General features: G+C 34.0%; 2 protein-coding genes across 3 annotated transcripts; one reads left to right on the plus strand and one right to left on the minus strand.

The window, feature by feature from the left end:
* The first annotated feature begins 872 nt into the window (after positions 1-872).
* LOC149786609 (uncharacterized) lies at positions 873-94,499 on the plus strand. Of its 2 annotated transcripts, none has more exons than XM_089977114.1 (26): positions 873-1,522; positions 11,150-11,268; positions 12,031-12,090; positions 13,505-13,626; positions 14,040-14,075; positions 17,355-17,456; positions 27,136-27,240; positions 32,083-32,214; positions 33,514-33,630; positions 35,148-35,247; positions 37,503-37,606; positions 38,627-38,800; positions 51,888-52,022; positions 53,569-53,724; positions 55,228-55,442; positions 56,194-56,314; positions 56,771-56,841; positions 63,978-64,065; positions 64,832-64,963; positions 65,360-65,418; positions 66,142-66,286; positions 85,230-85,321; positions 87,414-87,482; positions 88,246-88,308; positions 89,578-89,766; positions 91,088-94,499. In XM_089977114.1, the coding sequence occupies exons 2-26, from the start codon at positions 11,160-11,162 to the stop codon at positions 92,022-92,024; spliced, it is 3,633 nt and encodes a 1,210-aa protein (XP_089833240.1). In that variant the 5' UTR covers positions 873-1,522; positions 11,150-11,159; the 3' UTR covers positions 92,025-94,499. The 2 variants fall into 2 exon arrangements, with proteins under 2 accessions (XP_089833240.1, XP_089833239.1); XM_089977113.1 differs by lacking the exon at positions 873-1,522 and adding an exon at positions 5,771-5,971.
* A 1,176-nt stretch (positions 94,500-95,675) lies between these two features.
* On the minus strand, positions 95,676-115,551 carry LOC149786610 (uncharacterized). Its single transcript, XM_089977115.1, has 5 exons — positions 115,327-115,551; positions 102,221-102,468; positions 100,697-101,800; positions 98,708-98,815; positions 95,676-97,713 (listed from the first exon to the last, which is right to left on the minus strand). Exons 2-5 carry the CDS (start codon positions 102,438-102,440, stop codon positions 97,505-97,507), a joined length of 1,641 nt encoding a protein of 546 aa, XP_089833241.1. The 5' UTR covers positions 102,441-102,468; positions 115,327-115,551; the 3' UTR covers positions 95,676-97,504.
* Positions 115,552-132,327: the final 16,776 nt, after the last annotated feature.

A 132,327-nucleotide genomic window follows, 5' to 3' on the forward strand; every position in this document is an offset into this window, starting at 1 on the left:
TTTGTATAGCACCTAATCTATAAAAGCTCTAAGCGCTTAACAACATCAGAAAACACCTCTAACATAACAAAACATATAATGTTATTATTCCAAAACATAAACACCATAAAATTAAAAAACATATGCTAAAAATATATACGGTAGGAAAAATTACTAGGTCTTTAAATTGGTTCTTGCGTTCTAAATAGATGAGTTTTAAGAACACTCTTAAATTAGGTCACTGTGTCTTTGTGTCTAAGTTCAGTGGACAATACGTTCCACGTTGCTGGTACCTGGTATGCAAAGCAACATTTTGTGTGTCATCAACATACAATTGGTGAGACACTGGATGATGTTTGAGAGCGGCTGAGTGTATAGAATGAAGATAACCTGTCCAAGAACAGACCCCTATTGAACAGCACAACATAGATCAACAGGGCTGGAGTGTTTTCTATTTGCTGACACAATTTGTGTCTTGTTGACCAAGTAGGAATTGAACCATAGTAACGCTGTATCATGAATGTCAAATACATGCTGGGAACGGTGACGTGATATGTCATGGTTTATTGTGTCAAATGCTGCTGACAAATCTAGTAGCGGCAAAACTGTAAACATTCTGCTAACCAAAGCAGAGAGAAGGTCATTAACTACTTTCTGCAGAGTAGTTCAGTACTGTGGCAAGGGAAATACGCAGACTGTACGTTGCTAAATAGACTGTTTGAAATCAGCTGAGATACAAGTTGTGATAGAACAACTTTTTCTAAGAATTTGTATATAAATAGGAGATTAGAAACTGGGCCGAAGTTCGTTAAATTGTTATGGTCGAGTTTTGGTTTCTTCAGCAGAGGCTTTACAATGGCAGTTTTGAATAATGATGGGAATCCACCTGATGAGAGATAGGTATTAATAACATCACCTAGTGAAAGCAATATTGGATCTAAACCTTCAAGAAGCAGAGGTGTTGGAATTGGATCAAGTTCACATGACTTTGGTGCACTTTTCATCATGATTGTACGTTCTAAATACATAGAAAGAGGTTCAAATGATAGTAATGGTTGCCGCTGAAATTCTGTATCGCAACTGTATGGTGACAACGATTCAGTTGAAATTGTGTTGTCAAGCTTATCTCTAATTGTTTGTTCTTTGCCACAGAAGAACTTTTCAAACAGGTCAGGAAGGTAGACTGGGGTGAAGGTAGTTGGAAACGGTGTACATTTGTTCCTTGATATTAGCTTGTTAGTAATCTCGAAGAGCTCTTTGCAGCTGGATCTTAGTATTGTAGTGTAATGGGCTGATTTCGCTGCATGTACTATGTTTGTGACGTTCTTCTTAGCGGCTTCTTAGATTTGCTTAAGAATAGTGAGACTAGCGGAAAGCCAACGCCTTTCAGCTTTACGGCGGTCTCTTTTAGCAGTGCAAAGCAGGTCCCTAACACTGCTATACCACGGATAGCACTTTCGAATTGATACTCTGTGCTTGGACGCTGGGGCATGTTTGTCAAGCAATGAACGCAGGCAGTTATCGAATTGTTCTGCTGTAGAAGGTAAGCAAGTTGTTAGGTTTGCTTGGATGTCATGCATTAGTTTGGTTCTATTTATCATACGGAGGTTTCTCTTAGTAGCAAATAAAGGTGGAGGGTTAGGGACTGATATGTCAAGATGGCATATAACGCAGAGGTAATCTCATGCAAGTTCGTGGGATACCAGGGAGGACCGTAGAATATAATCATCCAATCTCTGAAGAATCCAGTCTAATATGTGTATATGTTTATGGGTGTGTTGTTTAACTGACTGTTTGAGGTTGAAAATATGAATGGAACTTAGGATATATGCGCATTCAAATTAAGAAACATCCTTTCGAACTTCTTTTATATTCACGTAGTTCCATAAGTTAACTTTCCAATTTTCATTTTTTTCAAGTACATACCTTGTGTGTACAATTTGCCATGACATAACCGAAACATACTTTTCTTTCTTGTAGCTAATGATATGCATGCAACTGCACTGTTAAAACGACTATATCTGTATGCAGGGTTAATATATGAATATATGTTTTCTCACCAAAATTTGGCTTTATTTATGGAGTTGAGATTTGATGTTACTTCTTTATATCTTAAGAACAGTCAAATGTGACCATAAAAGTATATTATCGGATTGGAATCATATAACATCCAACTCATAATATGGATATTGCCAAGTTGTTCATGTATGACTGATTGGCTCACTGACTGACTGATTGATTGATGACTGACATTATTTCCTCTTCCTCTACCGGGACCGACAGGGGGGGAACCAGTGATATATCCCCGGGACCCAGGCCCATAAAGGGGCATGGACAAAACATTGCTTTTTAATTTTATAAGAGAAAATTTTTATTTGAACAAGAAATAGGAGGGGCCCGGGTTTTTCTTATCCCAGGGTCCGTGATCGCTCTCTTCGGCCCTTTCCGCTACACTATGTAGTATGTATGTATGTATGTATGTATGTATTTATAGTCATAAGAAAAACCCATGGACAGTGATTTTCGTTTCGTATAAGCTAATATTCGTTTCATTTAAGTTTATGATTGAATTTAAATATCAGCGAGCTTTGTAGCACCGTGTAGCATCTTAGTTTGAGTTTCCACCTCGATATATGAACGTGCCAACTGTGGCTGCAGTGGTGGCGTTCCTGCCAATGACCCAGCGACCCCGTCGGCGCCCCATATGACACAGTCGATGACTCAGAAGGACGAAACAGTCAGCAACCCAATCGATGACTCAAAGACTCAGTCGGCGACCCATAGGGGCAACACAGTTGGTGACCCATAAGGACTGTCCAGGCAACGACTCAGTGACTCAGTCGACAACGCAGTCAGCAACCACAGGACGACCCAGTGGACGACTCAGCGACTCAGTTGACGAAACAGTTGCCGACACTGTCGGCGACGAGAAACCTGGAATTAGACGGTATCGCGTTTGGGTTGAAATCTGTCATACTCTGGAATGCCAGTCCTCCGACAGATTCAGCGGAGTATCATTCCAAATACAAAGACCTACTCGAAAAAAACCGAGATACCGAGACTCGGGGTATTGTAGCCGATGGAGTTTCCGCTACAGTATGCATGTATGTAAGTATGTATGTATCTATGTATGTATGTATGTATGTATGTATGTATGTATGTATGTATGTATGTATGTATGTATGTATGTATGTGTGTATGTATGTTTATGTTTGTGTATGTATGTATGTATTATCTATATATTTATATATATCTCTATCTACATATCTATCTATCTATCTATCTATCTATCTATCTATCTATCCATCTGCTATGATATGGGTTGCATCATAACGTTCTTCTCATTTCTGTCTATCAGAAGGGATTGCTCATAAGTTAAACAAATGTCTTTGCCCATGGTTAGAGAGAGAGAGAGAAGAAGAATTTCAGGTTCTCTTAACAAGGACGTCACCCATAACGGTGTAGGTACGGCTACATCTTGTGGAATGAGGTACCGAATCACTGTAAGGTAAAGTCATTTCTTTTCCAAAGACTATGTAATAAGGTGAACAGCCATCTGATTTAACTGCTGGGGTCATTCAGATTGACATCATTATACTGGGCAATAGCGACGGCCAATCATATTTGTGTTTTCTGCAGTTGGCCCTTAATGATTACCTAATTGTGCTATTTACATGATCACACACAGCGGTGGCTTGGGGAGGATATGAACTGGTATGGTGACGTGTTATTTAAATAATTCACAGAGTGCTTGGACAATCTGAGACATCAAATTTCGTCCACGATCACTGACAAGTGTTCGCGGTGCACCATAGCGTGTAAAGATTTTGTTGTACAAAACACTGCCGATATCATGTGCTGTCTGAGAATGTATGGGAAAGGTTTCATACCATTGTGACAAACTGTCTGTCACCAGCAAGATATAATGGTAACCTTCCTTAATTTTTTGTATGCACAACATGATCATGTGCCACCGAGAAAATACATCTTCCGGAGGTAATGGGTACAATGGGGCCTTTCGAGCATTTGTGTCCCGTTTAATGAGATGACATTGAGAACATGATGTATACATTTTGATACATTTTAGGCCAAAAGTATTTTTGTTTGATAGCTTGATATGTTCGTTGGACATCTAAATGACAACCACCTGCTTTTGAATCGTGATAAGACAGAATTACATCGTGTCCCAAATGTGTTGGTCGAGCAACTTCTTTTGTGAGTTGATCTGAAGAAGTGTTGTGTTTTGCTCGAGGCTGGAAAAATGATGTAAGTGATAAATTCATACTGACCTGCTTCGTACGGAATAGCTTTTGCGTGACGAGTATTTTCTGGTAATATTCCTTGCTCTAAGTAAACATACATGTCCTTGAAATTAAGGCACTTGCGCAGATATTGGGCGATATCTGGTAGTTCTGAAGAAGAATCACTGAATGTGCTATCATTAGTGTGCAGGGAAGATAGGATTTGGATATCTTCATTAGGGTAGTATAATGTAATCTCTGTTTAAAACATTTCTTTAGACTGAACAGCTGACTCTGATTGAGTAGTCTGTGTGTACATGTAATCTGGAGATATTTCCAATTCACTATGGGTGTTATCGGTTTGATCGTATTGTCGACGTGAGAGTGCATCAGCATTTGTGTTGTTATGTGCTGGTGTGTATACGATGTCGAAATCGTATTCTTGCAAACAAAGTGACCAACGAATTAGTCTATTTGAGGTGTGTTTAACTGTCTTAAGCCACACTAGTGCTTTGTGATCTGTAATGACGGTAAATTTCTGATGTGTCCTGATACCTTCCAAAACAGCTAAACATTCTTGTTCAGTAATTGACCAATGCTTTTCATTGTCTGTTAAAGCTCTCCCACCATAAGCAATAACATGTTCCTTGTCATCGTTCCCTATTTGAGACAACATATAATCTAGCATCACATGTGAGCCTAAATGGTTTGTTAAAATCAGGATAAGCAAAAAAGTCTCTGAGATCAGAGCTGTCTTAAGAGTTTTAAATGCTTTTTGACACTTATCTGTCCAAAGAAATGAACTGTCATTTCAGTATTAGGACAGAATTTTTGTACAATTAATGTTTAGGGCAATTTAAAGAAATATTCAATCTTAATACTTTTACTTTTGCTTTCATGCATGTATGTATATATGTATGTATGTATGTATGTATGTGTGTGTGTGTGTGTGTGTGTGTGTGTGTGTGTGTGTGTGTGTGTACATGCATGTATGTATGTATGTACACTGTGCCTGTCTATATGTATGCATGCTTTAATAGATTTCTAAGATTTCCAATCTTGAATACAGGTAATTTACTTTGAAAGACCAAATTGAAGCCCAGTGCCACCATTTTATGAAAACAAATTGCGCATGATTGTGAATGACAAACATAATTTGTAATTATTTTCATATATATATATATATATATATATATATATATATATATATATATATATATATATATATATATATATATATATATCATTATTGGTGTCTTCATTCGTTATGTACATTTGCAGGGAATTTTGTATCTCTGTATAATGTTTTGACTACTAAATAGCAGTTTATAGGAGATGTCATAATCTTTCTGTATTTTTGTTCATGTTATCCTCCTGTGCCCTGTGTGAGTTCTTGATGATAGTGTTATTTGTACATGTGACCTGCATTAATATGCCGAGCAGTTGTTATGTACATGAAGCCTGATAAAAAGTCCTCCGTCTGCACTGGCGGACTACTTGAACTTTAGTTTAAGATCACGGGAGATTTCCTTGTCTTATACTGTAGAAACTTTAACGTCCCTATGAACCAGGTGTGTATGGAATTTACAACTGATAACGCGCTGGTGTATGTGCTCAAGAACATTGCATTCTGGAAGCCATTCAATCGATACAACCGGGGATAGGGCAAACCGCTAGGTGTGGTAAATACACTTTGCTTACAGTGATAAATCTTGGAATACTTACTAATAAGGATGGACGAAAGGGAATAGGTAATGTTTTTCTTAATTATATCTTGCTTTTTAATGTAGAATGTATATGTTTGTTATAGTACGAACATACGTTCCTATATTCTTCTTTTAGTGAATGTTGTATAAGGACATGTCGCCATTACCATTTTGTAGTCAGTTTGGTTTTGAACGGCTTGTAAAATCTCATCTTAAATGTTGATTTTATGAAAAAACAGCTTAAACGTGACTTTGATTTTATTCTAACGTTAACCTAGTAGCATAAAATGGCTTCATAATTGAATAACTACTTGCATTCGACGCAGATTCAAGAAATGGGGTTAGAATCATTCGAGTACGTTTTGTGTGCTTCGAAGTCAGTGGATAATACTTGAATACTTATACTGCAGCTGCCGACTTTTGACTGTTGCTAAGCTCTCATTCTTACTTACAATTTTTCTTTTGAATGAAAATTTAGAATTTGTTTTATTCATGACTTTGTGTACGTCTTTGTATAGCGAGTCATGGATCCTCAATCGTTGGAACTCGGGACTCGTGATGGAAAACTAGTGATTGTGGAGAGAGGATGGAAAGAAGTGGTCTCAAAATCAAATTTTCAATGTAAAATCAGTAAACTGGTGCTGCAGTTCAATAAATGTTGATTTTACCCTCTCCTGTCACTATCTTTTTCTACATCATGTATTTGGGTAAATTTTATGAACACATTGCGACCGGATGTGAGTTAAAAACACAAAGGCAGTCATTATAAAATCTGAGAACATTGCAAATTCAAGATTATCTTTTACGGTAATTAATGTAGCATAAGCACTCAATTTAAATTCATCTCCATATCAAGAATAACTTGAAAATATTGAATAAATATTGTGATACATTAGTAGTATGATCAATTGATTATAGCGCCCTCCTTAAGGAAATCATAGATATGCGTGATTATTTGTTTGATTATTGGAATTCGGTCCTGTGGAAATATTCCTTTGCCCGAAATAATTAGCCAATTACTAGGAGATTACGTCACGGACTGAAGTGTCAGTAAGTTTCCGTGATGCCATGGTTTACTTTGGAAAATTCAAGTCAGAGACACATGAGTGTCCTTGTCGTTCCATATACATTAAAATCTAGTGGTGTACATTGTTGGTGTGACTGCAATTGCAATATGTACGATAGGAAAGCGGTAAATTACACAATGGAATCAACAAGAAGGGAAGCGGCAGATACTGTTTTTGTAGCCATGGTGGCAAATGTGATGCAAGTGTACTGGCGAAATGTTCCTGAAACCTTCAATTGATTGGCCTACGGTGACGTAGTTAAAATAGTTCCCTGTGTTAGGAGATAGTTGTATAGATTCTACGGCGTGAAGTCCTGACGATACGAAAAGTTGACGAAGAGAAACCATGCACATGTGTGGATGTTTGGCACGTTGTGATTTCTGTGGTCTTGCATTGACTGGAGTACAATTCATGTATAGAATGGAAACGTGGAGCTTTCTAATTTAAAACTGAAGTTGTATAGAAGTCTTTGGAACGTTGGGGTAAACTTATGACTTCTAGCGGAATCGCGCCAGGGTTTGAAACTGCTCGGACAAGCTAATATCCCTGGCTTTGATAATTTTGCATCAATAGCTTATGTCTCATGCTGCAACATATTGTATGTATTCACTTTTGATTACTTAAAGATGTACAGTAGTGATGTAAAAGACTAATATCATCCCTCTATTAAGAAAATATCAACACAGAAAAAGAAAATGTATAGTTACGAAGACTTACAGGACTTCAATCACTACACTGGCTGCTGTGTCACATGGATGACTTGATTTTAAATTGATATCTTTGATCTGTATAACTTATACAAATGATCCATGTGTTACTCAGCATCATTACGTCAATACATATTTGACTTTAGAGTGATAATTTGTAACTTGTTTGTTTCTAAGTAGTCAGCACAAATATCGTTAACATGTGTGCTAAAATATATTTGCTATAAAAAAAAAATACTTAGTAAGGTACGTGTCATAGAAATTCCTGGCAATGAAGGTGGCAAAATTTAATTTACACGCCATTACATTGACAGAAAAACTGAATGTGTACATTAAGTGTGAAGTTATTATGCGAGGTAAACACGAATATTTAAAGCTATTTTAAGTAGATGTGAAAACATGAAGCTGTGTACATAGCAAATTAGATATATAGAAAATTAAAGTGGAAAACGAAAATATGCGAAAACGTTCCAACATTCAATTTTATACAAAGTGGGCTCATCCAAAAACATTTCAATATGCATATGTCCATTTATTAGGAATTTTTTTTTAAAACTACACAATATTAGGGGAGTTGGGAGGGGAGGTGTTTGTTTTTTTTTTGTTTGTGGTTCTTTTTTGGGGTGGGTGGTTTTGAAACCTGTGAAATGTTTCATAATATGTTTAAGCAAAATGTAAAAGAATGTAGTTATTTTGACACTTACAATAAGTCCCTTTGCAGCCTATATTTTAATGTTGGAAGCTATTTGACGAAAAGACAAAACTTGTATCAAAAGGTAGACTGAAAATGAAGCTGTGTTTACTTCCCTTCTTTTCACAATAGCGCATGTATTCATTGCTTTTAAGATTAAGAAGCTCTTTCTCCAATAGACATGTTTCACATGCTTTTTACTGCATTATCTCGATGATCTAATTCGAGGCCTAATAAAAAATTATATTCAGAGAAAACCTATATAATTGACTCAAAATGAAACAAAAATCAAAACGGACTTGAAAATAAATAAATTCTATCTGCTAAATATGATGTTCTTCATCCCGTCCTTGAGTTAGACAAACCCGAGTGTGACATGCATCGTTACATAACGAAGGAAACCTTTTGAGTTTTATAAAATTAAATTGTCTATAATAACCCTTTACGGTCGATAACAACATTACATAGCCACTTGAAATTTTTTCCTATAGTTAATTCTGATGAGCTGTTTGACTTATTACTAGTGACGTCGCATGAATGCGATTGAGAAAAATATGGTGTATTTGTAACTCAAAATTGAGACTGTCTGTAATTTTTAAGGTAGCAATACATCATCTAATGTCGAATAAGGACGAGCAAAGGCAGCGAAAGGGGTCACCCCATGAAAGTTTGTCGTTGTTAATTGCAATAACACCTTTAAGAGATTATTGATGATATCATGTTGAGGAGATGTGAGCTAAGTGCCATTCCCAATGACAGATGAGGCACGCCCATGCCTGGTCTGAGCAGGCATCGAAACCGCTACTCTTGGATTACGACTTTAACATTCTACCAATTGAACATGAACATCGCAGAGCAATCATTGTCTTTGTGGCTGGCAAGTCTTTCTGTTGGTGTGGACACATATACCCTCCTGATCGGCTGTTATACAAAGTAATAATATACAGCACAATAACAGCGTATGATTTGTAGTGTATAATCTAACTGCATTTCCCCAACTTAAAGGTCAGGTTTTGTAACATTTTGGGAAGTAAAGTAGTGCGGGTGCAGAGTTCTGGAACACTTGTAAAATCTCATGTTAGTACCCTGTTTTATATTTTTAATAATAACCGTTTCCTGTAAGGGTAAGTATAAAGCTATTACTTTGTAACAATTCTTATGCTAAATGTGCATAGAGAACATTTCTAGTAATCATGTAAATTTTAAACTAGTTCAACCCTTCTGTTTTCACTATGAGTACGTCCAAACACAATAAAATATATATAATAAATTATAATTACAGCACTTTCAACACTAACTGCATGTACCTAATTTAAAGTTCAAGTTGTGTCAACCTCCAGAAATAACAACAGCGAGGGGTGGAGTGTTCTTTAAAAAGTTGTATAAAATCAGTCAGTCAGTCAATAATTAAAATCTCGTGCATCGGCCGGGGACATGTTTTGCCAATTTGTACAATTTTTAGTTAATTAAACCTCATGTAGGTATGTACAAAGATGTTCTTTCACAACAGCTCTTGTTGGAAAGGTGCAACGAGAACGTTGTAAAGGCCCACTTATAAATTTTCAAGTAGTTCCATCTTTTGTATCGGTTTTACCCAAATGCAATGAAACATATAAATAAACATCAAATTGATACAGTCTAATTACCGCAATTGTGATTTGCACATTCTTGTATTGTGTGACTTGTAAAATTTCAAATAATACGATCTTCTCCAAAACGTTTTAGCTAACACAGTGAACACGAACTATTTTCTCAATACAACATGAATAATAATAGTACACAGCTAAACGTATGGAATTCAACAGGTTTTAGATATTTTAATGATGTACGTGTTTAAAACAAAATAAAATATGTCGGTATCAATCTATGTGTATTTGATTACAAGTTATGATTGGATAGCAGTAGGATCAAAGCTAGATGTGTCACATCATAACCTTATAGAGAATAAAAATGATAACGTTTCTGTCTCAACCGTCATAAAAGATATAAAATGACTCAGAAAATATGTGGATAAAATATGTTTATTTGTATAAGACTAAACTAGAATATCTACTAAACTTTCCAAGGTCAGTCGGCGAAAAAACGATATGAATGAAACATGAACAAAAAATGCCTCCATGTCTGACGAGGTCAATATTTTCGACACCACACACACACACACACACACTTCCTAGCACCCATCCTCCTCGCGTGTGCTCAACGAAATCTACATATTTCTTTCTGAGTCTGAGGGAATAAAGAGCGGCATATTGAACTGAATTACACGAAAGAACCCTCAAGTCCTGTCATTATTCATTATCTAACTCATAAAAGATTTTCTGGTTCGGAAACCATGAAACACATACATTTCCTTTTTGCCTGAAATTTCACGGCGACTCGTTTTAAAACGGAATGTTAGTTCTGTCACGGTCATCGCATATAACAATTTCCATGTTAAATCAAAGCTTGCTTGTAATAAAGAACATTTACTATCCCTAAGCTACATATTTGTGAAAGTGATAGCATCAGGAATATTTCTCACGTTTTGTGAGATAATGTGTTAATAGTAAGTTTATTATCATCTGTGAATCATATGAAATGCAGCAATCACGTTTTCAGCTGGACAAGTATTAGCATGCATGGGTGTTGCCAGAGAGACAGACAGAGAGAGAAAGACAGACAGACAGACAGAGATTATAATAAAACACTAAATTCCGCTTATGCAGTAGTTATTTGTGTATATTTCAAAAACACATTGATTCGTTTTTTATTAAATAAGCTCCGAGGTAATGGACGGAAACACTACACACCATTGGAGAAGCACGATGGCAATTGTATACCACCTGTTACTAGCAATATTTCTTCTGACAGACTTGTATAAATGCAACGAATTACCAGGTGAGTTTCATAACTAGCTTTTGTTTTAAATACCAGTCATTAGCCTATTTCAGCAACAAATGTATTTGCTTTCACGTGATTGTTCAAATCGCAACGTATATATATATATATATATATATATATATATATATATATATATATATAAAGACAAAGAGAGTGAGAGACAGGGGCAAACATATACAGAGAGACAGATACAGAGGATTATAATTTTTCGCAAATTTTACTTTCACAAATTATGTGAGTGTATCGTTTTCAGTCCAGTGACAATACAATATTTTATATAAGATGTGACCAAAGTTACTTTTATTAGTGCTATTCTGAGTTAAGGTTATTGAAAGTTGTAGAACGATCATATATATATATATATATATATATATATATATATATATATATATATATATATATATATATATATATATATATATATATATATATAATTGCACCACTTCACCAATGTATCAGCATGCATGTATCGCTCTATACAATACGATCTTTCTGATCCATTACTTTAAGATTTGCAGCAGGAATCAACATGATGGGATAGATTTTAGCTATATTATTATTACGGAGAAGCTTTAAGGGACCTGGATTCTTTTCCTTTTTTACATGACATGACTTTACAAGTAACATTTCTGTTTGGAATGAAATATGTCTCCATAATCTCTTAGATTACAAACACACACACACAAACGCACATGCAGACACACACACACACACATACACACACACACATATATGCAATATTTACCTTTCTCGTTTCAGTAAACATAACTACTTGTCCACAGTTTGTGATCAGAAACATAACAGACACGGCTGGAATTGGTAATAATTCATCTTCAGCTTTTTTGTATCAAAGATTTAAAACTCGATATTATTTGTTTATATGCAAATTTTGGCATTGGTAGTAGGCTTTAGCGATAAAGCAATCATGTTTAGAATAATCCACTTTACCATTTTTGATGCTTTAGGTCCATATTTGAGAGCCATAGGACTTGAAAGGATTGAATGGAAGATATTTAGATAGTTGAGGTTCAGGTTGTACTCTCTGGCAATGAGGCAAGAACAAATACTTACTCACCTGATTTAAGATCTGTACAATGGATGTTACATTCATAGTACTCTTACTTTCATAGTACTAAGATTCACGGTTTCTCTCATCTTCGCAAGCCCAGGTTCCCTTATGTTAGCCTGTTAGAGCATGGCTGATCGATCAGAAATTTTAGTGTTTCGCACGAGTGACATTTAGTGGCGTCACGAGTCCCCTCCCTTAGTATGCAATGCCAACTAACCAACAGCGTGTAACAAAGATGGCAGAAAATGGTGGTTGCAATTAACTTGAAAATAATACTTTGAAAGTTTAATATCGAAAATCTGACTAAATACCAGAAAGAAGCCATTGCATGTGTATTTGAAGGAATTGGTGTATTTGTGCAAACACGTACCGACAGTGGAAAATCGCTTATTTATGAGCCCATTCCAGTTGTGTGCACTCCCTGTTTAAATCTTGGAGGAACGGTGTTCAGATTTGAAGAAATTAATTTTGATGAAATTCAAAACCCCGAAGAACTCAAATATCTTATCAATCCGCCAAGATGTATATAGGCTAACATATCGGACGGAATCTTGGTTTAAGAAAATGAGTTTCTCTTGATAGTATGCATTCTATTTTGACAGATGAGGCTAATAATATCGTATAGTCTGCACTTTATATATCATCGTACAATTTCAAGTATATGATTTCATCAGTGTATCTCTCCTCTTCTGTATATAAGCTTTCGAACAATATTGTTAATATATCGATGTTTAGAGTGGTTTGCATGTATTTTATAGTACCTGTGAGGTATAAAAATCAATGGCAAGGATGGCGCTGAGAGAATGATCTCAAAATCCAATTTTTGGTTATTTTGTTTACTTAAACAATTGGGTTACTTACATGAAGTTTCAATTGTCCAACAAGAGGTTTAGTTCTCAGAGGTATTTGTGAGCTTTTGGTTATTACGTAAAGTCAAGACTACAACTTTTCTTAAATCCGCATGGATATTTCCACTGTGGTATATCGTGCATCGATATATTTTGGTCAAGCTGATAGTATATTTAAAGTCACGATTAAAAATGTAAGGTTCTCATAAGACCAAAGTACTTTTCACCGGTGTAATTGTTCGTAAGTTCAAATGACTACAAATTACATAGTGGCAGTTATACCTATATCGACCTTTATCAAATCATCTATTTTCAGACATGCCCATTATTGAAACGAATCCTCCGTTGTCATTAACTTTGGGAAACAAGTGCAGTAATGGTTACTTCAAACTCCAGAACAATACCATCGTCCTAAGTGGAAATCTGACGCAATATTGTGTGAGTATATCCTTGTCAGGCAAGCATTTCATGACTCGATCAACTTAGTCAAAATATTATAATATTTAATTGTAGTACTTTATATTCTGTAAACAAGCACCTTATTCATTTCGAGTTTATACATTATATTATCATTTAAATTATCTGAGATTCTAAAAACAGAAAATAGAATTGTATGATCGTTCACCAGTGGCCAGTCCTATTACTTCATGTCTGCTCTGTAATCGGAATACATGTAAGTGAATTTTCTTATTATTGAGTCAATTGAAGAATATGATATTGGATTGCATGGATGACTGCACAGAATTTTCTTTCTATAAAGGAAAATGACATAGTCAAACAGTACAATTATATTTTATTCAAACAAAGAAAAAAAATTGAATTTTTGTAATTTTATTTTTGTTTTATTTTAGGCCGCATCCATAGAGTGTACTTTTCAATGTCTGCAGGTAATTCGAAATATGTGTATATTATACATGAAGTTCTCACAAACTGCATTTACTACTGTTGACACCAGAATTCAAAAACCTCCTCAACGTTTTCATTAATTTTTTTACAATGACGTTTCCGAGACTGTACCTAGCAGTTTTGCGTTTTAGTGATACCTGATGGTACTACTTGTAATGGTAGCCATTTGACATCTCCAGCCAACCAACGACCGTGAAAGTTGCTCGCAATGGTTGCCCATGGTATACTAATTTTGCAATCATCACCATTTATTCTCTTCGGTATCACTTCTTGCATAGTTTATCGTATACATTCACAGTTGCACTGCAGTTTTCATTGCAAATGGAACACATCCTTACTTAATATTATCATAAACTTCAGAAACATTTTTTCTGTTTTATTTGTAAATGTGCTATATCGGACAAATGTCTGGAAATTATTCCCAAAGATTTGTATAGTCACCCTGTAATTTTTTGTTTCTTTTACTCTGTTTGTTAACATGTTATGTATATTTAATTTATAGTGTGTGCTTAAATTGGAGTGTATTTAAAGGTTGGGGATAGATTATGTGCACACCTGAATTTTGACATCATTCTGATTGAGAGTTATGAATGGAGTTTTACTGACCCGACCTTTATTGTCATTGTAAGTAGTACACAAAATATTTACTTGAATTTGAGTTCAAGGCCCGCCCTTATTTAGAAGTTAGTGTGTTTTCCCGTTGAAAATGTACTGTGTCGTAGATCAAGCCGGTAGTTGTAGATATAGAGGTTTCGTAAACAAGTATTCATTCATGTTTCATATCTGTTGTGAGATTCTATGAGCAGAGTTTGTAGTTGTGTAAAGTTATATTTCTAGAATAGTTATTTATTGAACTTATTCAAAGAATTACAAAGTGCTCATTAACGTTTGGGTCTAAAACATTACTTTGGAATTATTGAGAACTCGTTCAAAAACGTTCCAGATTGTATCATTGTTATACTTCAGGACATTCAATCGAAACGTTCTGTATTTTAACTTGTGATAGGATGTTTAGCATTGTTTAGGATTTAATTCACAATTCTTAAGTGTCTCTTAAATTTTAGCTTTATAACATAAAGAAATAAATTGTTTCCTAATTTTACAAACAAATTTGGTTTTTCTTCTTCCGTTTACGTAGTTTAAAGACGTATATTGCTAATATTATGATTATTCCTTTTATCGTGTTACTTATTTTCCATTAGCTTTATAGTGCCAAAGTTTCATGTTTATACTAAGTGTCTTAGATTCTCAGAGTATTCATGTGATAGCTCTGAAGCACATATTTAGAATTTATCCTCAGAAGTATCTGAGATTCGTGAAACTGACGTGCAAAGTAAAAGTAAAAACAGACTGGGAATGCATTACAGAACTGAGAGAACATTATTATATGTCTGGTTATGAAGGCCTTTACGTTTATTACAAATGTAAACATTGTAAGAATTACGCGTGACTCGTATTAATGTTATACCTCCACGAAATAGGATATGGGGAGGATACATTGTTTTTGTGAAGGTTGCCATTGGGATGAGGGTTAATGTCAGATTTTGGCCGTGCTCAGTGTATCTCTGAAATTGTCCAGCTAAGTCTTCTAAAATCCGCAATGACGTTTCCACTGTAGTATATCGTGAATCGATATATTTTGGTCAAGTTGATGGTATATTTAAGGTCAAGGTTAAAAATTGAAGGTTCTCATAAGACCAAAGTACTAGCATTGTGTACACAGATTTCTTCGTATTTCCTGCATAAATTTATTTATCTAACAACTGCCATGAACTTCTTTGGGGAGCATCACAAGACACGATAATGTTTTTGAGAACTTCAACTCTACTTAAGTCTTCTTGTATACTGCAGTATTAGAACAGCATATGTACAAATTCGTTTGAATGAAGATGTCAGAATTTCTATGGTAATTACCTTACTGTGTAATGCAAATTCTAAATGTGGCCACTTAAAAGCCATATTTCTTCACTTTTATCAACGCCAGTCTTGCGTTTCTTCAATTCTAAAGTATATCTATATTCTTACTTTATATATATATATATATATATATATATATATATATATATATATATATATATATATATATATATATATATATATATATATATATGTATATATAAACATATTTTCCATGACCAAGCGGTTGCATACGAGTCTTCAATTATTTGTATTTCTTGGGTATGATCACTTGTCTATTCATGAAAATTCCATAAATACGACTGAATGTCCATTCATAAAATTATTTCAATTAATACATTATATGTCGTACTGCTTGGTAACACAAACAAATAGCCCAAAATCGTGCACCCGTATTTCCAAAATCAATTATTTATATGCTGTAATGAGCTTTATATCTTTGTCATGACAACAGGCGTAATTGGTTCAGAGTTAGTCTAATCAAGTTTCACATTTACTGATTATACTAAAGTTGGACTCTTAAGCCAATTACATAAGGAGAAATCATCAATTAGTCTATAGCATTGCAATTGTTTATCTTAACGTTCATTGGATTTTCAGGATTGACAGACAGATTGTGCTTTTGAAAGCGTGTGTCACACTAGGCGCATACACACAACTTTTTATAATATATATTTGCGATGCTTATACTAAACGTTATCTGGCTTACATAGAAATATTCTTCCGATATTTGCCCGGCCCTTATAATATCTGGAATCAAATATTCTCGATTAAAATCAAATGCTTGTTCAACAGGAGTGCCTCAACAAAATAAAATAATAATTACTCTAAAGATAGAAAATAAATCAATTTTTTTTTCCTCGTCATGTTCTGTAGTTGCCTCGCGCTTGCTTAGTTCCGACACTCCTGCATAGTATACTAGCATTGTAGAATTATGTCTTGTTTACACAAGCTGCCATAGAATTATAATATTGGGTGTCTTCCTATTTCTTTTTTGCGTATGTTTTAAACATTTAGAAATCGTTTCTTATTCACGGTGAACTCAGGGTTTAGGGATTTTAAGAGTACACTAACATGAAAATGGTTTTGAGACAGACATTGACCTCTCGTCTATCCCCATTAAAACTATCACTATAAAAACTTTCCTCTTCCTAGCTAGCAAACATCATCAATCAAATCTTCAAAAATTAATTGATAAAACAAAAACTTCTATCGTTTAACATGTTAGGCTGTTACTTCCATGTTTCGCATTGAGGGATTATCATTACAAAACTTTGATCAAAATTTCCTTGAAAGAACGGGACATTTCGTGAATAGTGGTAACTTTATTTCGTGTATTTCAGGGTTTGGCTACAACAACAGTTATACTTACTTTGTACATAAGAAGAGAAGCTAACTACACACTGAAGTTTAAAAACGAGACATACAAAGCTACGGCCAGGGAGGTACGTTTGTGGTATTTTTATAAATGGACTTTTAATTACTAACCAATATATATCAACATATTTATTTGATCGTTTGTCAAAAAAAAAACAGTAATAGTATCGCCGATACTATCATTAATGTTTTAGAGAAGATGGAGCGACTTCTTCCAAATTGAAGGAATCGTCAATTTTCTTAGATGTAGATTGTTTTTTATGATATGCCAGTCAAGTCTTTTGACTTTGCATTTTATTCACACACCATATATATATATGGCTGAAACATATATCGTTAGGTTTGTCTGTCCTTTATGTACATACCTGTTTGTACGTAAATGCTGAAACTCTTTTGTTCAAAATGTTTTAGAGAACTGTGCTGGGACTTGGAATATGTTATTGAAATAGGCTCAACATGCGCATATAATTCGAACGGCACGATCTAGCGTTTAGAGTTATGGCCCTTTAACATTTTAAATGCATGCAGAAATGTGATAAATATTGTGTGTATAAATATTCCAACATCCTTTGATGCCACAGCTTGTAATGAATTATCCTGAATAATGTATCAGTTGCAAATCCTCTTATGCATATTTATATCTACATACGTGCATTCTGTCAGAGTCCATACTTACATTCGCTCTCAGGAATCACGCTTGTTGTATATTCCTTAGTCCTGATTAGTAACAAGTTCAAAATTAAACAACGGTTACTTATGCCCGATTGTAATGTTTTGACGTCGAGTTGGCTATTTATTCCTCGTTCTCGATTCAACAAAGAATTGGTTACCACTAACTTATATTTATCTTCCTATTTCTCGAAATCGGCTGGACGAACATAATTCATACTTTTCTTGCCGTTGGAAATACTCCATAAGTAGAATTTCTCCAAGAAGCGTTGAAATCAAAATCCACTCTGTAAGAGTTGAGTTTGTTTGTGTGGTATACACGCACCCCAGCCCCGTATATTTAGCCGCCAGCTTCTCGAAATAGGCTCGACAATTTGTTATGAACTTTCGGTTGCTGTTGAAACAGATCTCTAACATAACACTGTGATATAGGAGTTGAAATAAAACTTCATAAAATAGTGATTCACGTATCGCAAAATTTGGCCACAATCTTTCCAAATACATTAACTGTTTAATAATGCCAGTATCCATGAAACCATCCTATTTCTCCGAACTTCACCAATAACTGTTCCCAGCTAGTAGCTGTCATTGAAGGGTTGACTTAAAATGATCTCTAAATAGGTGTTCAATTGATGCAGAGCTTTGATAAAATCCGTCCTCTTACCAACTCTTTCACATAGCCTATACATATAATAACACGCCTATTTCTCTGATTCCTCTAGACTAATATCGTCAAGACATCTTTTGTGCGTCAAAATTTTTGCAATGAATAAATGTGAATGATGGGTGCATGTCAACTTCCTTTATCGAGGTGTTGTTTTATATGTTATCTTAAGAGATAACCTCTTTGTGAGCTTTCTGATAGTTTCAGTGTGTTTATAAACCTATTTCTCGAAGTCAACTCTATGACGACCTGTATATATCGGTAATCTGTGAATATTAGCATTGGTCTAGCAATTGTCAAGCCCAGTCGGTCAGCAAAAAGCTATGTGTACACTGTCAACACAGTCCATCTATTCTATAGTATTTTAAGAACCTAATATTAATTTGATTTCACTATTTACTTGTTTGTTTCTTTTCTTCTTCTTTTATTTGTCAAGTACATAAACAGATGGGCTTTAGGTTTCTTCCTTTACGCTTATTCCATAACTTGAATCTGTACCATAATTTTTCCACTTTATACTAAAGTATTGAACATGTATACCATTTATGTTTCTTATCAGAATTTTTATCTGATATTTCATGTCAAAAAATATTAGACACAAATTCTCAGATATTTGTTTGATTTGTCTCTTCTTTTATTTTCTCTTTATTTATTTAGTCCATTTCATCGCACCTATTGACTTGTCCCACATAAATCTAATTCACCACCGTACTGGTTATTAATAAGAATATGCCCCAGTTCAAAGCTCGCTTTCTCAGACCAATACCTGGGACAGTTTGTGGAGTAAAATTGATGCCATGTTCATCTAGATATCTATTTATCTATCTCCTCTGCATGAGCAAATCACTTTCCTCATTAAAATGTGTTTCCGTGTAATTGTAAAGGGCTGTTTATTCACTAAATTGTACAGAACTGCAACAGTAACTGTCAGTTTTTTACTAAATGATTTGCCTCTGGAACGGTAAAAGGTTTCTTCTCTAAAATGGAATGCTACCGGAACAGTATTAGTCATAATGTTTTGCTAGTCTTTGTTCGACTACAACAATAGAAGCTAATTATTTTCTCCCGCAATATTAAACGTATATTTCGGTACAACCTACATGCTACGGCTTTTTCACTACAATGTTTGTTACTGCAACAGTAAATGTCAACCTCTTCACTAAATTAATTGGTTACTTCAACATAAAGAGGTGTTAATAGCAACAGCAAATGTCAGTATATTTTCACTACATTGTGTGCTGCTGCAAACGTAAAGCCAGTTTCTTCACCTAATGCAACAGTAAAGTCAATGTCTTCACTCAAACAAATTTTCCTGTTTTTACGTCATGAATCAATCGAACAAAATTTCACCTGTGGTCAATCACATGTTTTACATATTCGACTATCCCAGATCCACTGGTTTCAACGATACATATCTTAAACGGATGGTAAATATACACTGCCTCTCTAATTTAATAATCTCACCCTTGACTAAGAACTTTGTGAATTGAAGATTCAGCCAGTGTCTCTGTGTCTTTATTGTGTAAGTATGGTTAAGAGCCTTATAACATAGCTAAAGACATATTTGATTTTTAATGGCTTTAGTGGTTGTGGTGGTGCTGTTGTTTGCTAGCATTCCCGTATGCTTATAAAGGTAAAATGTATAGGACGTGCATTTGTTATGAATTACCAATGTTCTGAAACATATCAAATAGATAGATTAAAATAAAGCAATAGTTAGCATGTAATGTATATGGTATGCGCTAAATTGAGAAATATAATAATCAGTAGGAAGACTATTTCATCAGCATTATATACCATTTAATAAGTTAATATAAAATGTAATGTTAAGTTAAGCAAGTTTATAACGGCGACAAAGATATAAATATAAACGTAAGCGTCAAATAAAATTAACATCGACACGTCTTCTGACTCGTTTATACATGTGTTTAATCCTTCCATACAGACTGACTTAGTCAAGACAATAACCTAAAAACTGATATTTAACATGTGACAATGAGACCAAAAATATAAAACCCTAACGAAAACAAATCAGTTGAAATGTTGTTGATAAAGACTGATGATTATGGTCGGACTATATTGCATAAATGCTATACTAATTTAGAAAGAAAGAAAAAATATCAGTCAAACATGAAATAAGCACACAAATATATCATATCAATATTAATAGAAACAAATGTTGTTATGATATAAACAACAATTTCTAGTTAAGACTTCCTTGTGGTTTCTTTTGCGCATTTCAACAAAAAGTAGAAATAAAATATATAAGTACTAAAGTAAATAGTATGGCGTTATCAGCTATGAAAGAAACAAAATTCGACCAGTACCATTAAGAAACCTTTTTTTCACATAAGCGTAACTTAAACAAATTAGTGGATACACTTCTAAAATCTTTTTAAACCTTGTCAATAAACTATATATCACACTAATAAAACCTGTTCCTCCACACCAGTTGCAGCATCTTTCATCTATCGCCATTTAAATGTGTCATTCCTTCGGTTGAATACTGGCATTTATTTAACCTTTAGTGGTTTAATAGCGCCAAATTTTCACAAAATGGATACTTATCTCTGACTTCAATTCTTACATGTTTCTTTCGAAATATGTTAAATGTCCAATTAAATGTGTTCTTTCACTTTCAACACTTTCCACGTGTTCTTGTGAAATAGCTTTTATATTTTACCTTCTCTTTAGAGAGATTACTTTTGTCTTAAATTTGTTGATATGCATTTCAACATCTACCTCATAGATGTCATTTGTTTTTTGAATTTCCGGTCTAAGAGTATTTACACAGTTCATCAAGCCTGTTTCGTCTTGTGTTATAGATAATCTACTCTCTGTAGGCGGGTGTTATCAGCTTTGCATTCCTTTGCAGAAATCACCTATACTATTCTCCGTTTCTCGTACATGCAATTCAACGGACTTATAAGTACCACTGTTTTGCAAATCGATATTCTCATGAACGTGTATTTATTGCCTAATGACAGCTGTCAGTTCTGATGGATCTGGAATTTATGTTATGAATTACACGGGCTTTGTCTGTTCAGCAGCCATAATAAGAAACATCAACGTCATATATCGGGTAAGACATGTCATATATACTTCTAAAATATATTATATTTACATTAATAATTTTCAAAACAAGAACCTCCCCATTGTTTTTGCATAGCATTTTTTTTTTGCTCAATCCACCTTGTCACTCTCTTAATATTATGTACATTTTCTTGCCCAGCCCTTCCGTTGGGTACAGTATCAATCTAACCATCTGCAAATATTATTTAATTATTTGCAAGCATTATTTGATGACTTTTCAAACCTATGTGGTTCAAGGTAGATGAGTTGTGAGGCTAATTTGGGTATGTTTGATTCTCCAAATTATAATTCCATAGTTTGTGTTGATATTATCTATTCATAACCATAAAGCTTACATTTTCCCAGTCATTCATACATTGCCAAGTCTTCAATAAGTGCTCCACTTTCCTCCATTTTTCATTATTCATAAAGAAGAGATCTTATCGTCAGATAAAGCGAGCAACTTAACCCAAACATTAAAAAAATTGCAGATAACACAGCCGATCGATTTGCAAAATATAAAGAAATGTCAGAAAAGCACGTTTTACTAAAACAAACAGTAGCATTAAATGATAGAGAGGGATGTCTATTAAACAGTAAATTGATGTAAATACAAGAACTGTTATCATTTAGGAGTTAGCATAGTAAGTTACCTTCAATTCACAATATAGCTTACAGAACAGATTGTGATATAATTACAGGACTTCAAACGTATTTAGATAATCTACGTTATCTTTTAATCAAGCTTGGATAATCGTTCTTTATTCTAATGATGCAAATAAATTCAGACTCATTTAGCTTGGTACGTTTACCACCCTTCTGACGATCAGGTAGAATGCTAGTTTGTGATAATTGTATGTAAGCAATAAACGAATGTCATGGCATTATACAGGAAATATATAACACATTACAAAATAGGAGCAATAATATAATTTATTAATACATCTCAATCTTGAATATTCTGGACTTACAAATTGCACGCGGAATATTAAATCTGAACAATCATTACAACTTTGCACAGGAAATTTAGTCAAAGATGATTCATAGTTACTGGTAGATTTGTTAATTTGTATGATGCAAAGGTGAAGAGATTAAAACATTCTCATATCGTGTAGTGCTGACGATCACTTTAAGTTAAATGAATACAGCATGTTCGTGACAATCAGGTATTTTTGATTATCAGTGTATTTAGGTACAAATAAAACAAAAACATAATAGAGCAGGATGACATAAATGATTACATGAGGACGTTTAGATTAGATGCGGTTGATGAAAACAAATTCTTACTAAAGATATAAATTTCAGTGTATGAAAATCAAATGTAAACGATAATTTGAATTTTAAGTACTGAGAGCCAAGAGTTTACTGATCATTTTGCGTTCTTCATCACGATTTTACAATTAGCATAACACTTTCGAAAGCATCAGAAATTAAAGGCGGTGCTCTGATACAGAAAAGAGTGGGATGAGGATGTTCATTTGTTGTTTTTTGCCCATAATGAATCAATTCAAGAGTGATTATGTTCAGTTCTTTTGAAATACTTTTTGGACACACTGAAGTTGACAAAAGAAGTTCTTAAATTAGAACCTTTTTTCAAATGACTTTGTTTTCAGAAATAAAAGCTATCAAAAGTTTGTGAAGTACCAATCAATCTTTACTCTACTTAGTCAAGAGTGAAATTAACAGAAATAGTTTGACCTTTTTAAAGGTGTTTCGTGAATTCCGCTCACAGAAAGAGTAAACGAAATTTCGTCACTTGCAATATAAAACGATGCCTGCTGATATGAACATTATCCGTCCACATTCCAGTATTTAATGAATACGATAATATTTGGTCCAGACGACTGTGACACATAGACTGATGAAATCATCTTCAACACCACCTAGAAAGATCACACCGATGTCCTTCGGAAATTCTACGATCGACTCAGTGATGCAAATTTGATACCTATTACACCTTGTCAAAAGCGGTGTTAGAGTATTGCTTAATATGTTCCAATATTTCCATAATTGCTGAACTCCTGAGTGATGTGTTGAGTAAAAATATCAAGTCTTATTGATCTCACAAATGCTAGGAGACTTTTGATAAATTCAAGGCCATACTTTGAAGGGTGCACCATTTAATTCAGTTAAAAATTTGAGACAATCATTTGAAATATCTGTTGGTGTAAATGATGTAGTGGTTATTGGAGTATCGATTAAAAAAGGACTTATGTTACATGTTTATGTTCTAATAAACGGTAACGAAAGTTTGAGTTAAAACAACAAGCTTTGAAAAATGTAACAAATATTTTATTTCCCTGGAAAAGCGATGTAAAATAACAACTTACGGTTTTAAGAATCAAGTCCAAAAATAATCGAAGAACAATCCACGAATTAAATTTTAGAAGTCGTAGTAATAAGTTCGAGTCTCGACGAAAAGTCCAAAATGGAAGGCGATGACGTATACTGTAGTCAGTATGGTGCTGTAGTGTCTACAGATAATTGTTATTCCACAGACAATAATATTCCAGTGTTTGAAATTCCGAATAAAATTTAAATATATGTTTTGTCCAAGAATACTGTGTAAGCACTCAAATATTTCCAGAAGAAAGAATTAACCTTTTAGAATCCAAATAAAATGAATAAAAATTAAAATGTAACTCCAAACTAGTCACAAAGAAAGGAACACCTTTCGTCCCAGTGTTTAGAAGCCCGACTGACTAATTTCTCAATAAACAAAGGTCAAAACAGATTCCCGGATGAGAGTCACTTGATCACATTCCAGAACAGTTTAGAAGGTATCTACACGTCTAAGATCAAGTAATCCAGTACAGCCTCTATTTCACTATTATCATTCACACATTAAAAATAAATTTTAAAAAAGGAAGTTCTTTACTTGATTCTCAATCAAGGCCAATAACTAGGTCATCCATTGATAGAAAGTTCAGTGTTTACGATTAAACAGTCAAGTCATATTAATGTCAGGAAAATATCATATAGATTACATTACCTTGACAGGAAATGAAATTAAAAATATAAAGATTTTAAAATTTACAAAGAATTAAATTACGTCAAGTATACATAACACATAATACAATTGGTGTTGGTCATCCAGTGAGATATTTTCTTCATCCCTAGATAAATTATTCTGCACTAGAAAAGGATTGTTTGGCTTTGATATTCGATTTGCAACACTTTAAAGTGTATATGAGTTCATCTCCTTCTCCGATTATTGTATTCAGTGAGCACAACCACTTACCTGTATGAATACAAACAAAACATATATTATTCACGTTGAGTTAAAGGTCTTAGGGATGCGACCTTGATATTAGGCACATCAAGGGAAAAATAATCTGAATTCAGATGCACTCTTATATAAAAGTACTATATTGCTTTAATGTTTTAATTATACTTTCGAGTCATTCATATGAAATCCTCTAATGTAAGTTTTAATTATTACAATATTATATATGTGTTTGCCTAATATGTAAGGAAAGATTTATTGTATTGACCTTTATCTTTATGAGGAGAGTTCTTATACATATGGGTGGTGTTATATATATATATATATATATATATATATATATATATATATATATATATATATATATATATATATAATGAGGACTTTGTATAGCGCCTAATCTTTAGAAGCTCTAAGCGCTTAGGTCTTTAAGTTTGTTCTTGCTGTCAAAATAAGTGAGTTTTGAGAGCCCTCTTGAATGTGATCACATATTTTACAGCACATAAGATTAATCAAGCACATAAAAAAGACTTATCTCTTGGCTTTCATTTATTTCCTTTTTCAATTATGTTTTCTTGCGGGGAGAAGGCATTTATACAAACGGTTTTGTCTTTGAGTTATTATGGCAAACCTATGTGTGTCCTGCCTTGAAATAGATGGAACCAATCTATCTGTCATTCCAGATATTTTTTTCCGTCCAACAGCCATCTTGTACTTTCGTCTACTCCTGTCTAAAGTTTGCCTGTAATATTTCTTCTCGATTCATTATGACATTTAGACTCGTTAGGTTATAGAAGTCCCTATCTTCCATCTTTTTATCCTGCTTGATCAGATCGTTGTGTGAATATAGTATTGCGTGTTATCTGACTTATCAGATGTAACTCGTTGCCATCCAATATGGTGGCAAAAGGGTTCAAAATGCGCATGAATAACTACAAGAGACATTTGTAAATTTAATCAACGCAAATTCGTCAGTTGCTAAAATTTAACTGAACATTTAGTTGAATCCTTCAAGCTAATACTGATGTAGTGTAACCAGATACGATCGTTATAGAATGCACCAGCAAGGAGAGAAAATGGATTCTGCGACTGAGATTGCTAGGGGTATTATGTCTAAATGCAAGAATTTTAACCTACCCAGTACAGTCTTGTAAACATTACAGGAGACATCAGTGTACACCAATCTTGGTGAAAAAGCTTTTCCTTGATTTTTTAAAGAATTAGAATTATCATTATTATTAGTAGTAGCAGTAGTAGTATCTGTTTAATTATCTCACTCCATTTCCATTATTACCTTTCCCACTCATGGATACCGTTTTTAGTTATTGTAGTTTCTAATCTCAGTGATTTCTGTCGCTGTTCTCATCCTCTGTATTTAACCTAGGTTACGGTAGTTACGTTTTCGGTTCGGATTACACATAGTTGTACATATCGGTTTGAGGCTTTGATTCTTGATAAACATGTGTCATTCATATCCCAGCACCAAAGAAAAATACGTTGATACTAATTTGCTTTTCATGAGTTAGTTATTTTGGGTTAAGACTTTCTGTCAACGTTTGTATTACGTTAAGGTTTTGGAAAGTTCGTTTCTCGATTTGCGAGAGCCACACAATTTTATCTTAACAAATACTTGTGCTCCACTGCAACGCCATGTCACATACGTTTGCACAAGATATAACTTCAAGCTAAAATATAGCCATTGTATGACTAGGCCTATAGGTTTACTGTTTTATATCCACAGCGTCACTTCCGGTACTAAATTAATTCGACAGCTTTTATGCTTCCTGTTCAATTTCATTTATTAAGTTATCAAAGAAACTATTATTTCTATACCGACCAATCTGGTGTCTTACATTTTAAGGTTTTCAATTGTTTTCATATTTCCTTTCGTTTTCTTAGGGTATCTTTTTCATTTGTACCATCGTACAAGTAAATTCATCCTCGCATAACTTTTCTGGTAAGTACTTGCCTGCAGTTTGTATGTTACTGTTGTCCCACTGGTGAAGAGCTATCCTTGCTGGGAACGTTCGGATACAAAAGATGCCAGCTTTATTATATAAATCAATTATCATTATTATTATTATTATTATTATTGTGGGCCTTTTTTTACTTTTAGCTTACAGCAGAAACAGAAATCAAAGACTTAACAAAGGAACTACTACTAACAGAGTGTAATGTATCTTCTGACCAGATTTATTCAGTCTTTCGCATACAGGAACAGGTATGTACGATCTTGTAGTAGTAAAACGTTACGCGGTAAATATTTCAACATTTGTTTTAGAAACTATTTTCATTGAAATCCAGAACACAGGAAGTGAGATGAAAATCCTGTATGCAGGAAGACTGTGGCCAGAAACTTAACTTATCCTGACATATGGAGTGCATTGCAAGATCAAGTTAATATTTTCATCCAAAATTAAAAGTTGTATAAATCCTCCTGAGACATGTAGCAATGAAAAAGAGGATAAACAAACCTTGTGTGTTGCATACAGTAATAAAATACATACTCATTGTCCGTTTCCATTCAGGATGTGAAATACGTCTAGGAACTGATGTATACTTGTCTGGATGCATACTAGAAGCCACATCCATATCATTATGTTCCCTCTTTAATAGCTTTCCCTTGCGGAACTGTTTGCATTCAACGACATCATCAGATGTCACACACCATTATGATGAGTGGGTCGTATAACAAGAGGCACATCAGAGACCGCAATCAGCTACATCTTTATAACGTCAAATATTTGATAGCCAAAATTCAACCATTCAGATTAATTTATCTCTGAATGCGTCCCATTCACTTCTGAGCAAACGTTTGTAAAACAAATTAACAAAATTGCCCAAAATATACTAGAATACGATTAATATATATATATATATATATATATATATATATATATATATATATATATATATATATATATATATATATATATATATATATATATATATATATATATATATATATATATATATATCAGTTGGCATCAATCAGTTTGATTGGTTTTTGGTTCTATAATGTAAACAATGTTGTACTCTACAATTGTTGCATTAACGCTAATCATCGATACGATAAGTCGTTTAAAACAAAACAGTCAGTTCACTCCTTTAAAATGTTCCAAAGACTCAACAAATACATACTTCCCTATATCAGATATGTGTTCTATATTCGTGAAACTGGTCAGGTGTATACTTGGATTGGTCGAAAGAAATATACTAGCCATTTAAAACACTAGTTATCACTTTCTGATATGCATGTTCACATGTTGTCCTTATTGATGTTGTTTCTCAGCTTATACTCCAACAGTTCTTTGCCATAGCAATGTTGGCGGAATATCAGACCAGTTTTCCAGTATTTCAATATTATACAAATTCCGAGTCATTAGTATACAAAATGTGACTTTTGTTGCGTGATATCATACCATTACCGTCAACATCTATCAACATCATACCTGGAGGTCCTCGATGTAATAACTGAAGTGAGCAGATCATACCAATACACACCCATCTTCCACAACCATGTATAGTACTAATTGTCATCCGATGTAAATTAGGCTTTCCATGGTCCTTAGCTCTTTTATTGCTGAATATGGGATAGATGATCCCACTAGCAAAATTGAGGAAAATAAATTGTACCTAAATCAATGGCGTTTTCACTTCTTACGTCTTCAAGAAATAAATTATTTCATTTCAAATAATGTTATTAATCAAATTAACATTTCTTACCTGTGTAGACTCTTTTCCTTTCTGATTCATGTAATATATGCATTTGAGTGTTATCTACTTTCTTGATGGCATCTCACCCTGCACTGACAATATAGTGGGGTACTCAATTCTTCAACACTAGATGTCAACAGAACTGTAAGAAAGCCTGGCTGTTTGCCTGCTTTTAACAATGCACCATAAAGGTCACCCTTGGTTAATGGTTCAACACTGGCATGATAGAAAATAATCTCATGAATACTTTATCTCATCTTTAGATCACATTGAGAGGCCGGACTGGACAAATAGTTTAATCATTTTCACAGAGAATTAGTACTTACTCTGAACAATCAGTTTGATTGGTTTTTGGTTCTATAATGTAAACAATGTTGTACTCTACAATTGTTGTAAAAACGAATCTAGCTGATCTTGGTTTATATGAACTAACACTTCTACGCAAAAGACTCAGACGTAAACCAAACTATAGACTGTCTGTCCAGACAACCATTGGGACGAATTACATTTTAACAAAACTTTCGTCTGTGCATTGAAAGGTAACAACCCGATTTTTCCTTAAACGTTTAAAACCTTCCATACATTTTATTGCCACAAATAATTACGTTGGGTCCTACGAACTATTAAGTTTATTTGTGAAACTTAAATCTAGTATGTAAAAACTAGGCTAGCAGAAATAAAACAAACTAACCCCAAGGGCAACGCTGGATAAGAACACTAACTTCTTTGTGCAACAATAAGCTGCTTAAATTCTGACAATGCATTTGCATATAATCATGTATTTTACAAGAAATACTGGAACGTTGCTCCAATTTCCAATATTCCCCATAAACGGTTTTAAGAATTAATAACCTTGCTGATCTGTAAACAAGAATGGGTTTCAGATCCAATGTTCGGCATTCGCAACAATATGAAGGTGCAGATAGTTCAGTGCAAGGCTCTGATTTAAATGTATAAGCGTGCCAAGGATGGAAACAAATTCAAGATCTGTAGTATCTTTCCTGATTCCTATAATGTGCCACGTATGATGTTAAGATTCAAAGATCCGCCTCCCATTAAAACTAGCATCAAAACATCGCCTATATAAGCTACGGTACCAGTAATCAAGTTAGCATTTTCATTTAAGACTCCGACTATATCATGAAAAACATATACACCATTGAAATTATAAATTACACAACATCAGCCACATTTTCAAATCCTGAACTTCTTCCACATTAACATGCAAATGGCAATGAAGAAGTGATGATGCCCTGGCAGTATTTATCAACTTTCTGCAAAATAGCTGCCTGGAACAATAGCTGTACAATCTGAATTCATCATGCTTGTCAGACATTACACAAGCCTGGTGTGATCTGTATCCAGTTTGTTATATTCCTGATTGATTTCGCTTTCTCGAAATGTATTCTTACTTCCATTGCAAAAATCTCGCGACCAAGACTTATGAAAAGTATTGCATTAGTTGTCCTTAATTGTTAGCATTATTTACCTACACTAATAATGTCTTTTCTTTCCAACGAAAACGACGTCATCTATGTAACTCTTCACAGTACTAAGTGTATAATTTGTACGCTACCTTTGTTTTAAACGTTCGATAATTGCATAATTCATGGACAATCAATTGTCATAATAGTAACAGATTTAGAATAAAGTCTATTTGACCAAAAAACTGGTTCCTAAAAGGCATGAAGCGGAAAGTTAATTTTATATCAGCTTTACCTCGTATAGAACCATGACAAATCTTGATCTAGGAGATCCGCCAAGCTCAAACAATATAATGTCTTTCTATTGTGGAGTTGTTGGCGGAAGTAAATGACTGCTTTATATCAAGTCAATACTGAACGAAAATATAAGACACATTATTGCCCGCTAGTTTATGTGATTGGCAGTGAAACATGCCATCTTGAGAACTAACAAAAAGTTCAATGAATGTTTGATTTTTCATTTATATGAGTAGCCCTTATTGAAGTCCATGCATGGGCATGGACCATTTAGACTAGTGTATCCCTTAAACTGTAGTTGTGCTTGTGCTGGGTTAATAAGCAAAAATTACGAAATAGCTCTTATAAGTCTTAGTCAGTGATCACTATTAATGTGTCCCCATGATCGAAGTTCTAAACTTCGTATGATACGAAAATGTTCATCATCAGTTGTCCGCCCTAATCCAACCCCACACCCCAATTTGCTGCTGCGTCTCTACTAATTGATACATACTGCAGCAGCCTAAATACCTTAGAACTATATTTGTTTGTAAATAAATGTTCATGAAAACGCAACAATCATCAGTCATTGCTATACGAATTGAATTGTTGTGGATGACATGGGTTTTGATTCCAGGAGACTGGTGTTACTAACATGCAAAATGCCACCAGAATACAGGATGTATTACTGTCTTGTGGCAGCAATAGTAGTAGCAAAAAATTATGCAATGAATATTATTACAATATTTTATTATCACAAGACGACATTGAGAAAACTGGTTAAGAAGATGACAGTTAACAAAACTTTAAAGTGTTCCTTGATCTTTTAATAATTTCGAAACCAGGTCGTAAGGGTTTGCATTTTGTGCTTTATTTGTATCTTTAAAACAAATGCAGGATACCGGTCAAACTCGTATGCTCAAGGGCAACCATAACTTTTGCAACTATATTACTGTACGATACAAACCGATAACATTATTTCTTACTGACTTTATCCAACTTAGGTACTAATTCCTTACGCTGACAAGTGACCAAATAAAAAACCAGACTAACATGCCTACTTCAATCTTAATAATAAACACATATGATTTATAACATATTACAATAGGTGTGGACATGTTCAGTATGAGCTAGTATGGTCATCTGTAAACTGTGTAGTGTATATAACTCAATACGAAAAGTAGTAGATGTGATGCTTTTATTTCTCTTTCGAAATTTCAACGCCATCTGCTTTAAAGTAATTTTAAAACAGCTTGGAAGGTGAAGCGACGAAAGCTAAATTAGCAAAGTCTGAATTTATAACATATTTAAATATATGCTATACAAATCTCAAATTCTCCATAGATGTTATATCTGCTAGAAGTAACAGAATGCATTGGGCATCCAATATTGCTACTGCTCGCAAACATTGTGATGGAAGCTCACTGCAAATGTAATGTGAATTTATAGTTAACCACAAATGCCAATGATTCCTCACAATATAGCATAAATCCGTATTGTTAAATCCCGTAATTGGCTGTTCAATGACACGATATGGATAAGTAGTACAAAGCACAAAGGCTTAAGTTGAATGTGCGTCATCATTTCATTTGCATGTCGAGATTCAGGAGACAATGTAACTCATATGAATTTCTGTTGGTTTTCAGAAGCCTTACAGTGACTGGTTTCACATAAAAAACGCCGCTAGTGGTAAAGTATTTGCTACGTCAATGGTGGACTATGAACAATTAAACAGGACTAACATCATACAGTTAACAATTCAAGCGTCACAGAGAATGGTAACTTTAATATATTTATATGTCGCTCTAACTATTTAAGCATTGTAAATCCCGTTACTACATCACCATCGTATTTAGAATATATATGCTAGTCAATCTATATACCTATCGATCTGTATGCCTATTTGTCTGTGTAAGGAAGAGAAAAGACTAGAGAGCACAAGAACAATAACAGTTACCGATTTTTGTGATACACATAGATGTAGTTACTTTAAGATAACGGAACTGCATAACTATAAATATAGATGAAATCATATATATTCCTATATGCAGACTTTACACCCCATTTCAATTTTTGACTCATTGAGTTAAAGGTTCTTCTTCTGCAACTGTCGTGACATAGTGGCTTAATAAACTTATCTTATATTCTTTCTATTTTGTAACGATTCTAATCGTTTTTATCATACCATAAATTGTATTAATGTAAAGTTTGTCAATTTTCAAACATTAAGTTTTTTCAACCTGCCTGTAATTATTGTATATTTTTTTCTATTCTCGAAAACGTGCAGCGCAAACGGTATCAATTAAAACAACCATACGTTTTTAAGACAGAAAAAACGATTATAAACGAGTCACATTTTGGACTATTTTAACTCAAGATTTTCTCAGTTACTTAGAATCATGAAGGATGAGACAAGCACTTTTTTATGCCTATTTTACTGTAATAAAGAACTCTCTTCCAGGTCGGATAGTTTCTTTATTTGTTGATAGTTCTTAAATCGTGTGACGATTACACGCAATATTGCTCACAGTAACTTGTGATATTGAATTATCACTTAAAGGAAATAGATATTACGTCTCACACGTGTATCATGCCTTTGATAAACAAGAGCTGTTTTGTTCGAGATATTTTAGGTTCAACTGATTTTACTTTATGGCAACAGATTATGTCAGAAAGCAAATCAAGAGAAAAACGAAAATTTCTTATGATTTCATTTAAATTTATCACCATTGAGAAAGTCATAATTTCATAAGATGAAACTATAAATTGTACTACAACCAACTTTTGTCGAATAAAACTCAGTATTGCAAATTTATACCACAAAATATTATTTTATTGCATATATACAGTATGTTAAACTCTAAAATCTTACATATTATTATAAGGTAAGATAATTCAAGCTGTTTTTCATCAAACCTTACGCAATCCAAGACAAAGTACACTATGCAGGTTAATCAGGTTATGAAATCATTCTCTTGCATAATTTGATACATTCGTTAATTGCAAAGCTAAGGTTAACTTAGAAAATTAGTTTATTGAAACTTACAATAAAACTCGTGAGAAACAAATTGTTCCAGCCAAACTCAGTGATTGACTGGATTGCAACTACTACACTGGACGTGGAAATCATGGATGTAGACGACAGTAATCCAAAATTCACCAGTGAAGTATATCATCTAAACATCACAGAAAATGTAAGTAGATAGTATGTGTGAAATAATAATATGCAAAGTATCTTCAAACTATTTGTTATGAATGTTATGTAGTTTTCATATATACCAAAGACATTCCTCAGTAAATAGTGAGTTTCATACAATACCATTGTCTTAACTGATTTATTTCCATGTATAACACAACTCGTTGTCATAACCATCACCTTCACTCTAATCATTGCCTTTGTTAATGTACGTGGAAATAATAATAATAATAATAATAATAATAGTGTTAGTATTATTATTATAAGAGGGTTTGAACATTTTCTTCAAAAACTCATGGTATACCATTAGCACTTTTTCTTAATTATGAGACTGAGGTTTGGGGGTTTTATGAGGCCAATGATATTGACACATTTCATTTGCTACTCTGTAAACATAGTTTTTTTCGAAGTCTACTCCAAATACATTTTTGTATAATAAATTAGGAAGAATTATATGCAGAATATACACTATAAACGCATTTTGAAAAGATGACTTTGACTTTTTTTAAACGCCAGACGAAATATATCTTAATGCTAAAATGTACAGCTTAGATGGGGGAATATTGTGTTTGCTAGCCTAACCATGTTAGCAAAAACTTCTATTTATGTATGGATTTGGCAATGTTTGGTATATTCTGGGCGTTATTGATGAAAATACATTTTATATTGTTTAGTCAGAAACGTGGATGAGATTAAGTCATTGGAAAGACTGCGTTTCCTCTAAGTCATTGAGAACAGAATTCGATAGTCAAAGTTATCAAGAAGTGTTAGGAGATAACAAGTTTTGCCAGACAATTTTGATCTTTTATACAAAATGATACAAGAAAATTTACAATTACTAATTTAATATTGTTTATTATAAAAGCCTTAAAGATTAGAGAACCTGTTCTATCATATCTTGCTACATAGAGACTAAATCAATATCATAAACATATCTTTTCCCCGTGCAGACGTTACGGTTGTCTTTAATCTGTACTGTGTGGTTACTGTGTAATTTACATTTGTATTTCACCCAAATTAAAACAATATTCAATAACTGGTTATCTGTCATGCATAACATTTCCATTGGATACGTGTTTTTTTCTGTTACATACTCATACACCACTTTGTACCGTATGATGTATTGATATGTATCATGGGCTAGTGGCCTGTATTACAAACTATTACTATTGTTATTGCTATTATTATTATTATTATTATTATTTCTAAACTAGACAATATTTCCCTAACAAAATAAAATACATTTTGTCGCAAATGATTTCTTTTCAAATAGCAATTATGTTTTGTTTTAAAATTTCAGGTAGAGGAAAAAATTGGTTGTAAGTGTCCCTCGTAATTTTAAAGTGGTATTTCTTCAGGCATGAGCTTCAGCTTAAAGTCAAATATTTTACACAATATACTCTTAAAACTTGTATTTTCAATAACTTTGTTTTCCTAGGTGAAGTACGGAGTTGTATTTCTTGATTCTTTTGATTTTTAGTAAAGACATGATTTTCATCTTCTTCAACATTTAAGAATTCCAGTGAAGTAAACGTTGACTTAACCACAGAACCACCAATTCATGCCGACGATGGAGACAAGGGGATAAACGACACCATTTTGTACAACATAATTGGTACCCATAAATTTTCATTTTTGTCATTATTTTGTCATTAATACTATTCTTAATTACTACAGTTCGTCTATACATTTGTGAATAAAATGCCAACATAATCATTTCTCCAATATGCTAGAAGTGCAATGTCACCAGGATTTCTTCACTTTGCTACAGTAGATGAAAAATTGCACTTACTTTTCGGGATCGAAAACAAGACAAAAGTATGAACATTTTAAAACCATGTTGCTAATCACTGAAACTATTTTAGGTTACATGAGAAGTCAGATTTTTAATGTAGATAGTCAATCACAAAGAAAACGTCAATGTGTCCTTATTTAGAAACATGCATTCCTTTTTTATTTACTCAGTTTACACTGATATGGTTCCAAATTATAGCAGTACTCAACAGACAGGGGCAGCTACTCAGTCGGAGGATACTGCATGTATATGTGAAAATGTGTGTGTGTATATATATATATATATATATATATATATATATATATATATATATATATATATATATATATATATATAAACTTATATCTTTAATATCATACTAACTGTAATTAATATGAATATTTCATTAACCGTAATTTCATTGGTACGAATATATATCATTGTATGAATAGAATCAACTATTGAAAATTTTGAATAAACTGTTTAGATAAACTAATTTATAGTGTTAAGAATGCACACGCGCCACCAAAGAACTGAATCGAACAATTAGTAAATCGCGAACATCATACTTTTATATTCGAAAAAGTACATTTGTCTTTTTGTACATATTGTAATTGGATTAAATGCAAATACATAAGCGTGCAAGCTCTCCTTCAATCAGCAAATTGTATGCAATAAGGCTATGAAGGCTATGAAAATAGTAAATTTCACTTTTCCAGTCTGAATCAGAACACCGGTAAAGTTTTGTGAATCCGGATATCCTCAGTGCAGACTCTGAAGTCTATCAATATTATCTCATCTGCAAAGACATCATTCTTAACTGAACGTTTGTATGCATTGTTCAGTCTCAAGAAGTCAGATCTGCTGACGTGTACTTCATATTGAATTTATAAACAGCTAGACAAAACACACCGTCATTTAAGTTCATCCAGTTTTCTAGATAAGTTGCATGATGCAGTTGAATATACAAACACACATTTTCGAGAATATGCGGCCATTCATCAAATATGTAGCAGTATCAGGTTCCTTGTTTTCCATCCGTATGAACAACTGGACCTAATTCATCATAAGGATGTGGTGGTATTGATGATATTCCGCTTAAAGTCTAAAAAAATTCGCAAATATTGTAATTGGTTGAAGCAGAAAAAAAGAAGCTTTATTATTTAAAAAGAATTGTTGTCCCTTTACAATTAATAATCAGAGCACTTAAGTACACAATCTGAAACTTTGTAACTTGTTTCTTCTGTTATTTAGGTACATCGTGACATTATCAAAGTTGAATGAAACCGTTTGGAATATCGGGAAAAATCGTTAAACAACTATGTGTTTGTGTATACGCAAAATAAATGGAGTCGGAAAAGATACTACGACAAAATTGGTTTAGTTCTATATTTATATTGTCTTAAATGAGAATTTCTTACATAATTATATATTTTGGGGAAATTTTAGGCTTGAATGTTAACCAAAGTTGACGTTTCGCAAGATTTAGATGATTGGAGAAAGATCCTAAGTAGAACTATCATAATTATTTATTCAAATATTTGCAAAATTACATTTGTCTTTAAAACAAACTGTATATCCAGCTCTTGCAGTGGTAAAGGATGGATATGGTGCTACCCAAAAGCCCTGATCAACACTTATCTTCGTCTGGTGTATGGAACAAACGCATTCATTTTCCTTTCGTCAACCTCTTTCTTTATAATGTTGGTACTTCCGACAAGAAAAAAGACAAGTTTCTAACGTGAAAACATTTTTAATTCAATACGAAAGGCGGGAAACTACGACTCTTTCATGACGGAACATTCATGTCCTATATCCATATTTGTAACATAACATCGCCTCGAAGTTTATAATTTGGCAAAGAAATATAATTAAAAAGCAGTTTAAGTATCAAGAGTATAGCACGAAAGTATAATATATATATATATATATATATATATATATATATATATATATATATATATATATATATATATATATATATATATATATATGACTGTTTTTTTTAAGTTGATACTTATAGTGCTTGATTCACGTCTTATGCAATAACACCGAGCATTTGGATGGTATTTGCCATCTTCTCCATTTAATTTCAGATCAAACTGTGCCCCAATATTTCACTATTCAAGCTAACGGAAGAATCAGAGTGAACCAGACCCTGGATAGAGAAACCAATAGATTTTTCGTGCTACGCATTCGGGTAAAAGAAAACAAAATTGAATTCACGTTTTTGTTGCCAAAATGAGTAGAAAACTTTCTGTGACATTGTTGAGAATACACTTTATTGAAATTGCTCTTATAGACATATTATTGTATTGAAAAGCAGAGTACGAAGAATGCATCTGCCTCTGAAACTTCTTATGCAGGCACTATACTGAGCACTGTGCGAACTTAGAGGAATTATCTCAGAAAAGCAGATACCACACATTATTTTATTTTTGCGAACAGAATCTTGCATTGTATTATATAATCATTACTTGCATGCGGTTATCATTGATTATTTTGTGATCATTACCGCAAGACGAAGTATCATATAAATATATTTCAGTGAGATAGACGAATGAAAGGGGAAAAACAGTTTCATATATATCTCGAGCAAATGACAGGATATCATTTGGTATATACTGCACTAGCGATTATGTACAATCATCAAATGTAAATCACAAAACAGATTTAGGCCAAATAGGTTTTGAATTTCCATGAAAATGGGTCATTTGGCCGCCTGATTATTGGTCGTTTTATATATATTTATTAAACCTTGCCTTAGTTATCAAAATTATTTTGTCTATATTGGAGCAAAAATATGGAAATGCCTACAGAAATGTAGGTAAACTAGTAGGATTTTTAGCATGCTTAACCCAGGTATTTCGTTCAGGTAGCCAAAGTATGGTTATCTTACAATTGGAGACACAAAGGTTTAATGAAGATACATATATATATATATATATATATATATATATATATATATATATATATATATATATATATATATATATATATATATATATATATATATATATGTATGTATGTATGTATGTATGTATGTATATGTATGTGTGTGTGTGTGTGTGTCTTATTTAAATATACTTCTATTTAATCTGTCACCCATAGATTACCGAATACTAGCGTCTGATCGCCGCTGAGTCGCCTATAGAGATTAATAACATTCATAACAGATTTCATATGAGTTTACCGCTTTTGTTAATTTTTCACCATCTAGGCGAGTGAGAAAAACAATACATTTAGAACCGCCACGGCTACATTATCAGTTACAGTTTTAGACATCGATGACAATTCACCAATATTTTCTCCAGTCAGCTACATGGCTAATATCTCTGAACACAGCGCTAATGGGCAAGTCATCGCCACGGTGAATGCAACTGATGCAGATGAGGTATAATGCTTATATCGTTTCTAATAATATACATAAATAACCAAAATACATTTCCACATACTATAGTGACATAATCAAATTAAACATAAAGATAGTTTAACTTGAACCGGTGCAATCTTACATAATGCTAGCTGATAAATAAGTTCGAATTTGACTACGCGATATAAGTTATCACATATTCTTCAGTTTCGTTGTGTCGAGATATTGAATACGTTGATACTGAACAACCGATGTATACGGTGAATAGTAAGGATGGCAGGAGAGATAGAGTTGTCATTCAGTTTATACCCGTTTAAATATTCTCATACTTCATATATGGAGACATCGCAAATACACTTAAAATATATTTTAACAAAATACGATTTTTCAATCTGGGGTGAGCTTTCAAAATCAACACTCTCAGCTGATTTACAACTAAAGAATATCATCTAGTCCATGGAGCACTCATGTTTTCTTTTAAACGAAAATACATTAAAGTCCTTTGACCAAAATTAATAATATCTTGATTATGCATTTAGTGGAATGAAAATAAATATAATTGTTTTACAAATCATAAACAATGTCATAAAGCTGTATTGTTTTGAAGGACCAGTAAACTAAACTGAACAAAATATTATTGTTAGTTCAGCGTCCAAGCTTTCGTGTTATTTCCATACATGGAGTTGAAACTATGGATTGGTTTACACAGCATAAATGGCATGCTATCCACTCTGCATTATTGAATATATTTCAACCTCATTTACAAAGGACTTTGTCACGGGCGACAATTTATTTTAAATTAAATGCATCTTGATCAGTAGTTCATATTTCAACTGGCGCTTAACACATTTAATTTAGTTCTTCTTTATTGGCAACATAATGGAATAGTAATTGCCAATAACAATATAGAAACCACGCTTTGTATCTTTGTATCTGTGACATGCACTCCTATGTATATTATGTGTATGTGATGGTAAATATTTGGGAGGTTTTCAGCTAATAGTAGTAATATATGTAAATATCAGAATATGACAGATAAAATTGATTATATGCTTGCGTTTGCTGGCTTATGTATTATCATATATGAGAAAAACGACATTTACATACTTTTTCAATACGTCTTTCGAGAACATTATATACGTCAGAGTCACACAGTCACATATATTTGCTTGGCAAGCAAGAGCTGGGTGATACGTGATGACACTCATTTCAGTCTTTACCATACAGTCTCGTGGGATATACGTGTTATTCTTACATATATCAGATCTGCATAGAACAGAGGCTGAAAAAAAACAGTAAGATTTTTCCTGGACAAAAACTAAAAGCTCAGGGTGACTTTGAAAATATCATAGTAATAGACTGAAGCATAAATGTGTTTTATTTTCAGAAGTCTTTGTATACTCTTGAGCCATACCTACATAAGCAGCAACTCACAAATAATACCTGTATATAAAATGCAGTTTCGTACAGTGAACACGATTTTACAACATACACAGATATCGAGTGAACTCCAGATTATAACTGACCCAACTAAATTAAGAATAGCTGAAACATTGACATAAACGAAGAAAAATGGTTGATGTATTTATCTTTTTACAAGCACAAATTTTATTCCTATTGTATTTCAGAGAAATAAACAGAGGATATGAGCGTTTTATTTCAGTTGATATCAGGAAATATTTCAAGAGCGAGATGGAAACATTTTATTTTCACGAGTGACAAAGCAAAATGTTTCCACTTCACTAGTGAATTATTTCCCTATATCTACTCAAAGGAATGATAGTTATTTTTTATTTTCTTATATAGTATTAATGCAACTGCCATCACATTGCATCGATTGGGGTTTCTTACATTATGCGCATACTGTCTGCATTACTACAATACAAAAGAAGTTTCGAATTGTTTCCAAAAGTTTACTATATTTTTAAGATAGTAATGTTTTTACAGAATACTTCATTCAAGCTGTGTATTTTTGTTGGACCGTTTCTTGGGTGGACTGATACATAAAACATTGTTGCGGTTGGGGTATTTTAGAAACATCACACAGCCGTCCTATCCAAAGACTTCAGCGTGTAATATTTGTAAGCAAATATTTTAATGATTGTGAGTTCACCTTTGCGAATTTTAGTTTTATTATTATTTTATTTTTGCGTTCATACGTAAATTAGCTGGCCTTGGCAAGCAGTTACTCTAATCTGATAACATACGCTCCACGCAAATTTCGGTTGTCACTAAATATTTGGTTTGCAGTCAACATCCACGAAAATAACTACAAAATACTGGAAAACAAGCATACTGATAGACTGAGACAACTATTGACTGACAAATATTTATTTATGCATTATTCTTGAGATGGATCCCTTTCACAACGACATGAAACAAAAAATAAAATTGGATGACAATGAATAACCAGATTCGAACATGTTTTAAGTATCTCAAACGAATAAACATCAGTTGTCTTCTAAGGTGAAATAACCAGAATACAGTTAGAGAGATTGACAGATAAGATCGAATTTCTAGTCATTCAAGTTGAACGAAAACAAAGACTACAAAGGAATAAAACTGTAAGAACAAATCTAACTTTTGTCTTGTACAATTATTTTATGTTTATTCACATACGGCGGCGACGTATTTTTTGTTTTATTCTTTAGCAAAGACTGAAAAGCAGTGGAAACTAGATTATAGTAAAATTTAGGTATAGAATGGACACGTCGGACTTTCTAATTTACAACTGAAGTTGTATGGAAGTCTTTGAAAAGTTGGAGTACACTTATGACTTCTAGCGAGAATCGTGCCAGGGTTTGACAACCGCTCGGTCAAGTAAAGACCCCTGGCTTGTAACAAGAAATTTAGATGACAACAAAATAACGTGCATTTTTTGTCTAAATCTTTGATGACAGAGTCGTACTTTGCACGACCAACCATAATGATACTTCAAAATGCCTACAGCTGAACTCTAATCCTGTTAGGTAAGTTCGTCTTTCTTACATTATCGGAATTTCTGCAACCATCAAATAGGAAACAAGTGTATGTACATTCAAAGTAATCACACTGTACTCTAACCATTTATCTAATTTGTTTTCGGGACTTATCACTATCACCTGTTCATCTTTGAGTAACCACTTTCAATAACTAATCTCCTTGTACAGAAAGGGTGGATAGACAATTGGGTTGTAATGGAACAAATCATTGCTTTAAATCATCATCAGACGTAGTGCCAGCAATTCTTTCAACCATTAGTTACTCTACACATTACCATGTTACATTAATTAGGTTGGTTTTTGTGTTAATTGTGAGCATCTGCATTATCTTTTAAAATTGATTTTAAGTGGATAGGTTGTCGTACGTCGGATAAGTTGGGACCTCTACTGTGTAGATTGATACCGAGTGTACTTAATAGATTACTCTAGATGCAACGATTATCATTGAAATTAATAAAAACACTTACATTATTAATTCATGTGTGATTCTGTGTTCATGAATGTACTTAGTTTCTTCTAGAAACTGTTGTCTCAATTGGAAAAATCCTGGATTAAACAATGTCTAAGAGGCCCTCTGTAGTAACAGAGATAACACGTTTCCTGATCATTTTGCTGCTTTCTGCATAGTATCAAAACAGACTTTCAACTCGTTTTGAGATAATTAAGTGTGAGGTTATTTAAAATTGATCTGGCTGCTATGTCGATGATCGTCTTAGATGTAATGTAGTCGTAGACAGAAAGTATTCATTGTTAATACTTTTTGGACAATCGATTAGGAGAAGAAAGTTTCCTAGTTAGTTGTCTTAGTTGATGTCTTCTATCACTTCAGCTGCTGTTTCAATTGCAATGTTACTTCTCATATACTCAGAAATAGCATAATGTCATAATTAGCGATCGTCTGTTATTATAAAAAAAGTCAAGTGCTATTCCACAATTCCCTCCATATAAACTGCAAAACATTAGCAGCAGTATTTCCTGCATTCTTATCACTGATATCAACTTTCTCAAGTTATTATTCATGATGCCTTATTCACATTGGCTGTTCGAACAGAAGCAAGTAACCACATATTTATCTAAGTCATCAAAATATTTTGCTCTTTGTATTTTAAATGATTATCGCTTTTGTGTGATATCGTGATATGGTATGCAAGCATTCTATCCAAGGTGTTTCCAAATGGATTGTTAGTATCTCCTCCACTTTCATACCAGACGGCAATAAGAAACTACCTAGTATAATCTATAATTTGGAGTCATGTTTTAGCATCACTATCTGAAAAGTTTGTCTGAATTTATAACTGCTAGGGGTATACGTGTTACGGTGATGGGTTGGTCTTATCCATGCAACTCTTCGCAATATCTCTCCTCCTTCTTAGGACACGTGTTTTCACCGTACGCTGCTATATGCTGTCCTGGAAGGAAAATTATTACGAACCTTTGTAATAAACATACAACAGTAACATTCATCAGGCGTGTAATTATTATGTATTCATATTTTACGTGATCATCAGATGGCTGATATAAATCAATAAGTTTAGTCTGCTTGGTTTTTCAAGTTTTACTTTTCTGAAATGATTGTTTAAATTAGGGTTAATCATCATCTGGATTTGAAGACACTTAGTGAGTAAAAACATCATCTTTTTTACGTACTTAGTATGCACACGTTGTTTCAATGTTCTATTAGGTAGCTAATTCTTTATAATCTGTTTTCATTTAACTCTGCAGCTTTTCTCTGTTGGTCTTTTAATGTTTTCAATTCCAATTTATGTCTTCATCAGTATCAGGGGCCCCGAGTGGCCGAGTGATCTAAAGTGCTCACCGTTACGGATAACTGCCATCTCACATCTGTCTGTGTCGGATCGAGTCTCGGATTCGGCTAATGTGGTTATGTGAGAAACCTTGCCAGTAGCTTCTCGTGGGTCGGTGGTTCTTTCCGGGGTTTTCCGGGTTTTTCCTCCACCATTAATACTGGCCGCCATGTATAGCCTTTCTTGTGCTGAACAATGGCGTTAAACCCTACAACAACAAAACCATCAATTCCATCAGGACCAATTGCTTAAACTAATAGTTTCTTCTTGTAAATACTAAAATGCCAGCTATTCTTGTTCTTATTATAACCGTTGTTGCAGGCATAGATAATTTGTTTCATTTATCAATACCGAATAATGATGGAGCTGCTATATGTTTCATCACATACTGACGGAAAAACTTCTTTTCCGTCAAAGGTAATTTACCTTCGGTACCTCCATTTATTTTATTGAAATACTGTTTTCCCACTATGTAAATGTAGTTTTGTTTGTCGTATAAATATTTTGTATGACTAGTAACAATATATACTTTTTCTATATGTCTAGAAGACTCTAACAGCCAGATCGCATACAATTGAAAATCCACCCATTTTCCGGTTTCATTTTGAGTGAAATACTCTCATATTTGAGTCGATAGAGTAAGATTAAAACATTCGATTTCATTTTTAGTGTCTGCTTTAGATGAAAGTATACAACATTTTCATTTTCCTGCCAATTTTATTGTAACACTATTTCACTTCATCAATATATATATATATATATATATATATATATATATATATATATATATATATATATATATATATATATATATATATATATATATATATATATATATATATATATATATATATTAAACAGTAACAAAAAAAAGTGAAGACAGCAAGATTTGTAAAATTAAACAATAAATTTATTTCCTTAGATAAACAAGGTATGAATGGAAAAAATAATTTTTACGAATAAATTCCAAAACTAATCAAGAATAATCCAAACTTTAAAAAATAGAATTCATAGTAATAAAATGGACTAATGAAACTGAGTTCGAATAACTATGAAATGCAAAATGGAAAGCGATGACGTATCATATAGTCAGTGTCGTACTGTTGTGTCAACAGTTCTATGTTGATTCAAAGAAAATAATATTCCTGTGTTTGAATTCTCTGTAAATCTTATAACTGCCCCTCTCCAAGAATTAATTTAGAGCACAAGTATTTCCAGGGGAAAATAATCTCTTAGAATCCAAATAATTTGAAGAAAAATTAAAAATTAAACTCAGATTGGTCACAACATAAATCACGTGGGCGTCTCCAGTGTTAAAACAAGAATAATAATTATTTCTCGATACATCAATATTAATTCTGGCGACTGGGCAACAAATTATGCCCGGATGTGTTTCAGTCCACTGGGAAACCCTAACTGATACATGTTATTTGTCACGTATGGCCTTGAACAAAACCAATGTTTTTACTCTGGGAAAGAATTTTTAAGAAAAGAAAAAGGCTGTTTACTTCCAAGGTCAGGAACTAGGTCAGCATTAGCTACAAAGTTTATGTTACGACAAAACAGTGAGGTCAAACTGAATTTCTGGAAAATATCAAATCCAGTAAATAAAATAACATTAAAATAATATGTAATGGAATTTTTAAAAAAATTTAAAACCAACCAAAAACAATTAAATTAAATCAAATATAAACAAAATCAAATATACACAACACTTCCCACCATAAAAAAACAGAACAATTTATATGATAAAGCTTTCTTTTTACCATAAACTAATTATACATGAGGTTTTAATTAAAAACTACATAAGAAAAGCTCTTATGAATTATACAAAGAATACCTAAAATAATACATTTATATCCACGTGAAAGTGCATCTGCTATTAAATTATCTTTTGCTTTGATGTGCCTGATGTCAATATTATATTCCTGTAACAACAAACTTCACGCAGTAGTCTTTGACTTTTATGTTTCGCCTTGCCGATAAAATTAGGGGGTTGTGATCACTAAACACAATAATCGAAGAAGCTGAACTAATGTAAACTTCACGAAACAGTTCCTCTCGATTGTTGAATACTTTATTTGGTGTTTATTTCATTTCTTAGAAAGATAGCACACTGGATGAACAACTTCATTTTCGTTTCTTGAATCAATATTGATCCAACCCCAACATCACTTGCATCAACAGACAGTTTAAATGATTTGCTGAAATTTGGAGCTGTAAGAACTGGCACGCTTTTAAATATGGCTTTTAACTTATCAAAAGCCTCCTGAGATCTTTTAGTCCAAAGAAACTTGTTGGGTTTCTTTACTCAATAAATTTGTCAGGGATTCAGCAACTATATAAAGATTGGAACAAAATTCCCGATAGTATCCAGCCATACCTAAAAATCGCATCAGTTGCTTTTTACATTCAGGCACAGGGAATTCAGAGATAACTTTGACCTTATCTTCTATAGGTTAAACTTGTCCATGTCCCACGATATGTCCCAGTAATGTCACACTAGCACGGCACAACTCATTTTTGGATAAATTAATTGTCAAACTTGCATCAGTGAGTCTGACAAAGAATTTCCGAATTGTCGCAAAATGTTCTTTCCAGGTGTCATTGTAGATGATGACATCGATGTAAGCATCATAATTATCTAGTCAAGAAATTATCATATTTATTAGACGTTGAAAAGTGCTTGGCGAACCTTTCATCTCAAACGGCATCACTTTATATTGATAAATTCCATCTAGAGTCACGAATGCCAAAATTTCCTTTGCTCTTTCCGTCAGTGGAATGTGCCGAAATCCTTTCAGAAGGTACAATCTGGTGACATACTTTGCATTTCCGATTTTATCAATGCAGTCATCGATTCTTGGTAATGGAAATGAATTTATTTTAGTCACACTTTTCACCTTCCTATCATAAGTGCACATACGGAAATTTGTATCTGTATTGGGAACAAGTATACAGTCACTTATATTGGGTTCTATGAAATCATTATACAGCAAATGCTGAATTTCTTTATTCAAGTATTCCTGTTTGAGAGGATTCATCCTGTATGGGTGTTCTTTCAAAGGTTTGGAATTTAAAATGTCATCGGCACTGAATATGTTATTTGTTCTTGTAGGAACAACTAGAAAAAGCGCTCATATTCAAATAATCACTGTTTAAGTTCATTCCTTTATTGCTGTTGCAAATGATAACGTTTCTGGTCCAGATGTTTCATAATTTCTGAATTCCGAAGCTTTGTCGCTCCAAAGCAAGTAGAAACCGATGGTATTCCTTAAATTAAATCTTCAATGAGTGGGACAGGTACAACTAAATTAATTGCATGTTTAACCTGGTTATCTTTCTCAATATACTCCTTTAACATGTTTTATGTGGCAAAGTTGTTTTTGTTTTCGTCTCCCAGGGGTATTTATGTTGTAAGTTAAATCATTTACCTTCTTGTAAACTCTGTAGGGACCATAATACTTGGCCTGAAGAGGATTTTATGGTATGGACAAGAGAGCCAGAACTCTATTACCAGGCTGAAACTCCTTTCCTTTGAGCTTTAGCATACGTTAATTTCACCATTGACTGAGAATAGTGCAGATTCGCTCCTGCAACCTCACAAGCCTTTGACAACTTATACTTACAGTTGGAAAAATAATCGAGAAGAATACTTTCAGTATCTTTATTATAAAGAAGTTTTTTTTCAACAACTTCAATGGTCCACGCACATTGTGTCCAAAACCCAGTTCAAAGGGACTGAATCCTAAAGATTCTTAAACTGATTCCCTGACAGCAAACAAAATTAAATGAATATTTTCAACCCAATTTTTACCAGTAACAAACAATCTGATCAAATCATATTTTTCAAAGCCTGATGAAATCGTTCTAAAGCCCCTTCTCACTCAAGTTGATAGGTAGCTTTGAATTGTTGGATGCCTAATTCGTACATAACCTGCTGGAAAATTCCAGACATGAAATTGTACCCTTTATCAGATTAGTCCCATTTGGGAAGGCCAAATTCAGTATATTTTTTTTAAAAAAAAAAAGACTTATTAAAGCCTTGGATTTTATATTCCTCAAAGGAATTGCCTCTGAAAACCTTGTTGAAGCAAACATTATGGTCAACGAGTTTGGATACCTGACTTGACCCGAGATAAGGGACCAACACAATCAACCAAAATTCTGCTAAATGGTTTGTCCAATGCAGGAATATGTTGCAGATGAGCCTTATGTATCTTCTGACTGTGTTTTCCTACCATTTGACACGTATTACATGATCTACAATATTTACAAATATCACTTTTCATTTTTGGCCAATAGAAATGAGCCAAGATCTTGTGATAAGTCTTATTAATCCCTAAATGACCAGCCAAATGAGTTTCATAGGCCAGAATAAGTATTTCTTGCCTGTGAGATTTTGGAACCATATATTGATAGTTCACTCACCACGCACCACACATCGCCAGCAGGTACCTCGGGAGGTGTCTCTTTCTCATAAGAATTCCATTTTTAATCAGACATGAATTTCAGTGGCTTCAGTTTCACTAATGGCCATTTGAAACAAACAAGAGATCGCAGGGTCTTTTTCCTGTTCGACGACAAGTGATTGTCATTTGTCATACTGATTAGAATAAAAAAATGAGTAGTTAAAAGAGGATCACGGTGATCAATACCTTTTGATTGATCCAGACAAGGAATGAAAGTGACCTCAACAAAAGCCTGAACAATACATGTGTCAGCTAAAGAAATACGTTCTGTATCAACATCATTCTCAAGAGCTTTCTTTGCCAAAGCTCTAGTAACTGCACAAGCTGGGAATAAATCGGGGAATTCTTTTTCAATAGGATCAACTTTCTGATCCAAACAAGGCTTGTCAGTTACAATTGGATTAACCACAACCTTATATCCGTGCTAGGTCGTTGCCTAGTAATAAATGAACGCCCTCAAAGGGTAAAGCGAACACTGCTCCGACTGTCATGGGTCCTGAGACTAAGCCTGATGACAAATTTACACAGTAGAGAGGAACATTAACAAAGTCGAACTCTACTCCATGAATAACAACACTCTCATTAGAAGAAGACTTCTCAGAAAAAGGCAAAGTACCTAACAATAAAAGATACTGAGAAACTCCTGTGCCACTTACAATTTTAATAGGGATGTGATTGTCCTATTCAGCCAAGAGATACATAGAACCCTGCGTCATGAATGGTTCATACGTCTCTTTAATAAAAGTGGAGGGAACTGGTCAGGTGTTCAGCAGCACAGTGCCTCAACGACCACACTAGGTCATGAGACTGAAGTATATATATATATATATATATATATATATATATATATATATATATATATATATATATATATATATAGAGAGAGAGAGAGAGAGAGAGAGAGAGAGAGAGAGAGAGAGAGAGAGAGATAATTTATGGTCGGTGATATCGTTATTAAAGCATAATAACGACTTAGATCAATTGTAAATATATAAAAAAATTTAATTACCTCTTGTTATTGCGTCATTTCGCTTTGTTTTTATTCCATGTTAATGTCCATGCGCTGGTACGTGAATGACTTAGCGTTTATTATGTGAATGGCGTAGCGAACCAAGTATTTGCAGTCGGTTTGAACTTCTAGAGAGATGGAGGCCGTTGGACAGCTTCATATTTATTTAATAGTAATCAATTTTTAGAACATTAAAATAGGTTTTAGAAACAACAACAACAAAACATTAAATTGATCATATTATGTGTGCCACATAACCGAGAAATTTACCGTATAATATTGACATTGTTTGCAACTTTGTATCATTGTTAACACTGTAGATACATCCCAAGGAAAGTGCACACATATCCTTACGACGAAACATATACTTGCTGGTTACTTTTTGTAATTTCTATTTCAGGATTTTAATAAAGTACAAATGGCTTTTCTCTCTCACTCCATATTTATGCCTGGTTTGTCCGTTATGCATGAGAAGGGAAGGTGATACAGAAAACAGAAATGATTGCAATGAAAATGTTTACCATATTCAATTCTTTTAGAAAACGGCGATTATTAATACCTTTTTATTGTTACTGCCATAGGTCACTAATGATTACTGTGTGGAAATTGATTATTGATCTAGAATCAGCTGTGCACGGTCGCAAGAATGTTTATATATGCGAATTAGTGCGCCATGGGCGGATCACAATTTGGAATATCAATAGTATTGGTATATTAAATTCGTTTATACCAACACATTAAACGCCATGTTATTATTAATGTATGATATATATATATATATATATATATATATATATATATATATATATATATATATATATATATATATATATATATATATCTGTCTCTGTGTGAGTGTGTGTGTGTGTGTGTTCTGTATGTGTGATCTTTTCTCTTTTGAAGATGTCCCTGAACGTATGTTGCATAGCATTTTCTCTTTGTGTTTCCCCTTCTCAACAAGGTGTATTATGAGGAATCATCTATCACAGATGAAACATATTTATATCCAATATTTTAATTTCGTATGCTTGCATATGAATGATTGCAGTTCGCTGGTCATCCACGTAACTAATTTAGACCCTTCTCTTGGGAAATGTTTTCTTAGGTTGCTTAAGTTAACCATTATTTCAGGTTTGTGTACATGTATTGTAGATTTTACCTTTTTGACATCTGTCGACAATTTATTGATACTGTGCTTTGATAATTGTAATAAATATATCGTAAATGTTGTCCTTTATTAGTCATTTCAAATGGTACAAAGTATACTTTCCAAATCATTCATTGTCATTTTGTGTTATTCAGCTCCAACATAATATTTATTTTCAACATTTTGCAACGTTTCTGCAGTCGTTACTATAGTAAGAATTATTTTAGGTTATGTCAAATGTTGACATTCGTATGATACGTTCAAAACAGTTATTTCATATGCTGAATCGCCATGTGTTGTTTTAAATCAAACCTAATTTTCCTTAAATACTATATATGTGCTGGTCGTGTTATTGAATAATTATCTTTTAAAATTGACTATGTCAAATACGTAATTTATTCATTGCACCACACCGTGACGTTAATAATATCTTACTAACAGGATTTTTCTATGTTATCATCATTGAATGTAATGTAAATCGTCATCATTTTGTATTTGGAAAATCACGTTTGAATCAACAGATCAGCATTCCGGTAGCATTCCAGTACTCTTGAATGTTATATCCAAACACAGCCGGTTTGGGCCACATTTTACGTGAAAAAATACACCTCATCTCTGAATACCGACCTCGATGACCTTATGTTAAACTGATGAACTATTTGTACACCGCACCTAAATCATGTGTCCAAAAAGAAAGTACTATTTTTAAATACTTCACGTGTAATAGCGATGTTTCATATGGGGAACAAAGATGATTAAACCGGTTACAACTGGCTGATTATTATATCTTCCCCATTATTCACACTGATAAAGAGAATACTGCGCAATAACTTCATCGATTAATATAGACCAATCGGAATTGTATAAAGTGATCTTTTAACATGTTATCATATCAAAAACATAAACTGGACATACTATGTGTAAAATGTACCCACTGCGTTGTTATTATGAATGTTATGCCAAATGCGATATATAAGATTCATATACTATTCTTTTCAAGTGTGTGATGTTTATGATAATAACAATTCAATTCCTTGGATTCAAGCTATAATGAAGTAAATAACACTGCTACTTGTACATTTACAAAGCTGAATACTTATGTACTTTCTGGCAAATACATTGTTATCATACCAGATATTTGTCACTATAATCTACTTTACACGCTTAAATGACTATGCAACTGTTCATGTTTTCGTAAGTGTAGAGAAACCATAAATTAAACAGTCATGAAATTCGATATGTAGATCCATCCTGATTACGAGTATATACCATGCCAAACTAAGGTAACTGTCATCATTTCATTAAACTTTAAATTTCTTTTTCTCTTGGAGACTTTTGCGTTACAATGAACTACTTTAATTCACTATGTACAACTTTAATACATAAGTGAGTTACTCTGCTTTTACAGTCATAAAATCTAATATGACCGTGCATACAGAGGGACAGAGCATTTCTAACTTCTGCTGAAAAGAAACAAGTCGCTGTGACCTAATATATCAGATAATTTGTCTCTGGCACCACTCTTTATGGATCATCACGGATATTAACGAATCCAAACCTTTTGAGTCAACATAAATATGTGCAGATAAGTTTTGCATGCCTTGCTAGAATAAATCATTTCTCGCTGTGTGCGCTAGTACGGAATAACCATATAATTCGCCACATTTGTGTATTGAAATATCCATCTTTTCAAGGGACCGTTTGCGAAGTTTAAATACGAACTTAAAGAGAACAGCTCCGTTATTGGAATCAACAATGCGACTGGTGCGCTTTACGTCAAAGACTCCCTGCAACTTGACTGGGAAAAAATGCGGCACATTTTTGTTCAGGTCAAGTATACAAGATATGGAACATTGTTATACTAGTATTCGTTAGTAAAATGTATATGCCAGTTATTTTGGCAATACATACTATTTTGCATATATATGTTTCCTAAAGGAATTGTCACAAATTAGTATTTTGCATCTTCAATCATCGTACGTAAGTATTTCCCTCGTCCCTTTTTGTGCATGCACGCATTCGGTGCGCAACATACAGATGATATATATATATATATATATATATATATATATATATATATATATATATATATATATATATATATATATATATTGAAACTAAGAATTTTGATGGATCGTACTATGTGTTGCCGGGAGTATTTCGGAAAGTCTTAAAGGTGTTAATGGATTGTGGTTGGATTAGTCATTACCATAAAAATGGCCTAAAACAGGTGGGGTTTGGCTTCGTTGGTTAATGTTGGCATAGGTGTTCAAGTGTTCATTATCCCTAATGTTAAAATTCCAACTTCTAAACAACCGAAATACCACAAAATTTGCAATAAAAGATGGAAACACAAATTTCATTGTTTGGAATCTAGTTTTCTAGACATGAAAATGCATTTTGCCATTCCTGAAGAGTCTATTTTAAGAAGAAGGTCCAAAACTGGCCTCTCTAACCCAATTCATAATTCATTAACCACAGATTATATAAATAAATATGTGCATTAACATTCTGAACAAAGTAGTAGTCAGACATGTTTATGAAACAGATGCATATTTTTGTGGACTTCAGAATATAAGAAGAAGCATCATGTATCACATACACACACCACCCCTCAATGTGTGAGAGCACAATAGCATGATCTCTCTTCGAGCACGAAGTCATATAACCATGCTATGCTTGAGAGAATACCTGATTATGGTGACGACGATGTTTTCACATGGCACCAACAATAAAAACAGGCTTCAAATAAATGTAATCATTCCTTAGCTGAACATTATTTTCATGCCCATATATTCTATATTCAATCCTATGAAATACTCCAACAATGTATACAAATGTATTGCTGATTAGATTGGAAATCTATGGTCCTTTGTTCAAGGTTTCAGCTGTTGAGTCTTCCACCATAGTATTACACCCAAACATTTATTTCATGTATGTCCATTACCCATGAACAACAATAAATCACTTTCCGTTTAAATATTCAATCACTGGTATGTTCATTTATAAACTCGACATCAGCGTGCATTGTTATGATCCTTCAAATGACTACCAGGTAATGAGAAGAGAGATAGAATTATTCGCAAAACCTATTTTCAAACCTTCGTCATGTATCATGTAAAGGTACAACGGTATTTGTTTTAAAATTATATTTGTTATCTGAAAACAATTAATCACAGAAGTATAAGCTTGCAGTTATTGAAAAGAGATACAAAATAGGTTAGATAAAGAAAAAACATAAATCCACGAATTGAAATGACTTCTGTTTAAATAAGAATTATATTTTCGTAGTGTCTGCCTTTATTTTTATGTTATTTTTATATTTTTTTTAACTTTGTACATTCATGGTAATAACTTCTATTATTTCTCTTTTAGGTCATTACAAAGTCTGCAATTAACGATTCTCTTGGACCCAACTGTGCCAATGTGACGATAAATGTGTTAGACGTCAATGATAACAGTCCAATATTTAACCAGACATCATTTAAATTCGAACTTTCTAATGCAAGTAGAGGATCATATGTGGCGCAGGTATAATACATTATATTTTTGATCAAACCAGGACAATCCCTTTTCTGGAAAACAATTCATACATTTCAGTGTAGCTCAAAAATATAATGCCTTGCGTTTTTTGTGTTCTTAGAAGCATACATTATCTCAAAATTTCTTATTCAACTCAGTTGCTGACAAAACTAGCGTCTACTTTGTATTCTTAGTCATATGAAAACACTTTAAACATTCTGGCGAACTTGTGGAGTGCCAAGAGATGACTATTTATAAAGCTTACTTGTAAATTAGGAAGTGAAGCACAAGTCAGGTCAAGTTCACCAGAAGTTAAATATTCATTTGTGCCTAATGAATCAGTTATTGTTATATTTCCCCGACACTTATCTAGTTGATTTAATTGCACAGCGAATCAAGATATAAGGGACTTGCGTAGATTTGAATCGCAGGTTATACTTACTATACATGAATTTCAAGATGAAACGTAGAATGACATCACGAGGTTACTTTAATATACATGACAGCACATAAACCTGATAAGCGAGCTAAATAAGTAAATAAATAAATACATAAATAAATAAGCAGTTTGAATAGGCACGTATCTGCGACTGACGCCTTCTTAGCCAACTGAAACCATTGTAAGATATATCCTGAAAACTCCTTCACTGACCAGAGACAATAATTTAGTTTTGTGCCGGGTAGTGGGTGTTACACTTCAACCAATCGGATGTCCTTTCTGATATGGATTTCGGGTATATATGTATCGAAATGGCTTGAATTCAGCAATTTGCATCCTTATTTACTATGAATGTTCCTATTAATTAACTTCACAATAAATGTCACCGTTTCTTTTCCACTCAAACAATATGTTTCAAATCAGTCTAACAAGAATAACACTTCAAAAATGACTGAGTGCTATTGTTAAACCTCAAGAAGCTATTGAACGCTATTTTAGTAAATATAAACTCATCGTCTATAAAATTTGAATTTATTAATAAAGTAATCCACATGACTGAGGTATATCTTGTTATAGCTCAAATAGTACCATATGAATTAAATTAACTCTAGAATTAACTAATCTCAATTGCACATTGTTTTGTACGCTATGCAAGAAGAGCTACTTGAAAGCAAAAAGTAATCCATACGTGATTACTAAACTGAATTTACTTGTTTCACCCATAGAAAAAAGGATTTTTATATTTTCATTGCTGTGAAATCTTCAGATACAGTGCATGGAATTAGTTTAATTTATGTCGCCGCCAACAACTATCATCATTAAATTAAATTCATTCAATCTGTATTTGATTAAATGACTGTCATAAGCTTCAACAAAGGAATACATTAAAGTTATCTCCATTATCTTTGAATCAATTATCCTTTTCAGATACACTATAAAAATGTATCTATCAACAAATATTAAGTAAAGAAAATGCATATATAACCCATATATATATATATATATATATATATATATATATATATATATATATATATATATATATATATATATATATATATAATTTATTTCAGATTCATGCTTACGATAATGACTCCGGTGATAACGCAAAACTTAAGTATTCGAATGGGACTTGTTTGTCTAATCTTGGAGATTGTGATGAGAACGTGTGTGATTTTCCCTTTGATATCGACCCCTTTACAGGCAATATAACAGTGAATGCAGACTTAATGCTGTGTAAATATACTGCTCTGGTAACGGTGTGTGATTCGCCACAATATTCGTCTAGGTTTGTATATGTGTGAGTGTGTGTGTGTGTGTGTGTGTGTTGAATATAATGTAATATCAATTTGTTTACATTTATTAAATTATATCCCTAAACATACTTTGATTATACGTTTTATATTATTACGTGATTCAATTGAAATGCGAATTTTGAATTCAAGTGATTTGCTATTATTTATCATATTGCAATTGTGTGACGCCAGTGAATTTGAGTGATCTTATTGCCTCTTTTGTGGGAAGGAGTCCAGCTAAGGTAACGTGTCACTTTCCTGAAGCAAGTTAAATTTCTATTATTCGCACTAAACCAAATAATACAACAATTGTACACCTTTTTTGCCTCGTGTCTATCAGCGTGAGACAAAATACAGCTTTGTATTGGTAAATATGAGACAAAACAATATTGTATCAGGTTTAGACAACATGCAACTTCATGTTCAATTCGCCAAAGGTCAATAATTACATAATATTATTCACTGATTATAATTATCACTAAAAGTAAAGTAATGAATGATTTCACTGGTCCATTCTACTTTCTCTGACGAATCATTCAATAAAAACGTAGGGAAATTGTTTGCTTTAAATTGCTTTAAAGAATTGCATGGATAAACATACATTAAGGTCACTGAAACTTTTAAAATAAAGGTTTATAATGTCCGTTACTTAAACGTTAATCAAAAAAACGTCTGACAGTTATTATATGAAAATGAGACTGAGCTAATGAACTAGCACTATTATTAAATTACTTTATCTTTCAGTTTGTGTACCTCAACCTCAGTAACTATACAAGTGAATAGTTTGCTGTCAGATCCCGTATTCCTAATAACGGGTGCAGTCCTGGAGAATTCAGACAAAAATTCAATAGTGGCAAGACTTCCAGTAAGAAAATGTTCTGCCAATCTAAACATTAAATCTGTTGAGGGTTCCATATTTGTTTGATTATCATATCCATGCTATTAATACAGGATCACAAATTTACATATATGTAAGGATACAATTTGTATATGATATTTTACGGCAAAGCAGCACAAGTATTGCTGAGGCAATAAGGGTTAAAATTCCTTGCCCAAGATTTCACTGCTGTAGCATACGCAAATTCATCCCGGTTTCATTGTTATTTGATGACTACTGAAATTAGTGATATTTAATAGTGTATGCCTGTCATATCTTTATAAATTAGTTTGATATCATAAGTTTTATACTTAGTTTAGTACAGTTACAATCAACATTGCATTTATTTTGTGGTTTTGCGAACCAATACAAACATGCGAGCGACTCCGGCGTTATTTTAATGCTGATGTGCAATATCAATAAAACTTTGCCTTTATACGCCAGCCACACTGCCAGCTGAATACACCTATAACCTGCCAAGAAGACGAAAACATGTTTAAAGTTGACAATAAAAGGTAAGCAATGGTTTGTTTAGAATGTAGCATGCGACTTCATCATGTTTACTGTTTATTTATCCCAAAAGCACCCCATGATCAAGTTGTATTAATTCTGAGTGTTATTTGACACCAGGAATGATGATAATGACGTCATTAAAGAAAACACTTCCAATATTTCCTACACCACAAATTGTCAATAATGATTACCTGACAGAATTTTACTATACTCTATTCAATATGCTTGTTACACCTTTAATTCTAAAATGAACATCATACCCATTTCCACCGACCACTGATATATATATATATATATATATATATATATATATATATATATATATATATATATATATATATATATATATATATATATATATATATATATATATATATATATTTATATATATATTTATATATATATGTGTGTGTGTATGTATGTATGTATGTATAGCACGCAGAAACACTGGTGTTTCTGCGTATGAAACCATTTTGTGGAATAATGCTTCAAGTTAAACTAGTTCAAAGGAATATAGAACGTTTCATTTGTGAAGCATTTTCTCTCTCTCTCTCTCTCTCTCTCTTGCATCTCTTGCTGCATTTGCATTTGTTGGGTTTTGTTGTAGTTGCTTGTTTTTCTTATTTGTTTGTGTTTTGTAAAGTTCTTAAAATGTTACGATCCTCTGAGAGAGACTTAGGAAGTTGAGCTGAAAGCAGATGTGTATTGTTTGGTCTCGGTCCTTGATTTGACCAGCTCTGTCTCGTAGACATCTCTGCAAAATACATCTACGGAAAGTCTCTCCACCGGGAACAAAATGCCTTCAGAAACGTCCTTTTTTTAATACAACCATATATAGGGCAACATATTTATGATACACACACACACACACACACACACACACACACATATATATATATATATATATATATATATATATATATATATATATATATATATATATATATATATATATATATATATATATATATATATATATATATATATACATACATACATACATACATGCATACATACATACATACATACATATCTTTAATTGGAATGCAATCCATGGTTTTGCCTTCTGCATATCACTTTTACACAAACAGTCTAACCAATTTTTTCCTTCTATTCATCAATTTGATACAAATCCTCGAATTGAAAAGTAAGCCATTTTTTAGTATATAGCCATAGCCATGTTCTGTCTTCTATATATCAGTTTTGTTGAAAATATCTCGCTGGATTGTAAACCATATATTGATACCTATATATCAGATTGTACAAAAATGATATGGATGTTAGATAACCATTGGAATGTAAGCATGCTATATCTCGGAAACAAATCTGCTGCATATACTATGCCATGTTAGTGGGGAATACTATTAGAGCCAAACATCAAACAATACGTAGAAATCACCTGTGGTGAAATATGCATTGGCAATAATATTTGCATTCAAGCCAGGAGGTTTCAGATATTGTCCTGACGATCACGTGGTCCACCGCAATATTGTTTTTTTTTTTTTTTCTTCTTTGGAATGTAAATGTCCTTATGCCACAGACGCATATAAGTCGCCAGGATATCTAGCTTGGAGGTTTCCGTGTTGGCTTCATACGGCATAATTACTGACACAGTTTATGATAAGTGCTCGGTAACACATATAGCATTTGGTCAGGACCCCAGGATTAAGACCGAAAATTTCGCAACAAACATTAACGCTGATATTAGAAAAATCCAGTGCCCATTGGCATCGTATAATTCTTTGGTGACTATATTTAAACAAAAGACTGCGTCAAACAATGTTTTCGCAGCATATAGAAATGCAGAGGCTACAATGGTTTAGTTTCAACAGAACTGGTGTCCAGAAGACGTTTTCCGAATGATAGTATATATCAGTGGTCTTAATGCCGCCTACAGATTTGTCAAGAGCGCTCTAAAGATGATTTGCAAGATTTGGTGGCGTTGCAGTATAAATGTGATGATTTGATCATATATGTGTGTGTGTGTGTGTGTGTGTGTGATCACAAAGTCACTCTTGACAGGGAACACAATTTTACGACTTTTCACAAAGAATTAGAAAGCGTTTCTGAAATGTTTCGTCGCTGTCTTTACTACCTTTATCTGATAGACTAATTGCAGACAACGGCGAAATACTGACTTAAAAGTATTGTATGCAGATACATTGCATATAATGCCATTTGTACGACTAGATATAGCTGAAAAGTATGTGTCTACATGCAGAGGAGCAACAACAGTTACTTTATCGCGCTCTTAGAGAAACAAATAAGCAAAAGGGAATTTCATGTAGCACAAAGCCTCTGAATAAATTGAACAAGATGTAACAGCGTAAGATTTTAAGAAGAACTGGCTCATCAAAACGCGAAAGAACAATAAGCAAATAGCACGGTGAGAATTGATAAGCCAGATAACTCAAGCTTTAGATTGATTACAATAAATAGCAGAGGAACGAAACACGATGTACATGACTAAAGTAGACGAGGCTGATGAAATGCTACATGGTTAAAAGCATCTGCTAAGTCAGAGGAACCAAAATGTTTGAGAAAGATAAAAAATGAATTAAGCATGTTAATCAAACAATGATGTGTTTTGCAAAATACAAAATATTCCAATATTCAGCTGAGAGACACGACAATGAATCTGCTGAAATCATGTGAATTGGTAGAGATTTATGGCAGAATCCATAGAAAATTAAACTAAAAGTGCTCGTTGACATTTGTTACCAAAACACTATTTCGGGATTAGTGTGAATTCATTCAGCGACGTTCAGGATTATATAATTATGACACAACAAGACTGTGGTACATCAGCATATTCAAGGCTTATGGTACATCATCACTTTCAAAACCGGAATGTATTCCGAACATTCTATACAACTGAACATATTTTAAGACTTTTATAATTTTTTAGAGATTTAATTCAAAATACTGTAACTTCTTAAATATTCATGTAATATATTTTAGATATGCATAATGTGTTGAATTTCATTAAACACGTCGGTTTTTCTTTAACTTAATTCAAGACTATAAACTGGAAACAAGTGTCATATCAGGAGTCTCTCTCTCTCTCTCTCTCTCTCTCTCTCTCTGCCGGTGTAGATAAAGATGCTATCAAAACAATTCATGTCTGGCGGAGACACTCTCGTGTTAACAAAACGACAGAATGACAAGATGCAACTTAAACAGCAAGATAGTTTTATCACTACTACCATAACTTGCAGATGTTGGCGCACGTGCATTATTGCCAGTAAGTCCGTGCAATATTCTACGTGAATGAAAGAAAGACAGCACGAGAACTGGAAAATCCTAGAATACAACGCCACTAAGTAAAGTGTTTATCGAAACAACACTCAGAAACATAAAGTTATTTCGCTACGTTTTTCCAAGAATTGCTAACGAAAAATCATGAACAAGGAATGCTGTATCACATCGATCCAAAATTATAATGATGGCCCTGGAAGACAATCGGTTGCAACTTACAACCGGCCACATAGTGATGCTGTCGAATACCTTGACAAGTCTGGTGTGATAAACCTGTCAAATTTGGTTGAATCGTGTTGTTTGTTCTAATACCAATTAAATCGTGCCAACTTGTGTCTGATGTGATGTGCGTTGGCATTACAACGAATAATTCGATTGGCATTAGCGTGTTTTTAACAAGATTATGTGCACTTTAACTAAATCGTATTTCATAAGAAAATCAATCGCGCTTTTACCCCATGTATATCAAAGTAGATATCAAAAGATATTTTCGAAACCCTTGGAAATAATATAGACAGTTTTTCCAAAACAAGGATCCGGCTGGATTGTGCTTGGTGTTTCAATGATTGTTGTAAACAACTATAAGTACAATCGGCTTCGTAGACGGTCCTTTATGGAATTGCCAGCCAGAAATCAAAACCAGTAAAAGTTGTATTAATACCAAAACTAACGGACGACAACAAATGTTTCCTGTGGACTGTGCTTTCTGCACATTTTCCTGAGACTAATGATACTAAAAGAGTATATAAAAAAGTATAACTAAAACCAGTTGGATTTTACCAGATCAGTTTTTTTATCTGTTCATATTGATGACGTGCTGGGGTTTTTAGCAGATAATATTTCAGTTTTTGTTGTGGAGAACGGAAACATTTATCCTTTGAACTTCGCGTCGCTGACTTGCAAAGACAATATAGATTTAGTGTACATTCATAGCGAGACCACATGCAGCCTCTGTTGCTGTAACAAGCAGACATGAGAATGGCTAATACAACAAAAACAATATAGGCTATTTCACTGCGTGAAATGTCCCTATGGCTTTATATACGAGTACTGACTTGCTCATTAATATCCTAAGAACTGCGATTCCAAAGACAAAACTTTTCCAACGTTGCAAACTTTAATCACAAAATAAAAGCACCTATTTTTATTTATTCTGATTTGGAAGTATGCATTGTTCCCAAGGCAGGATGAGACCAAAAATCCAGAAGCTGTTCTTACCAGTGAATACCAAGAGCACGTTTCCTGTGAGTATTCGAACAAGTTGATCTGTATTAACACGTCCATACAAATTTTTGCGGTGCAGACTACGTAGTACATTTCATCAACAGTCTGAGTGTTGAGGTAGAATACGTGAACGTTGTTCCTGCGGCAAAATGGTTTATATGGCAGAAGACAAAGACGATTTTATGAAATCTGACAACTGTTGGTTAGGTCAGAAGGCACTTAGCTACCATATATTTAGAGATCGATGATATTGTACAGGCAAATATCGCGTTGGCTCTCATAATCAGTGCAATCTTTATCTAAGTTGCCAGATTTTATTCCGGTGATGCTGTATACTCTGCGCGGTTTTGGAAAAGATGACCAGGACATTGCTTGTATCCCAAAATCACAATGAGCGCTCTATGTCATTTTCACTGGGCTACATATGTAATGGACAGCTTTCAGTTATTGGAGGATTCTTTCATACCACGAAGGAACTTGGCGACAATCTTGACATGGGAACGCGCAAAGGAATATATCCGTATGACTGTATCTCGTCGTTTGACAAATGTGATGAAACGAGTCTTTAGTCAGGGTAACAAAGCAAATGTTTCTTGACGATGACTACGAACATGCCTGCAACGCCTGGAACAAATCTATCATCAAAACTCTTGGTAAATATCACAACCTCTATATTCAAATGACTTTTATAAAATTCTTCGTGATATCTTCTTCTCTTATAATGGGCTAGATCCAGAGTGGTATTATACTAGTAATGTCATACATTGGAATGCAGCGCACACTATATATACGGTATAGCTGTAATCATTTACAGACGACATGTATCATTTCATTGATACAGGACTTAGCTGTCAAATTTCAACTGTATTCAGCCCGCATTATGTCGCGAACAACAAATATATGCCTGAACATGACTGACGCCATACAACCAAGCAAACAGATCATGTATCAGTATTGTAACAATCTTTATGGATGAGGTCTGTCAGAAACATTGCCAGTTGGTTGCTTTTCCTTGATGTCTCTACAGCCTTTACGGAAGAAATGTTGCCGGCCCATGATGGCATTTTGGTAGTCAATTTTTAGTATCCTAATGAAATTCATGACCAGCATAATAACTATGCACTCGAGCCAGTAAATATCACAGCGGACCAAGCGATGTTGACTCCGCATACGTTAATGTTGAAAAAAGCACTTGGTATTGGCAATTTTAAAGTTCCTAGCTAAATCCAAATCAGATGGGTATGACACAGTGTTTTGCCTTCGGCATATTTTTGATTAACATTGCTGAACGATATATTCAAGTTAACACCGATAAGAGAAGAAAAGAGGTTATAAGTTCGAAAGGAATTTCTTAAAGCTAATAAACAATTCCGTATTTGGAAAGAGGATTGGAAATATCAGACAGCGAGTAAATGTTAAAATAGTGAACAAACAAGAGCCGCGAGACAAGCTAGTTGCAGATCCCAGTTTTGTATGGAAACCTTCGGAGCGATTCATATAAAGAAAATGCATATAGTTCTCAACAAGCCTATTTACTGCGCTTTTGCTACATTGGAACTGTCAAATGTATTGGTGTAGGATTTTCACCATGGCCACGTGAAACACAAATATGCCAATTTACTTTTTACTGACCCTAGCTATGTTACGACATCCAGACGGATTATGTTTATGAAGACATGTTTGCCTCTAATACAGCAAATTGCATGACGACAAAAACAGATTGTAATTCTCTTTGTTCCAATAATGGATTGTATTGGCCTCACTAATATACAGCTGAACTTTTTTATCAACCGTTGTTTCTGCTTTTGATATAATTGGAAGCGTGTATTGTTCTCCTGTTGCTTTATTTGTTGCACTAACTGGACAAGCTTCTTCAAAATTACTAGCATCACCACCATTTTTCCTCCTCCTATTTTTATATTTTTTTATGTGACCATCTCGATGCGGATAATTCTGTTCTCGGTTTTGTTGTGGTTCAATGCAAACCAATGAAATTATCTGTAATTATTCTATAAAAGGAATCAACGTCAAAACCGTACGCACGCACTGGCTTACTAGCAACATAATTGTTTGAAACGTCCACTAAGCAGTAGCTATTACAATTTGGCCGCTTGACACGTTCTTTCTGATTTAAAATATATCACACGTTTCCATCTTTGTTTCCTTCATGCAGGTTGTATTCTGATGTGTTTTCTAATTTTATATATATATATATATATATATATATATATATATATATATATATATATATATATATATATATATATATATATATATATATATATATATATATATACATGTATCGGTAATAAAAACGGTTTGAGGTTTTGTGTAACATGAGCGCAGACATGGCCTCACAGTGTGGAACCAGAGATTTTTCGTAGTCCTATTTTTTTAGACATAGCTTTGAGGGTCGTTAGGAAATGTTAGAATTAAGTTACGTAGTCTTGAAACAGTGACAGTTGCAGAAATATGGCATAGATAGAAACGATTTTAGTCCCCTTTTCATTACATATTGTCGATATGCAAAACGTTCGTTTTGCTATGTGTATATTGATGTCATTGTAAGTTATTTTGGTTAGTCACTTTCACAAGGTGTAGCAGAATCATGGTATCGTAGTATTACAAGACATTAAACATTTTCTCCACTTGACAGCTATATGGTTGTAACCAGTGGTGTCCCAGATTACGAAAATACTAGCAGCTACAATTGTTCTGCTCATAAAGAAGCAACAAATGGCAAGGTAGGTCAACGGTTTCAGTACTCTATAGAAAATCATTTGTAAATTAGCAGTAAGCAAAACAGAAAGTATATATTATCTATTATATATATTAATTATACCACTAATTACCTATTCAACTCTTCTTGGTAATTCAAATGAACCCGTTATTTGAACTATAATACATATTTTACCGTCTATATAAATGTTAAAATTATCGATATAGAATAATATCCACCAGCCTCTCTCTCTCTCTCTCTCTCTCTCTCTCTCTCTCTCTCTATCTCACACACACACACACACACACACACAAACACACACACACACACACATATATATATGCTATCTTTAGTAGGTGATGTGACTTAGAAAATCAGCATCCTAGACTCATTAGCTTCATCATGAAATGTGATTAAATTAAATAAATTGGTAGGAAAATCAAAGTGAGCCTGTTAACCTGATATACCAAACAATAACCTAAGTTTAAGAATACTATTAGTTTTTTCCGCCATGTTTGTCTAAAATGAGACTTTTATTTAATATTCGATACAGGCAAATTGAAAGATGATGTGAGGGTATTTTGGAGACACCATTTCAGTATAAACATAATGTTGACATCCAATACTTAGAAATGATTTCTATATAAATTGTAATATTCTGGCCTTATAACAGGATACCCACGAGATGTGGCTTTCTTTGCAATCAAGTAACTGTATAACTCTTTTGAACATTTGCATTTAAATAATATTTTACAATAACTGATTCGTAACATATTTTTGTGTATTTGTAGATAATATGCACAGTGATTCTCAATATTACTGTTCAGGATGAGAACGACAATGAACCACATTTTGCAAATGATACATTCTTGTTCGAAATCCCAACAAATGGCAAAGCTGGATCCTACATCGGCCAAGTTTCCGTAAGTTTTTGTTATTCAAGACTATTTTCAGATAGCAAATACTGCAAAGGTGTTATCTTAATAGAGCGATTCTTTCCAGACTTTCAACGTCAGGCAATTGGTATGATGATCAACAATAGTTGGGAAAATATCTAAAATATTGTCAAGCATCCGGGAATGGTTGAGTTTGATAGTATTCAATTTTAAAGAAGAAATTAAATAAAATGGGAGGTTTTATAAACCTTCAGAGAAACGCCAATGAAAAATAAAATATTCGAATTTAAAATATATTTGAATGATTTAAAGTTACGAATTGAAGAAAGGATTATTTTACATTTCCGTGTAATGCAGTCATGTAATGAGAAAATGTTTCACGTTTATTTTATTTCTTTTTAATATTCTTTTCTTTATGAACAGGCGAACGATAAAGACGATGGTGGGAATCAAAGACTAACCTATTATATACAGGAATCTTCGTAAGTATTTAAACTACTGTAAAATATTAATGAAAAAATAGAAATATTTCAAAACAGAATGATGTATTCTTCTACTAAAACGTCTATGGGTTTACGTTTCTGTTAGTAGTAGTAGTAGTAGTAGTAGTAGTAGAAGTATTAGTAGTCCTTTATCAGTAAAAATGTACTTGTTATTGGTGTTACCCAAGTTACGTTACCGCTCCGGTTGCCAAGTGGTTCCAACACCCGCCTCGGTGTCAGGATAATGTGACTGGGTGGGACATCATGCCATAGTACTAGACATCACTATAAACTGCTACACTGCAGAAATCGTAGCGATATTCATGAAAAATTGTTAAAGCTACGTTAAATATCCAAACCACACACACACACACACACATACACACAACTAAGTTACATTCGCACGTAATGCTTGTTTAAACTGTTATTTTTAGCAAAGATAAAGATTAGGAAAGATTTTGGATTTTTTATTTTTAGATGATATGTGGAGTTCCATGGATATATTCAACAAAATATTTTTTGTTAGACATTATTAAAACAAGCATGCATGTGGCTAAATGTGAAGTATGTTATAATGACTGATGTAGACTGATCTTACGCTTAATTACAGGTAGGGTATTATTTCCATGAACACTTATTTCTTATTGATGGTCCCTTTTATTGATTGTCCATTATGTTGTTCTTGCTGCATGTAATTTCTGCGATCTGTTCTTTTTAAACAAGGGTAAAGGATTTGTTTTCTCTGAATGAAACAACCGGCAACCTTCATGTGAAGAATCCAGAAGAATTAAGTAGAGATTACTATCAATTGACTATCGTGGCGGAGGACGACGGAAGCCCGCAACTTAAGTCAATGGGCACTGTTTTCGTAAGTCCATTTTCAAATATCGGATTGAGTTTGTACCTTTGAAAACGGGTGGGTGGTACTGTGTACATATTTGCATTGGCTTCAGGTTTGTGAATAAAGTAATTGCACATCAGGTTTAAATGACAGCATTGAGATTTGAAGAAAATGTATCTTAAACATTTTTTGTTTACTGACTGCACGATCGTTCTTCTCCGCTCTTTGTGTAGATTCTAGTGGATATCAATGTATTCATGTGCGCGCATTTACTAGCTTTAAATTACATTTTAATTTTTGTTCTAAATTTTAATACTACTATAGTTTAAGCAAAGTTTAATTACAGAATGGTCTGTACCTTAAAGGTCATCATAAAACTTCCAGACGAAAAACGTATTATTTCTATCTCCACTTTTACAATGCTTGCTAGGTACTAATTTGGGTTAATAAAAGAGCACATTGGGTCAGATCGTCACAATATAGATTTTGTTTCAACATGCGCAGCTTTCATTATGACATCACTGCGCGCGACATTTGTACTGGATAATACCTTTAGGTTCACTTCGTCAAAAAATGTCAACGCACTATAACAATGAGTTTTGCCGTATGTAAATAATGATCTTCAAAATGAAATTATATGCATGATGCTCCAAATAAAGTGCATAATCACCACTTAATGGTGTGTGTAATCAAATTCTAAAACACGACACCAGTTATTGAAATAGTCAATACTGAACACATACATGAAATGCATGACCTTTACTATTTACTCAAGTATTGTTTTCATTCTTTCCATAATCTCTTCGTAGTAATTTTACTATATATTCATCACAAAATAATCAGTGACAGAAGCACCAGAGACTGAGCACCTATAGGCCGTCCAATATTATGTTGTGTATCTTTGTGAGATATTCAAATAATTGAAATTTGCAAAGATGATGAATGTGATGAAAAATTAGTTCGTCATAAATATACGTAGTCTCGGATTAGGTGTACCAGGATCGAAGTGTATGAAAACTCAACACGCCCGATTACATTATTGACTAGCACGTTTAGTCAGAAAACAGTGTAACCCAGCCCATTTAGTTGGGGAACACCTTACTACCAGTTTAAATCAATTTTTAAAAATTGTATACCAGTCGAATAGGCAATATTTTGATATCTCCCAAAAGTAACAAGACGAAGCTGCCGCAATTGTCAACACCAACATCTCTTCTACTTATGTTGTTATTACACGGTCAGAAACACGACAAATGTACAAGGAAATGTGCTTGACAAACAGGTCTCTCTTCTTTTAGCATCATTTTAGTGATTAATTTATATTTTCATATGTTATTTCGTCCGAAGACACTTTTGATAAGTTTCTTGCAGCAGCAGAGGGGGCGAACAGACCGACTTTGGAAGCGTCGAAAAACCGAAATAAGCCTTCCTAAAGAAAGGATTAATAACCTTAAAAATCAAAATAACTAACTACAGAGGCTGCTCTCAAAAGAGTCCCTAGAGTCCCTAGGTTTTACGATGGCGAGTATATTACAAAAAAGGAACCAACTTGAGGTCATCGACCCCTCTGCTGCTGTAATTAAATCATCATCATATTAATAAATGCCACCGGCTAGTGAATCTCACATTGGTAGATTAGCTTTAGAAAGACTAGAAGCAATCAAAACATTTCTTCCGGTTCGTGATTCTGTTAGACAAAAATTGCAAGAACGTCAAGAAGCACAAGTTGAGTACGAAGAGGACACTAAAAAAACTATTTATTTAAGAAAGCTGCAGCGGCTGTTGAAAAAACTATACGGGGAGATAATGCGGAGGAAGATGAGAAGAGGAAAAAGGGTATTTTTCCAGTATTAGAACAAACTGCAGCGCAGACTGAAAAAATAGCAGCGAGAACCAAGACAACAAAAAAGATTTTACGAGACCTTTCAACTGACATAGCTGCAGCTCAACCTCCATCTGTAGATGAAGAAATATTTGAAAATATTGAAAAACTTCGTACTGAAGTCGCCGAGGTGAGAAAAGAACTTGCATCTGAACCCAAACCAGTAGAAGAAAACGCAGAATTGATTGAAAGATTTAACGAAGTGTTTGTTGAAGATATTAGAAATACTGAAATAGAAAAAATACCCGAAATAATATTATTTGGTATATTTAATAAATCTGGTATTTTAAAACCCCGTTATGAAAAAGTAAATAATGATAATCTTACTAGATGGATATATCGCGTATATTACAACAAAAAACAAGCTAGAGTCCAGAATTCAAAAGCATTAATGAAGAAGTAAAAAGACTTTATAGAGAGAGAATAAAACAACTAGAACAAGAACAACTCTCCCAGCAGGAACCTTCATATCAACTTCCTCAACCTCTGCAAGAACATTCACCGCAGCAAAGGTTGATGTCGGAACTTGAGAGGTCTGAGAAGATACTTGAAAAAGTAAAAGAAAAAAATCACCCTTAAGACTATTTAAGAAAACAATAGAAGAAAGAGAACGGTTGGCAAGGGAGGATGATGATGATCCTCCTGGCGCTATTGTAAGTGGCTTAGGAGGTGGTTTCATTGCCTGTCCTAACAGTGTTCTTTCTGTCGTACAACGACTAGAAATAATAATTGTAGGGAAAACGAGCTGGAAACAATTCTTCAGAAATTGTTAATGAAATATCTGATATTTGTCAAAGATTATTTCAAGGTGGTATTATGGATCGCAGCATTTATCGTTCCCTTATTGATGAAATTGCTGATGATTATCACAACGACTAAACAATTAATTAATCAGTATATAAAAATGATTATACACACTGCTCAACCTGGACCGATCATGGTCAGGGTAGTAAACTCACGACTGCCAAATTACAAAACAATTTACGGAGATGGACTTGGTGATGTAGTTCAGGGTCTATTTAGAAGGATGGCTCCAAAACCAATACCGATTTCCAAACAATTAGGGATGAAGGTTATTGAGGCTGTTCGTGATAAAATTCCTGGCGCTATTCGTAATCTTGCCAATAAAGCATTCTCGACTATCAAGGACAGACTAGCTCGATTAGTACGAAGAAAACAGCAGCAACCAATGAAACTGGCCAGCACTGAGGTTATGCCAGCAAATGTCAGTAAAATAATAAATCAGGCTGCAAATCAAAAACTAGCGGAATTTTCTGAAGAAGCAGAAAGAAATATAACAGCAAATTTAATAGCAGGAAGCGGTCTTCGTCGACGATGATAATTTAGATCACTATTTGGAAAAATGGTAATTATAATAAAATGTTTAAACGTGTATCCGACCCAGCATTTGACATGGATGCACCGGTCCTCAAAGATGAATCGGTTCGTGATTGACAATTTTATTCCTATGACGCAAGACAACCAAATCACGGGGGAGAATCGAATTACAGGTTCAGGATACAAGTAGATATTTTTTACCCGCTGAGGCGTTTATGGAAGTAGAAGGTGAACTTGTAACGAATGTTGCGGCTAATACGCCATATGATGCCAATTTGCGAGTTGGTTTTGTCAACAACGGGATTATGGCACTGTTTGATAGCGCCACATACATGATTGATGGAAAAAATATTGAATCAATTCAGAATGATGTCGATGTTGCTACAACAATAATTGGTCTAGCGAGATATTCTGATGATTACACAAGATCAGCTGGTCCAACAATGATGTTTGCTAAAGATATTGCTGACCACGCCGATCATGTTCAGTATATCAAAATACGGACACCAGTAGGTACTGCATCTGATCCACAAATAGATGATTTTGAACATGAAGCTAGACCAGGTGCTGCTTTTGACATTATAAAAGGTATTAATGCAAATTACAACCTAGGATTTGCAACACGCCGAGCAGCGTTGTCAGGAAATAATAGAAATTTTTCATGTGCAATTCCACTGTCTCACATCTTTGGGTTTTGCAGAAATGTTAGAAAGGTCATCTTTGGAGCTAAACACACAGTTGTGCTCGTAAGAAAAGGTGATGATAATGATGCAATCTGGCGAGGTGCTGGTGTTGCTGATGGTAAAGTAAATATAACGAAACTTTCATTATGGATGCCAGTAATGATTCCATCTATTGCTGAAGAACAAAAATTGCTCTATTTTACGGATCAAGGCGGTAAATCATTGCTATCATGGTTAACAGTAACCACAGATGCTGCTCAAAATAATGCTGGTGGTTTATTTACATGGAATATAGCATCACAGCAAGGTGTTTCTGCGCCACGACATATTTTTATTGCGCTGCAATATAATAATAGGACGAATAGTCAAGAACATTCACGTATGATATTTGATAAACTTGGAGTTAATGAAGTTTCCTTGCGGATAAAAGAACCAGCTGAGGATATATTGTTAAAATTTGGTCAAAATCACGTAACGCGTGCATATCATCGTTTGATGTCATTTATGGGACGTGATCAAAACGTGGATACTGGGCCGCATATATCACAGTTAGATTTTATAAATATGTATCCGATTTATTATTTTTCGTTGGAACATCTTGATTTATCTAGACAATCTGTCGTTGATATTCACTTTCCAGCTCGTGTTACTGACCCTCCTCCTGATATAGCTGGTCCACCCCTGATTCTCGGCGTCTACAGAGTAATCGCGGTCATACTCAGTGATAAAGCAATGTTACTTGAAGGTGGTAGTGGTCGAATAAGAGTCGTTGATGCACCAGTAGAAAATCTTTAATCATGTTATTTAAAAACACGAGTATAATCATAAAATGCCATATCATCGCATTAGTGTCAGTCTGACTCCTGGTCAGATTAAAAACCTTCAATCAAATTCAGCAAAAAACTGCGGAATGAAAATATCACTAAAGCGAGATCAGATCACGGGTGGTCAAAATAAACTATCATTATCAGAACGCCAGCTTAAACATTTCAACGGCGCAAAACAATCAAAAACAGGCGTCAAACTTAATCTATCTGCGGGTGTGATTAAGGACATAGTTAAAACAGGTGGTATTTTTCCACTTCTCGCGGCTATTCCAGCATTAATAGCTGCTGCGCTCCAGCCGTAGCAAAAGCAGCCGCGTTAGGTGCTGCTGGAACAGCTGCTGCAATGGCTCTAAAGAAAGCAACTGGAAATGGATATAAAAAAGGGACGCGGCCTAAGATTACCGGGATCTCGTTGGGGAAGAGGTCTGAGGCTTCCAGGATCACTTCGTTAGATGCTCCAGCATCAAATTTTGATTTACTTGATGCTGCTAAACGATTAAAAATAAAAAAACTTCAGAGGTGTTTTTATGCGAGATCAATTACCGAAACAACCAAACAAACTCGAAACAGATATTATTAATCTTGACTCGAATTCAGGACCTGGTACTCATTGGGTATCATACGCGGTTGATCCACGTGGAATCGTTTATTTTGATTCATACGGGTTAGCTCCACCCATTGAGTTTATCAAGTCTGTTGCACCACTTCACGTGCAAGTTTGGTATTCAACGCTACCCACACAAACAGTGACAGATCCGCCAATATGCGGCCGTGAAGTAATTAATGTACTTAACGCTATATCAAAATCATCCAAACCGCCACATAAAGTTGTGCATAATTATACAAGCAACCAATTCGTTACACACAAAGCGTTTTAAACAGATCTTAGATTATAATGGTTGATATTTACGGAAGATCATCTTCACTCGTTAAGAAAAAGTCCGATGACATTGATCTGTCGAAGTACGCGACTAAAGATGAACTCGCTTATATTATGAATCTTGCTGGAGTTGACCCAGATGAGGTTGTTATTTTTCATGACCGATACGGAAAACTAAAAACAAGCAATATCAAATGGAATGATATAATTCGAAGAGTACTCGGTGCGATCTCGGATAATATACCTCTGTTTACTGACAGCGGCAGAATCAGGGATTCAAGTATATCGTTTATAACCATCAGAGATCAAATTACAGCAAGTCTTGCTAATCGCGTGAAAAATACCGGTGACACAATGACAGGTGAACTCAGCATGAATAAGATAGTAGTTTTAAGAGATCCAACATCCCACGAAGACGCAGCAACAAAAAAATACGTTGACGTCAACTACAACACCGTAGATGGTAAATTATCCACGTTGCGGGCCGAGTATGACGTTCACGTGCACGCGTTCACAAATCTTCGCAGAAACTTTAATAAAATTAATGAAACCGCAGAGGTATCTTTTGGTACTCCGCATGCCATTGACATAAAACTCGTTGATATCAAAACTAACCATGACACGACTAAAACAAACACTCGAAGATGTCTTAGCGGGGATTCCTGAGATCATTAATAAAACCAGTTTGACTAAAATTCCCGGCATGGTTACTCCCGGGCATATTACCAACATCGTATACACGGTATCATCGGGATTCTCAACATGGTCGCAGGAAAATAAAACTATCAAATATACCGCAATAGTCACTGGCGTGCACAGGTTGTCTGTGTTTAGTGCTGCAAAATTTGAAATATTTACAACGTATCCATGGCGTCATTCAACTGATAAGTTTTCCGGGGTTGTATCTGTTATATTAAATAACAGAAAAGAAAAAATATTTATTCTGGAAGCAGCTGATAAGAAATTAACTGCAACATCTTACTGGTGGTGTTTGGAATTTGTAGCTGAAACACCTCAATTGGTTACTGCATAAAATATAATGAGTACCTCAATCGACGTTCAAAACTTTAGGTACAATCAAGCGCGTGAATGGCAGGCAGCGTTGAAAGATCGAGTCGAACTATATACAGTAAAAATAAAAAAGTATCAACGACGATTAGTTATCATTGACGTTGTTGTTTATTCAGTATCCGCTGTTGTTGCTGCAGCTGGAATAATATAATCCGCGGTAACAATGATGGCACCAGTAGCTATGACTATTTGTATTTCAGCTGCAACAACGATTGCAGGTGTACTTTATATCATTGCAAAACAAATATGTACTTCCACGAATGAAAAATTATCCGATTACATGATAAAATTACACATAGCAACTGTCGCACACTCGAAGTTATCTTCGTTGTTATCAGCGAGTCTCAGTGATGGAATTATATCCGATTTTGAGTTTTCGGAGATGATTAAAATATACAACTGCACTGGTATTAAAGGTACGAGTATTAATAATGACGGAATTATTTCAGCAGATCGTGACGAACACAACCCCGCACAAGACCACGATGATCTCGGTAAGCTCGATTAATCCTGAATTTAACATCAATTTTCCAACTGCAATTCGCGCAAATGAAATTGCACTAGCGCAATTACGAGAATACCATAGCTGGCCAAATATCAGATCGAGATCATTTAATGGTACACCAGCAAATAATTCACTTGTATTTGCTAATAAGAATAAACCCGATGGAACATCTGACTGGATTGTTGTTGGAATACCAACTGGTAGTTATGAGATCGAACAAATCAATGTTGAATTTGCGCGTAGAATAAAATCAATAACAGGAAAAGAATCAAAAATATCGATTAATGTTCATGACCCAACACTGTCTTCTGCAATCGAAATAAACTCTGCTGATCATGTCGTTGATATTTATCAGTCCCGATAAGATCCGTGCTTTTTTGGCCTGAAATAGCACCACCAATACCTGCACAGATACCAGAACCAACTCGGGCTGATTTACGTCGACGAAAAGTTTTCATCATAATATTAAAATGAATTATACGAGTTTTTGGTGGAACATAGAAAAACGAGTATGGGATAAACGGGATCAATTTCGTGTCGATAAAACTGGTGAATATTATTGACTTTTACACAACGCTGATAACGGTAATAACCTGTATAATTCATTTTACGATATAAATATCAATAATGTCATTGATATCATAAATTCAGATCAAGAAGAACAACTAGCTAATTTGCGTATTCTTTTTTATGAATATTTGTCTGATTTGACATCTACGCGTGAAGAAATTGTTAAACGAATAGAAATTTTAAATCATAAAGCTGATACCATTGAATATTTTCATAACAGAATCATAAACTTGGTTTTTGAATCATCGGGCGATTATAGAAGGTTTTTCGCAACCAAATGCAAAATATCCGCAGCTGACATTGCAACGTTTAAGTTCCCTGATTATAATCCAGATAGATTAAGAAAATCTGTCAATAATGTCATTGATGAATATTTTCCTAAATTAATCGATGCATGGAAAAAAATAGCTCCACCAGCAACTGTTCTTAGTTATAAAAATGATCCACACGGCGGCGGCAGACATGTATCTCCTGGAATCGTTAATATAACATCGACAATATCAGTCAATCTTGTTTGTGACGTAATCGAAAGCAGTTATCAAATAGATCTTGGAAAATCAAATCAGGCTAAACAAGGATACATCCTATACACGTTCACACCAAAAGTTCCCCCTGGGGATTTTGATCGTGCAAGTACCAACCAATCCTGTTTATCTACGCACACATAATCAGTATTTGTCACGAATAAATTTCAAACTCACAGACCACATAGGACGATTAATTGACCTGCGTGGGGAGGAATTGATTGTCAATCTACATGTAAGATCTTAGATCTTCGTCTTAAAGACTTTTATCGTAATGATTTTTGATCATAGATCTTTTATCAGAAATATTTCATTTTATTTTATTTTATCAGAAATATTTTATTTTATTTTATTTTATCAGAAATATTTTTATTTTATTTTATTTTATCAGAAATATTCCAACACTTTTAGTCAAATTTGTTATTTTTTTTCAGCTATTTTAGTCGATTTGTCAAGGAAAATTTGTCAAATTACAGTTTTTGTCAGGTCAAGCCTCAAGCGGTTCTCTAATTGATTTACCGATAAATCGTTAAAAATCCTCATTTTGTTCGAAAATTACCAGAAAAATTAACAAAAATCGCATGAAAAATCTCATTTTTTGAGCTAATTTTACTGATTTTTAACGATTTATCGATAAATCAATTAGAGAACCGCTTGAGGTTTGACCCGAATGATATTGGAAAATTCATCAATTTTCCTTGACAAATCGACTAAAAATAACAAATTTGACTAAAAATATTGGAATACTTTATTTTTTCTGAAAAATTGATTGGTTTGCATGATTCTGAGTACCAACTAGCCCATCAAAATTACGAAATTGATTGGTTTGCATGATTCTGAGTACCAACTAGCCCATCAATTTCAGAAAAATAAAACATTTCAGAATAAATATATAATATTTCAGAATAAATATATAATATTTCAGAATAAATAAAATATTTCAGAATAAAATAAAATATTTCAGAATAAATATAATTTCAGAATAAATAAAATATTAAGATCAAAGATCTACACGTGGACAGCGTTGACAGTGACCCCAGTTACCGAAACTTTCATTTTGATTTACACCAGAATTATTTTGTACTACTTCACCAACAAGGTTACTTTGGATCGTTTCACCAACGAGGTTACTCGCTAGTATAATTTGTCTTAATTGTCTTATGCGAGTACTAATTATTTGCCTCGCATTCGTGGGATAACTCTAATCTAATTTTTCTACTACGGCAGAGAGAGGAACGAATTCCTTCACTTGATCATCTTCTACAGTAACTAGCGACTGAAACATCGCCGCCTGAATCCGTTTCATGAACTTGTATTCAGATGATAGTGTGTGCATTCCTTGGTTTTTACGTGCTTGTAAAATTTCAAAATCAGAAATTATTTTTTCAGGATTTAGTTCACCAGTTATATTAATTCCATCTTTTTCCAATTTTTTAATGACAACAATTACATCATTAATATTTTCGTAGTACAATATATATATATATATATATATATATATATATATATATATATATATATATATATATATATATATATATATATATATATATATTAAAAATAAATAAATATTTCCCCTATGAACCCCTATTCGAGTCTTTTAGCAAGTTCAGGAAGGGGCACAGCACAACATATACAATGAATGATTGCAAGTATGCAATGAGTGACTGAAATGAAATATATACAATGAATGAAATCTTACTTAAGGACGGCACAACCCAGAACTCGTAGCTTGCCACCGCATTCTACCACGTTCAGCGGGCACACGAAATACTACCCCCATGAGAGCCGCTAACCCGTCAAACAACGGTCTAGAGGCCCAAGAGGGAGGACAGCACAAACATATATAAATGAATGAATGCACCTCTATTCGAGTGTTTTAGCAGGTTCAGTAAGTATGCAATGAATGAATGAAATGAAATATATACAATGAATGAAATCTTAATTAAGGGCGGCACAAACATAAATGAGGTCATTTTCTACGCTCAACAGAACACCCCCCAATAATCATCCCGTGGATGATACAAAACATGTATCAACCACCAGTGACGTGTGGTTGGAGGGTTCTGTTGAGCGTAGGGGGGCTGGCGGTGCCCCAATTAATTTTAAAAAATCGCTAATATGCGTAACCACCGACGGTTGTCAGTCATGGGATTCGATCCTGGGACCGTGAGCATCACGGCCAGATGCGTTATCAACTGAGCTATCGAATCAACTAACAATATATGTTTCAAAGGTTATTATATAGCTACAAGATCGGTTTAAATATTTCTGCATCAAAACAGCGGTTTCTGAATAGATTGTAAATTTCTGTATTAAAACAGCGGTTTCTAAATAGATTGTAACTTTCTGTATTATAACAGCGGTTTCTGAATAGATTGTAAATTTCTGTATTAAAAACACCGTGTTCTGCGAAGATTTCTCGTAGCAGATTGTAAATATATTGCACTAACATTGTGTTCTCTCTATTTACATACTACCACAGCACCATCAAACGTTTTATCACCTACAGATCGGTTTAAATATTTGTGCATTTCTGAACAGATTGTAAATATCTGCATTAAATACAGCGTGTTTTGCCTCGATTTCTCATAACAGATCTAAAAATAAATCGCTATATAGTACGATGTGAAATACATTTATTTTTCTATTTTCTAAGTTAGAAACCATAAATATCTTTCTTTGGTATAATTATTGATATTATTTACGACGTAGATAATTAATTAACCAATTACGACCATAAAAAATCGGAAATCTACGAAGAAAACTATATATTACAGAAGTAATTTCCCTGTCGCATAAATCGAAAAATCAGTAGTATAAGGGGGAAATTCTGCGACCCAAAATAATAAATGGTTAATAAATATAATTCGAGGTAAATACTTGAAAATTATGATAGTTTATCTCATTATTGGAATATTGGAAGGTGATTTTCTGTTTATATTTCTTGGAAAAAGTGGATTTATATATATTTTCCGCGACAAATTGTACTGAAGGCGGATTAATATCAAAATATTTCGCAGCCGCGTTCATTGATTGAAATGTAATTTCTTCGCCAGTTTCTATGTTTGTAGATTTTACCGGCCTCTTTACAATGGTTTTACATCTCCCAGTATTACCACGTGCATTATTCTCGCTCTGTGTGACAGCTCAAAGATTGGATAAACTATTGTCAATATTCACCCCGTTGATATGATCGATCACAAGACCGTCTTTGATCAACCCCTTGTGACACCCGTATGTGAAACGATGACAGAGATAAGTTTTCTTTCCAACAGTAAACAATAGATAACCATGATTATTAATACAACCAACTGGTACATTCTTCTGACAACTTCTGAGCATACCATCAATATTTGATTCGTAGTTTGTTATTATAGGATGCTTTATAAACTTATTTTGCTCCATTATACAATAATATTATTTGTTTAAATCATAATTTGTCTGAAAACTTAGTTAGATAATCCTCCACGGATTTTATAGCGTTGTTATTGACGTTATTTTTTTGTCATAATATCTTTTAAGCTCTCTGTATCGTTTACCACCACAACACGCACACAACTGTGTTTTTCTTCGCCCTCCAGCACCACATCGCAGACATGGTATTGGTCCTAAGCTTCCACGGTGAACGTTTTGTATGTGTTGTCCGCAGAATTCCCTTTTACAGGATTTATTACAACGAGTCAATGAACCCACCATGAGCCATTTGCATTGAGATATTGTATACATAATATTTTTATTTAAATATTTGCTTGAAATATAATATGAACGAATTCGATAGATTATCCCGAATAAAGCCCCTGAGCGTAGATAAATTTAATCTCGACAGAATATCTCCTAACCTACCGATGCAAGATCTGGTTGATCCGAAAAACAAAGGTTTGATTAATAAAATTCACGACGCCAAGAAAGAATTTCACACAGATGGTGCATCTCATGTCTGGTCAACGTTCAAGATTATACGCAACAAAGATATCATCGACGCTATGATGAACGACAAACGAGCAGCAATTATCATTAACTATCTTGATAATCGCAAATATCTTTTCAGAATAAAATTTGTCGTGTTGACAGAAACAGATGATTGGATTATCCGTGACAAATATGATCCTGTCCACGGTAATAAAAAAACTGTCATACTAAGTAGAGATTCAAAACCAGGTCTATTGACATGTATTGACAAACCGTATTATGAACGAGCATATCCTGTGACAGCGGTTATTTATTGAATCTATGTGATAAATGAAAAGCCCAGCGTTGATAAACTGGCGCCGATGAAATTTTCAAAAATAAATTGTGTGGCTGAACGAGTAACAAAACATTTTACCGTTTCGACTCGTGGAAACGGTCTAACGGATAAAAGACGTAAAATAATAAACACGTGGGGAGAAATTGTTAAAGATACCGGTGCGTCTATCAAAGATGTCGCTGAGTTAGGAAAAAGATTAAAATTTCCAATGACCGTAGCGACGATAACAGGAGAGATTTTGTATGAATCAAAATATAGATCAAAAGGAGCTTCGATCGAAATTATTGATCATAACGCACACGCGTGGACTAACGCAGTAATAATATTTCCACGAGATCGAACTGTTAAATGTTATCCCATAGATAATTCTGATGGAGGCATGTTTGATTTTATTAACGAAATAAGTAAAAACGATCCTGTGTCAGTATGGTTATTTCAGTCTTGCGTGGAAGAAAAAATAAATTTGATCAGTTTGTGAGACCAAATGGTGTTATTTATCGAACAGATCTTCTTCACGAGAAAATATAAAATCTTGCACTCCAATATACTGATGATACTGACGAACTATTGAGCAACTGTTTTACTGTTCCGTCAGTTGCGGCTCATTTTGTTAGAAAGAAAAATTCGTGGAAACCAACTAGGTTCGATTTTCTTGATGACATAGTATCCAGTTGTGTCGAATATGGACACGGCGGATTGTGGAATACTAAATACAATCACAGAGATGTTATTTCAGATGATATGGTCGCGTGTTATCCCGGGAGTTTTCTTGGATACGAAGATTGTTCTGTGTACTTTAAAAGATTCGGTCATCCGACGCACGAAATGAGTATCGATAAATGGGCCATTACCGGATTTTGACCTGACTGGATTTGCTCGTATCGAGTCATTCGAAATGTATAAAGGACTTCATCCAATTTGTTATGTTTGGTTTGGAAAACATTTTTCAGAAAAAATGTGGACACCAATAGTACTATTACGGTATATGCTTGATTGTGCGATGCTAACACGGTTGATTGTAAGTGAAGCCATTATATCATACCGGAAACAAACCGAAGTTTGGTTACCACAACAAAAGGAGTATTCGGATGAAACCGATTATGAAAATAAGATTACAAAAGATATTGGTAGAAAAATAATCGGCAAGTTTACCCAAGGAGGAGCAGAGGACATTGTACAAGATTGATTATGGATGATGCTGAGTTAGATTTTATAATCGCTGATACAACGAACATAAATACGTTTATAAGTCGAGAAATAGCTTTCTTGTCAAATGGAACTAAACTAGGTACAATTGTGAGCTACATGGACGGTGAGTCACCTCAATATACTCATTTAAGATCATCGATACTCGCGTACGTTTCAATAAATCTATTATCGATGATAAATAAAGTTTCTACACTCGCTGTCAGAGTTGCTACGGATTCGTTTTATATAAGTAAAAAATATTCAATACTGTTAGAAAGATTAAGCATAGGCACTTATGCATCGTGGGGTTCGTGGAGAATAAAAAAGGAATATATACTCTAGACACAAAACAGTTTATCTAAACGGACCTGGCGATTCTGGTAAAACCACTCGAGCTATCGAACTGTTTCAGAATTCAGATATGATTGTGCTAACACCTACACACAGACTCGCGCGAGAAATGAAACAACGAGGAGTACAGTCATGTACTTATCACAGCTTTTTCCGATGGAAGGGTGATACATGGACATCTTTAAGGATGGGCGAGAAATATATTCCAAGGATCATACTATGGGATGAAATATGCGCTATACCGCTAGAAACATTAAAAACATTTCTTGATTGGTTATTAACAAGAAATACTGCTGTGATAATGTGCGGCGATCACGGTCAACCACCACCCGTAGCTGGACCATCTCCACATGATTGGCTGAAAAATTTCGTTGACCACTTCGAAGAAGTATCTGATGATCATAGAGCACTTGATGCAACGTTGAAGGAATTTAAAACATTAATCAGACTACAACCGAATAAAATTCAGTGTGAAGTAAAGCGCGAGATAATTTCAGAAACACCCATGAAAGACGATTTGATAGTTGCAAGTAGAAAGATAGTTCGTGATACACTTCAACGGGAGTTGTTTCAGTTACAACGAGAAAAGTTTCCAACGTTTCCAGTTCCGTTATGTTATCGACCAGCAGATATTGACTTTGATATACCTGGACAGACCGAGTCAAGGAAACAAATTCTTGTGTTGAATGATATTGTTGCAGTTGATGTTGATGTTGTTGAAGATGCTCTACGTGCTGATAAATCCCCGTGGACGCTTGGATACGCGATGACGATTCATTCATCTCAGGGATTAACTATTACTGATACAGTTGTTTGGATCGTTGATGATCGTATCGAATGGTCGAACCTAGTTTATCTTGCAGTGTCTCGAGTTAGAAAAATATCTCAATTAAGACGAATCGTCATGGACTCGTCAGTGACTAGTGATGATATTGATGAATGTAAAAGCGATATAATAAGAAAAAAATTATCTGGTTATAAACAAGGTGACAAAAAAAAAAACGAACGCGATTTTGATCTTGATGTTGATTTTATTAATGCGCTGAAACAAACACAGAATAATCATTGTGCAAGTTGTAATTGTATAATGTTATGTCGGTATCTGAAAAATGACCCAAGACAATTTACCGTAGACAGAAAAAATAACAATCTTGGTCATACACGAGAAAATATCATGTTGACCTGTCTTGAATGTAACCGACGTAACGGAGCTAGTAAAGTGATTTGGGTGGTAATTGTGTGTTATCAGGAATTATCTGTAATTGTTCACGTACAAATCCACGTTGACTAGCAGATGAATCCAGTCTGTAGATTGCGGGTCTACTTGAGTATCTTGTCACGGTGGATATCTTATGTTTGGTAACACTCCAAATAAGATCAGTCGCTCTTTTTTTACCGCCTTCAAGTTCACCGGGCTCGTATAAATACCTGACAGTGATATTAGCTAATAATGGTTGCGCTGAAAGATCACGTTGTTGTGTAGATGTATTTTTTTGTAATTGCATGAATAGGTTTCATGTTGGTTGTTCGAGTAATCTCATTATTTAACGCTGCTATCACATTTGGTAATCTTGCCACCCATTCATGAGATCTTTTGTCTTGAATCAATTCATTCGCGTATTGATATCCAAATAACCGCTCAGCAAGTGTTCGATTAAATCGTTCAACAATTGCCTGATCACGATGAATTGCAGTATGTCCTCGTCGTATTTTGACATTATGTTGCTTCATTAACGATGATACTGGACCAAGAAATTCCTTGCCAGGGTCAACTTGTAAGAGCTGTGGCCATCGTAGACCACCTCGTTGATAAATTCGTTTAAAAGCATCGGCTACCTCAGATGCTGTTTTCGTTGATAACGGTTCTGCATCTTTATATCTACTTGCAACATCAACAACAGTTAGCGCGTATTTGTACATTTTTCTACGTACAGTATCATGTGGTAAAAACAGAATATCAGCTTGATGAACTTCATTAGGAACACTGACACTGAAATGTGCAAATCGAATTTGCTTAGGTGGCGGTGGGTAAATTTGCCATATTGCCTGTTTGGATAACCACGCTTTAGCAGTAGAATGTTTAACCGCTGCTGCATCAGCGAGTTTACTAATTGCTGCTTTACCCTTCCAGTATCCAATTGGGGAATAATAAATCGATTCCATTTTATATATTACCAGCCCCTAGTGCTAATTTACCTTTCATCGCGGATCTTACTAACCAATTAACTAATTTTTCTTTGATATTTTTATTTTTTATAGAATCTAGCGCATTAATTAATTTCACACTGCATTATGCCTATGTTGCAGGTCATTGCTTTTATACGCAACATCATGAGCATGGCATGCTTTATCAATAGCGTTTATTGGTTCCTCGCCTGGTTTTGGTTGATCTTGATTATCAAGCCTGATATCGAGTCGAGTACCAGGACCGCAATAATTATATCCTGGTAGGTGTAATTCTCCTGGGTATTTAGCCCACGGAGTCCCGGGTAATTTTGTTAATTTTGCTGCAATATCACCCCAGTGTTGCTTTTTTTTTAACGCTGACTTTGTCCCTGAATTATCACCGGGAATAAATTTAAACTTCTTTGTACCACACCGCGTACACTCACCCGTAACCGCTGATCTGTTATTTTTTGTGGTAATAGTTGTTAGTGTATCCGTCGGGGTACGCGTCCTGCACTTCACACAATATAAATTCATGGATATTTTATACAGCATGGATATAATTGATTTCTCAGCGACAAGAAAACGAGAACCTGTCAAGCACCATCCTGCGTTACCAAATTCCATCAGAATGATAATAATAGGACCATCTGGAAGTGGAAAGACACAGTTGTTACTTAATCTTATAATGAGATGGTTAAAGTGGGATAAATTGTATTTGGTAGCACCGTCAGTTGATGATCAACGATGTTATAATGTGCTTAAGGATTTTAATGAAAACGCGCAAATAGATAAAGATAACGATGTTATCGAGTTTATAACCGATATTGATGAAGCACCATCAGTTGATTCCATAGACGGATTTATTAATAATTTAGTTGTATACGATGGACAAACAATCAAATCCAGCTAGGATTTTTTCCCGTGGTAGACATAAAAACACTGATGTCATTTATGTTACTCAACGATACACACAAATACCAAAAGTGATCAGAGATAACTGTAATATTTTTGTTGTGTTTAATGGAGTTGATACACATACGTTGCGAAATATTCATCAAACCTGGTGCAGCGGTGACATGGATATAATTAAATTCAGGAACTTCTTTTCACGAGCGCAAGCTACTCCACACGGGTTTATAACAATAAATTTGCACTATCCTAGAACAAGATATCGTATTGGACTTGATAAAATATTTGGATAAATTAATAGCAGCAGAGGGGGCGATGACCTCAAGTTGGTTCGTTTTTTGTAATATACTCGCCATCGCAAAACCTAGGGACTCTAGGGACTCTTTTGAGAGCAGCCTCTGTAGTTAGTTATTTTGATTTTTAAGGTTATTAATCCTTTTTTTTAGGAAGGCTTATTTCGGTTTTTTGACGCTTCCAAAGTCGGTCTGTTCGCCCCCTCTGCTGCTCATGCAATACGACGCCTACAGTGTAAATACATGTACATGTACATGCTTTTTGTACACACATTGTTTACATAATTGTACCTTACTTCATTGTTTTATATTGTTCATATTTTTTATCTGATTGATCGTATCTTCCCTCCGCCCACCTCTTCCCGAATTCCACCCCTTTACAGACTTCAGGTTATGTTCTTGTTTGAACATTCACTCAGAGGTAAGAATTTAATGAAGTATTTCTAAGGTATTATATTCACTTTAGCAATGATCTGCACATTTCCTTTCCTTTCTAGGGATTTGTGGATATTTACATCCAGTTTTGTCATTTTAGTTCATTTTTCATGTTCCTTTTTATTGTTAGCGTTGGTAACATCTATATAACTGATGAATAAAAGGATTTTAGGGAATAAAATTAGAATTAACACATTAACCCCTGGAGCATTTTGTTGTTGTTGTTGTTGTTGTTGTTTTTCTAGGGTTTAACGCCATTTTCCAGCACAAGATAGGCTATACATGGCGGCCAGTATAACTGGTGGAGGAAGAACCCTGGAAAAACCAGGGAAGAACCACCGACCCACGAGAAGCTACTGGCAGGCTTTACCACGTACCCACGTGAAGCATTTTGTCATTTTAGCCTAAAAATCGAGTAGGAAACACATTTTGAAAGCTATTTCTGAATAGACTCGAAAACACCAAATCTCCGGTCATATTTCAATAACATACTGCCTAGTGGTGTTAGAAACATCGATTTTCGTTGGCTATTTGACTCGCGCATGAGCAGAAGGGTAAAAGTTGAATTTTTTTTTAATTTTTTTTTTTTATAGCTAAACGGAGCCATTATTTTTGTATGGAGACCACTCTTTATTCCACATGCCCATCTTATCCTACTTTTTGCAAAGGCTCATCTGTCTGTTTGCAGTTCCTACCGGTTTGCCTTAGATCTAAGACCAAAAAGTCTAAAATCCGGACACAAAATCAGATTCCGACCACGGGCAAATTTTGGGTAAAAAAAAGGTCGGGTCCAAAAATGAGGTATTTCTATCTGTATTTTGTAGTGCAACTAGATATTACAGATTATGTGGTATCATTGTAGCGCTACATCTGTCTACCTTTCTATAATACCACCCACTTTAGTGTATCATGCATCACCATGACGCTACAGAGCACGGCAGTTGGCTACTACATCCTGCCCCGTAAAGTCGTCGCTAGGGGTTAATGTGTTAAGAACGTAATCCACCATTGACAGTCTTATCATATTCTTTGAGACAGTAAATAGTTTATCTCGTTCTTATTTATATGCAGTGGTTAAATTTTTAACTTTCTTCAGCTGCACAAATATCCTTTGCAAACCAACAGCCTACCTCTAAGTACAACACGATCGCAACAAGAAATGGAGTCCAATAGGTCCACTTTTGAAAGGTGAGTAATATTGTCTATTTACAAGTTTTGAAACTATTGAGATCTAATATATTTTTGTTTATAGCATTTTGTGGGCCATAAATTATATATTAATCACATACATGAAGCAGAGTAGCAAGTCGAGTTACCAACGTTTGAAATGAAACCTCGCTCTTTGCGTCTGTGTTGATGTTCAAGATACTTTTATTAACTACATTACTTGATACTTTTATTGACTACATTACTTGATACTTTCAATGACACTACTACTTGAACTTTTATTGACTACATTACTTGATACTTTTATTGACTACATTACTTGATACTTTTATTGACTACATTACTTGATACTTTTATTGACTACATTACTTGATACTTTTATTGACTACATTACTTGATACTTTTATTGACTACATTACTTGATACTTTTATTGACTACATTACTTGATACTTTTATTGACTACATTACTTGATACTTTTAATGATTGCAGTATTTGATATTTTAATGACACTACTGCATGATCCTTTTAATGGCATTACTACTTGATAATTTTAATGACTACTATTTACTGCTTGATACTTTTAATGACAGTACTACATGATAATTTTACTGACTCTATTACTTGATACTTTTAATGACTGTACTATTTACTAGTTGATGCTTTCAATGACTGTACTATTTACTACTTGATGCTTTTAATAATTGTACTATTTACTACTTGATGCTTTTAATGACTGTGCTATTTACTACTTGATACTTTTAATGACTGTATCATTTATACTACTTGATGATTTTATTGACTGTACTACTTACTAATTGATGCCTTTAATGACTCTACTATTTACTACTTTATGCTTTTAATGACTGTACTATTCACTACTTGATAATTTTAATGACTGGTACTGTTTATTATTTGATGATTTTAATGACAGTACCGTTTCCTACTTGATGCTTTGAATGACTTTACTATTTACTACTTAATGCTTTTAATGACAGTACTAATTGATACTTTTATTGAATTTACTCTTTGATGCTTTTAATGACTCTACTATTTACTACTTGATACTTTTTTACGACTGTACTATTTACTACTTGATGCTTTTAAAGATTGTACCATTTACTACTTGATGCTTTTAATGACTATACTATTTACTAATTGATACTTTTAATGACTGATATTTACTACTTGATGCTTTTAATGACTGTACTACTTACTAATTGATGCTTTTAAAGACTGTACTACTTACTACTTGATGCTTGTAAAAACTTTACTACTTGATGCTTTTACAGACTGTACTATTTACTACTTGATGCTTTTAAAGACTGTACTATTTACTACTTGATACTTTTAATGACTATAATATTTTCTACTTGATACTTTTAATGACTATAATATTTATTACTTGATGCTTTTAAAGACTGTAATATTTACTACTTGATGCTTTTAAAGAATGTACTATTTACTACTTGATGCTTTTAAAGACTGTACTATTTACTACTTGATACTTGTAATGACTATGATATTTTCTACTTGATATTTGTAATGACTATAATATTTTCTACTTGATACTTGTAATGACTATAATGTTTTCTATTTGATACTTGTAATGACTATAATATTTACTACTTGATACTTGTAAAACTGTACTATTTACTACTTAATGCTCTTAAAGAATGTACTATTTACTACTTGATGCTTTTAAAGACTGTACTATTTACTACTTGATACTTTTAATGACTATGATATTTTCTACTTGATACTTGTAATGACTATAATATTTTCTTCTTGATGCTTTTAAAGACTGTACTATTTGCTACTTGATACTTTTAATGACTATGATATTTTCTACTTGATACTTGTAATGACTAATATTTTCTTCTTGATACTTTTAATGACTATAATATTTTCTACTTGATACTTGTAATGATTATAATATTTACTACTTGATACTTTTAATGACTGTACTATTTACTACTTAATGCTTTTAATGACATTATTACCTGATACTCTTAATGACACTACAACTGGATACGTTTAATGACTCTACTACTTGATAATTTGAATGACTGTGTTGCTTCATACTTCAATAAATGTACTACCTGTCGTTGCAGAATAATTAGTGACATTTTAAAAGTGAAGGTAACAATAAACGACATCGTACCAGTTGATGGTTCTCAAAAGTAAGTATCTCTTTTTTCCGATACAAATATTTTTGATATAACATTTTGAATCAAACATGCAAATGAGAAGTCTTTGTAAAACCTCTACAGAACTAACTCGCTCTAGATGAATGAAACGTGCATAACCTTTTAAAAATCAATAAATAAAGGGAGATATAGCAAGAATGAAAGAATTAAGGATTATTCATTTTTTGCTCTTTGTTATGCTTTTAAACTAGAAATATGCATATAATAAATAGTCTAATTTAAACCAAAACAAATAAAAACCTACACTTTATTATTTTATTTTATCCAGGCGACTTGCTCTTGATTTACCTTTTATGCATGTAGTACAAATAAGCTGTGTATGTATTAGCATATGTTAAACTGAGCATACAAGTTAGCATGAAGTATGTATATACAGTCCTGTCTCCTTTATGCAGCATTCATTATTCTGACAATCATTTTTATGTCCCGTTAACAACAGATATGGTTTCTTACCGGTCATTTATACTTGACTTTGTTTATCACAATCACCATGAACCAACGTTTTAAGTAGCAATTAACTGTGTTGGATAAAGAAGCTCAGACTGTATGCATGACTGACTGACTGACTGACTGAATGTATGTATGTATGTATGTATGTATGTATGTGTATGTATGTATGGGTGTATGGGTGTGGGTGTGTATGCATGCATAAATGTATGTATGTATGTATGTATGTATGTATGTATGTATGTATGTATCTATTATGCAGATATAAACATTTCTTTCCTTGTTCTAGGTCCAGGATCTTCATTTCTGCCAAAGAGAATGACACCCTCTTATCATCAGAAAAATTAATAAGGTTTGTTCTATAAGTTCAATAATTTGCTTTCTTAAACAGAGTTTGTGGTTATGTTTATCATTGTCAGCATCATGTGCTTCAGAGAAGGTATGCTGAACAAAGAATCGTTTTATTTTACAATACGATAGAGGATAGAAGAGCATTCTTACTGCGTTTTCCAAATGACTTTTAATTTCGAAATAAAATATTCTATGAATTTAAAATGATTTACGTTAGTATTTCGATTTGAAAGTAATAACGGATTGGAACCTTCCCCTTTATTTCCATTGAAATCGCTCTTTGCTGTTCAACCAAACTTAATGATTTATGAAAGTGTAATGTATATTTTTCTAAACTTTTGCTGAAGTTGTATGCATACATTTTACATGTTATATCATGGTAGGTCCTGTGTCAATATAACTTGTTTCTGATTTTGTGAACCGACTTTGTAATTTTGTTATGATTGCTTTTAAATTTCATGCCCATTAAATTTGAAAGTAAAAATCATGATTATATAATATTTTCTCCTTTTTTGGTTCCTACTTCTTTGTGATCTTTGCTGTGTTTCTAACCTAATTCTTACAGGAAACTTCGTTGTTGACGAGAGCTCTTTACTAAAAGAAATGTGTCTAATGTATTAAGTATTCCAGTGGTATAACTGCTTTATTATTGTTTATTTTATTTCATTCAACGTTCTTCTTTGTTTTCATGAAGAAATCGGTTCCATATTTCAGCTTTTCCCGTATACAATACCTACAGATTAAAATGATCAAAGTGGACTCATTTTACATTCTGTAACGAAATCCGATTGGACAACATTGCCTGCACCTGAATTAACAAAAATAATAATTTCACTCTAACGAAATCCGTTTTGCCGGGATGGTTCAATGCTTGCCTCTAAATTAACGTGGATGGATGGATGGATGGAGAGAGAGAGAGAGAGAGAGAGAGAGAGAGAGAGAGAGAGATTGGGAGGTAATTCCTGATCAGCATTTTACAATGACATTAGAGAAGGTATCTGAATGCAGCGTTTCTCTTACTGTATATTGAAAAGTCAGGAATGTACAATTGGTACTAGTTTATATTTCATTCCTGACAAAATCTAGCATTCGCTTTACAGATAAAAAGACAGCGATAAGTTTACGAGCTAAGCAAGGCTGAAAATTCTCTCTGCTGATTGTATGTGAATAGAAAAGTATCTTGATCATAATTTAAACTGCTGTTGCACAAACTTGATCTTTGATGAAATAACAATTAACCAAGTAAAATATGCATTTCTTTCTTTTCTAGTAAGGTTCTCCGACATTATGATGTATTATTCTCTCATCTGAATGGAAATTACGCCCAAGCCACGTCCACAGTGCCAAAAAGTAACGAATCTGCTATGACAGCTCCCGTGATAGCGCTGATAATAATCGCTTGTGTTCTTTTGATCGGCAGTCTTGTGGCCATACTTGTTATTCGAAAACAGTATAACGGGTTTGTTTATTTGCTTTGTTATGCATGTAATTGTTATTGGTGTCGATACTTACGTGTGTAATTCAAGAGCGTGGATCTTGGTAGACAATCAAATTGAAATCACGTCAAAGTCGAAAATCATTCAATGCGACATTGAATGATTAAATCTTCAATAATCTACTTTTAAGTGTATAATTATTATTACCTCGATTTGAAAACTTTGCTATATCAACTTACAAAAACACAGAAATTAATGGCAAGGGTTAGAAAGTAATACCTTTGTTTTCTCACTTTACAAACAATAATGGTTAAACGATCTTGATTTCTCATAATTAATTTTTTCTTGTCAACAATTCTCGTAATTAAAAATAGTTTATACCTAATACAGTTCCATACCAAAAAAAAAAGTTGAAATTAAATAAATACATAATAAACGACTCACTGGCTTTATTGGTTGATGGCGATTGAACGGCATTAATGCCCCCAATGTCTCCGTTATTTGCACAACGTCGTATATGGCAAAGCATCTGAATAATACTGAATCTTGAATAATGATAATGCTCCTAAAGATCTTTTACAACCAGATAATATCAACGTTTCATCACATTATGAGTCATGTAATTTCTACCTCGAACTGAGAAGCTCTGCAATTTTTCACACGTGTACAATTTAATCCGATGTTGATCGACCACATCCGTGGGCCAGTTGATCTCAGTCTAAAGCTGGAACATAAGATGTGATGATGTCACCATTGTAAAGACAAGACGACAACACGACGCTCGGTCGGATTGTCCTCAAATCAAGTTGGCCCTTCCAAGTTATTCCGCAACCAAGCTGATCACTAGTATTCACCCGAATCATATTTTTATTTAATGCACGCTTTTTCTCCTCAGATCCGCTTTTTAAAAAAGCGGGCCACCCTCTCTTCGTTCTCTCTCGAATCAATTTGTTCGCCACGTGTGAGAATGCTGTTATTGTTAGAGTAGTCACAAATGGAATTTATGATTGTATCACATCACTACATGTAGGTCAGTCTCGAAAAAGAACGGAATTAAGAAAATCCTCGTTGATTGAATTAAAGGGTGGAGCCCCTTAACTCTCAATTGATTATTTCCAAGTCGTTTAAACCTAACATCTTGATTATTTCAAAGAACGGTTCAAGTTAGAGAGCTCTTTTACTAAATCATTTCCTTCCTTCAAAACTTTAGTTAGATTGAAATACTGGTGAACGTTTATAAATATGGCGGCATTGAAGCGTGAAATAAAATCGATCTCAACTCATCATCATGATATTTGGAACGGGGAGACAACAATAATTTCTCCCCATTTTCTTATTTTTCAGACATCGAAGGTACAAGCGGTTGTACGACAATCTGACAAAGCATAGTTCATTATACGAATCACAAGACCTGAAAGTGAGAATGGAGGACGAAACATCTGATTACAATGGTTCTGTTAATACACAAGATCTTGAAATTTCTGACAATAACAAAATAGGAAATCCTGCGTCATCGATGAACCCTCTGTACGGAGTGCATCCTCCTGCCTCTACCAGTGTGGCAGAAGCTATGCTGAGTCTCAATGAACTTTCAGAGCGTTTAAATGAAGAGGATAATGTACCCAAACCTGATTATGAAAATGTACCTACAAACGTATACAAACCTGACTACGAAAATGTATCTTTACCAGAAGAAGATAAAAACCTAACTGAATCGGGAGAGCTTTTATCTACAGATGCTCACCACAATTCTTCTGGCCTTGAGAATGTAGAGATCCTCCGCAGTGAGAGTCCAACTCCAGACTACGATCAACAGTACGGACATAATGAGTATGTTAACACAGCGTCAAAACCAAATGGCATCACATCAGAACCGGATTCGGATGTCGCCACGAACTCACTCAGTACAGACAGTGAAAAGAACAACGTAAAAGTCAAAGAAGAACCGCTACCTGACTATGATAAAAAGCAGGTTCGATTCTCACACCAGGTTCTTGATCGTGACGAGAACAAAATGACTCCTTTGAAGACTGACGATGAAGAGGAGGATGGTGACAGCAAGGAGAAAAGCGATATAACGTCAGAAAACAAAATAGGTGAAAAATCAGGTAAACGCTTTCTGCCACCATTGAATCTAGACACTGAGGATCCAGATGAGCCCAAACTAAACGTTTCAGATGAAACGGGATGGCTTGAGGAAGAAATCAATTCGCCAGTAGATGTCATGACGGTCAATGACAAAGATAATGAGTTTTTTGAAGAAGAAGTAACATCCCTCTAAATTTAATAGCATGTATATTTGCACCTCAGAAATATAATTGAATCGGAATATGTAGAATATATACAACTTGTAGGACATTTAATACACATTTACTCTTTAATTAAAAATATTAAGGACTTCATAAACTAATTTGAGGATAAACAATGTATGATATGACGGATTTAAAGATTACATTTTTCAGTGATACCGTTAAAAAAATTGCAGTTCTTTTGTATCAACAGTAAACTCATAACTCCATGAAATTAAATTTAACTTTTCTTCCATTGTAATTCATTTGACAGAACATCGTGACGTTCTACCAAACGTTCATTTACTTCAAAGACTCGTTTTAAATTCTACTCTGTGAGTAAAAGTGGAAGTATAAAAGTCAAAAAATTAATAGTAGTTACTCAATAAAATTGACTGATTTCATAATAGATAATTAATTGATGCAATATATTTTCTATTAAAAAAAAGCCAGGCACAATGTATATGATATATTTTCTGGCAGTATATATATATATATATATATATATATATATATATATATATATATATATATATATATATATATATATATATATATAATACAAATTGTGTGGCAAATAACGATCATTTCAAGTGCACTGGATCCAGCAAGGGATCACGTGTGTCAGGGATTGATTAAGATAAATGCAATAAACTGACAACGAACAGTGCAAAAGAAGTATCCAGCTAGCCGAGCGATTTAGACTCTTTAATGAGTCTTTTTCAAAGGCAAATACAAAACATAGACAAGACAAACAAATAAAACGGAAAACGGTTATGTTTGCGAAACTTTACATGGCTATTTCTACAGCAATTCAACATTTTAACTATATTATGTGTCAGCTAGTTTTTTTCAGCTTGTATAAATTGATGAGCCATAACGACATCTGTTATTGTATGTAAATGTATGTAAGCGCAGATTATATCCCGGATATTACATTGTTATAGTAGTCATAGGATATTAAGCAAATTTAGAGAATTATTTAAAAGAAAATTTGTAGGCTGCAAAAGATAATTTTATTTGTGCATGGTTTTCTTAATCTGATATTCTTGGTTAAAATCGCTTGGTTACAATGTTCTAAGGCGGCGTATCTAGTAAGATTCCTTTTCGTTACTGGGTTTGGGACTCCAAATGGGGTTGTGAGCAATTGCAATAAGTATTGTATCACTGAACGTGTGGCCATATATGTGTGTGTGTGTGTGTGTGTGTGTGTGTGTGTGTGTGTCCGCTTCAATTCGGTTATTATTGTCTTGCATCATGATCATTTCTGCTCCCCAAATGTATATGTTTCATTTTCTGTTATAAAATGTTTGATATGAACAATGTACATGCGACCCGGGGTCGTACATATGTATTTATCTTCAGATTTTGGTATTTGTTTTACAGGTCTGTCTGACCTATATCGACAAATTCAATACGAAATGTGTCGCTTGCTACGAAACACTCTGCATATGTGTATACTGATTTGCTTCCTATCGATAATATTATATTCAATATTATTATTATTATTATTATTATTATTATTGCTACTACTAACACTACATCTGAAACGATAATTTACTGAGTTAAATACAAGAACTCTGACTAGATATTTATGTAATGATGTTAGACCCCGGTATATGGAATTCCTTTGATATTCTGATGTTTGATGCCAAAGACGAAGTTATTCAGAAGGTCACCTAAACACAGCTATATGGACGGGTGCAATGTGTGCTAAGTCCATTCCAAAAAATATTTCCACATAGTACGACTGAGGTAATAAGAGGGATTTTTGTACGTTTTACGATAGTATACTCATAAATCTACGTGCTCAAAGAAAAAGAAACCACAATATCTGAAATATAATTTTATGTCAGTATAAAACGTATCGTCTTCAGTTAGCATCAATGAAATAAAAAAAAAAAAAACGCTTTCAACATAGATGAGACAGTGATTTACCTCTGGCCCGACACATGGTTTAAGGAAGCGGTCATCACTCTTCCAGAGTTTAGTTGAGAAGACTTAACTTGAAGTTCATCTTGAAAAAATAAATCAATGGGTAATCTTCTATACCTTACCTACCATACATATTTCTATACTAATATGGTTGCTTTAAATATTGTCTTTGCTATTAACTATTATGATTCAATAACTGACTGGTGGACAGATAATTTTTCAATTTTTATTTTTGTACAGCTGTTTGTTTTGTGTATTAGGCATTTGTATTCCAGTTGAAAATCTCTAGAGTTGTGCTTTGTGAGTCTAGCGTTTTTTCATTGCTTGTATTTAAGTGCTTCATGACATACTTCTTGCCATTGTTAATTTTTAAAACAATACTTTTAAATATACCAAATGTTTATGAGATACCATTTTACATTTACCTTTGCGTTGCGAAAATGTTAGAATCTTGTTTATCTGTAAAAAGTATTTTTGTAAAGAATTACTTCTCATTTATATTTTGATTGTGTGAATAAAGGGATCAAAAGGAATCCTACTTGGACTTATATCTGTTTTTGACCACACTTTACCAGACATTTATTCCTACGTCATAATGTCAAAGAAAGCGGAGTAATGGAAATATCCTCGAAGAAGATTAGGGGTGTCATGAGGTTTGATTAAAAGGGTTAGAAGGCGCAAATAATGGCTTTCAAGCGGCATTTTCGTTATCTTCAATATTTTTGAAAATTTCTGTAAAATAAATTCAGTGATAGCATAAGTATGTTTAATGAACAAAACTATCTGTTTCTTCAGTAACCATGTTAATCAAGTCAATGTCAATGAATATTGAACAATTATAAATTTGTTTCAAAAGGCATGTGTGTGTGTGTGTGTGTGTGTGTGTGTGTGTGTGTACGCTGTATAATTTATATACCATGAGAGGTATAAAGTTTTCATTAAAAGGGTACTCGACAATCTTCGATACCATATACTATACATATAATTTATTATCTCACCTACAAATACACATATTTAATTTCCAATGCAGTTAAGAATGCCTACAGGTAACTGTGTATTGACTAAATTAATGAATGGTGCACAGCCCTGTCCAGTGTGTCCGCTACAACATATGGTTCTTTACCTTTTGCGAGTAATCGCAATCTTGCAAATTAGTAAGTTGCTTCTTTTATTTCTTGAATTTCTATTTTCATATTGGTTGAATAAATAAAGACACATTTATGATTTAGGTATGAAAGATTGCTTAAATGAAGAAGTACCTCTTGGTTAACTACTGATACATCGAAAGCGTAGCCATTTAAATACCGCCTAAACTAAGTCAAATGAGGAAGCAACATCAGGCAATTCAGACATTGAAATGTATTTGATCTGAGTCATTATTATGAATTAATTAACTAATCACACAGTTGTTTATATTCTCCTTTTCTAACTTTCCCCGTTTTCGTACATTCATGTGACTACACTTCGCAATCTTTGATAGGTTCAGAGATATCGTCGCATGACACAGGCGAAATACCGCCATGTTCATAGTTATTTATGGTTTATTTATATGATGGTCCAGAGAGAGAGAGAGAGAGACCATAAAGGCATTTATTTATTGCCTATCCCTGTTTCTTTAATGTTCGACTACTGCACCTTTACAAACCAACACAGTGAGACAAATGCTTTGGGGTGGAGATAGAGCCGCTTTCAGACATTTTAATATTAACTCATCTGTGTTAGACCTTTATTAATAGATATTATAAAATAGGAAGAAAGTAATGACAACAAAAAGAGCATAAATAGATTACAGTATGTGTCTTCCTTCTAACCAATAAATTTATCGTACAATCTTTAGACGCTATTGCAACTTTATGCCGTTGGTATTGTGAACACACTATTAAAATTCCACGAAACGTGTACACCTAGCCATTGCAAATTCACATATTTCGTGTAGGTCATTTAGTGAAAGTTCAGTTTTCTTTTTCTCCCTCACTTCTCAAACTTCACCGCATTCTCTCTCTTATGCACGAGAGAGAGAGAGACAGAGAGAGAGAGAGAGAGAGAGCAATGGGGAAGCAAGGAGGATTTCGATGAAATTATGTACCATGTTTAATTCATGTAGAAGATTATTAATATTTTTATCGTTCTTTTTATTAGTGATTAATAAGTGGAACTTCATCACAAATGTAGAGAATACAGAAGCGATAGCCGACTGTTGAATATAACCTAATGTTGAAACAATATTTACATATGCGTATTAATGGGCCACGGGCGGATTAGAATTTGATATACCAACAGTACTGGTATATCAAATTGCTTTATACCAACACTTTAAAAGCTACGTTATCTTTATCTTTATATATATATATATATATATATATATATATATATATATATATATATATATATATATATATATATATATATATATATATATATCAGAACTCTTAGATTGAGCGAGCGATATAAATTGTAACACTGGAGTGAAATTACAACAAAATATGTTACCCTTATTTTACAGTGAAAATGTATTACCTCATCGAGGTATCAAATATAATATGACTTAATCAACTCAAATAAATTAAACAGATGCATATAAAGACACACACTCTGATTGATATTGACACAGATGTTAAACCATATAATACTGAATCGCTTTGGATTTATTTTGATGCAAAGATGTTTCTTTAAAATTTCGATATCCCATGGAAAGCTCTTGAGTTATTAATATATTTAGCAAAAGTCTGAAACAATCGACCACAATGGTCGCCTCGAGTAAAGTGCTAGTAGAAATCAGTGGCGTCACTGCGCGGGGGGGGGGGGATGCAGGAGGTTCGGATCGCTCTGGGTGACACCATCAGATGGGGTGACGCCAAAATGACTGTCTATAACACATTTTTGCATTTGTATGCAGGAAGAAGGTCCATTGGGGTGACACCACCAGTTACCGCACTGGGTGACACCAACACTAGTGATGCCTCCCTCCAAAGTATGAAATTTGTATACTGTATGGTATGGTACGTGTAATATAAATTTACTTTCAACAGATGCTTTATTCATGAATGATACCAAACATACCGTAAATTCTATAAAATTGAAAACGCTTCTACAGTTTACTATTAGTATTGATAAATTTTCTTAAAACATATGTAAAACAAGGAAAATTATCCCCGAAACCCGATGTCTATCTAGCATGACTACGTAAACATGTTTCGTTCCACATGGGATTGTGTACAAAGTCAGCGATATGGAATGTGAGACACATGATGCAACGCGGCCATATGCCAACTGTAACCATTTGATTTTATATTTTCCGTACGGAACATACCATATGTACTTATAAATCGAATCCAACTGCAAATGCACAGACCCAGCCCTGCCGTCGCTATAATGCATGATAAATAGAACAAAACAATAGAGATCCTGATATGCCGGCGCATTATGGGACGGCAGCTCGCAGGTCTATGCTGTTCGCAGTTGAAACCGACTTGTAAGCGTCTATAAACAGTGGTAGGCTGACTCCATCATATCAGCATGATCGACTAATTGGCACCTGTTAGTTATACATTCCATTAACAAGGTAGTCAATTCGGGAATAGTGACGCCTTTTCCAACCCTCAAAGCAGCGGAGACCAACTAAAACCATCATGGCGAAGAAGAACAGGATTCCGAATGAAAGGGCTGCTATTAAAGCTCCAGAGACTACCATGTCTTCCGAAAAATCTATAATCGGGAGTGTATAGTTCATCTTGATTTCATCAGCTCCTATAAAAGAAAATAATTTTGATCCGAACAGGGAAGTAATAGACATGAAATACATACATACATACATGCATACATACATACATACATACATACATACATACATACATACATACATACATACATACATGCATGCATACATACATACATACAGACAGACCAGTACAAAGGAAAATATAGTTTCCAAGTCTCTAGCGAGACTAATCATATGTAGACGGTGATCAGAAAATGCAAATTTTCACACTGAATACTTTTCTACAATGGACGAACCACCCTAAATTAAAAGAATTATATATTTCTCTTTGTAAAATATAAATTAAACTGAATTTGGACAATATGATTTGGGCCGACCATAAATGGTCGTTTTCATTGGGAAAACTAATATAAATTTTAGACGCTTAAAATTGCATGTTGATGCATTTAGATCCATGTATCTCGACAAGTGTTTGCCGGTATGGAGTACCTATGGATTGATCTAGAGCATATGTCAGTGAAGTGATTAATTGAAATAGCCATGGATAACACCAGGGACAGATGGACAGCTAATTTCCATACATTAGCAAACGGTTTAATTATGTCAGTAAACTTAATCTTTCATAAGTCGATTCCTCAAATAAGAAGTTTATGAATGATCATGATGCTGACATGGTTGGCGCTTGAGGCAAATAAGCTCGGGAATAAACCATTGACCTTGTTTGGTTTTGTGGGGGTTTAAAGCGATTTTTCAGGGCGTAATATGCTATTTATGTCTGCAAGTATATTTGGTGGATGAAGGACACGGCAAGAATCAACGGCCCATGAAAAGCTGCCGGCAAGCTTTTTTACGATACTCGAGATGTATGGGTGAATTGTAAAGGCGAGGTCATATCTTTTCTCTCAGGCACGTACACTGGGGATCAAATCTCTAATTGCAAAGATGCACAGCTTATGTTGTTTGATGCATGTGGGAAAAAATAAAATCATGATACAACTTCCATTAATATATTTCTCCACTCACCTTGTTTATCTTTTACAGTTTGTTCACTTATGTCACTTTGTGGTGTCATTGTGTTGTTATGGTGATGCAAGTCCGTTATCTGTTCATCGGTTGATGTGCTTAGAGTTGCTGAAGATCACAAAAACTCATTTTATTCTATTTCTGCGTAATAAGCTTACAAATAAAGAGCAGAATATTTTAAATGATAAATTCTAATTAAAATATAGTGACAATACTTTGACGATCCAAAAAAATAAGACGTACATCATTAAAGTTATTCAGAACATATTCATAAATATAGTAATAATTTCATGGAGAAGTCAATAACATTTGAGTGGGATGATTTTTCGTGATGCCGATGCCAACAATGAATCAAGCCTTCTCTACGCCTTCCTTTAATTTAATGTGACACGATGTATATACTTATGGAATATGTCATCACAGAGTGCAAGAATAATGCATCTGAAAGTGATTATGTATATCAGGCCTGTTCATGTCGCTTCCTGAATATTAGAACGATATCGAGAAAGCGTGGTTCGGGGTAATAGCATTCATATTTACGCGAAAACACGCTGGATATGTCCGAGTGTAATGTTCAACAGTCAGTGCACTAAAAATATTACTTTAACTTATTTCGGAAGGACTATATCCTTACGTTGCAGTCACGTATTCATGCAATAGCTCTTAAACATAAAAAAACAGCTATCAGAAATAGTATCCATTACTTTCTAATAAACACAATCAAGGAATTCGTTAGCTTGATGAATTAAAATAAAAGTACACGTTATACATTCGGTAAACTAAGGAGTGCCTTGTCAATTTCGCGGAAACAGACTTTAATTCATTTCACCTTTGACCTCTTCTGATGGTGACAACATCAATCCAACAAACACTACCAGTGACGGTGTCAGATTTCGAGGCACCCAAGGGCAATGTTCTTTAGTGCCACACCTACTTTGCTTTAGAGAACAGTTTGTGTGTAGATTACCATCCTCCGATCTCCCCCACCTCGCCTCATAAATTTAGGTTCTGCGCAGAATGTTCCCCTTATCACTAAGATGTAGGTGAAAAACTATGATAATTTCAGCTGCAGAAAAAAATCCCGATGGAGTAATTTCGTCTTGCGCTCGGGGGCAATTGCCCCATCCCATACCGACACTGTATCCAACATACTTTTAATAGTAAATTTGGCAAGATAACGTTTTTCGCTCTTTGGTTTAGGATCTCTTTTTTAGAAATGAAATATGGAGAATCGGAAAGTACAAGGAGAACTGTATCTTATGATTACAGCGTTATTTACTTTAATATACCCATCTCATATTTCACTGATATGTAACTCGTGTAATAGCCTCCCATAGTTTCACAAAATAAAAAGGCAGCACGTGTTGCAAAAAATTAAAAAATATTTGACTCAGTCTAAAAGGTCATTTGAAATTAACACTAATGCAAGATCCACTATGAATTTAAATTATCTAATAATCAGTAGGTTGTTGCGTCGTAAATGTCGTTGTTGTTATACCACCAATTTACCACCACGACAACCACCACTAGTACTAATAGACCTACTACAGATGACGAGAAAGAGGATTTATAGGTTGATATTCTTCTAAATTACAGCTTGGGCATCATTGTCGATTGCTTCCGCAGCAGAAAAAGTCCTTATTAGAATGGATGAAAACTTGGCTGCTTTTGCGTTTTACGTTCATGAACTCACAATGATTTATATTTGTTTAAGAATTATTTGCGATTAGCTCGAGAAAGTGTTGTTTTGGTAAATGCAATAAAAATGTAAACATACTAATTATTTTAATAATTCGGTTCTTTTGCTTTCGAAATACTTAAATAAACTGGACTGTATTTTTTTCCTCCAGTGACATCTTTACCAGAACATGCTCGGATGAGAATAGAGAACAATTATTTCTACTAATACTTAATGTGAATATCGGTGCAATGTGTATTCATACGACTAGAAATAAGAAAGGAAAACGTGAGACAGTATGACTAGCTTACATGTAATATTGGTACCGCTGATCGTCCCACTCTGAAGCTGAACATTCTCTGTGAATGACTCGTGATCAGTTTGGTCTGTCAACGTTAAACTAGAAGTTTGTATCTTCTGGCTGTTTGATGTTGTAACTGCTATTTGTTCTTCCGCTTCTCCTGGTGTCGTGCTTCTGTTTGTTGACAACGGAGTTGAAGTGTGAGTCACATAAGAGCTTGTCATGCGAGAAGTTGGAGTATTACTTTCAGTGTTAGTTTTCTTTGCAATATTGTCCTCCGTCCTTATGCTATTATCAGTGGATACTTTTTCTGTTGTAATCCCATTCGTGTTCCTTGTCACAGATGTACTTTCTGTTGTTTCTGCAGCCTGTGTAGTCCTGACGCTTTCTTTAGTTTTAGAGACGGTAGCTGTTGTCTCCGCAGAAAATGTTGACGTTACCGATTCCGTCGTCAGACCGTTTTGAGTAGAACGTGTTGGTGCAGGTATCTGTGATTCAGGTGTAACCAATTTAGAAAGTGTGGCCAGAGTTTCAGGACCTTTTGTTGAGCTTGTCTGCTTTGGATTGTCTGGAGTAGTTTCATGCTCGAGGGTAGTTGACAGTAGGCTACTCTTTTCTGAACTCTTATCGTCAGCAAAAGTTGTCTTCTCCAACCCTTGTTGCATCGGTGTAGATGACAAATCTTTAGGTATATTATTTGGTGACTCCTGCATTTGGTTTGCACTTGCTGTAACCTGCCCCTCAGTAGACTTTGTTTTCTGAACAGCTACGGCCAAGTCTTGCTTCTTTGTGGTAACAGTATCTGGAGACTCTGTTGACGATGGCGTTGACTTAGTTAAATACTGAGTTACCTTTCCTTGTGTTGTTGTGGTCCTTTCATCTTGATCAGTGGTTGAGAGTGTCACTGTTTCTGTAGTTTGGATCAAAGGAATTGTCGTAGTTATTTGACTCGAATCGGTTCTAAGTCCTGATTCAGTTGATGTGGTAGATGCTAGTCCAATGAAGATGGTTGTGTTGTTTGCGGATGAACTGACCACACATCTATCAATTGGTGAACATTGATATAAATAGCACTTTGCTTCCATTTTGGAAAATACAGCAACTGTACATCCATCTGTAAAGACATGATTTATTAAAGCAAGTTGCAAATTACAACATTCAAGATATTGATTGTTCATGTCAGATATTAACTAATTTATTCTTCCTGTTATGCTATTTTGAAGTATCAAATTAGGAAATTATACGGCTGTATAAAATAACATTAAAGACTAATACTGGTGCCTTTCCTTTAATGTATATTTAACTGACTGGACGTTTCTGCCCCTGAAAAAAATAGTGTGTTCAGATAAGCATATTTTTCACCCACAAGCATTGATACAAATTAGACATCAACATATTTTGAGGAAACGATCATTCTTTTTCTAAGTTTGGCCTCAGCTAACCTATACAAGTTTTCAAATTATTCCTGTCACTGAAACAATGGTAAATAATTCGGAAATTGCTCATTTAATTAGTAAATGTTTTATTAACTTACCGTTGATTAGATCGCAGCATGCTTCAAGACACTGGTCTCTAGATGTACTCATTATTTCATCTATCATTGTCACGTCTTGTCCTGTGGCACTATTGGATGCCGTGACGTCAATAAAAGAGTTCGGGAAGAACTGTAATGGACTACACTGCATATTGACCTCATCGCTGTTGCTGCCACTAATAAAAGCAAACACCATCACGCACTGGAGAAAAATCTTCATTTGAGGTTTGGTGGCTTCCGTTTCGAAACTGTAAATAAGAGAAAACCTAATTGACATAGACGACCAAAACACACACACACACACACATGCATATATATATATATATATATATATATATATATATATATATATATATATATATATATATATATATATATATATATATATATATTGTAACAATCAAAGGCGTTAAAAGACCGAGCGATGTCAAACCCTAGCACGATTTCGCTGTAAGTCTTACGTTTCCACTGATTCCAAAGACCTCTATCCAACTACTGGTGTAAACTGGAAAGTCCATCGTGTCCATTATATAAATAATTTTACTCTAATTAATGCAAGGCTACTGAACTTGCAACTTCCCATTTGTCTATCAACCGCACAAAAGCATGGTTTATCTTCATTAACTTTCCGTAACGTAACGTCAGCCGTTAGCCATAAAACTATGCGACTCAACTAAGCAAAACAAGAAACGTTTTTTGTTTATTTCTACTACGCCGCCTTAGGCCAGTCAAATCATGGTTTTAAGCCACATTTCGCCTGTAACTTTGCTTAACATTTAGCACCATGGCAACAATAAACGGCGCCTGTCGACGACGGAACAGTCCCTTCTCGTTTATTCCATTGTGTAATTTACCTGTCTCCAATCATATATACTGCATCTGGAGTCACACAACTTGTGTACACAACTAAACTATGGCATCATGGAAACTCACTAACACTTCACTCCTTGACGTTTGCTCCTAGTAATTTGCTAATTATTTCCGTCTGATGAATATTTCCTCAGGACCGACTTCCCATAATCAAACAATTGATCACAAACATCTAAGAAATGTCTAAAATGGAGAGCTATAAACACATGCGCATACTCCAAATTAATTATAATATTGGAGTAATATATTCCAACAGATAGATAGATAGATGGATGGAGGGATGGAGGGATGGATGGATAAATGGAGGGATAGAGAGAGAGATGTGTGTTAAGGTTTTTAAACTTAATAAATCTAATTTAAATTTATTTATGTTATAAATACCATCAATGTTTCCTCTTTACTTCTTTTTACAGATATCCTCTATACTTTTAAAATAGTTGCCTTACATGTCTGTTCTGTCGTCGATATAATACACACTATACAGCTTGAACAGGATAGTACAGTGCAGCGTGAAAGACTGTAAAGTCTTGTCCAGTTTGCTTTAAAGTATTATTGATGATATGCAACCACCACGATCTATTAGAAACAACAAAAACGAGAAAAAACAGAGGGGAAATAAATTCAATGTTTTGATAAGGAGCAACTATTGGATATAAGCAAAATGGGAATCCTTTGCTTGCAATATATTATTGAATTATATCTCTTTTCAAAATGAATGATCTATTTCTAACATGACATGACAAGACAAACAATTTACTTCCGTGAGACAGCCAATTAAACGCGAGTGTACATAATTGTATAATTCATCAGCATCAACTGCCAAGTTAAATAGTGTACTTACCATTCCTATCACAATTGTCTGTGCTAACTTAAACCTTGATCCTCAAAGTAAGTCACCACACACATTTTACGAATATCTCGAATTAGTATTGTCTATGTCTTTATCGGCATCGTTTGATGCACACGCACGTCGTGTGTACCGTTATAAACGCCAGTTACAAGAGATAACGGATTATGTTATATAACATACAAGCATATGTCTTTTTATCTTATCCAGCGGCTGGACAAAGCTTTGTAAATAGACAATATTATTCACGATTATGTAATCATGTCATGCGGTACGTAGTAGGGCAAAGCTTGGCGGTTATGGATCATGGACTCTTTTCCCACCATATACCCCACCCCACCCATAAATAATTAATTGAATAATATAAAAAATGCAAATAAAAGCCAACTACACTAAATAAATTTATATACAATCGTCCTTAATTTTAGAGATTCAACAAACAGAAACCTGAATTCTGTTTTATTTCATAAAATTCATTATACTAATTAAATTACTTTCAAATAATGCTTCAGCTGAACGTAGTACCTCGCTTCTAAGTGGTTCTCAGCACACACAAAAATTTAACATTACGATGATGCCGCTAAACGATATCGTTCTTGCTGTGCCTCGCATTTTCCTCGGAAATATGTCAGACCAAAATTAGAGTGATTTGTGTTAGACTATTGATTTGTGTTGGGGTCGGTTATTTAATTGTTTTTTTTTTGTTGGTTTTTTTATGCTGGTGTTGAGGGTTTTAGGCTAACCCGTGAATTAGTCTATTTTTAATAGAAATAATTTCACTTGAGATAATTTATGAAAATTATGTATTTTTCAATCAGCTGATAGACATCAATAACATTTTGACTAAGAAATTCGTACCCTCGTTTTGATTTTCGTTTGGTCTGGTAGTAAGCATGGTCAACTGCAATGCAAGAGTATCAGGTAAAATTCCCACGTTATGGTTAAAAAACAAAATAAAACAAATTTCTTCGATTTTGCTGAAATACCGAGTTTTTCACAAACTTTATGAAATATATTCGTTATTTGCTCGATACAAGCAAACAACCTCTCAAATCTCCAATGAAGCAACTTTGTTTCATAAAATTCAGTTACATAAATTCTTCCATCTTTTATATCCAATATTGTGAGAGAATACACACAATAAAACAAGTATGATATAACAACGTTGCAAATGAAAACCACGTGAATATGATGAATAAGTTCAAAAATGTATCTAATGAGTCCATTATCAGTAATAAAGTTTCGTAAACCCGTCATTAATGTTTCCTTCTAATATAAGATGTATAGATATGTCGATAAGGCGAGGAATAATATTTTAATAATAATATACCCGTATGGAAGAGTAAAATTTATAACGACACTAACCAACCTATTCGAAGAGGTATACGAACATACTAAAGCAAAACTTAATATTCACTAGTGCTGTAAGACTCCGGGTGATATTTCATAAAGCTCTATATACACGAGTGAAGTTGTTTTGACACAAGTTGACACAAACGCTGTGAAAAGGTAAGCGGCAGAGCGAAAACAAAATTACAATTTAGGTCACAATTAAAGGAAGATAGGTACGCTGTGTTGAGTATGTGATATTTGTATTGACGTCTCCGTCATTAGCTTTGTTAAATTTTAGTGATTATTTGTTGCTATGGTTATTCGGTGTTGTGAAGAAATTACTCAACCGGAGTAATTAGCTAACTTCCAGGAGCAGACGTCATAATGGACATTGTTTAGGAGACTTATGACAGCATGGATTAGTTTCGCAAAATGAACCCTCCCTGATGTCTCAGCATAGCTAATTATTTTGGCTATTTTTAGGAATACGTGCTTATGAACTTGAAATAGGAAAGATTATTTGCATTAGGCGTTTCGATCGTGTTTCGTCTTGAATGGTGCGAACTATTTACATTCAGCTCGAAAAGGCATATGAATAAGTCAAGCAAATGTAAGACAAGTAAACAAAACATGAAAGGATTTTGTATGTGATCATTAAATGATCTGAGACAAATTACTGCAAAATTTGCATGTTTTAAGAACCTTTTGGTTATCATGAGGTCCTTGAAAATAGGGAAAAACATGTACCATCAAGCCACACTCTGGAAGGTGTTTGATTTGCTTGGCATAAGATTCCATGCGTGTAGCAGTATATCTCGAGTTTAAAATGAAAACAGTAAAGCTGTTATCTAGAAATAATGCCCATGTCGGGGTAAAGGTGTACCCAGAGCCAGTTGTGGCAAAGTAAAACATTTAAGATAATAAACGTGTTAATTTGTTGAGATCAAACATCAATATATAAAAGGTGCGGATTTTAATTTTATTGGATGATGTTGATATAAATAAAAGCCGCATAAGCTATGACAGCAAGATGGCTAAACTGTACAATGCAAACAAGACATCAGTTAATCATATCTGTACTTTGCTTCATTTTCAATACAATATCAGGTTCTTGTAATCTTTAAAAAGTCAGTCTACAGCAATTCAACGAAAATAGACACAACATTCACAGGATGAGTTAGCTTTCACAGAATGGCTGAATTTGACATACATTTGGAATCATTTATACTTTGAACGCATTGAAGACACTCTGCTAATTTATACAAATTGAAGTAAATTTATGAAGCATGGCATACTCTATTGATGTTTAAACTGCATTATGTATGACTGCCCAAGAACAATATTTAAGCCAACTGTACTATAACTCTGAACCTCCAGTGCATAGGCAAATATTAACCAACTGTGGGAACAAATAAAACGGTAGGAAAGAAAGTAAAATACAATGAATTAAAAGAATGGTTAACCACAGTCTACCTACACATTACACAAACGAGTGAGGAAACATTTTCCCTGAAAAGTGTACATATTATTCATGTAATGATTAGTGGCAGGAACGCTTACAAATACTACAACAATGGATACAAATACATTTTGACCGTGATAGATAAAGTGACAAAATGCGCTTTAGCTGAAAAAGTGGAAATGAAAAAGGGAGATGACCTACACAATTCATCCTTGAAACATTAAGATACCGAGAACCTAAAAAGATACAGCATATTACGGTAAGGGAGTTCTACAAATAATAGTCAATGATTTACTGAAGAAAACTGCTGCGTTGTTTTCAACTTATTCAGACAAACAACGATCTGAAGTGGAAAAGTTACCAGAAGGCAGAATAGAATACCAATTACATGAGCTAAGGAATAAAACATCAAATGTACGGGTAAATCTATTCTGAGTACTTGACAACTGATAACATTCTAGAGCAATTCATATGATGCTGATGCGGTCATGAGGACGCTTTTGAATTTCATGTAAGAAAAGGAATAGCAGCGGTTAGACTTACTACATAATATTCTTTCTGAGAGCGGAAAAACAATACATAGAGATTTAATGTATATGTACAGGAATAAAGATATATCATTTTTTTAATCTAAATAATGGATATTATGTGCAGTTATGCAATGCTGTTTGTGTAGACCCCAGAGATGTCAGAGCCTAAATGCATTAAGACGACATTTAAGGACTACTGTCCAACAGTAACAGACTTTATTTATAATTTCCACTTGGTATTTATAGCAGATTTATTTTATTTTGCCTTTCGGTGGCTTCCCTTAAATCTAACATATGTCCGTTTGTTGCTTTTTTAATTTTTTACTGGTATGTATTGGCTAATGCTTCGACAAACCAGAAAACTTTCCGTCAATCATTTAGCAGATTATTTTTACCCGAACACATCATTTCCCACCGAAAGTAATTTATCTGAAAATAATGGTTGTCCTGAAAGGGTATCAAAATTTTCAAATCCGATTCTAAAATACAACCAGTATTACTGTGTTCTGATATTTAAAGTAATATTACGTCATGTCGAGCCTCGCATTCACTCCATTATTTAAATTTTATTTATTCCATCAGTTAATTCAATTTCTTTTATCGTGTATCGCCCTAATGAATTACTATTAAGAATAAACGTTATATATATATATATATATATATATATATATATATATATATATATATATATATATATATATATATATATATATATATATATATATACATATACATATACATATATACATACATACATACATCCATATGACCGAAAACATGATTATATATCAACAGTCATGTCATATCTATGTTGGAACGCAAATACCAATCGATATGATTGATCGTGTTTAAAGCAGAACAAAACAAAACGTTGTTTTGAGCTGGTCCACGACCCACCGGCAACCGATTTAGAATACTATAGAAAACCGTAAACCACATGTTACAGATATTCAGTAGATCAACTATTGATGTGTTGCATCAGCAGATGATAACAGATGGAATTCAAATTGGAGACATCACTGAACGGTTAATGCACAAATGTCTTAACGCATTTATTTATTTATTTATTAAGCTATAGTTCGCTCCAGGTAGCATAGCGAATTTTGTCATATCTGTAACTCAATAAATTTTCTGGTCAACATCCTTAAATGTAGCTGTAAATGACATGATTCGCTTTAAATGCATCTTGTGAAACGAATTCTGTACTTTTAGCTGCGATTAATGACTCTGACCTGAACATTTACAGTTACAGGTAGGATAAAATTCGCTATGCTATGTGAAACGAACTTTAGTTAGCAAATTTTTGGTCAGTTGATTACTTTAATGGTTGGTTGGTCAATGTATTGGTCGTTCAGATGGATTTACTTTTTGTTTTGTTATCGTTCGCTTGAGAGTGATTTGCATTGTATTATTATTATTAATAGTAGTAGTAGTAGTAGTAGCAATAGTAGTAGTAGTGGTAGTAGTAGTAGTAATAGTAGTAGTAGTAGTAGTAGTAGTAGTAATTTAATTATCCTTTTGAACCACATATACTCCACTTGGTCTTTGAATTGGTTGTGATGCTAAATTTCTAAGGAAGACGAGATACATATTGCGAAGACAGGTAATAATGCAAGGCCATAACTGATGAATCATATCATCTACAGCTGTTTGCAGCATCCACCATTAAAGTGACTCAGTGCGCATGTTTTCCTCAGAGTCACATAGCGAGAAGTATCGTAACAGAAAGTGTCCTATTCAATCAATTGATCACTGATCCTTATACTATAACAAACTTACAGACCTGGTACGGAGGATGTAGAAAGATGACAGTAGAACAAAGGATTCGATGAATGAACAGATCGATGGACAGATGTTGTTCCAACAAATGTATTCAAAGGAGACATGTAATAGCACACAGAATAATACACACATGGTAATAGGATGATGTCAACAGGACCTAATAGATTGTTATATTACAGAAAATTTGTAGAAATAACCATATATAACGTTAAGGTTGCCAGGAACGACAAATCTGCGTCTACATTCGTTAAAATGGGTTTTAATGCGATGGCTATATTCCTTACTATCCTCTAATACAATTTTCTTCTGTCTAGATAATACTTAATAATAATAATAATAATAATAATAATAATAATAATAAATTCATTTACTGCAGTTTACAACAGTTGTCAATGAACAGCAATTTGTTTACACATTGAATGTAACGTATTTTGTGGACCACGTGATCCTTTCATTGATAAACATTGCCATAAGTTCATCATTCAGACTTCATGCAAACTTAACATTCATAAAGAACTAAATAGATATTGTTTTTGTTTCAATCTATATAAATTGTCTGCTCATATCTGGTGTATTTGCTACGGCAAACCTGTTTGATCAGGATTCCTCGTTTATTACGTAATCTTGTTTCATTACCAAATGTTTATTGCACAGTGATCTTGTAAAAATATATATATATAAAAATCCGCGAGGGAGAGGGAGAATATTTCGTTAGGATATAGCAGCGGTAGCACGCTCGCTTTCCCTCCTTCGCTTTCCCTTTTTACGGTACTTGGTTAGTTCACCGATTTAGACACGTACAGAGTACATGTTCGCCCATGCAGTCATATAGGAACAGTTGTTTTTACCGGTTGGATGGTGGGCTTCCTCTGTATTGGTATATAGGGGCCAGTGTTCGGATTCGGTTCCTTTCTGGATTTTTTATTGTTGTTGTTGTTTTGTTGGGTTATTTTCGGTAATTTTTGTTTGTTTGTTTTGCAAACTATTTTTTGTGGGGGGTATTTTTTTATAGCTTTTTTTCTCCTTTTTTTTTTCCTTAGCGGTAGATCAACCAGAACCTTGTATTAAAACAACAGGTGTCTTTCAACTCTATTACCGGCATAGGAAAACATTTAATTTTCAGTATATTAATAGACCCATAATTAAGAAATCTCAGGTAAGTTTAATACATATATGTCTACTTTTCTCACAAATACATATATATGTATATGAATGTAATTTAATGTGGTTGGGTAGCTTTATGGGATCCTTGCCTGCATGTCCCAACCCTAAATAATATAGGGTTCCCTACCACACCCACCCACATGCACACGTATGCGCGCGCACGCACACACATATACACACACACGCACACGAATGGCCAGATTAATATAACACTGAAATGTGAATAAACTTAAAACATAATTGCTTAGCTTTCACTTTTCCATTTGTTCATTTCCCTTAGTTTGTGATATTCTTAAAAAGCTGTAGATACTCTCTAAACAGGAAAAAACAAAACATCCCTGAGATAATGAAGCCAAGACGTATCATCAGCTGAAACTGGTTTACAGATAATCTGTATGATAACGGCAATAACTGGTTATTCTTTAAGGCACATCGAAACGTGACTGGGTCTTTCATGCAGGGTAAAGTTCCCTGACCAGGGACACCAAAAATGACTTTCAGGTCTGGCCTGAAAATTGTTCAAACCTGAACGATTCTTCTGGTCTCCAGTACAGCATGCTAACCACTGAGCCACCGTTTCTCTCTATATTACAAGCGAACTAATCAATAGATTTACATTATATAAATTCAATTAAAATATTTGGATTAACCGAGAAACGGGGCACATTGACCCCAAAACCCTAACCCCCATGCTGATATATATAAAGTTACTGACCAATGCTATAATGTTTTTCCTTTAATTTTCCGAAAGGATGGAAAACAGAGAAACAGGCAAATGAGTATTAAGTTTGCGATGTTAAACTGCACATTTTGATGTAAACCCACTTTATCATAGCAACTGAAGTTCAGCGCTTTTGAAATCATAGGTCCGCTCAATAAAAATTAAAGCTTTTAGAGAGGTGCATTGTATTTCGTTATGCCATTAATATTATCATGTCTACATCTCCGGGAAACGGACCTTCTCTTGAATTTTCAAATATATTTATTTCACAATTCATTGGCAGTCCGACAAAAGGAAAGTGTTTAGGTCTATTTTTATAAATGTGGGATATTCTTCAATTTGTGGTACATAGCCTTCTATTTTAATTTAGTATCATACAATGGCATTGATGTGTTGTCAGGGTAAGCAAGTTCAGGGTAAACATGTTTATTTGAAGCCACACCTTTGGAACAAGGCAAGTGTTGCTCAACATAAAATATATATTTGCAAGGAAGAATGTGTATGTTTGTGTTGGTTTTAACGGCACTTGTAACACATTGTTAGCTATATCATGCCAAGGAAATGGGAGCTAAATATATTTCCTAATGATACACCGAGGCAATCAACACTGGCTGGCTTGGGCTAGTATCGAACCCGTAACCCATGAATTACGAGTCCGATGCGCTACCAACTCAGCTACAGCAGCTGAAGGTAGCTTTGAGCTCGGGATGGCAAACCAGTCAACATAAATGGTGATTCTCTTAAACACTGGATGGGACGATGCTCCTATTCTAACAGCTATATGTCCTACATAAACTTTAACCATCCATTGCGTCGGTAACGTTCAAAGTGAAAACTTCAAAAGAGAGAGTACTATATCACTTAATCGTAGAAAAATGTCATGCCAATAAGAATATTAAAGTATAAACTTTGATAGAATCTGCGACCACTCCACTGTGATAGGACGATCTGGAACACTGGTTCGTCATTAATTATTTTCTTTAGGGATTAATAATTACACTGGTCAACAGTGAAATCATTACTGACTTGAAAAGGCCCTAATCTGTAGTATTTTGGTGTGCCGAACACGAATATAACCGTGAAAAATTTGTATTGGCTCTCGTTTTGAAGATATTCATATACCTCATTTTCTATGTTTCACTGTGTAAATTTCTCCAGTAGGACTGCAGCAACATCCGGAATAATGATGTAACATTGCATAATACCATCATGCTCACATCATCCACAGTTGATTGCATCATTTTCTGATGCAATGCAATACTAATGCCATGCGGCTGCTGAAGTAAGTTGACGTCAGCAGTGTACTATACATGTGTAGGCCTATTATACTAATGCCAGGCGGCTGCTGAAGCTGACGTAAGCAGTGTACTATATAAAGCCCAATCAGATAGGTTCAGCATTTAAAATATTTTAGACGTTGTGCGAGACAGTTCAAGCTACTGTTACATAAAACTTATTATTTTATCCATTTACGTACAATAAAGAACAGTAATGCCTCGAAAGTGTGTTAATACCGCGGACAATTTTTGCTATATTTGTGGGGAAGTGACATTTGCCAACCAGAAGAAAAGTATCAATTCTCAAGTGAAGAAGGCATATCATCTTTACTTCGGATGCAAGGTTGGTGACCAAGACAAGCCTTGGGCTCCGCATATATGCTGTGCTACATGTACAACACAGCTTTCACAGTGGTTGAATTGCAAAAGGTCATCAATGCCGTTTGCAGTCCCAATGGTGTGGAGAGAGCCAAGCAACCACCTAAATGACTGTTACTTCTGCTTGGTTCCTCCTCTTTCCGGCGGAATAACGAAGCGAAAGAAGTCGAGAATAGTCTACCCAAACATTCCGTCTGCATTGAGACCAGTTCCACATGGTGAGGGACTTCCTATTCCAGAACCTCCAGCAGAATATTCTCTTGATTCATCTGACGAAGACAAAGGTGAGTCGACCTGTTCTTCTCCTGGTCCATCAGCATGCAGTGATCCAGATTTTCACTGTGGTGCATCATCAACCCCACACAGAATAACACAGGAAGAACTAAATGACCTGATTCGTGATTTGGACTTATCAAAGAACAAGGCAGAATTGCTAGGATCAAGACTCCAACAATGGAATCTTCTAGAAGAAGATGTCACAATTACTGCATATCGAAAGCGCCACCAGCAATTGGAGCCTTTCTTCAGAAAGGAAAGTAATCTGATATTCTGTTCCGATATTGAGGGCCTCATGAATGCTTTAAAAATCACTCATGACCCACAAGAATGGAGACTATTTGTGGACTCTTCGAAACTGAGTCTCAAGGCTGTGCTTTTGCACAATGGAAACATTCTTCCATCTATTCCAGTAGCGTATGCTGTCCACATGAAAGACACATACGATAACTTAAGGCAGCTACTGAATTCCATTGAGTATAACAAGTACAGCTGGCACCTCTGTGGTGATTTGAAGGTAGTTGCCCTTTTAATGGGACTGCAGCAAGGATATACAAAATACATGTGTTTCTTATGCGAGTGGGATAGCCGAGCAAGGGAAATGCACTACATGAGGAAGGAATGGACTCACAGGCAGAATGTAGCCATTGGAGAGAAGAATATCCAACACCCAGCTCTGGTTGAGGCTCAGAAAATCTTGCTACCACCCCTTCACATCAAACTAGGTTTGATGAAGAACTTCGTGAAAGCCATTGACCGGACTTTGCCAGCATTCCGATACCTGCATGAAAAATTCCCTCGACTCAGCGAAGCAAAGATTAAAGAGGGAGTTTTTGTGGGTCCTCAGATTCGAGAGCTTTTCAAAGATGACCGGTTCAACAACTTGCTGGAAGGTGACGCGAAACAAGCATGGAATGCTTTTCGCCTAGTTTCTACAAACTTCCTCGGAAATGTTAGGGCAGAAAACTATAAGGAACTAGTAGAAGACATGTTGATGAAGTATAAGAAACTTGGCTGCAATATGTCTCTAAAGATTCACTTCCTTCATTCCCATTTGGATTTCTTTCCTAGCAACTGTGGTATTGTTAGTGATGAACACGGCGAACGTTTTCATCAAGATATCGCAACAATGGAACAAAGATACCAGGGAAAATGGTCCACTACAATGCTGGCTGACTACTGCTGGACACTCCTCAGAGATGCTCCCGAACAGCTGTACAAGAGACAGGCGAAGAAATCTAAGATGTAGTCAATGACTTGATTTTTTATAGGTAGGCTATTACAGTTGACCTTTTACTATTGGAATGCATTTCGTTATGTAAACATTAATTTCTTGCAGATTACAAAAAAACTAGAGCCAATTTTGCAATTTGACTGTCATAATCGTGTTCAGCACATAAAAATTGATAAGAATTGACTAATTTTATTTCAGTAACATGACTTTTGTAAAAATTTGTTGTCCAGTGTTATTTCTAATTGTATCCGGACATGATTTTCATTACACAGTCTTAATCCACAGCAGATTAAAACTTGGTTCATATTTTATCTAGAGTACACAAGTTTATACTCTCGATTGTTTAGATGCGGACACAAGGTAGACTTTGAGGTTTTGGGATCATCTTTGAGGATTAGGGATCATCTTTGAGGTTTAGGGAACAGGTAACATTGGAGAAAACCACTGACCTTTGTTAAGAGCTGGAGCTATTATTCAACCCAAGACCACAAATATATTACGTGTTACTTCAGCACAATTCAATGCATGACTAATTTCTGAAAATAATAAACATACTTCGTTGTGTACTTAATTGTCTTTTAAATCTTTGCATAGTAAATTATATGGTGCATTGATTTACAAACTTCAATACAACCCGGGACTAGGGGCCAAAAACTCAATAAATGTCCCTGGCATCTCTTAACCTCCAAAGGGGCCTTGTTTTATAAATCCTATTTTATTATATTACAATTATACGTACTACAGCAATGAAAGACGTCCTACATGATTAAGCAGTTTTAAATGGGTTGACATGTGCTTCCTTTTTTTATACCAGACGTACTTAAATGTCAGGAATAAGTGTGCTATTCGGGTACATTTTATTCTTCGATTTATTCTTGTTTAAATTCTTTTCCTGTACTTGCTTGGTATAAGTTTTATGTGTAAATTAATTGATAATGCACGAATAACGATCGTGTTGAATGTGCTGTATGAAAAAATTATTAGGGCTGAATTTGTACGCAAGTGTTCTGGCATACTTCTTACACACAACAAACTGCGTATGATCGCATAATGTGCCATAGCAAGATGTACTCTAAATGAACAGAAAATGTCTAGTTAAAAAATGTAGAGTTTCCAATAAACATAAACTGTGAACAAAAACATTTTCCTTTACTGAACATTCAGCATACAAAACGTTAAATGAAACATGAATATTACTGAACAGTAAGTAGTAACGCTAACAATCAAACTTACTGCGTATAGGAATCGACTGGTCTTCTAAGTGTAAATTCGTTGCGGAGAATCCTTAAATTTTGAAGTCTTCAAAATCTTTTCATAACGACATAGAAAAGGCGCCCAGGTTAATAATTTGTTAAGAAATCTTCTCAGATTTATATGTAATTAAACTTTTAAAAGATCGATCTCACTGTTGAGTCTTGATGTTATTCACATGTAGGGTTAACGTCATCATCGGAACATCAATAAATGGGTGACAGCTGTGTGGAAGTCGATAATGGAAGGGCCACAATTCTTTCATATATCGAAAAATCCAGACTGGTGAGCTAATGCAACGTGGATGTAATCAATATGCGTGGTGATCCCGCTGTGCTAAAAGTAGAATGATGCGCTTAAAATATAATTTTATTTTCAGCTTCAATATGACAATCCAAAATAAAGAGAACGCATATGTATTATATTTTCAAATACACGTTAATCTTCGAATACAAGAGCTAAAGTTTGTAAACTTACATATCCTAATTGTGTAGCAAAAGACGACCAAAAATACACCGGAAAGCAGGAAGGACGGTGCAGTTTTCTTCATAATACTGCCGTTTGATGTATCCGTGTTAGTGTTTTAATCTAATGAAGTAATTTTGAAAATTTAAACGAGGTATAAAGTTTCCAGTTATTACAAAATGTCGTTAAGTATCTCAAGAACTGTTAAACAAATCAGGGTTCTAATACAACCTTTCCTGATCGTATGGTACATAATCTTAATCGTCACAAATACAAGGGAAATCAGATTTTTCCAGCAACCAAATTATGAAAGACACGTTTCGAACCTTTCTTTACACAAACTTTGCGATGCTGCCGGAAAATAATTGCAAACGTTTGAGAAAGTTTGATGTTATACAAATTGTGAAGATCTAGAAAAGGATTAAATGCCCTCTATAATAGTGGGTTACGCCTTCTTATCAATATGTGTGATAACTTTACTGTTTCCTACTAGTTGTGAACAATATCTCTGTAACGCAATCAATAAATGAAATTGACATTCTGTATTGATTTCAATGTGATTTCAAAGAGATTTATACGAAAACTTTTATTGGCCTAATTTATAATCTATCAAGACAAGTATTTATGATGGATGAAAGCCAATTAAGCATCTTCATTGATTTTAAAGTCTTTTTTTTAGTTTTTTTTTAAAAAATTCGATTACTATTTGTAAAAGTGAAAAATAAAATATCAGGTAATGTGGAACTTACAGCCATTCCTTGTGATGCTTTCCGAATTTGCCTCAGTTGTTGATTTTACACAAAACTTGCATGGTCTTAGCTCGTTTACCGATATCGGCTTCCTGCAAAAGAAAGAAGAAGGAATAATGAAAGAAAAGAAATGAAATACCAGTTATTTGACTAGAATGATTTTTTTATTGCTGTTGTTTGTTTGAAGATTGTTGTCTTTCTCGGGGGTTGGGGGGTGTCTGTTTTGTATTGTTATTTTTTTTTCTTCATTTTTTCTTTCTTTCTTCAACAAGGCTCTGATCTAGGAATGTTTATTGCAATATTGCAATAACATATAACCGTATGTAAAATATTTTTTAATCTGCTGAAGAATCATTAAAAAGTGATACCAAAGGGTGTTTGAGAGAGTTATTTGGTTGGTAAGAGAGGTTCAAAACTTATACCAAAATAGCATTGGTTTACTTATTCCTTTTACTCTGTATTTATCTGATCGATGTCTAACATAATTTTGCCTCGAATGGTAGATTATCACCTATATACAATTTTCTGGACAATAAATCAGATTATTCAAAACATATCATGACAAAGAATTTTAGTAGGTGGGGGATTGACAGTGAGAAACTACGAAATGTAGGGAAAGCAGATAATAATGTTCACATCGAACAAAATTCAGCAAAATTCGGCTTTAATGTTTCTTTTATTTCAATCTTTGAGAAAAATGAAGAAAGAGAGAGAAAAAACATGAAGAAAGAGAAGCTGAGAAAGGATTTTAACGTCTGAAAACATTTTAAAATTATGTAACAGCCATAAAGATTGTGTCATTTAGTTGTTTTGGTTGTTTATTTATTTTTATTTTCGCTTTAACAATAATGTTTAACACATTACTGGTTGTATAATGCTAAGGAAATGGGAACAAAGTTCATTTCCATCATCAAAACGAAGTAGCCTGTGTAATTTAGTTAAGAGATTTCTGTAACAAACTGTATTTTGAGAATATGCAATACCAATCTGAGACAATGTGTTTCACTAAATATTCTATAAGTAAAGAAAAAGAATTTCTTGAGGTTAGACCAAGGTAAATAAAGCATCTTTATAAACTTACTGTCTCATACACAAAATAACTTCCTAATTAAAGTATAAGATGAAAATAATATAACGAATGGTAAACATATACAAAGATAATATATTTAAAATGTGTAGTAGTGTTTTAACTTATTAAATATACCAAGTCCTCCGTACAAACCATGGAGCAATATGGCTCCTGGAAGTTAAATGGGCTAATGACAAATGCTCTTTGAAAATATGAAAACTAATTCAAACCTTCTTTTTAAATAATCGGCTGAAAACGTAAAGTCCCAGAATTCAAGTACTCAAACATTCATAGGTTACTGATGTTATAAATAATTCTCAATCATATTTGACATTCTAGCCTTTTTGTAGGGTCTTGATCAAAACGATTACCAAATGTTTGTATCATAACTATAAATTATGGTGCAAAATCTCTACACCTGAAATTCTAATTTTCATTTCTGAGAAATGTTTTCAAAAATCTATCAAACTAGACGACCACAGGTAAAAGGTTAACCACACAGGTACAAGCTAACCATAAAGGCGAAAGGTCGACCTTATTGGGCATCTCCACAGTCTCTGATTTACCCTTTGAACTTTATATTCAATCCTTCTCATGTTGAGACAAACATCCGTTTGTGAGAATTTTTCTCCAAAATGTATTTAAAAACCGAAACAGAAGAAAATAAATACTTACTGCAAGTCTACACAACTACAAAAGATTTTTCAGCATCTCTCGTGATTAGTAGTAAGTCTCCCCTTAAAACCTGATTTCAAAATAATCCCTTTTCAACATTTATAAAAAAATTTTTTTACAAAAGTGTAAGACAGCGGAAAAATGCAAAATTGTATTGTGCATCTATTCCAATATACTATTTAATTAGAATAATCAACATTAAGGTTTTAACTTTTTGCCTACATTGACAGCAATTATTAAAATTAAATATCATGAAATTTCAAGATTTAATGTGAACTTAAATTGAAAAAACAAATCTCTCTGGGACACAAATTGTCAAAATTGATAAAACACATTCAAAAGAATTAATCCAGTCTTCAGTAATTATTAGTTCCATGGTTTATTCAAGTCCTAATGTACAATTCAATTTTATAACTGAAAAAAATGCTTTTACATTATGATCCATATTAATATTATACTGGCAATGTAGGAATATTAATATATCAGTCAATCAATAAGATTTCGGAATATGGTAATGTTACCAAATGATGGTTCATGAAATTGTACAAAAATTAAAGAGAAATAATGTCTTAATAATATGACAAAGTAATCAATAAATGTCTAGAATATAGTAAGACGAGTTTTTCTTTTGCAAGAAACTTTTTCTTTTGCAAGAAACTTATTTTTGAAAAAAGAAATATTAATTATTCTTTTTCTTCACTACATTAATATAGTATAAATAAGTTGATATCTACTTGTTGATCAATATTTGGTCCATAATCATTCTAATACGAAGATATTAATTCATAGAAGCAACAAAGTTGTTTTAATTCATACGTAATTACTATCATGGCTGACTAACCACAACCCACACACACTTACTAGCACAACTACTGCTTTAGTGAGAAACATCTGTCCACTTGCATTTTCTGTGTGTGTTTGTGGGGGTGGGGGGTGGAGGGAGGATAAATATGTTATATATTTGAAAGTTATATAGTTGAAATAACTCATTGGATACAAGCAAATATGGACGGTTTACAGTTTTTACAAAGTGTACCTGGCCACAGAACTGGGGGGACATTTTGTAATTAACACCACTAATTACTACTGAGTCTTTAGATTGCAAGTACTTAGAATAATGAAACCGAACTATATGTTAGTTTGCATGTCCCTTTTTGGGCAGTGAACAGGTAAATTGTTTCAAGGTGGCTAAAACCCACCATGCAATCTGCTGGCATCAAAACTGATATTTTACACTATACGGTACAAGAATGGCATTCGTTTGTGCTACTTCCTTTAGATAAGATTCCTGTGGCTACAACATACAAACCAGCTAGCTTGAACAAAGAAATATATTATTAGAAATCTATCACTTCTGACTTGACATTCAGTGAAAAACTTTTTCAGTCATGACCAACACATTGGTATAAACTTTATTATATGCATCTACCGTTATCAGCTGAACTTGTCTGCGTAATAAATTGTCATTATTTACAATGCACAGAGTGGTCAAAATCACTGACCTTTACCAATCACTGCCATCACATCTCTGTCTGTATGGGTTCAAGTCTCAGACTTGGCCAATATGGGTATGTGAGAAAGCTTGCCAGTAGCTTTCCGTGGGTCAATGGTTCTTCCTAGAGGTTTGCCTAGATATTCCTCCACCAGTTATAGTGGCCACCATGTATTGCCTATCATGTGCTGAAAACGGCTTTAAGCTGTCAACAACAACAACAACAACAACCGTGCTTCTGCTCTTAGGGTATGAAAGGCTCTATGAAATTGGAAAATTAAATGATACTAGCCAAGTTGAAATTGATGATAATTTCATAGAACCTGTAATACCCATATGGATTAAATACCCACAACCATCCTTGTGTCTCAATTTGCTCACACAGATTGATTCTTAGCCACAACCACTTGAATAGGAAAACATCAAATTAAGATTGGAAACTTTACATTCTGCCATCAAACTAATGAAGAAAGAAAAAAGAGACTGCTGGTTTGCCAATTTTTATTTGAAAGGGGCAATGTGTTATACTATTGATGATTTGAACAGACTTTACATATGATTTGTTCAGATAACATATTTCATAAATTCGCTTGCCTTTCAAAAGGGATGTACTCTGCATTTCATGTATTAACAAAGTTAGTAAAGTCTATACTTGCATATTTACACAAAGTTGTCCATCGTAATGTAATGTACATTGATGAGCTTACTGAATGTAGACACATTCACTGACTTTGTAAAAAAATTTGTCAGACACTGCATTTGATGGATAACATGGGATTCATTATTCAAGTTACTGTGTTTGTGGGCATCAATGTTAATTATGTCCATATGACTGTGTGCCTTACAGAGTAAAGGTTGATAACATTGTATCTGACTGCCAGCAACTGCTGAGGCATCCCTCCATTCCCATTCAGACATTTCATAGGTTGATTGGAAATGTGGTTGCCAGTAAACCTAAAGTGGCATACACACAACTGTATTACAGAGTACTTGACACTGAGAAGGAAAGCACTTTGAAATTGCAAAGTGATGAATTGTACTGTCCAATTGCTTTGAGTGACAAAGGTTGCAAGCTTGTTCACTGGAAGACTCAAAATATGCATTTTACCAGTTGCCCTCTCTTTATACCTAAGTCTCACATGGTTTTTAGTAGCGATATTAACAAAATATTGGGTTGTATGGATTTAATTATGATTTAGCTTATCAAGAGAGGGCCATTGGCCATCCAAAAGAAAGAATGTGACACATTAATTTCCTTGAACTGTTTCTCCTTTTTACAATGCTTAGGATTTAAGGGTTAATATATAAAACTGCCAAATGACAATATAGTTCCCCTGTGATAGATTAATAAAAAGGCTGGTAGGTTCTCAGGAACGCAATGATTTGACCTTTGAAATATGGCAATGGTGTAGAGAAATAGATATTTGGCTCAGTGCTAGTTATCTGCCAGACACATTTTCCAGGTAATTTAATATATTTTGGTTATGTAATATTGACCCTTCTGCCTCAAGACCATACTGTCAACTGCCAAGATATAGTTAATACAAACCAGACTTTCAAGCTTCACTAGTAAATGCCTTTTCACTGAACCTCTAGTACCCATAGGAATCATATTCCTACACTCACTCCCTGATTCTTACCTTGCATTCTGTGACCTCACTAAAGACCATCCAGTCACATGACCTATGCATTAACGCATATGATCACTAAGGGTAATACAGGTTCAATAAAATTATCATCAAACTTCAGATTGGTATGTATCATTTAATTTTCCAATTACATTGTGAAGATGACTGGCCACAACCTACAAACACTTACATTGTACAGGTACAAGTACTTCTGCATTGAGAAACATCTCTCCACTGGTATTTGTTTGGAAGGGAAGGGTTTATTTTTGTATATTTGAAAGAAATAACCGGATATGAACATATCTGGACTTTTTCTTGTTATTACAAAGTATGCTTGACCTCAGAGATGGAAGGTCATTGTGTAATAAACACCATGTTGAATACCGAGTCTTTAATTTCAAAGCATGGAATAATATCAGTACTGTTTGGAACCTTTAAAAAAAATTGACTGCAAACTGTGGATTTAAACCACAAGGACTGTCATCTTTATTGTTTTGATGAAGCATGTATTATTATGATCAACAGACAATGAACAGATGCTGCTGCTTGTGAGAGTGAACCTTCTGATTGTGGTACAAATGCAGACAAGTTATGAGTCTGTTCTTGGGCACTAAATGGTGAAGATATAGTAAATTTAGACTGACACCTCTATGATACAATACTGACAAAAATATCTTGTGATAGATATGCAATGTAACTGTAATCTATAGATATTGTTTGTGGAATACATAATCCTGAAATGAAATTAGTACATGTACCATCAAATACTGGACTTCTGAATAAATTCTGAATTTGAATTCATGTGGAATTATATATTTTAAAACCTAACCTGTTATCTTAATTTCTATAATGATAGACATCAGAAATCTAATTAGTGGATACTAATATCATTCACATCTTTTACATAATTCTATCCAAGCAGTTGACTTTAGAATCATATATTCCAACCCCTGGGTACAAAAGTACTGACTGTTTAAAACAAAAACAGTGATTTTCTTTAACAGTTACTAATTACTAAACCCTTAATGCACATATAACAATTTAGAATATCTACAACAATCAGTAAAGTTAGGACAGTACCTTACTTAATTATTTAATGTCAAAGATTCATGTGTTGCACTCTTGCACCTTCTAAACAGGCACCGTGTTCCATTTAGGTGAACATTTAAAAGGTGCAAAAGTGCAACATACTCTGACACAGGCTGTTTGAAGGAGCCTTTACCATGCTTTGTTCATTTTTAAATTGTTATTGATTACAATGTACCGTCTTTCATTGATGATCTGAATTTTGTGTGATTTTCTTACTGAACTGTTTTCATTCTATCACAGGAGTAATCCCTTGCAATGCTACTGTCTGGAAAAAATGTGTGAAATAAATCAACAGCAACATTAAAAAACTGACAGTGGAAGATTCATTTCTAAAAGAAATTTAGTAAACCAAACTTTAATTAAATTACATAAAATTTATCTCTGGTATTCATAAACATCATAAGTTCAGGCTGTGTTGTTGATGATGAAGCAGCAAGAAGATGTTTTTTTGTTGTTGCATTTTCATGCTGTTTTACATCATGGGCACCTCCATGCCCAATAGCGAATGCACATTACATAATTTGCAAAATGCAAAATGTAAAGTTTTCTCCTTTACTAAGATGGTTTCACAAATCTAAACATGACAGCATAATTTTCCATCTAGTTCTGTTTTGTAATTTCTTTCCTGGAGAAAATTCTGAATATTCTTTCATTTTTGACATGACTAGATCTTGAATATTATGAAGATGAGATACAGTTAAAACTGCTTTGCACAATCAATATGGTTGTTAAAGACTGGTATCTCAACATTGACTTAGAATGGACCATTCATATTTTATAACTATATATTCCTATATACATGAAATACAATTCCACATCAGAACATAACTGATTTCATTTAAATGCATGCACATTCTTTACTTTCTCCATAATATTAATGCAGGTCTAAAGACTGTTTGGTAATAAATCCTTGCTTTTTTACATTCTGTTTTACATATCTGAAATAAATTTACAGTGACTTTCTCTACTTTCATCATTGAACATGTACAATTACTTCAAATCCATTGCATGGATATTTTAGTCAACTTTGAATTTAGTTTTGGTTTTTAAATCTAGTTCATATCATTGGAAATGATAAAATGAAAAACTGCTCATTTGATATGTAGGAAATGTATCAATAAAAAGCTCAGGTAATTGTAACAATAAGGGATCATGTATTTGGGTATAAAAGTAATACATGATCCTTTTCCATATCTCCAAGCTATTGCAAAAATTATTTTGATGCAATGTCCATCCATCAATCTTTCCATTATCACATCTTGCCCTAAAATAATGAAGGCAAGTTCATTTGTACATTTGTCGCCTTCTTGTAAGGCCACAGCAGGGAAGAGGCCACATAAGAAAGGTGGCTTTTCTGGAGAGAGTTACAAAGACAAGAGCAATAACTACTTATAAAGTATTAAAACGCAATTAATTTTTTTAATATTTAATATTTTCATTATAAAATCACTGACACATTTAAGATTGGCCCCGAATGGCCGAGTGGTCTAAAGCGCTCTCTGTTATGGATCATGACCATCTCACCTCTGTCTGTGTAGGTTCGAGTCTCGGTTTCAGCCAATGTGGGTATGTGAGAAAGCTTGCCAGTAGGCTTCTCGAGGGTTGGTGGTTCTTTCCGGGGATTTCCTAAGTTCTTCCTCCACCATTAATATCTGCTGCCATGTGTAGCCTATCGTGTGCTGAAAAATGGTGTTAAACCTACAACAACAACAACACATTTAAGAATCAGTGTGATAAACCTTAGCTCATTGTTATTTTCAATATTTATGAACAAATCATCAATCATGGTGTAAAACCATGTTGTCAATAAAAAGAAAGGTACACTGAGCATCTGGCTGTATTTATCACTTATCCATGGATTCCAATTTCCCACTGCAGTAGCATGCACAATGATGATGTTTAACTGAATCTATCTGACAAAAACCTTTTACATAGTGATCAAAGTACTCCCCCACTTTTCATTTTGTCAAATTGCTTTCACTTTTCCGTCTGAACTGAGAATGTCTGATAATATTTGGAACAACTTATTCCTTCATAGACAATTAGCAGGTTCTACACGAGATGCTCAGTGTGTTTTCAAAGGATGTGAACTTGTCACATGATCGACTGGAGTTTAGTCTGGTACCCTTTCAATTACATTTCTACAAGAGATACATAATTGGTAACATTTCTAACTTTATTGCAACTGGATGTTGCACTGACTTGAGCTGAACAATGCTGTGCTTCTCAGTTGCCAGTTAGTATTTGTTATCTTGATAATTATTGGTGGTAATAACAGCTGCCAGTTAGTAATTGTTATCTTGATAATTATTGGTGGTAATAACAACCTGTCATTATCAAGTGGACAAAAACCTAATCAAAGGAAAACACCTGAGGAAGGATATTCAGATTACTTACCTCTTGGTATGAATTAAAGTCACATTCTTGGCACTTTGGAACAAATCTCAATGTGCTAAATTTAGAAATTAACAAATATTCATCTGATTTCTATCTGTAAACTCCATTATGTGGCAACATACAAGTGGTAAATTTGAAAGTTTGTGTGCTAATAAGCCAGTTACAGACTATTAGAGCAGTGGTCATATCTAGAGGGGAACTTTTGAACATAAACTTGACAGTGTCATGGGATTCTAGCTGTATAAAGTGGGTAGCCACTGGTCAGGGAGATGTTCAAGAGAGGTGACCAATGTACTGACATTGTCCTTGAGATAAATATCATTATCCCCCACAATTAAAAAGGTCTGATGCAAAGATACTGTTTGACTTGGGTGGGAGGGTACACAACTAAGATTTATTTCTGATGTGCATCTCACAAAACAACTGTGAGCTCTGAATGTTTCTTTAACATTGTCTGAGTTTCAGAGGTAAATTACAAAAAAAGTAGCTGATAACATTCTATTTATATTTTTATATTAACTCTTTTTGTACATTTATAAGTTTCAAAAATGCACTTTCAAAATTGGTGACGTCTACTATATGTTAACTTTATCTCCACTGTGCAAATTGGAGTACAAATAAGTTGTCCCTGTGCCATCCCAACTCTAACTTTCAAAACCATGGAAGCATACATCTTGGTCATCTGCTACATAATGTATCAAGTGATCAGAACAGCAAAGACCAAACTTTTCTGTTTTATAACTGACTGATCATATCCCATATCTTATATTGCACAACACTCCCTATGATCTGTACATTACAGCTATGTTGTGTAACACCTCTGTCTGATCATAGCATTATAGATCTGTTGCATAACATCACACATATCAGAACATTATAAATGTGTTGTATAACACTCCTGTCTGATCATAGCATTATAGATCTGTTGCATAACACTCCTGTCTGATCAGAACACTCCCGTCTGATCAGAATATCATAGATTTTTTTTATAACACCCTATGTAATCAGAACATTAATGATATGTTGCATAACATCCCACCTATCAAAACATTATAGATCTGTTTCATAACAACACACCTATCAGAATGTTATAGATCTCTTGCATAACACTCCTGTCTGATCAGAATATCATAGATTTTCGGTATAATATCCCCATGTGATCAGAACATTACAGCTATATTGCATAACATCACACCTATCAAAACATTATAGATCTGTTTCATAACAACACACCTATCAGAATGTTATATATCTGTTGCATAACATCACACCTATCAGATCATTATAAATTGTTGCATAACACTCCTGTCTGATCAGAACATCATATAATTTGGTATAACACCCCCATGTGATCAAAACATTATAGATCTGTTTCATAACAACACACCTATCAGAATGTTGTAGATCTCTTGCATAACACTCCTGTCTGATCAGAATATCATAGATTTTTGGTATAATATCCCCATGTGATCAGAACATTACAGCTATGTTGCATAACATCACACCTATCAAAACATTATAAATCTGTTTCATAACAACACGCCTATCAGAACATTATAAATCTGTTACATAATAACACACCTATCAAAACATTATAGATTTGTTGCATAACATCACACCTATCAGAACATTATAGATCTGTTGCATAACATCACAGCTGTCAGAATATTTAAGATCTGTTGCATAAAATCCCACCTGATCAGAACATCACAAATCTGTTACATAACATACCCATCTGATTGGAACATCACTGATATGTTGTACCTCACCTAATCAGAACAACATAGATCTATTGCATGACACCTCCATCTGATCTAATCACACATATGTTGCATAACACCCCCATCTGATCAGATCATACATCTGTTGCATAACACCACCATCTGATCAGATCATACATCTGTTGCATAACACCCCCATTTGAATAGATCATACATCTGTTGCATAACACCCCCATCTGATCAGATCATACATCTGTTGCATAACACCCCCATCTGATCAGATCATACATCTGTTGCATAACACCCACATCTGATTAGATCATACATCTGTTGCATAACACCCAATCTGATTAGATCATACATCTATTGCATAACACACCATCTGATTAGATCATACATCTGTTGCATAACACCCCCATCTGATCATATCATACATCTGTTGCATAACACCCCCATCTGATCAGATCATACATCTGTTGCATAACACCCCACCTGATTAAGACTGTACAGATCCTGATCCACTGTTGCATAACACTAAATCATAGAAAAATGTCATAGACCCAGATGTTCAGTTTCATAATAATTCCACCTATCAGATCATAGAATCAGATCTTTTCTTGTATAAGGTGCTACCTGATCAAAGTCAGTGCTGTTTATTAAAAATTAGGAATAGGAAAGACTCTGACCCCGTCTTCTCCAAACATATGAAAAGAATAAACCAAACTCAAGCTCAAAGTTCCAAAAGCTCCAGCAATTGATAACTTGAATGATGATATTAAATTAGAATCAAGCTAGAATAAAGGAACAGGGAATTTTTAGCTCGTGTTCCTCTACTAGACTGATGAATTTCCTTGATATAGATTGACCTCAGTATCATATGGGATTTCCCATAATGCTTTGAGAATATGAGGCCTCTATGTGCTGTGCTCAAAGGACTCAATGCAAAATCACTCAAACTATTGTTTGTCTGTTAAGTAATCTTTGCAGTATTGGTTGTTTATCTGCTGCCTTTATGTTTCAGTTACTGTGATGACAATCAACTGTATAAACTGTCCAATGCATTAAGTACAACATTTATTGCTTATACAAGTTACAGGTCATATATTATTTTTGTATTCATGAGAATGCTGAAAATTATTGTTTTATAAACACTACCATGTTTGCAGGGGGGAAGTGGAAGTTTTTTTCACATTACAAACATTCTGATTGCTATGGTATACAGTGAAGAGGTAATAGGCATGGAAAGAATTTAAAAAAATCAAACAGCAAATATATTATACCTATTTCATAAGAACACTGGCATCCTCTGTGAGAAGTCTCTCAAGTACAGTTTCTAGCAGATCCCCAACTGAGCTAGAATGAGATCTGCTCCTCTTTGTCAGGGACCTGAAGTCTCCATGAATCCACACCTCCTCGCAAATTACATATAGCCATAATGTGTATCTATATAGAGGGACTCCATCAAAATTGAAAAATGGCTTTCATCCAGTCACTGTGCAGTAGATAGAAGTAGTCATTAATCAATAACATATTAATACAAATTGGCTTCTTAATAACAAAATGGTGCTAATATCTTACCCGCTCTGCACACTCTATAATTTATAAACCTAGCTTGGTCTTTGGAACAAGTCAAGTAGGTCACTCTGACATTTCTTGACTGTTAATCTTTAGTCTTCCAAATTAATGCTCTTACCAAGTTTTACTACTGTAAATTTAAAAGATACCATTTCTGAGAATAGATTGTTTAAAGAAAAAGTAAATTTTTGGCAAATATTGGTATATTTCTTTGATATTAGCATATTAAAATCAGGTAAGTAATATCAAAGAAATATAATTATTTTCTTCAAAAATTGACTTTTGCTTTAAAAGCTCCATTTCTCTGATGGGAGGGCAGGAGGTGTGTACCATACCAAGTTGTGTTGGCATCTTTGCTATCTGTAATTTCTGTTTATTGACCCTTCAGTAAGATACCCGCCATGACATGAAGAAGGTCTTTACAGTTGTTTGGAAAAGATGGAATTTCCTAGTATAAAACTTTGATCATTGGGTCTGAGAAGATCACTGACATAGGAGGTTGGGCTGCAGAAGTCTTGTGAAGTGACAGTGGGGAGAGAATTTGAATGGATGTCTAGGAATCATTTATCCAAATACTAAAATAAAACTATTCTGATCATCAATTCTCTCTGCATTAATTTCATTTTCTTTCTTCCCCCTCCCCATCTACTGCTGTCAATGACAAACTGCATAAAATGGTCTCTGTAGCTACAGCTCTAACTATGATAGAGTTGGCACAAGAAAGTGTACAGGAGAGAAAAACTCAAAGCATGTGGTTTCAAACATATTGCCAAGATCAATATAAACTTGGACAGAATTTGATAGCATTGCCCATGGTGACAAAGAATGTGATATAAACCAAGAGCAAAACAGAACTGCTATTGGTATTTTCCATCCATTACAATGTTTTTCTCAACTCCATTCATTCCCCATCACATGACTTAATAAGTATCTTCTTCCTAGGACTACAAAAATGAAACATTTAAAAGGCCAAATCCTCAAACTGCACATTTCAGTAAAAATAACTTGTCATATGGTATAATTGTATAATTAAGACCAGAATCAAACCCAAAGTTATATTTCTTTACAAAGAAGAACCATACATACTGGCTTACAAGTCAATATTTTTAATTGAAAATTTGATTAATGATGGGTAGGGGTCATCTTATTAGCACAGCATACAAAACAAATTTATAAATCTAGGAAAATGTTGAAACTTTTGATGTTTGCAGTATATGAAAATACTCTGAATTCAATTATTTTACACTTTCACACCAATTTTAACATTATGGTGGGCACTGTGTTTATACGTTCCATGGCAGAATTGATTACACAGTTCTTTTATCTACAGCTATTTGGATTTTAATAATTTGAAAATATAACAAATTAAATATCTCCTACTGCAAAGTTAGTCTGGCATTGCTGGTAAATCAACTTAGTATGCTTTGTTTGCTTTGTATGAAAATAAATGTAAAATAAAACAAGAAAGTGATGAAAAAACACAATTCATTAGGGAATGTTATTTCTGTTGCAAATGTTTTAGAAGTATTTTAGTAAAACAACAAAGAAAAAGAAATAGAAAAGATACGCTGTGAGGAAGTAATGCCTTGTGAAAGGGAAAATGGTTGAAGGGAGAGAAAACAACCATACATTTTTTTTTATCTAGAAAGCTGAAATTATATGACAAAGACAATTTCCTAAGTAATTAAGGATGACAATGAAATTACAAATATTCAGTTTGATGTCCAAAGAAAAGTTAAAGATCTATACTGAAAACTTTATAAAGAGGAAACTGAAATAGAAGACAAAGATGTAATGATCTTCTACGAAATGATAACATTAAACTGAGACCTATTTTCAAGCTTAAAGGGAACACTTACTCAGAAATATCCTCGATCTGATGGAGTATCATTAGCAGGGTCTGGTTTGTATTTTTTTCATAGACATTTCTAAACTCTTTCACAAATATTACATACTACCAATGTCTCTATTGTTTTTCATGTCACTGATGTAGGTTTCCAAATGTTTTTAGTTTGTTATTGTTTATGACGTCCTGGACATTTCGGTATTTTTCATTTGACATGTTTCATCCTGCAGAGTGATGGCTCCAGACTTTTCATATTGTTGGTTTAATTTTTTTCGTAAACCTTTCATAATTATTCACTTATTCATGAATGTAAATATCTTTCCTCCGATATTTAGACTGTACCTTTGTAACTTGTTTCAGTGCTTCTCTATAGATTTCATCATTTAATTTGTAGTCAGCTAATCGAAGGACTATCCTGTGAATATAAAGCTGTGTACAAATATGATTGCCCTTATCATGCATGACTGTAGAAACACTGTCATGGACTTAACTTCCCAATTTAAATGGATCTTACTTATCTAGCTTTGAAACTACAAAAAAAAATCTTGCTGTCTACAGTGATCAATACCTCCATTGTAATTCATATATTGATTACTCGCATGCAATGATCATCCAATGAATTGATCTCCTAAAACATTTCTGAAACTTTCGGCCAATTTTTGAAAGTGTTGTCATATCCTTATAAGAATGGATTGTTTGTCGCACTAACTATTGAGCTGGAAAGCTTTATTTCTTTTTCCTTTCTCTTTGTTGTTGTTGTTGTGGGTGTTTTTTGTGTTGTTGGCAAATATTGGTATATCTATGCTACTATCCTAACTATACTTCAAAATGGTCAGAAACAGAAGGATATATCAACAACCACATGGCATCTATCTTTTAAAGTGATATTAATATAAATGACTGGTCTTATTACAACCGAACAGAACAGATCAATGTCCGAAGTTTGGTTACATCCCACCATTAGCAGAATATGGCAAAAGTCCAGTTTGTGTCCACTTAAATATCATGCTACATGTCTTCAGCAGATCAACTATTGACGAGTTATTTCTTTAAAAACTGACATTATTTAATTAAATCTTAATTAGCAAATTATTAGCATTTGTACTATAAGGTTTATTTGTAGTAACATAAAGTTTTAAAGATTAACTAGTTATTTCAGCGGCAAACTAGACAAGCTGAACCATGAATCTTAGTAATAGACGCTCTTTATTCAGATTTTATACGAGGTACAATATGCTGTCTGCATGGTTGCCTCCATCCCTATCATTATCTTTGTATCATATTTTTATTTGTATAATTATCGTTGACTCTCTCTTTGCAATTCATTACAGACTTTTTAAAATCATTTTCTTTGTTGTATTTATTACCACGTAATTGCTTACATCAGGATGTATTCCTAATTGAAATAAATCTTACGACTTTAGTCACATATTATATATAGTTAATATAATAGCTACTCTCATCACCATATCACCGGACATAAAAAAACACACCCTCATCACCAACTGCAAAGTGTAGCCTAACATATGATTGTGAGGTATCAGCAATCTTACTGTTACACTTTCATCTGTCATAAACTAGTTACCTACAGTTAAATATTTTAATGTTTTCGCTGTTTTCTAATGGTATATTCATGCTCCATAATAGATCTTACATTCAGTACCCAAGTGGCTAAAGCAGATATGATAACAATAAACTGATTTAGATTCACTATTCCTTCATTTGTTTGTCCACTGCTAACTAGCAGAATATACTGATTCAGACACATGATACCTTCATTCGTTCGTCCACTGCTAACTCATAGAGGAGACTGATTTAGGCGCATGATGCCTTCATTTGTTTGTTCACTGCTAACTCACAAAATAGACTGATTTAGATGCACTATACCTTCATTTGTTCATCCATTGCTAACTTGTAGAAGAGACTGATTTAGGCGCACAATGCCTTCATTTGTTTGTTCACTGCTAACTCATAGAATAGATTGATTTAGTTGCACTATGCCTTCATTTGTTTGTCCACTGCTAACTCGCAGAACAGACTGATTTAGATGCACTATGCCTTCATTTGTTAGTCCACTGCTAACTCAAAGAATACACTGATTTTGACGCACTATGCCTTCATTTGTTCGTCCACTGCTCACAGAATAGACTGATTTAGATGCACTATGCCTTAATTTGTTTGTCCACTGCTAACTCAAAGAAGAGACCGATTTACATGCACTATGCTTTCATTTGTTCGTCCACTGCTGACTCATAGTAGAGACTGATTTAGATGCAC

This window comes from Sinohyriopsis cumingii, chromosome 12 (genome assembly GCF_028554795.1).
Source record: "Sinohyriopsis cumingii isolate HCF-2022 chromosome 12, ASM2855479v2, whole genome shotgun sequence".
In the NCBI taxonomy this organism is placed as follows: Eukaryota; Metazoa; Mollusca; class Bivalvia; order Unionida; family Unionidae; genus Sinohyriopsis; species Sinohyriopsis cumingii.

Bases quoted from the DNA above. Each gene is read 5' to 3' on its own strand.
- LOC149786610 (XM_089977115.1), bottom strand. From the start codon at position 102,440: ATGAAGATTTTTCTCCAGTGCGTGATGGTGTTTGCTTTTATTAGTGGC. The intron at 101,801-102,220 runs GTAAGTTAATAA...ATGTCTTTACAG, and splicing joins ATGCTGCGATCTAATCAACG to ATGGATGTACAGTTGCTGTA. The intron at 97,714-98,707 runs GTGAGTGGAGAA...TTTCTTTTATAG, and splicing joins AACTGTAAAAGATAAACAAG to GAGCTGATGAAATCAAGATG.
- LOC149786609 (XM_089977114.1), top strand. From the start codon at position 11,160: ATGGACGGAAACACTACACACCATTGGAGAAGCACGATGGCAATTGTA. The intron at 33,631-35,147 runs GTAAGTAGATAG...TCAACATTTAAG, and splicing joins ATCTAAACATCACAGAAAAT to AATTCCAGTGAAGTAAACGT. The intron at 56,842-63,977 runs GTAAGCAATGGT...TCCACTTGACAG, and splicing joins TTTAAAGTTGACAATAAAAG to CTATATGGTTGTAACCAGTG.